Here is a 115,833-nt window from a genome sequence, read left to right as displayed (position 1 = left end):
TATATATATAGGGCACCATTAGAGGAATGTCCAATATTTAAACACAGACACCGAACAATCGACCTGTCACTTATTGAAAGCGACACAAAGCCTACCAGAATGACTACATGAAAAGAAGAATGCGATATTTACCTACCAATTTTCGTGAGATTAAAAACTATTTCGGTGCATCAATTATTGATTAATTGATAAATTAATATATAAATAACTCAATTGATACATGATCCAATTAAAAATTAATTTTACTTTTAATTTAAATTATTTTTAAGTCAAATTGTTATTATTAGATCTAAATAGGTATATTTTAATAATATATTTTAGACATATTTATGAAAAAGTATACAATAATATTATTTTTCTTTATCAATATTATAATATTATGGTTATATATTAATAAAATTATAATTCAATAAAATAAATCATATATACCTCTAAAATAATAGATAAAATAAATGTATGTCATCGGCGACACGACACGACAAATGAAACGCACTCGTTATCATGATTTGTTGTGTTTGGATTATGTATTTTTGACAAGTTTGGTGGTTTTTCCGACTTGTATTATAATTTAAATAAAAAAAGATTAATTTTATTATATTTTTATCATATATTAAAATATGTTGAGTCTGAAAACACAAACAATCTTGATTTTGATAATAACAATATTATTATTTTGTTTCTGATATATTTACTCAAATGTATAGTTGGTAGATCATAAATTGGAAGTGCTAAGTTGTTGGAATATTGTTGGGATGCAACCAAAGTCCCACATCGGAAGATCTAGAGAAAAATCATGGGTTAATAAAAGATGGAATGATATCTCCATTGGTATGAGGTCTTTTGGGTGGTTCCAAAAGCAAAACCATGAGGGTTAAAACCCAAAGTGGACAATATCATATCATTGTGGAGATATCCGGATTCCATTGGTCCTAACAAATATAATTCAAGCACATGTTAGTTTCCAGAATCGATCTTTGTTTAAAACATATGTCATAGACTATTCGTCAAAACTGCTGTATGACCAACGCAAAAGGCTATAAATCATATTTTAGACCCGTTCTATGAATTTGGATGTTATCGAGGCAATATGCTAGAAGTGGCCATTCGGGCCGGGGAATTCAGTCCCTTTCCGACCCAAACACCAAAAAATGGGCTTAATTTCAGGTCAAGTGTCAAACATTAATTTTTCTCCGGTCGGATGATTTTGAAACCATCAGTATTGACTGCTGGTGTCGGTCGGATACAAGATGATATGTAGTTCATTAACCTAAGTTACAATTCGCAGGTTCTTAATTTTCTCCCACGGACCTTTGAACTTCATGTCACAATGCCTTCCCCTGTCTCACTATTCGATTTAATTACATTGAATATTGTTAGACGAAGAATCATTATTTTTAATCTTATAATAATATATATTCATTTCAAATTATTTTAATATGGATAAAGAATCAAGACTAATGAGCGGATCAAACTTATTCAATATAAAATCTTGAAGTTTATTTATTTATTATTATTATTTATATTTATATAATGGGGCTAGACCATTGAAGTTTATTTGAATCTAGGAAAAAGTGTCATACCATTAATCCATTGTTATACTTTAGCGTTAATATCTCTGTTAAGTACAGGAGAATGTATAATTATTTGAATTTTATTCATAATTATAGAAATTTCAAACCATTTATGGGTTGATCACCCTGCAATTCCCCCGAATCTCTCCAGCACTTCCTGTAAGAACTTCGATCTTGCTCATCTTGATCATGGCGTCAGCAAAATCTTGTAACCATTTCTTGTTACTCATCGCGTATTCTTGAACTTCTGCTAGTGACTCGGGGCTCGTAGTTAATGCTTGATCCGAGGTAAACAGCCCACCATTTTGTAAAACATTAACGTAATAACTGTTTTCGAAGGTTGCGGGGCTCAAGTTCATTTGAACGACCCTGTCGGGATCAACCGTTCCCTGAGGATTCCTAGGACACTGCAGCCTCAATATGTAAGCATACAACGGATTTAATGTTGGATCAGGGCGATTGGTTGAGTTGAAATTGTATAATCTGTCGCTGAAAGATGTGCAGTGAGCACGTCCAATGGTGTGTGCTCCTGTATTATTGTATATTGATCATATATATAAGCACGCAATTATACATCAAGATGGACAAGTTTTGAATTGAAGGGAAAGGAGATCGAGGCTACCAAACGGAGTTTGTCTTATCTTCTAATGATTTTCTAGTCTAAGTTGAAGATCATGCAGAATTTGTTATATTAGGCTTAATTATGGCATTATTTACCAACCTGAGAGTGCAATCATATCATCCTGTGACAAGTGTTTCTTGGCAAAAGCCTGAGTGAGTTGGTCAAGGTTAAAGAATGGCGCAGGTATATCGAGAGTCTCTTCAGCTCTTGATATACGCCCATCTCTTCTCCCTGCTGGGACGTCCCACCCAAGCCCTTCGGTCTGCAGTAAAACAAGCCGATGCCACGAAATAAACATATTAACTCATGCCATTCGATATACCTATATGTACTTCTGGCAAATAGTTAAATTTCGATGGACAGAACACGAGAAGTGTAATGATTTTTTTTCGGGTTTTAGAGTTTAAAGGTACTAACGATGACAACAGAGTCCCTGGCTGCATATGCCAAAATATCAGCGCATGAGACTACTCCTCTGCATTCTTGTTCTAATCTGGCTTTGGCACTGTCAATCACCTCAAAACCTCGTAGAGTACCTGCATTTGGAGGGCCATCCTCCTCCGCCTTGTTCCCCGGTGTCGTTTTTATAAGGATAGAACCATCACAACCCTGATAATATAATCATATAGATAATAATATACAGTCAAAGTAAGAAATAAATTAGTTTCAACTCTCTGATGTATTGTATTGCTATTACCCTAACAAAGCAGTCATGAAAATGCATTCTAACTAGACCAGGAGCAATCCCTTTGTCTCTGAAAAATGCCACTTTAACTTCCTCCCATATGATTGATTCAGCATTTGGACACGTATTGTTATAAAAATCTACTCGAAGCTGAGCTTCAACTTGAGACCACCCGAGGCATAATAATACCAAGATCAAAACTTTTAGTAACATTCTGTATAATTCCTTTTCTGGTTTTGTCTCCCAAAAGCATGGGCTTGTAAGAAAAACATGATTCCGAGGACGCTAAAAAGTGTCTATTTATAAGGTTAAACGTTATGGCACAACACAAGTTGCGGTATTGAGGAAATCGATTCCTCCTTGAGACCTGCAGAAAACCTTGCAGAACATACTGTGCTAGGAATCTGTATTTTTAATAATAGCATATTTTTCAAAGAAATCCTAACTGATTCAAGCAAGTTTGTTAAACTATAATAAAGAATAGTTGCGGTGATTTAAAAATCTTCCAACTTCTGGCCTAAATTTCAAGCTCCAATGCCCGAGCCTATTGATCATCCCAGCTAGTTTCTCCAAAACTTGCCAAGTCTTGATTTTATTCGACCAAGAGATTAGTATCCGTTTTGGAATGAAATAAGGATTCAAAAGAAATGTCATAAATATATCATTTTTATGACTGGTGTCATAGAGAATGAGAAAGTAAAGAAATGAATTATCCAATTTGATTTCAAGTTTTTGAGTGGTAATTCAAAATAAAGTGTTAGTGATGAAATTTAATAATTTTGAAAAATCAATTTGCCTTTTTATATGAGAAAATAATTATTCAAAAAGTGTATTTGTATTATTATTATTAAGATAATAACAGTTTTTATTATTACATTATGATATATGAAATTATTGTTATTATTGTTGTTGTTGATGATTATTATTTTCTCTGTATGATAATTATTCAATTATTCTTTTGTTATTGATTGATACTGTTTTATTTCAACTATTATAAAAATTATTATATATTTAAGTTATTATTTTTTAATTGCTCTTTCTATTTATTTAGTTTATATTCCTTTATATTTTATTATTTTTGGTACTATAAATTATTATTATTATTATTATGCTTATCGTCGTCCGTTATTGCCAAAAAAATAAGTTTAAATTCAAATGATTATGGATTACAATAATTTTGTCAAAAAGAAAAATTAAGAGAGTGTAAAATGAATAAAATGGCTAAACTCATTGAAAACGGTAATTAAGGAGTGATTATTCCCATCCATTTGGGAATAGATATTTCAATGGAAATTAACATTCTCGTTCTCATATCATTCCCGGTTCGAACAAGGTCCTAAAAAATAATATATATATATAAAAAATAAATAGAAATGACCTCAAAGCAAATGAAAAACCATAATGTCAGTCTTATAATAACCATACAAAAATATATATATATGCACAACCAACTGCCGCAGAAGTCTCTGTACGCATGAAAACATCACATGTTATATTACAGAATTACAAAGAAAAAGATCCTGATATGCCGATAAATTGTAATATAAAACATACAGATATTAATTATCTTGAAAAAAAAATCAATAATGTTATGCAGAGAGCCATCATCATCAGCCAATGCTCGAACTCCTCTATGCAAAAAAGTAGCTCAAGATCTCTATTTAGTTGCCATCCGATGTTTTGAAATACCAGAATATTCCTAGGACTAGCGCGATAAGACTGAAGGCCACAAGCACCTTTTGCATGTAAAGAGAAGATATAACTGAAGGTGTGGTCGTGTATTTAGAAGTGGAAGATGCAGTGTCTTCAAAGATGTTTTTAGGTAAATCAATGGCACTAGCATGCTGGGATAGCATGTTATTTGATTCGTTGCATGTTAACTCCTCCTCAACTATTGTTTGAGCATTGGTAGCAGCTTTGTCATCCTGGAAGTTTAAATTTCAGATAATTAGAATCTTTGAGTGGCTCCTATCTTGCTTATATTATGCAAAACATTTTTCAGGCAAAAATAGCTCACCTTGGGCAATTGTGGACTCCTTTTGTGCATGTCATCCTCGTTTAAAATCTTGGGAAGATTACACTGAACTGATCCAACTTGATATTTCATCTGCAAACGAATTCTCCGAGGGGCGGTTCCATGTGCTTCATAGTGTTGGGTAGTAAGTTGATGTAAAGGTTGGCGAGTCCTTATCTTGATTCCTGTTCCAAGGGTGGTTTCATTGCCCACTGCAGAGCTAACATTCGAATGGGAGGCATCAACAGCTTTAGACGTAACTTCACTCTGGATAGGAGATTCTTGTTTTTTATTATCCTCCCAGAATTCACCTTCTGGAACACTTGGATATTTCTAGATCAAGATGCATTAGATAGGGTCAGTTCAATTGTAAATATATGCCGTATAGAAGAAATATGCTACTTGAGCAGAGAGTTGGGTAGCGGCAATATTGTATTGTTTGCCTACCCAATTGACGGAGTGATATAAATTTGGTATTGGATAATTGATTTTTAGTTGTCTAGTAACTACTAAATATAGCTACTGGTTTAACGGGGAAATACACGATTCTACACCAAGTTCACAAGCAGGTCTCTGAAAGTGATGCATATTTCATATACCTGGAAAAGGGACACCTCAGCCTCCGATTCACTACTTGAGATACAATCTTTATCTAAATTCAGCATGTTTATGTACTTGGGACTTTCAAGATATGATACTTCAAAGAGACCACTCGAGTTCTGCTCCATTGGGTCAGTCAGTATCGAATTCAAGAAATCATCCGTCATTTCATTGGCATTTGTTCCGTGTTGAAAAGGGGTGTTATTTTGGTTGTTGATGTCGCCATAAAAATATGGATTCCCAAGCTCTGCTTGCACCTGTGAATGCAACGGAGAGAAGATTTTCCATTCGGGTGCCCCTTGCATTGGGGAGGAACAGAAATTTTCCAATAACTTTTCCAGCTCTGGGTTGTGCTGCAAAATAAAAGAAAAAATAAAACCAAAATGCTTACAAATAAATATAAAAATAAGAAAATATTTAAAATTTCGACAAAATGCCACAATGAGTTCAATTCTTTTAACTCACTGGAAGAGATACAGTTCCTGAAATAGCGTATTCCATTTTGTCAGCAATGAGACTATTTTCTTGCTGATCATTGGGCACAGAATTTTCCAACATATCTTTGCAAGAATTCAAAGTCGGAAAGCTTTCCACACTCAAATGTCGTATTTCTGTAGACCCATGGTGCACTGGAATAAGCGTTTCTGATTGGTTATTTTCAACAGAGGGGGGATTAACTACGGTCGGAGATGATGCATTCCCGTCAACTTCGTCAAAATTTGAACTCTCGGTGACTTCATCTTGTTTAAAATCAGGCTTTTTGATCAGACGGGACAGGACAAATGCACTCTGGCAAAAAAAAAAAAAAAAAAAACAAAAAAAAAAAAAAAAAAAAACCATCGCAACATTGTCACAAAAGATTATCAACAAAATGAACTCTAAAATTTGTAACTTTTGCCCTATTAATTCAAGTCCAACGGTTTCCAAATAACACGAAATCAAACGATCCAACAAAACAAAAACCGAAGAACATAAAGTACAGAGTTCCCAACCTGACCGGGATGAGTGCCATCCAGCGATTTTTCAGTTGCACGATACTCGTGTATGACCCAGTTAGTTCTCTTGCCATCCGGCGCACGACCAGTGTAAAAAACTAGGGTTTTTTTCATCCCAATTCTCACACCCTTCCTCGAAGTAATATTCCGATCTTTACCAGTAGCTTTCCAGTAACCTTCCTGCGTTGCACGGTTCAATCTCTGGCCATTTTGATACTTCCGATCCTTGGGGCAGAAGAAGAACCATTCGTTGTCAGTCGATTTTACCGCTGACAAATCTACCAAATACAAAAAAATATATGCAACATTCAACACCCTTAACAATCAATACATCTCTCCCCGAAAATCCATTTGTGTGTGTGTGTGAAAAAATCAGCTTCAAATAAAGTTAAAACAATCAATTACCAGGTAAATCCCAGGGCTCCCATTTACAAACATCAAGTTCACGTATGGCAGTGACTGCTTTATCTTGCCTGTTGATCTTAAGCCTCAAATAGTGATCGACCAGCTCCTCGTCGGTGGGGCGAAATCTATAACCCACCGGTAACGCGTTCATGGGGGTCACAGCCATGAAAAACAAGAAGCAAATACTTTTCCTTTTTTATGATATGAAATGAAGAAAACGAGGACTGAAACAGAGAGTAACGGATGATGCAAAAAAAGGAGTATTAAGTTAAAGTGTTGAAAAACCCATAGAAGAACTACACAAAGGAAGATTCATGGAAATTCAGGTGGGGCTTGACAGAGAGAAGGTATGTTGTAAACTTCTTGGAATTTTGTCTTAGTTTTGACACTTGAGGAAGATGCGATCCATTCATCTTTTCGTCCTAAAAGAAAATATTGTTGTGATTCTTTTGTATTTAACATTTTGTTTTTTCGAAAATAAAATAAAATTGTCATATTTAATTTTGGTTTCCCTGGTCGAGCACACGGATTCATCTTTCTTCTTTTTCACAAAAAAATTGTGTGAGAGGATCTCACAGATCGTATTTTATGAGACGAATCTCTTATTTGGATCATCCATGAAAAAGTATTACTTTTTATGATAAAAATATTATTTTTTATTGTGAATATCGATATGATTGATACTTCTAACAGATAAAAATTCATGAGACAGTCTCACAAAAGATCTATTCCTTCTTCTTCATTCCACAGAGCTATAGGACCAACAAGAAAAGAATATACTCATTATTATTTTACAAATATATATATATATAATTGTTTTTTAAAAATAATAATCATGTTTGCAAATATGCTCGACTATAGCTATTGGTCATATACTTTATTTTTACCTTTTTCCCTTTTTTATTAAAATGTGTGATTATTTTACATCTTTATCTTAGTATTTATATTAAAAGTTTATCGTTCTAAGTAAGATATATATATACTTGTTTGTGTTAAATAATTAAAACAAAATCAAGAAAAAAACGAAAACATAACGGAAAAAAAAGGAATAAAATTAAAATATTATTAAAAAGTATATTCTCTAGTCATTCATATTCAACACATATATGTGTTTCCGTAACGACGAAGCTTTCGAAGCACGATTTCTCCGCAGTCAATCCAATCATAATGAGCCACATGTCGATGTAGGATTTGATAAAAAGAAAAAAAAAAGGGTAAATTAAGACTCGGTCGTCCACTGGGGCCATTTGATTTGATAACTATTTTTTGAGGGACGAAATTTTGTTCCTGATTTTGAGTATTATATGACGTTTGGCAAATAATTTTGGGTTTGATTTTTTTATTAATATTTTTTTAATTGAGTTTTTTTGTACAAGTATTTCAGTACAATTTATCTGTCAATGTTATCTTAAGTCTAAAAATTTGCCAATGTACATTGTAAAATCAATTATAGGTTAAATAAATATATGATACTTTTACTTTAAATGAACTTTTTTTATCATATAATATCTCGAAGTAAAATAATACATATTATTCGAGTTCACCATCTATTAGTCGAATTTAAGAATATGGAGCTAGGATTTAGATCAACGTTGGCATATTATTTCACTCGTGATCAAAGTATTTTTTTTATGTAAAATTATTATCAATATGTCCTTCGACGAAAACGATAATATCAATTGAAAAAGAAAATTACTATTAGGATGGAGAAATTTGATTAATAATTTTCAGTTCATGTTTTGTTGTTTTTTTTTTTTTTATAAATTTCAATTCGTTGATGGGTACTATATATGTTAAAAAAGATTAAGAACCTATTACGATGAAAATATTAGGAGTATTTAATTGTTGAAATCAATTGATTTATACCTAAAAAGCTTTAATCTTTACTACGGAATGCTTTTATTATTATACATAATAATAAATGGAGTGAGTTCGTAACTCCTAGCATAATTATTATTATGCACTCTTAATAATGGCATTTATTACGGGTTGGAACTAGTCTAGACCTCAGAATGAGAGGGTAAAATGGACTACGAGGTTTTAAAACTTTTGAAATAATTAGATAATATATCTTTTGTTTTTTTAAAAAATAAGGCTAATAAATTTCATGTTATGTGAATTGGAGAATGTTAGGTAAACCTTAAGAACACAATAGTAGAAAAATCAAGTTAATCAAGTAAATCGAACTGGACAAGTCTTATTTAACATACTCTTTCGACGATAAAATGTAGGTAAGGAAAATCAACATTCATTAATTAAAATCGTACTGGACAGTTCTAATTTGTTTTTAAAAAAGAGTAAGTCTCATGTGAGACCGTCTCACGGATCCTAATCTATGAGACGGATCAACCCTACCCATATACACAACAAAAAGTAATACTCTTAGCATAAAAAGTAATACTTTTTCATGGACGACCCAAATAAAAGATCCGTCTCACAAATACGACCCGTGAGACCGTCTCACACAAGTTTTTGCCTTTAAAAAAAAGGACTAATGAGTTTTAGCAACATTTATTAATTAAATTAATTTTGTGAACTTAATAATAAAAAATACAAAAAATCGTGTTTATATAGATAAGATAAAATACAAAAAGAATAAAATGACTAATTTATTTTGAGAGCTAATAATAATATATTCTAACAAGCAAAAAAGGGACTTCAACCTATCGCAACCTTTAAACCTTTCCAATGGGTCAAATGGCATGTTTCCTAATGATCAACCATTATTCAATAAGCAACAAGAGTAGCAAAAGGTAACTTTCACTATCCGATTATTCAAATTTCGTCACATCATAGTATTAAAAAATCTCACTCACTTAGAAGAAAATAAAATTAATTAAAAACAACAAAAAACGACAACAACAACAATAATAATAAAAATATTCAGATTTTAATTGTGTGGCAGGTTAAATACAACTCGAAATGTTTCCCCCAGTCTACATTTTTGGCAGGGACGAACCCGGCCAGGGGCTTCGGCGATTTACCCGCGCTTACAAAATGCTAAGTCCTGATTCTATTTTTTAAAAAGGGCAAAAAAGAAGCTTTGAGGTGCATTAAAATACAGCACTCAGAGTGTCACTTGTTGCCCCATTCAGACATCCTATCATCAATTCTATTGATGCAATTCTCATCTGTCATATTAAAATACAAAAAATGAGCTGTAGCAAGAGCCATTGATGTATAAATCCTCCTTTCATCAACGGTTGCATCAAATGCCGTACCTTTTGCGATATTGAGAGGGCATGACCATAGAAACCCCAACTCCTGCCGGTTGCCAGGAACTTCTTCTGCATGAAATACTCTAGCGATCCGATATTTGGTGGCTTGAGTCTTGAGAAGTCCTCATCATCTTATACGTACAACTCGACATCCTGGATCCTTCTTGCTTTTTTCATACAATTTTATGTTCAACTCGTTCCAACTAGTGTCATGATGTCAGTCGAGAGCATGGCATTCTCATTGGTGAGAATACAACAGTGAGTCTAGCATGATCCGAAAGAGAGTAATCTTCTGGCCACATGCCTTTCTCTACTTCTGTGGGGAAGAGAACTGCATTCTTGATACTGAAACCCGTAGTTTGCTCGGTGACGTTGACAACATCATCCCAGAACTCATCGTCTCTTTGCTTCGAATACGAGGAGTTCCAAATTCGGCGCTGGAAAAGAATTCCATATTATGCAGAATGAAGGAAATAGATAACAGAAAATGTATAATTACATCGAAAGTCGTATATACTACCTTAAATTCATTATAGTCGAGAACGCCATTTCCATCAATGTCTGCTTGAACCCACAATTCTTTTAACTCTTCAGCACTTAATCCATTACAATGGCCAATCAAATTAAGCTGCGGCAGAGCCAAAGAATGAAAGAGTGTGATCGTTATCTGAAATAATAGTGTGAGAAAAAGCTATCACTAAAAAGAAATTTCATCTAACCGAAATGCTACAAACCTGCCTTAATGCTTCACAGAAGCCCGAGTAAGTAATGTAATCACCGTGGCTATCAGCTTTAAGAAAGGCAAATGCATCGTCCTCTGTCAGTGAAGCTCGTCTAAGATGATACTGTAAGACGAATTTGCCAAGGTTGAGAATTAAGCAAAATGAAAATCGAGTAATTATTGTAGATTTAAACACCTCAACTCATGTGGAGCAACTTGAGCACAACATTTCGATCGTTGTGCCATATCGGGTTATAGATAGTCTAAGCAAATATTGCTACCCAACAATAATTGCATATAAAAATGTTTGAAATCGGTGTAACATCTCACCTTGAACATTCCAAACACGGCTTCACTCCAACTTGTTTTAAGTAATTTCCGATATCCATTAGGATTAAGAAGCCATATGAAATCTACACCGCAGATGTTCCCACGATGATTACGGTGGCTCACCCACTGCATGCAAGGTATGTCACGCCTTACAAATGAATTCTATAAAGAAACACAGAAGAAGATAAGCAGAGATATAGAGGTAACTAACCTTATGCGCGTCTGAATCCGTATACTGATGAGCAGAATCATATGATGAAACAAATCCCTGAGATCGAAGAAACTTGTAAACATGTCCTCTCTTGCTTCCGTTCCAATCGCTGCCTTGTAAGAAAAACCCGGCCACATATGTTAGATTCATCTTATTTAATATTTAAAAACAATCATCTTGAACTTACCCACAAAGTAGAATAGGCAAGGGATTGAGTTTGTTTTCCTTTTGATACGATTCCACATATTGCAATATCTTATAGACCTGTTAATGAAAATAAGCCACAGTAAGTTGCAGACTGAAAAATATCAGAGCAAGACTCGAAAAATAGCATTTTCACGTACCTGACGCAATCTCTCTAAGCATAAACTTGAATCATGTGGAAATAATAAATGGGTGTTCACTATAAGAATTTCTTGACGGACATTATTGTTTCGACATGGACATATAGGGGCAATCAACTGGACATGCAGTAGCTGAGCTACGCGGTCGCCGAAATCATTGAAAAGTAACTCCCTGTGGTCTATGACCCTGAAGTAGTCCTTGTGCACAGCGGTTAAAAGACCTGAACAATTTCAAGAAACAACTTTACATTGAATCAAGAACAAAGTCATCAGAGAATTAAATAAGATAAGCACAATATGAAGCTTACGATACACAAACTATAATCCTGATACCTTAGCATGTATAGACTATAAAGAAGCAATACAAAAAATTGGAAGAATGGATGCACTAATTTTTCCCCACAATAAAGACTTCACTCCACTTTTGGCTAGAACCAAATCAACTTACTTCTATCACAATAACTACTCATAACCACTTTTTTGGTATTTCTTCCCCTACACAAACATCACAACACAAGAAAACAAGAAACAGTTCGACACAACAAGATAAAGAAAATACATGGGAAAAAGAGAGAGAGCTGAAAGTGCCAAATTTGAAGTAATGTCAATCAAAAGTTTCATATCCGAATATCAGAAATAGAAAGAGCTAAAATGCATACCATCTCCACGATTATTTGTTCGCGCAAGCTTGAAATTGATGTAACCAGCATCCCCAAGCCTCTTATCATAAATATTGACGAGTTCTTCATTCCCGATCCAGAATTCCTGCGACAGTTCACAAATACAAAGGCTAAAATACCATAAAAGGTAACACTTTTATATTAATATTATTCCATGATGTCAAAGGAGAGAAATAAAAACCTGAAGACAAATGATGGAAGATCTTTCATACAACAACCGGTCCAAAATCTTTTTGTTTCTGTTCAGCCAATAATCTTTAACATCGCTTTCCCTGTAGCTTGGATCCTGCTCTCACCCCCACGATGCATCACATTACCAGAAAAAAAACCATAGAAGACCCACCAATTTGCAGGCAGCGCCCCCCATATAAACGAACAAGACAGCACACGCCAACATACACAACCATCACAAAATATACATCCATGATTAACGAAAATATAAAATTCTTACATCTTGATTGAGTCTTTTGTAAATCGGGGCAAGGATATTAAAAGTTGTGCAAGAAACACACGTGGGGTCCGTAATCGATGAAGCTATGGCGTAACTCCAAATTCTCGATACCCTCCCCCGGCCAATCTTCTTGCTCTTTCTCCCCATCCCTTTTCGGGTCCTCTATAACCGTAGACAAACAAGTACGTATGATACTCTAAATACAACTCTAAATACAGAAGGACAACAAGTTTTGATGAAATAAACAATGAACAACAGAAGAAATATCGGGTGATTGTTATGGCGGTGATTTCTTAGAAAATAAGAATGGCTAATAAGAGAAAGCTAAGATCTATGATTCTTGGTTTTATTTGAGAATGCAAAAGGTCGAAATAAGTGGGATTTGACGGCCGCTATATTAAAAAACCCGTGCAATTATTTTATATATTAATTATTAAAATTAATAATTATTAGTTTTTAAATAATTATTTAAAATTAGTTATAAAACATAATGAATATATTTAAAATTTAAACATTATTATAAAAAACATATTATATTAATAATGCTATATAATTTGAAATAACATTCAAAATATGTTAATTTATGTCATTTAATTAATTTATATTGATTAAGTGAAACTGTTAACAATAAAAAATAAAAACTATAATGTTTATCAAAATTTTAAATAATAAATAAACGAGACAGATACATAATAATTGATTTTACAAATAATTACAAGAACATCTAAAATTATACTGTTTTGTTATATTCTGAACAGATGATCAAATAAATAGTTAAATATAAATAAATATACTATCTAAATGTGTTGGTTCTTGAAATTTTAAGTTTTATATAGTATTGGAATGACGAATTCTTCATATTTTAATTTTTTAAAAAGCAGAAAATATATTAACTTTTACGAGTAAAAAAGTGAAGCATTTGGAATAAAATCAGGTAGGAGTTATATTCCAAAATCCAATTTGTTATGCATAATATGTCCGTTTTCCACTTTCACGAATATCCTAACCTTACTCTGCTTATTTTTTTTGTTGTTTCTGTTATATTAGTACTTATGCTTGTTAAGATTGGAGAATTTAGTGCCTTTTTTTAGTATAAACTATATTTGTTTGATGGATATATTTGGATTAATGAGTTTGATTTAGGGGAAAGTATTGAATTGAAATTCATTATAATTTTTATTGAAATTGTTAATTTGATATAGAGCGACTTTATTTAAAACCCATTTGAATTTTGTCAATCAAAACAAGTCCAAAAATTATAGAGCCATCATTTCAAAATAATCGATCAAAATACAACCGTGGAGTAAAATTTATCCTTCAGTGTTTCGTTCTCATTTATCTATTCTATTTTATTAAAACCGAAGACATGATAGAAACCACCAATGACACCAAAATATGTATATCTATTTTTGCCCCCTCTATTATGGACAAATTCAACAAAATTGTTTTCTATCAAAATTACAGTGTAATATCTCACTATTTTTTATAATTACATTTTGATTCTCATTTATATATAAATCAAATGAATTATAAAAAATATTGTACAAACAAACAACATGTGAATCGATATACTAACATATATCTCAGATTGACCATAATTCTTGAAAAAAATAATCTGAGGCTCAAATCCATTGGAAAAACAGTGAAAATATAAAATTTGGAAAATTCGGTCTCTGATTACGATACATGATCGACTAAAATAAAACACCATGGCAACGTATCGTATGTCATTACATCGATCGACGCTCATAGGCAGCATAATGTCCATTATTAATTGCACAATGGGAAGACCATATAAAATAATGATTAGGTGTGAGTTTTATATTGACATAAAAAATAATATTTTCATAAATTAAATAAATCACAAAATTGACTTATGAGATGGTATTTAACGAATTTTTATGGAAAATAATTGAGTAAATATTAAAACTTGGTAGCAATGCTAGATTGTTGTGGCGATAAGGTTGACACTAGAACCTTCTATTTGAACTAACAAACGAAGGTGACTTCCATGTCTCTCATTTTAGAATTATATGTGCCTCCTTCATAATGATATATTCTACTTTATATTTGATTAATATTTGAATTTTAAAAATATAAATGAGCCCCACATGAAATATTTGGATTTTTAAATGATTTTGCTATGAGAAACGCAGATTTATTTATTAAAAATAAATTATTTTAAACATCAAGAATTTTTTATTTATTTGTTGAGGTGGTATATCAATATCCATTAAGGTTAAAAATGTCATGTTCTAATTTTTATATTACCCCTCTAATTTTCTAGAAAGTTCGAGAATCAGATGTGGGGAGCTATCAGCTATCAATCTATCTAAATTTATTATTTGGGTTTATGGGCCCATTTTGGTGGCCCGTATAGTGGTCGAGACTTAACTAGAGGCCCAATAGAAATACTTTCGGAATACTAATAAATAACATTTGTAGGCTTCTCAATGCTTCGCGTGAAATTCTTGTGAAGCAATTTTCTTTTTCTTTTTTTAAATTTAANAAAAAAAAAAAAAAAAAAAAAAAAAAAAAAAGAATCAAAATTTTATGAAAAGATGAACAGATTGCCTTCCAAACCATTTCAACCTTACACGGCTCGTGATTAACATTGAATGTCGATCGAACAGATCTTATTAATTTCCCAACAAAACAAACAATCAATAATCTACATACACATCATAATATTATTTCTTTGAACAAACAAACGAAGCCGTTCAACTCATCGAGTAGACCCTGCCTAAGCATTAATAATCAAACTAATTCTCAACCTTAAAGTGTTAACAGTCGGTCATTGCTTCTTCAAACTCTCGATCTCTTCAGGTTTAGCAAACCGTCCACGAATTCTTGGTTGGCCGTCAGCCAGTGCTTTCCTGCAAGCATACTGATATCAAACATACCATTAGTCGTAATGGAAAACGATCATTTTTGTTGCATGTTTAGGAGCAATAAGATAGTTGATTAGAAATTCTTACACAGTACCAGTAAATGTTAATACCAACCTTGATTTTCCTGTCGAAATTTCTCTTAGATTTCTTATTCCAGTACCTGGACAGCTGTTTCTTGCGAGCGTCAGAAACACAAGTTTTCACTAACCCCAATGGGGAGTGCAGAAAGGTCACTTTATCATTGCCAATCGTCTGTCATAAAAACTCAGTATCAATGACCCTGCCCCCATCCTGTCGAAGAGGCCAGAAACATCTATACACTATTCAGTTCATATAGTTTTTTTCGTGGAACCAATAGATGCAAGTGGCTGGACCAGTTAACATGGAGCACAGGTAAAAGTTGAACCATAAAGTCAACAGATATACAAATTTTCATTTCAAGCTTCAACATTTTTAAAAGTATAAAAATACAGGACTGCGATGTACAGGTCCTTGTTTCTAACCAATGCAACACCAACGAGAACAATACGAAATTAATTTAATCCAACATTATCATGTCACAACACAAGAATGGAAGTGAAGATGGTAACTGAAAGTACCTTGACGTCTCCTTCACTAAAAGTTCTTCGGATCCCACAAGCCGCGTCAAAGTCAATAACAGGAGGATCAAAAAAATTCAGCCTCGGTGGAGCCTCATGCACAGACTCCATCAACCTTACACAACTCGAACTAGAACTCTCCTGCAACAGATTTCCTGCAATCAACTCTTCATCAGCAATCACCTTTGCTTCGCTCTCCATGATAGGAATATTAACGATATTGGGGATTTCAGACAAGGGTGCTTCAATTGCTTCTTTTGCCAAAAGATCCCTTTCACATTCATAGAAAACTTTATCGAGGAGTTGCCCATTCTCTATTGATGATTCATTATCAGCGACCACAAAAGGTTGAGGGGTGATGGAATCATCCACAACAGAAATCATTGAAACGGTAACATTCATTGGATCAAGGCTCATCGATGGAGCTTCAATTACTGGTTCAGGAGCCTTGAAGAGATCTCCTGCTCCCCCAAGGTAGTAATCTGATATAGTGGGTGTTTGGATGAGGCTACATGGCATTCCCTATGCAATGATTCAGGAACAAAAATTTGCAGTGTCAAGAAATAAAGTCTGCTAATACTTACACAAAGTTTCTGGCTACAAAAGATATTTTGCAGGAAACTACAGATTAGAGAATAAATGTGAAGCATGCAATTAGCAAGAACAGAGCTAGGATAAGGATGACTACATGGAAGATCAATGATACTTTTAAGTGTAGCATAAGATTTTGAACCCAAGAATTCCAAATTCAAAACAAACGCCTCGATCCAAGAGCAACTAAAGGAGATCGTGAAAAGAAAGTATGATAGAGGGTGTGATTCCTGTATTGTGGCAAGGGAATGATAATTGCTGAATAATTTAGAAAAAAATTTATCTTTTCCCGAAAGAGATCCTAACGAGCAAAGAAGAATCGAGAGCTTTTTAATATGCTCCTCTGATGCCAGTAAAACATAACAAATAGTGAATCTTTGAGGCAAGTAGATCAATTTTCCATTCTTCCTCACTACAGTTAAATTTTACAGCGTACGCTTGGATTCATATTCGGTAACTCTTCATCTATTTCCAAGAAACAAAACCAAACATTACCTTCTTTTTTCCCCTCTTTTCACATCTCTTTAACATTTCACAAATATTTTGCTAATGTATACTTTTATTATATTATCGTATGGTTCGAATAAATACATTCTTATAACTTTAAAACCCACGAAAAGTTAGCTCCAAAAACGAACAATTTCAGAAAATTAGAAAGACCCAATTCAAGAAAGATAACGAAATCCTAAAACATCAACAACGCTTCGCCCAGTTACACTGACCCAAAAATGTCGATTGATAGATTAAAAAAACAAGAAAAAACAATCACCCATGAAGCATTTGGCCTGTGAGAGCACCCGAACTCATCAAACTGCTGGGGGAAGTTTAGTATTGATGGGAACATCCGGCCAGATTCAGCATACATTTACTTCACTCGGTGTAAATTACATATGGAAACAAACAAAACACCTGGATCTTATTTATAGATTGAAGGAGAAACAATGGAACGAATCAGAGGTCCTTTTATAGGTGTAGTGTGGTGTAGGAAGAAAGAGGGGGAACAGGAACAGCCGTGTGAAAAGGAAAGGGTTCAAGATTAGGGCTTCCAAGGTAGCTTCGATGTGACATATAACGACACTGTATTCACGTGATTTGGATAAACAAGATTCACACATATGATTTTAAAAAAATTAGTGGACCTCAAGTATGTGTGCCTAAATTTAGGCCTTTGATTTTATCATGAGTTAGTACCCTACATGTAAGATGGAATCGATCGACTTCCAAAAGGGAATCTTGCGATATTCGAAAATTTATTACAATCGAGTATGGAAGCTCCCACACAAAATGGAATGATTTTAATAATTTTTAATATCAAATTTTTATTTTTTTGTTAACAGCTAATATTTTATTTATGAAGAATGAAATAAAAATATATCTCATAAAATTAACTCGTGATATTGTGTCACAAAAAAAAGTCATGTGATCGAATAATAATTTTCATGTACCAAATATCAATGTAGTTTTTCATTTAAAAAACTGATTTTTTGATAGTTAAAAATGTAGTTTTTCATTTAAAAAACTGATTTTTTTTTATCACTTTTAAGTATCAAAATGGGTTTATTAAAATATGACTATTTTTGCCATAGCATGTAGGCTGATGTGACACCAATCTTCCTTTATCGGGAGTGGGTCGCTTGTTCGAAACCCGTGAACATATAATTTGTTTGTTTTCATATAATTATTATTTTTTATTATGAATATAGGTAAGATTAACTTGTCTTACATATAAAAATTCATTAGACCGTATTACAAGAGACCTAATCTATATACACCCACATAGATACAATTATTAAAATCCAAAATCAAGATAAAATGTCTCAAGCAATGGCAACTGGCACTGGGTGTTTCTCCATCTACTCATTTATTGCCAACAATAGTAATACTCTCTCCCTCTCACTCATTTAAGCCTACATGTATTTTCACACAAATTACCAAAGTGTTTGGAAATGTAAATTTTTTTAAAGCAGTTTATTATTTTACCCTTATTTTAATGGATAAAATAAATTAAATAGGGAACTTATGTAGGGATAGATTGATAAAAGAGCAATAAAATAACACTTAATATAAAAACTGAACTTTATAACAATTTTATTATAATTATTCATATTTTATCAATATTATTAGATCACCTCGTATATTATGATGATCATTATCTGATTTTAATTAAATTTATATACTCCGAAGTACTTTTTGGTTCGAAAATTATAATGATAAAATATGTATAATATATGAATGATTAATACATATATATGTGGATACCAAAACTTTGATCTTTTGTAAAATTTGAATAAAATGTTGTCTGAAATATAAATGTATATTATCTATTAAGAAAAATTGGATTTTAGAAAATAGAAATCAATGAGATTTGACTTTTCAAGACGATCAAAATGCAAAATCCCATTATATTAAGTAGTTTATTCATTTAATAGCTCGACGATAAGTTATTGCAGACAACCGCAACTATTTTTTTTTTTTTAACACGAAATTCTTACCTCGAATTAGACTATTATATGTGAGGCACGAACGGCTATTCATATAATAATAATGATATTACATAAATAATTTTCCCAATAAATTTTAAATTAAAGGCGATTGGCACAATTTCGATAAAATATTTATCTCACAAAATTGGTAGTAAAAAAATCTCACTGGATTTTATATCTATTATCTATTCTATTTTATTAAAAATTAGCACATATAGAAACCGTCAATGAGGACACCAAATTATTTATATCAATTTTTGACCCTCAGGTATGTTAACCGTAGAATTTAACCCTCTATTCTCTCATTCCACGTCTAAAAAAATTGATTCAATTTCAAAAATATCAACCCCATAGGGCCACAGTCCCACCACCTACGTTACTGGAAGAAAATGCTTCATTTGCATTTCAATTTCAAAATCTCCATCTCTCATCCTCCTCCACATTTGAGAGCAAACTGCTTCAAATTTAAAAAACCTCCCCTGTCCCATTTTTAAAGAAAGAAAACTGCTTTGATCGCAAAATCTATCTTTCTGAGATATTACACACTGGATATTGGACAATGAAGAACAATTTTCCTCTCTAAATCGGTAATCTTCGCATATTCTCTCAATTCTATTTTTGAAATTTCAGTCAACGTACAAATGACCCTCTACTCAACTCTGCAGCATCTAAGGTTTAATCTTATCTATTGATTAAGCAACATTCAAATGTCTAATATTATTTTACACACGCAATGCGTGTGGCTCTGTCGCTAGTATTTTATTAAAGTTGAGGACGTGATAATAACCACCTAGAAATGACTCCAACATTTCTTCTAATTTTACTCTTATATGATACTAATATTACACTTTTATTTTTTTGTTTTTTTTTAAATTTTAACACACACTTTTATTTTTATTTTTTTTATTCCAACAATTCAAATATCAAGTTAGTCCTTTCATAATTTTTTAAATTTCACTTTAGTCCATCGATAATGATAAAAAAAAAACTTATGCGCGTGTAGAATAAATAATAAATATAGGTATAGTTTGGTACACATTATAGGATAACCATGTGATATATAATATAAATATAAGTTAATGATAAATAAGATTTAGGATATTATATTTAATGTTTGGTATGATTTTAATAAGAGTGATTAAATTTATATATTAGATTGTAATGACAAAATTAACCATATCATAATAAATTTTATAATTTCAAAGTTGTTGCTTGAGTTCGTATTTCTTATCTGTTCATGCGTCGACAGTGTTTGCATGATTTATTTATTTTTACCTAATTTTATATATTATATAATATGATAATTGAGCACTTGATTTTGTGAGTCAAGTCAAATATCAATTTTTAAGGTTAATCGAGTGATACTAATAATTTTATTGAGATTTATAAAAATAATTTATATAATTATCTTGTGTTCATTTATATAATTATCATATTATATAATATATATATAAATAAATAAAAATATTTATTTGATGGGGCGGTGAAATGAGAGAACGATAAAGTTTACAATTTTTATATATTGAGGACAATTAAGTCATTTGTGGTGTTTTTATCATTAAATTAAAATTATCACATCTCATAAAAGGGATATTTTATCCTTATATAAAATTATTTATCACGGGCCCATGGTATTATCATGGACTTTCTAAAAAAGTACCAAACGTGAGATAAAGAAGATTATTTATCAATCTCTCTTGTCCATTGTATCAAACCGTACCATATAAACTTATCAATCACATATCATTTTCGTGCCTACAAATAATATCCGAGTGAGTCTCATGTGAGACCGTCTCACGGATCTTAATCTGTGAGACGGGTCAACCCTACCCATATTCACAATAAAAAGTAATACCCTCAGCATAAAAAATAATACTTTTTTATGGATGATCCAAATAAGAGATCCGTCTCACAAATACGACCCGTGAGACCGTTTCACACAAGTTTTTGCCATAATATCCGTGTTGTCAAATGCTGTAAAGCGGAAAAAATCATATAATTATATAATATGTGTTGCTTTCATAGAGTGACAGCCGATTCTGTGCTGTAATCCTTCCACATTAGTCATTTCATGTTTGTCATGCTACTTTGCTGCAATAGGCATATATACAACATCATCAACATTTATCGAGGTATTATATATTTAGTTGTGTTTAATAATATGTGTATTATTTTTAAAATTATGTACTACGTATATATAGAACCATGGGATACTAATAACTAATTCGCATACTAACAATGTAAAAATTCAGATTAAAATAGAAATATTTGTGTAAACGTTTAAGATTTTGTACAAAGTTCTAGAGATAGACAAAGAAGATAATCTTTAATGTTATCTTCCAACTATTAAAGCATATGGGGGGATATGTATAGAAATTAGCAAAATGGAATATGAGGCAAGCTTTAGCAAAAAGAAGTGGAGTATTGGTCCACTTTGCAATTGATTGATGGATGCCTAGGGGATGTGCGTTTTGTAGTTCCTTATTTGACACTGGTACAAACTTTAACTTCCCATTTTAGAAAAATTCTATAAATATAAAATATATACTTGTCTATATAGCAACAAAAATAAATAATAAATGTATAGAATAAATGAATATGGAACTTGAATCGATTGTTTAACCTTTCTTTGTTTGAGTGTATATTGTATAATAATCACGCCGTGGTCATTCCGATATTCGAGTTAGCAAAATGTTTTTTTTTATTTTGTAAAATTTTGTAAAAAGACATATTACAAGAGTGTGTGTGTGTGTGTTTTTTTTTTTTTTTTTTTTTTTCCCTAAATAGTCATCTCTTATGTATTTAAATACACAGAAAATCTTTTTTTAAAAAAAACAAAACACACACTGAATCCATTATTTATAATTTAACACTTAAATAACATTTTCTAGGGAATTTGCTCAAATTCTTAACGGATCGAACTAATATTAATATGAAACTGGATATGATGCAATATAATTTTTTGTTTACTGGATTATAAATTTGCTCAACTTTTAAATTAAATATCGAACCGTCGAACCAGTATTATAAAATTGGATCGATTGAGATTCTACCATCTTATTCAGAACAAGAGGATAATAATACCAGAGGATAATAATATCGAACCGTCGAACCAGTATATATATTGTAGATTCGCAGATAGGCCTTACAAAAAACTTTAATGTCAATTGCTCGTAATTTTTGAATGTGACAATGGTGATTGGTCAGAGAGGGAAAGGAGAGTGAGAGTGGAGGGTTATACCATATCATAGTTGGGAATGGCCAATGAGATAATTGCTCTTTTTTCTTTTCCCTAAAGTGAAAAAGATCGATGGATTTGGTAGCGACAAAACCAATTTTTGTAATGATAATGTTTATAATTAGAGACAAAGTCAAGGACATGAATTTTTTGGTAAAAACTTGTGTGAGACAGTCTCACGGGTGGTATTTTGTGAGACATATCTTTTATTTAGATGAAAAAATATTACTTTTTTATGCTAAGAGTATTACTTTTTATTGTGAATATCGGTAGGGTTGACCCGTCTCACATATAAAGATTCGTGAGACCGTCTCATAAGAAACTTACTCGACAAGTCGGACAACAATTAGAGACAAACAAATATGTTATATTTGATTGTGCATCCCTTTTAATTTATTTCTAATATTAAAGAACTATCAATCACTTATAATTTATTTGACATTAAGATATCAAATTTGATATGTGATATCATGGTTGAGTCTCAATTGCAACCGCTATTTCAAATCCCGGAAAAAGAAATGATAGAACTGGAATTTGTAAATTGTAAGGGCCAAGGGGACACCTTATCTGTAGTTTGGATGGTCCTTTAATGCACAAAAGACAAAATTATTATCGCTAGACTTGCAAAAAGGATGGTGCCCAAATTAAGGACCCTCCATTTTTCTATGTTGTCTTGGCACAACAATAAACAAATCCGATATCCAATTTTTTTTTTTTTTTTTGAGAAGTGGGAGTTTGTGGCCAACTGCTAGAACACCATCACCACCACACACATATGGTGTTCTAAAAAAGGACAGGAGGACGGTTAACTATCGTCTACCATCTAATCGCTTAGACGGTCTTTAGACGATTTTTTAGAATTAATTTTTATTATATTTAATAACACTATATATTAATATCTTTAAATTGTTTTTTATTTTTGGGTATTAAATCATTTTTTGATATAAGTGGAGAGAATACAACTAATAAAAAAATAAGATGCTTTTTTAATATTAAATCATTGTTTAAATTAGTTCAATATCGTCATTGCAATCTTGTGGATGCAAAATCATCATCATTAAATTTTTTTTTTATTCTGAATCGTAGATGAAGTTTGATGTGTTATGGTAAACTAATAAATCACATTTTTTGTTGGACTTTGGTTTAAGGCTTATTAAAAAATTACTTTTCATTTTTTAAATTTAAATTAAAAGACAAAAAAAAAAGATTATTTGTACGTCACTTCTTATACTCATCTATAAGATAACCAAACTATCATATAAAAACCAAACAATTACACCCTATGTTTCTAGAAGTAATGGCAAAAAAACGAAAAAAAGCTTAAACTAAAATATATTTTTTTCTTTCTAATACACTATTAGATTTGTATTTTAAAGTTCAACTAAAAATAAAATTCAACATGATACATAGTTTTTTCAAATCCTATTCATTTACATGTATTTTTTTTCACATCATGATCAAATCCCGTTATACAAAAATAACTCATGTATAATGAAATATCGGTTTACGTCAATTTGTTCCATATTCTAGTTTGGAGGCATAACACACATATTAAATAAATCGAAATTAATACTTATGTAATTTTATTTTTCTTTAAAAAATAGAGAAAATTATTTTATTTAAATTAAAAAAGAGAGAATTATTTCGCTCAAAATCACGTGATATATCGAATGATAATAATGGTTAATATAAATGTAACAAAATATGAGTGTATCTTTAATTATCATTATTCATATAATAAGGTAATTGTTTACATGTCCTATTAATTAATTGAGTAGGTCTATTGTGATACGATCTCACGAATCTTTATCTGTGAGATAGGTCAACTCTACCGATATTCACAATAAAAAATAATACTCTTAGCATAAAAAGTAATATTTTTTCATGGATGACCCAAATAAGATATCCATATCACAAAATACGGCCTATAAAACCGTCTCAAACAAGTTTTTACCTAATTAACATTACTTTTGTTCAAGGACAACTGTACATCGTGGTGGGTAAAATTATTAAAATTTAAAAAAGTCGCGTTAACTAGTAGTCCACTAGGACTATATTAATGTTAATTTTACTCATTCAAACTCAATTCTTTTTTGTATTATTATTATTTCCACGAGCAATTAATTTATTATTCATTTTAAAATGTAATGTTTGTCATTATGTGATCACAACCCAAAAATGTAAACAATATTTTTTTATAAATTAATATTGTAAGACTTAAAAGTATTGACACTATACGAATTATTATATGGTCCTCCAATTTCTTAATTAATATTAATCAAATAAAATTAAATTTATTGAGGTGCTAATTGAATTTACTATTATATTATCATATATGATAAGTGAATTTATATTTACTATGTTAAATAAATTTTTTGTGGTGTTTTGAGTATTAAACATGTAACGCGAAAAACAATATTTATATAAAATTCAATACAAAAATTTTATTCAATATAAAATATCGTGAGATAATTACAAAATCTCACTATATAATTTTTGTAAATATCGATGTACAATATATTTATTGTACATTTAACATTATTTTTATTATTATATTCAATTTTTTTTAACAAAATTTGGTACCATTCAAGATCATTCTTGAGTTTAGTCCAAAATACGAAATTGTTAAATAAGGGTTTTATTTAATTTTTTGTTCATTTACATTCATAAATTTTTATTAACTTATTACAGAGAGTGTAGTAACTCGATGGCCCTTAAAAAGACCACGGACATAAGATTGAAATAATTAAAAATTTATGAATTAATTTTTTTTTGGAAATAATTTATAATTATTTTGAACTTTAAATTAATGCAATAATCACTCTCCCAAAAGTTGACTTTTGACATTTTGTACCTCTTCAGTTGACTTTTAATTTTGCCACTTGACAATTTCAATGCATTCGTACCGCAAACTGTACTGAAATAAATCTTAATTTTTTCCCGGCCAAATAATATAAAAAGAATAAAAATATTTTTTTTAAAAAATAAAATAACAAACAATCATATATTGTTTAAAATTAAAATGCAAGTGGAGTTTCGTTCATTGTTTCTAGACGACGGTCTCACGGGTCGTATTTTGTGAGACAGATCTCTTGTATAGGTCATACATGAAAAAATATGATTTTTTATGCTAAGAGTATTACTTTTTATTGTGAATATCGGTATGGTTGACCCGTCTCACAGATAAAGATTCGTGAGACCGTCTCACAATAGACTTACTCTTGTTTCTTGTTTCTATACGTATATATATTGGTTGACTTTGATAGGTTTAAAAATCCGTTGACTTTGAGGCCCACTACGAAAATGGTGCTCGTTTTCTCAATTTCTCACATATATATACATACAATCCTCCTTTCCTCACGTCTGTATTAATTTCTGAAAGTTATACAGTCTTAATTTCAGGTAATTCAAGTTTCTTAAAATCTGAAACAATGTCACCAACTGTCAACTTCTTAACTTGTTCTTCGGAGGCTAGATTTTATTTACCTTTTATTTTCTTCTTTTTGAAATCATATAATAGCTGAGATTCGATGTCAACTCGTTGTATGTTTGATGTTCTGCACGCTAATCACTGTGGATTTCCAGTTCCCAAAGGGGCGTGAGGAGAAGGGGAGTGATGGAAACGCCTCAATCTGAAATCTTTCATCTTTCGGGGCCGACGTTTCTGACTTCTGTCGATTGGTAAGATCTTTTTCTTTTAGTTTTGCTTCCAAAAAAGTAAGTTTTTAGATTCAAGAACTTTTAATTTTTTTTTAAAAAAAAAATCAAGAAGTTTCATTCGAAAGAAAGACTCTGCATTCTTACTTCAATGGTGGTTGCATGACCGACAGGAGTAACTCATACCACAGAAGATCCATTGCTGCAAGCCTGGTTCAAGGTATGTATGTACTTGAACATGATAGGCAAGATCACAAGCAAGGCCCCTCGGGCAACGCCCCTCCATGGTGGGAATTCTTTAATTTCAAGCTAATCCAAGTTATTGAAGATGAACACGATCTTTCCATCTTCGGTGCCATTCTCGAGTTCGAATTCCCATATCATCTCCAACATAATCACCCAACCCAAAGGCCTCCACAATATGTCATCGCCTTTCGTGGCACGATGACCAATTCAAGAAACAGGGCGGAGGATTTAAAGCTCGATCTTCACTGTGTTCTAAATGACCTGCAAAACAGCACACGTATTCTTAATGCAATAAATACAGCACAAGAAATCGTCTCCAGAGTCGGCCTAGGTAACGTATGGTTGGCGGGACATTCTTTAGGTTCATCTATGGCACTTATAATAGGAAGGGAGTTGGCGAAAAATACTGGAACCCATCTCGAAACATACCTCTTTAACCCTCCGTTTATATCTCTTCCAATCGAATGGATACCGAACGAGAAGTTGAAGCACGGCTTGAGGTTTGCAAACAGTGTCATCACGGCAGGACTGGCTATGGTGGCTAACGGGTATCACAACCAAGATTCTGACGAAAAACACCCATTTATCTTGTTATCTTCGTGGGTTCCTTACTTATTTCTCAATCCCTTCGATCCTATTTGCTGCGAGTACATTGGATATTTTGAGCATCGAGAGAAAATGGAGTCACTGGGTGCAGGAAAAATAGGAAAATTGGCCACACAGCATTCAATAGGAAGCATTGTATCAGGTGGCAGAGAAAATGATTTTGAAGCAATTCATCTTATTCCTTCTGCATATCTGACAGTAAACTCAAGCAATGGTCAAGGTGTCAGGGAAGCTCATGGGGTTGAACAATGGTGGAAACAAGAATCCAAGCTCAAGTACAATTTATACCATTATAAGTAATGTTATAAGGATTTGCCATTAGAGGCAAAGTTTCTCAAGTATTGGTTCTGGTTTTTTAAGTTCATTTCATGTTTTATTTTTTCATCTGGAAGTTGGGTTAAACAGCCCCCTACATGACAATTCATGTAGTTTCCTTTGTTCTTCCACAAGTTGAAATAACCATGTGCTGCTAACTGATCGATTGTATCCATATTTTTCTCTGATGCAAGACATTTCCGTATTAGATTCATGTATTTTATTCCGCACGATAACATTCTGGCAACAAATATAGAGAGGGAAATATCAAGAAGCGATGACACAAAGATAACTGTGGTGTACTAATCGACAACTTGATTCATATTTGAATTCAGAAAATGCAATGTTCTAAAGTTCGCTAATATTAATGTTCTAAGTATCGCTGGACGTGTTTCATGATATCAACATAATAATAAGATAAAATTTGATGTGTTAGAATAAATCAAGAAATCACATTTCTTATTAGACTTTTGTATCTTTGTAGGCTAACTGACAAATACTTTTTCGGACGCAACCACCTTAACCGAATTTTAGAATACTAATAAATGTAAAAACATTTATATAAGTGGCATAATTTGAACAATGCATCAATCATAGTAGAGTAACATTAATATAAATTAAATTAATAAATTTACAAAAATTATGTATATAAATAAATTAACTCTTAAAACTATTTCAAAAGTAAAGAAGGAATTAATTAATTGCCCAATTAAAATTTCATACAGTTATCTTTCAGAACAAAGTTTTATTATTAAAATACAATCTTAATATTTTTATTTAAATGTAGAGAACAATAATATAATTTTTTTAAAGATATTAACAAAATGAATTTTAGTTTTTTTGTATCATCAATCGTGAGATTGGTATCCAAAAGGAAAAACAAACACGCGAGATTGGTAACCAAAAGTTTTAGAAAAAACACACACAACATTATAAGATACACAAATTAAGATCTTAAAAAGATAGCATAAACTTGGGTATTTGAACCCGTTAACATAAAAGGCTGGTTACAACATGACAAACGGGGAATTTATCGAACATAAATTGCCATAAAATTTGAATAATCGTGCTCTGGTCATCAAATTGAATCACAGAATAGCATTGGTGCGAACCAGAATTCAACTAAAATGTACAGGAAAATGTGGGCGAAGGAAGTGTCACCATGCTCCCTAGCCATTTCTTGAATAGTCATAGTCTCTATGACATCATCTTGGACTCGATTCCCATCCCGCCTTATGCTGATTGTACAATACAAAGGAATCTCAGTTTTTGGTCATAATAGTTATAAACACAAAGGAAAAAAATGCGTAACTTTTATTGGCTTGTCATTAAGTGGGAGACAGAAAATGCGTAACTTTTATTGGCTTGTCATTCAGTGGGAGACAGCCAAGAAAACCAAAAAGGTGTGTGGAGCATGATTGAGTCATTACCTGCCCTGCAAAAGACGAGCTTTGTGCAAGAAACTGGACAAACTCTTGTTTCTTTTTCTCATAATTGAATCTCGCGAGATCTAATAATGACTGCTCTCTCTGCAGATCAACCATAGTTCTGGTTTTTTCCCATTGTGTCTCCTTCAAATGATTTTCAATCTCGAAATAGTTCATGGGCAGGTTGAATCTATCGGAGCCATTTGGGAACATGACATCCATGTCTCCCCTTCAATGAGAGAAATTCCAAGTTTAAAACATCACAAGAATTAATTACTACTTGACTATTAAATCCAGATACAACTGGACAAAACATTCTCCACATCAGGAGATTGAAACTTGAAAAACAGAAATCTAATCCTTGCCTTCGTTTAAATAACGACGAGAATTATGGATATTGGTGATTTAGATTCAAACGATAAAGAAAAATATAGATATAGGTGATTTAGATTAAAGTGATGAATCAGTTACTTGTGCATTAATGTCGAGCTTCGCTTCTTACCGCTGTTGACCCATATCAAACACCCCAGGACTTTTTATGACACCTCCATCCAGAGATATAGCTCCATTTGATATAAAAGGGAGAGCCTTAAGCATGTCTTCTCTTGATCTGTATACTTGCAAATTGGAAAAGAGGTTATAGAATAGCGACTCTCTTAGATTATGTCCATCACTTGAGATACCATTTAAGTTATTGCTGTCGATGGTGATCATATTGACAGCAAAACCAAGAAACCCAGGAGGAATTTCTCCGCTGACTAATCTTGGCTTTAAAAGATCAAGCCTTTGTTGAGGGTCATCATCAATAAAGTCGCCAACATATGGTCTAGACATACACAAATGTGAGTATAAAAAAAGAGGTGAATCTTAAATGAGACCTGGTTTGATCATGACAGCAAAACAAAAACCCACCTTAGTTTTTCAAGACAAATGACACGAAATCGACCATCCAAGGGTCCAGTAGATGCTCCAACAGCACAAAGACCCAAACTTTTATCTATTAAACCTTCCCTGTTGTATGTTTCCAGGGCTTTGACACCCTCATAGGTCTTGCAGACAATTGCTAACATCGTATCCAGGCCCAGATACTCTGAAAGAAGCCTAAGCCCCACAATTGAACATCAAATAAGTTAGCCAGATTAGGATTATCAGCCAAGTGCTATTTCAATCACTTTCTTAAATTAAGTTTACAAGTGCGCTATCCACAAGGAGTAAATTTACATCCAGTTGCTGCACTGAAACATAAAGCACAATTAATATGGCTACACTAGCAACTTGCAATACACAGCAGTGCATATTCCATATTTCCATTTCCAGAAGAAGTAAAACACGAGACTGCCATATTTAGATGTTATTGTCCATAAGATGCTGAATGATACACAAAATATATTACTTCTGCTTAAATAAACATATAGCAAGTAGTATCATACATATGAATTTGTGAATACACCCAAATAAAAATTGGAGCCAGTGATACATTTGCAAGAAGGAAATAGTGAAAGGTTGGAAAAGAATTGAAGCCACCTGCTAAGGATTTCATCATCAACCATCCCAAGTGTGGCAACCACGCCGATGACATCTTTTGTCAATGTACGGTCATAAGCTTGAGGTTCAGGTTGATTTTTCATCCTATACCACAATGCAGCTGCAGATCCCTCACGTTTAAGAATATTCTGTATGATTTTCTTCTCATTCTTCATATGAGAAGGGTCTTCCTTTTCCATTGAGGAACTTACGTAATGCTTCCCGATAGCTACTACAAGAGCAAGAATGGTTAGAAAAACACATAATAAATAAACAGAATACCATCAGAAAAGATATGATTCAGCTTCCAAGACAAAATAAACAAAGAACGAAGAGATTGAGGTTAAGAAAACATCTTAACAGTACAAATTTCAAGAAACAGCTGTAAGGTAAATCATTTCATCTCTTAAAGCATTAAGGCACTAAGAGTTTGTACCTTGTGATTTAAAAATACCATTATGTCCAAATTGCGATAAGGGCACCGGAACAATTCATTTTCTCCTTCTAAAAGATGGGATGTGCAGTACAACCACATAACTGTATAGACCGGAGAACGGAAATTCACATACCTTGCATATCCACAATTGATTCCTCCAATTTGTTTTTATGATACTTCAAATATTTAACATTGTCTTCGTGATGCTTTATTTTTTGACCCAGCTCCTGCATATCATCTTGAAGGTTCTGCAAATATCACACCAACTCAGTTTCACAACAATCCATATCTTGTCCTCAAGGCGACTTATATATAAGATCTTTTGATAGACGAATACTCTTATTGATCAAAAAGGAAGATAAACTAAAGTTGAGTATCGCAAGTCATATGCATGAACAATCTAAAGGGACAGTATAAACAAACCTATGAATATAGTGACAAACCTTAGAATGGTTTGCAGTTGACTCGGCGATCTGACTAAGCGCTCTGTTCTGGACATTGTCCCTTGAAATCATATATGGGGAATGTTGACCAACATGTGTCAAATCAGCGATGACTAATGCCCTTGAGTTATTTGAAAGCTAGTATAACAAGATCATGATACAGTCTCAGGTAATTTGTTTTACATTTGATAAGAAATGAATCACAGCCTCATGTGTCATGTCCCAAGCATTTGTACATAAAGAGCAGATTATATGTAATAAAAAAAATCATCAATAATGTTGAAAAACAGAATTTTAGGTTTGAAACAGAAAATTCATGTTTATTTGCTTCCTTAAATAAACCAGAAACCAATCCAGGACCAGATAAATTTAATTATTCCAAAGGCAAGATTAACCAATCAATACCATGCGGTGGATAGGAAAGTGACATAATATAAAGGTAATGTTACCGTGTAAACGAACTGCATTACATAAAAGGGCACAATAACCCATGAGATCATGCTTCTAATCAAAACATCCAATTTGAATAAAAGTAACACATTAAAATCCTTTTGACAATTTCACCTCACATTCAGAAATTGCCATTTTAACCTTTTGTTTTCCCTTTAACAATTGCAAAAATCAAGCCTGTAATAATCACCAAATTTGGAGGTCAGGAAAGACATTTACTCACCAATTTTAGTTGTGACACAATTTTTTATTACACAGATTTTTTTATGGTCCAGATATCACCCTCATTTGTATACTTTAATTCAATGCAAAAATGTTGCAGCTGTCAGCTCACGAAAATTCACCACGATTGATTTCTAATAAATGCAAAACTGTGGTACTAGTCGTTTGGAGTTTCAAAGTTTTTATTTTTGGATTAATGTTATCTTCCCCTGCACTGTTTACTAATAACTCTAAAGATTGGGAAAAAAGGAAGAAAACTAAATTCACCATTTGGTCGATCGTTGGCAACCTTTAGTGCATCTTTATCATTCTTACTCATTGAATTTACTCATCATTCAGATTTACAAGTTAGTATTTTTTGTCTCGAGAGCACAAGTTAGTTATCAGTCATAAATATTGTTGAAATAGCAATATACTCCGAACGCACGATTAAAATCACAAAATATAAAGCGACAATATAACTTACATGTTTATACATTGTTTGTCTGTCTTTGAAATGTAATAATTCATCACATTCTAGACGTAGGTTATTGAAAATCATCCCATGTGTTGTTAAGATTAAAACTTGGACTTTAACTCAACTCCAAAAGCTAGCTCAAGAGGAGAGGATTGTCCAAACCCATATATACAACTCTTAGGTATTTCATACAACCGATGTGAGACAACTAACATGTGCTAATGTGCTTACAATTACATTTTTCAAGTTTTACAAGACTCTATTCAAGGAGCCGAACAAAACGGAATTTGTGTTTTGATCGAACATCGGCTCCATAAGAATATGTGAAATGATATACAGACTTGGATGACTCTCTCGTCTAGTATACTAGTCTTCTGGAGCAGTCTATCCTATTGTATTTGATTCCGAACACTGGAAAACTCGTTAACAGTATTAAGGAAGAACTAGGAAAGAGTTACCACCAGGTCAATTTCAAGGACGTGAAACGTGTTTACGTTACAAGTGGGATTAAGGTGCATGAACCAAATCCTGATTGATAAGTGAAGGTTATTCAGAGTAACCCATGCCTGATTTCCACAGTATCCTTCACTTTCATGTGAAAGGAAAAAAGCCATAAACGGACCCTAAACCCCAATTGCCTCAAAGTGTTGAACGATAATTAACTAAAAAAACACCAATAATATTAAAAATGCGAGACAGAGAGAGAGGGACCAGGGTAGGTGTCTCGCCGTTCATGGTACTTTGCTGCTGATCGCCGCCGAGCATCTCCCTCCGCTAAGTGGTTGCTCCACAGAAAGTGCAGAGCTGGCAACAGGGAAGGGATCTTTTATACTGCAGCTATTAAAAAAAAAACATTTTTCCATTTACTCCTGGATGCATATGGTTAGGCACACAAATTTAGAAAATTATCGAAAATTAAATTTTATAAAAAAAAACTTTTATTCTTTATTTACTAAATGTTTTAATGATTAAATAAACAAATTAGTAATTTAAAAAATAAATTAAATAGAGATAAATTGGTAAAAATCAGTTTTGTGTTTCTCCAAATCAAACTATGCCTTAATTTTTGTTTAATTTAATTTAAATCCAAAAATTAAAATCTTGATGTATCTACTTCCTTGTCAGTCAATGCAGATTTTAATTAACCTACATCGGTACGAGAACAAATATATTTGATTAATACACAGTGTTGTTGTACTATGTTATATGTTTGGACCGAGGGTGGGTGCCTCATAACCTTGTATATGTACATTAAAAGTTGTGATGCTAAAAATATCCTTGTACAAAATTTATTCCCTCTCCTTCGCCCTTCCCGACTTCATCTCTCTTTTACAAAAGAAGAGTTGCAGATGATTTGAATTTTTTCTTCGTTGTATAAGAATTAAAATTTGTGAATACTAAAAAAACTGACAAATTTTTCAAATGTATACCAAAAGTCTATCTTTTCTGTGCCATAATAATAAAAATTCTAAATTTCAAATATGAGAGGAATTTGCATGAGATACAATATTGAAAGGGAAAAAATACAAAAGTAAGCAACTGTTTAAGAGCTACGTTAGCCAGAAACAGACCTAAAAAGAGCAATAAACTCTTTAAATACGTGTGATTAAAATATATAAATTTTAACTTACTAAAAATACCAAACTCGTTCTTGACGCGTGACTCCGTCAGGAGTAGGGGTGGCAAAATGCAACACGACCCATCAACCCGACACGACCCAACACGAAAAAAATCAGGTTCGGTTTGGGGTTTTTCGGGTTCGGGTTCTGGTGGGTTCGAGTTCGTGCCAGGTTAGACGGGTTTCAGGTTAGGTCGCGAGTTGACCCGAAAACTTTTTTTTTTTGAAAATATTACCTACATTTTTATATATTGTATGTTTGAACAAAATTTATTGTATATTTATATGATAGATTTTCATTATTTAATATTTATTTTGTATATTTTTTATTTTTTTAACAATTGTTTATTTTATTTAGTAAATATACTTTTAATTTTTTACAATTAAACTTTCAAATTTAAATCGAAAATTTTGTTATAATGTGTATAAATTAAAATATTATTATTATTTATTTTTTCGAATTTTTTTCATTAATTTTTTTTAAAAAATAAATAAAATTCGAGTTAGGCGGGTTAGACGAGTTCGTGTTCGGGTTGGGGGTTTTCGGGTTGGTTCGAGGTCGGGTTGAAAAAAAAAAATTTCACGTGTTGACCTGAAACCCGACATACCCGACCCGATTGACACCCCTAGTCAGGAGATGATCTTTGTTACAGACTTTGTGTATCACTTAAAAATGAAATTGGAAAATCGAGACCATTTTATTCTTGAAATTTCACATACCAATCTCATGGTTTATTATCCATGAAATCCATATATTTTTTCAATGAGTAAGTCTCTTAGCTTGTCAAACAATCTCACGGTTTTTAGATCAAATTATTAATTATTATTTTATATGTGTAATCTATATATTTTTCCAATTAGTAAGTCTTTTGTCAAACTATCTCACGGTTTATTATTTGTGAACGGATTGACTCGGTACGTAATTATCATGAACATTAATATTTTTAACATAAAAAGTAAAATTTTTTTAGGAGACGAGTTTGAGTGAAAAGTAAGAGATCCATTTGATAAGAAGTACACGCAACAATAATTTTGGACAATTAGATGCGATATTGGGATACTACTTTATGATAACATGAAATAATCTCTCACGTTTATATGCGGTTAGAGACGATAGTGTTCAGTGGATAAACGGAGAGGAAAGAAAACTAGAATGTAAATATAATATTTTAATTAATTTTCTCTAAAAAAAACGTAATTTTATACTCGCGAACTTATTGGTCCACGTCATCCTATGCAGCATGTTTAACTCCACCCCCTGGTTCCTATATATACTTGGCTCCTTTCGATCTTCATGAGTTTAGAATACAATAGAATTTAGGATTCCACTCTATATATCTGTATATCATACAATAAACTCTCTCACGCCGAAAGTAGAATCAAATAACATCGGAAATTTGGTTAGCATTGATTTTTGCATAGTTTTACAGTGATCGCTTTTGAGTTGCGGAGACGCGTTTCTGCATTCGTCTTCGTGATCGCTTTGCTTGATGAGCTTTTCTTATGTATTTCGAACTGATGTTTTAGTTTTAAATTTCCTGATTGGATGATATATGGTTACATGAAATGAGGAGTGATATTTTTGGGTTCATGCGTTTGTTGTGGAATATAATGACATCGAGCGTTCTTTTCTTGATACTCTAAGCAGGAAGTTTGTTTGCATTCACCATAGCGAACGAGGACGACACTCCCAAAGTGGGAACGGTTATCGGCATAGATCTTGGCACAACTTATTCGTGTGTTGGTGTTTAAAAAAACGGACATGTCGAAATCATAGTGAACGACTAAGGTAATCGCATCAACCCTTCATGGGTTGCATTCTCCGAAAACCAAAGGTTGATAGGAGAAGCGGCAAAGAATCAGGCACCCAGTAATCCTGAGAGGACTATCTTCGATGTCAAGAGGCTAATTGGAAGAAAGTAAGTAAAATCTTGTTTCTTTTTTAATAGTTTCTAATCACGCTGTAATGATAATAATATTATATATTGTGAGTCATAACTCCTTCTGGATAGGTTCGACGACAAAGAAGTTCAGAGCGTTATGAAGCTTGCTCCTTACAAGATTGTCAACAGGGATGGAAAACCTTACATACAAGTTGTCAAAGATGGTGAGAACAAGGTGTTCAGTCCTGAGGAGGTCAGTGCCAAGGTTTTGACGAAGATATATGAAGGAGAGCCGAAGCCTATCTCGGCAAGAAAATAAAGGATGCTGTTATTGTTGGATCGCGGTTTTCTCGTGCCCAAAACGCAGCGGAAGTTTTAAAATTTTATTTTATTTTACTTTGACAATCAAAATATTTTTTTGAGCACTCGTATGGTTTTAATAAATAAACATTCATAGGATGTAAGAAAATTTTACCTTTAATGAATTTTCATTTGGCTTCAACTACTCCGGTATTAGCGGACGTAGCTCTTGTTGTAAATCCCTACGAACGTTATTTGATCTCTTAATCCGGTCTACGACTGGAATATCTGTTCCTCTTCTAATTTGCACTAGAAAATTAGAAGATGTTTTGCGTAGAGATAGAACACGAAAAATATTCGACTCAATACTATAAGCCAAATTTTTCTTACAAAAGAAAAAGATTTTGAGAGCAGCACGTTTTCTTGGGAGAGCCCCAAGTTTGATGTGTCAATTTTTTCTTTTAAAACCTTCGAATGAATCATATCAAATAAGAATAAAAATTCTTATTAATTTTCTAATTTATCCTTAACTTAATTAATCATATTAATTAAGTTAATTATAGATTCTAATTTCATTCCATACTCTTCTTACTTGCCAAAACTTTCGGATGCAATATATTATATATAAGAATCAAAATTCTTATTATTATTTCTAATCTNTTTTTATTTTTTTAACAATTGTTTATTTTATTTAGTAAATATACTTTTAATTTTTTACAATTAAACTTTCAAATTTAAATCGAAAATTTTGTTATAATGTGTATAAATTAAAATATTATTATTATTTATTTTTTCGAATTTTTTTCATTAATTTTTTTTAAAAAATAAATAAAATTCGAGTTAGGCGGGTTAGACGAGTTCGTGTTCGGGTTGGGGGTTTTCGGGTTGGTTCGAGGTCGGGTTGAAAAAAAAAAATTTCACGTGTTGACCTGAAACCCGACATACCCGACCCGATTGACACCCCTAGTCAGGAGATGATCTTTGTTACAGACTTTGTGTATCACTTAAAAATGAAATTGGAAAATCGAGACCATTTTATTCTTGAAATTTCACATACCAATCTCATGGTTTATTATCCATGAAATCCATATATTTTTTCAATGAGTAAGTCTCTTAGCTTGTCAAACAATCTCACGGTTTTTAGATCAAATTATTAATTATTATTTTATATGTGTAATCTATATATTTTTCCAATTAGTAAGTCTTTTGTCAAACTATCTCACGGTTTATTATTTGTGAACGGATTGACTCGGTACGTAATTATCATGAACATTAATATTTTTAACATAAAAAGTAAAATTTTTTTAGGAGACGAGTTTGAGTGAAAAGTAAGAGATCCATTTGATAAGAAGTACACGCAACAATAATTTTGGACAATTAGATGCGATATTGGGATACTACTTTATGATAACATGAAATAATCTCTCACGTTTATATGCGGTTAGAGACGATAGTGTTCAGTGGATAAACGGAGAGGAAAGAAAACTAGAATGTAAATATAATATTTTAATTAATTTTCTCTAAAAAAAACGTAATTTTATACTCGCGAACTTATTGGTCCACGTCATCCTATGCAGCATGTTTAACTCCACCCCCTGGTTCCTATATATACTTGGCTCCTTTCGATCTTCATGAGTTTAGAATACAATAGAATTTAGGATTCCACTCTATATATCTGTATATCATACAATAAACTCTCTCACGCCGAAAGTAGAATCAAATAACATCGGAAATTTGGTTAGCATTGATTTTTGCATAGTTTTACAGTGATCGCTTTTGAGTTGCGGAGACGCGTTTCTGCATTCGTCTTCGTGATCGCTTTGCTTGATGAGCTTTTCTTATGTATTTCGAACTGATGTTTTAGTTTTAAATTTCCTGATTGGATGATATATGGTTACATGAAATGAGGAGTGATATTTTTGGGTTCATGCGTTTGTTGTGGAATATAATGACATCGAGCGTTCTTTTCTTGATACTCTAAGCAGGAAGTTTGTTTGCATTCACCATAGCGAACGAGGACGACACTCCCAAAGTGGGAACGGTTATCGGCATAGATCTTGGCACAACTTATTCGTGTGTTGGTGTTTAAAAAAACGGACATGTCGAAATCATAGTGAACGACTAAGGTAATCGCATCAACCCTTCATGGGTTGCATTCTCCGAAAACCAAAGGTTGATAGGAGAAGCGGCAAAGAATCAGGCACCCAGTAATCCTGAGAGGACTATCTTCGATGTCAAGAGGCTAATTGGAAGAAGGTAAGTAAAATCTTGTTTCTTTTTTAATAGTTTCTAATCACGCTGTAATGATAATAATATTATATATTGTGAGTCATAACTCCTTCTGGATAGGTTCGACGACAAAGAAGTTCAGAGCGTTATGAAGCTTGCTCCTTACAAGATTGTCAGCAGGGAGAAAACCTTACATACAAGTTGTCAAAGATGGTGAGAACAAGGTGTTCAGTCCTGAGGAGGTCAGTGCCAAGGTTTTGACGAAGATGAAGGAGACAGCCGAAGCCTATCTCGGCAAGAAAATTAAGGATGCTGTTATCACCCGGTAAACTTTTGCTTTGAAGTCTTATATTATTATAGATGGATATCTAGCATTGTGTCTTTAGTGTTTACTGAAATTTTTCTACCTTCTGCAGATTACTGTAATGATGCCCAGAGACAGGCCACTAAAGATAACGATTGCTGGATTTAATGTTGTAAGGATTATTAATGAACCAACAGCTGCAGCGATGGCATATGCTTGGACAAGAAAGGTGAAGAAAAGAACATTCTTGTCTTTGACCTTGGTGGCGGAACATTAGATGTTAGCATCTTGATTATTGATAATGGTGTTTTTAAGGTGCTATCGACTAATGGCGACACTCATTTGGGAGGTAGAGTACTAGTTGAAATATTTGTTTTCGTTTAATAATTACAGTCACGGTCTTTGTTTAATTGTTTTTCACTATACATGTATTTTCACCTGACTCTGGACATGTAAATTATTTCAGGCGAGGATTTTGATCACAGGATTATGGAGTACTTCATTAAGTTGATAAAAAAAGAAGCACGGGAAGGCCATTAGTAAGGATAACAGAGCACTTGGCAAGTTAAGGAGAGAATGTGAGCGTGCTAAGAGGGTTTTGAGCAGTCAGCACCAAGTCCGTGTAGAGATTGAGTGTACTCTTTGATGGCATGTATTTCTCTGAACCACTTACAAGAGCTCGTTGCGAGGAATTGAACAATGATTTGTTCAGAAAGACCATGGGTCCTCTTAAGAAGGCCCTGGCGGATGCTGGTTTGGGAAAGCACCAGATTGATGAAATTGTTCTCGTGGGTGGTAGCACCAGGATTCCAAAAATCCAGCAGCTTTTGAAAGAATACTTCGATGGGAAGCAACCAAGTAACGGCGTGAATCCAGATGAGGCTGTTGCATTTGGTGCCGCTGTTCAAGGAGGAATCATTAGTGGAGAGGGAGGTGAAGAGACCAAAGGTAATGTGTTTCATTATTTTCTTATGATTCTTGCTAGCTACTATTTAATATGGCATGAATTACGTGGAGTTGAGATCATTGTCGCTAACCGGTAAGTGATGCACAACATCAGATGTTCTTCTTTTGGATGTGGCTCCAGTCACCCTCGGTATCGAAACTGCCGGAGGAGTGATGACCAAATTGATTCCGAGAAACACCGGCATCCCAACCGATAGATCTCGGGTTTTCACAACGTACCAGGACAAACAGACCACCGTCTCGATTCGGGTAATCGAATACGATTCTTGAAAATATAAGAAGGGCTAACTTGGCCCATGATGATAACATTTTTGGTATTCTGTAATAGGTCTTTGAGGGTGAAAGAAGTATGACCAAGGACTATATGCTGCTTGGAAGCTTTGATCTCACTGGAATAACTCCTGCCCCCAGATTAGTAGTCGCCAATGTTCCATGCATAAATTATGAAAACATTAGCTCAAGATTTAATTTTTTTTGTTGGTGGTGTCGATAGAGGAACTCAGATTGAAGTAACATTCTCATTAAATGTCAATGGCATTCTAAATGTCAAAGCCGAAGACAAAAGGACGTCTCTCCAAAGAAGAAATCGAGCAGAAGGTGAAAGAGGCCGAGGAGTTCGCGGAGGAAGACAAGAAAGCCAGAGAGAGAATCGACGCCCGGAACAGCATCGAGGCGTACTTGTACAACATGAGGAATCAGATCGACGAGAAGGACAAACTACAGTCCGACGAGAAGGAGAAAATCGAAGCCGCGACAAAGGAGGCCCTCGAGTGGATGGATGACAATCAGAATGCAGACAAGGAGGATTACGACGAGAAGTTGAAAGAGGTGGAATCTGTGTGCAATCCGATCATCACAGCTGTGTATCAGCGGTCTGGTGGCGCGTCGGAGGAGGAAGACGATGGCCATGAAGAACTGTGAAAAGTTTTTAAAATTTCTTTTTCTTTTTGCTGCTTCATATACTTATTAGAGATTGAAGATCGATGGTAGACAGTAATAGCTAAAATAGAGATTATCTAGGAATAAATTTTGTTACTTCCAACAATGTTACTTCTCGTTTCCGGTTTTAAAGATAGTACATAAAATTACGTGAAATTGTGCTATGACCTTTATGAGAGGAGAACTTGAATTCCTACGTATCATCTAGCTAGACAACTCCAGAAGAGTGAAACTATTTTTGATAAAAATATTGTCATTTATTTTCATCGTCTATCCTAAACTGAAGATAATTTTAATAAGTAGACACAGTTCCATGACGAATACCATAATATTGTTAAACAACGAAGACAAACTAGGACAACAGGTTGAGAGAAAGCAAGCAGTTGCCACGAGGATCCTATCTCCAAACACATGTCCCATGTATCCAACGTTACTGTCAACGTCAAATATAAATATCTTGCGAATCACGTGGACCCCAGATTTCTATACTTCTTCCAATCATTTGCCAACAACACCCCCTCGTTACGTGTCTCTTTCGCCACTCTCGTTCCCCCACGTATGCCCTTTCCTTATATATTTCATTCTCCTCTAATCGATTTAAGCTTCGCGGGGTTTGATTTCTTGGATGGTGGGCGATGATTTTTGATAGCGTAAAGCATGTGTCTCAGGTGCGGGAGAGTTTCTTCCCTAGGAATAACGGGATCAGCGGAGGAGAAAATGAAACCATGAAGGATATTAGCCGCAAAAGAAGGGAGCTCCGGCGAGTTAAGTTACTGGGTCGGGGGAAAACGGCCGAAGATCCGGTTTTTTCCCCAGATTGTGATGTGGGTTTGAGAAATAAGCGATGGAAATGTGATAATACGGGCTCCGTAGAGCCAATATTGATCCCGGAGGATTTGGTCGACCGGGTTCCTCTGAAAGACGTCGATTTGGGCGGGGAATCAACCTTGAGCACGTGTCGTACACATGGTTCTGTATCCGTGATTGGACGAAGGAGAGCAATGGAGGACGCGGTGGCGGTGGAATTAGGTTTTTTGACAAAATGTGGGAAAATATACGATTTCTTCGGGGTGTATGATGGCCATGGGGGCTTCCGGGTGGCGCAGTCTTGCCGTGAGACACTTCATAAATTGGTGGCGAAGATTGTGGAGGAAAAAGGAGGCGAAGAGATCGATTGGGGGAAGGTGATGGAGGCAGGTTTCCGGGAGATGGATGAGGAAGTGAATAAGAATGGAGCAGCAGTGGCGATGATGGGATCCACGGCGGTGGTGGCGGTTGTCGGGGAGGAGCAGGTGGTTATTTCCCATTGTGGAGATTCGAGGGCTGTGCTTTCCCGTGGTGGAGTCGCCGTACAATTGTCCGACGATCACAAGGTACGTACACACATATTGATGTACAAATATGTACACACATAATAATTGAGTTAAACATTCATCCACTGTACGTAACATTGTTCAAATATTTTTTTTTTAAAAAAATGACATTTCTGGTGTGAACAAAACGACTCCACTTCATGTAGAATTAGTAGACTTGTCATGATTTCATGGTTGGTTTGTGAGCACTTGTGGTGCATATCTCTCTTACGTACATGGGAAAAAATTTGCCGTTCTTTTGTATGACTATTCAAATTTTTTTTTTGAATGATGATTTATTGCTTACTATTATGCAGCCCGATAGACCCGATGAATTGGAGAGAATTGTAGGCTGTGGAGGGAAGGTCATTGATTGGAATGGACAAAGGGTCTTGGGAGTTCTTGCCACTTCAAGATCTATAGGTTAGCATCCAAATACTGCTGAAACATTTTTTTTGTCTATTCTCATGTGTTTCATCCGCCTATCTATACCTTTATATATGTATAGCTACATTATATAAATTAAATGAGCTTAGAGATCAAATTTTGGTATCTTTTTATGGAAACGACCAACTTTCTCTTTATACTTATAATTCACATTTTATTTTTATGGTTTAAAACTTTGCTCATGTATATACATATAATCTTGATAGAGAATGTGATTAAAATTTGAACGATGATCAATCTGACTCGATATTGCAGGTGATAGATGCCTCAAACCTTTTGTGACACCAGAGCCAGAAGTAAAACTTGTCAATATAACTGATTTAGACGAGTTTTTGATACTAGCAAGCGATGGCTTATGGGACGTAGTTTCTAATGATCTAGCGTGCCTAGTCGTAAGAAAATGTTTAGATAGGCGTATAAAAAGAACCTCCCGTGTTTCAGTAGTTCAACAAGATATTGAACTCGAGCGGGTCGACAAGACGAAAGAAGAAAATTATGCAGTGGTAGCAGCAGCAACTGTGCTAGCAGAGTTGGCTATGGCTCGAGGTAGTAGAGACAACATCAGTGTCATCGTTGTGGACTTGAGACACTCGAAGAGTGGTCGAGTAGATGTAGAAGCCCGGGTTAACATATAGACACCACAAGGATGAGAATTTCAGTGCCAATATTTTTACCCAATTTTAAATGATAATCTGAGTTGGTCTTTTTGATCAACTTAATCAACTCTTTTCTTGACGTATATAATGTTTAATTCTTTTGAATTTAATAATATTGCACCAAGTGAAAATTTTATATGAATTTTGTACCTGAGACCAATATTTGTTTGTGCGTGTATAATCAATTATAGTATGGTCGAGTATTATAAATTAATAATTGGTTATAATAATGGATATTAATCATCTTCTATTCCTTGTTAAATTTTCTTAAATTTAAAATTATAACAAAGTCTCTTCTACGGTTAAATTTCAATTTTGATATAGAGAAGAGAATGATGGATTCTTTTTTTTGTTTATTTAAATTATACTATATAAATTATTAATTATACTAAATAAAAACCGTTGTCTAGCATATTTGAGCTATAATAATTTCTCACCTTGCACACCCCAGTTTTTGCCAGTTCCTGGACTTGATTTTCTTGGATGAAACTTAATATTTGCTTCTTCTTTTTTCTCTTAAATTTTTTTTTAACCTTTTCTTAAAGAGGGAGGTCGTTGGATTAGTATAAATTGAAATATATTTTATATGAAAACATGAATTTAAAATGTACTCTCTGATGTATAAATACAAATTAAGAAAACAAAAACACATCACATGATAAGATAAACATTCAAATAATTTTTTGAAACTTTATATATTAAAAAGGTAATGTTTATTTGGAGTTGAATACATGACAGACGAAGACAACTCGATTCTATGTAAATACAAACCACTAGAGAAAGAAAATGTCCTTTTTAACTATGGGTGGTTCTAAATCCAAAACTTTGACCCACATTGGGTTCGTGTCTGAATGGTATAATTTGACACCTACTTTTCGTATAGACCTTCTCTGAATAAAATTAACAAAAAATAATGTTACATTAACGTATAGGCAGGATTAAATTATTTTGTTGGCCGACTAGCTTTGCACTGTACAAAACTGCATATGAGAAGAATAATCTTTAACCAGATGCTTACTTCGCTTAAGCCAAGACAAACTCTCCTTCTTCCTGTTGTTGTTCCAGTACTTCGGATAAACGCCCCTGGCTGTAAGGAAGAAGAACACGTCTAATATCTTCTGCACCAAGCGTCTCATATTCCAGAAGGGCATTCGCTAGTGTATGCAGTGACTTCTCATGCTACATTTCAATCGATATTCCAAAAGATAAGGTGTTCAGTTAAAACAATGGCAATAATCATATTGAAACCGACATAAAATTATGAACTACTTTTTAAAGATACCTTCTTCAGCAGGGCTTTGACGCGATTATAAGCTTCCCTCAACAGCTTAACCACCTGGGGCGACGGAGAAACTAATTCATATTACTGTAATATGTCCAAGTTTATCTCATATTTGCAGTGTATCAATCGAAGCATACCTCAGCATCAATACGGGACTGCATTTCTGAACCCGGTCGTTCTTTAATGTGAATAGGTCCAATTTCATCACTCATCCCACATGTTGAAACCTACCAAGAAAAACTAATTAAAACATTTTCACTCTTGCCAACGGTATCTTTCGGTTTGAAATTTGGCGTGACTAATTACAATTCCAGATGACATGCGACACATGGAAGTCTGATACTAAGAATTAAAACATAAATGAGAACAATAAAATGAATCCCAAGTAATCAAAACTACAGAGGATCAGTATTTGGGAGGAAAGGCAAAGGACCGTATTTTTCCCATGCAAGAAAATAGAGATATTCTAAAAGACCTTCGAAGTTTTATGGAGAGTACCATATATTGAGCAAGCTCTGTGGCTGTATTGAGATCACTGCTTGCTCCAGTGGTAATATGGTCCTGGCCAAAAATAAGTTCTTCAGCTACTCTTCCTCCCATACAAACATCCAGACGTGCTAGCAATTGCTTCTTGCTGACTGAAGTCTCGTCATTAGCGGGAAGCTGGGTAACCATGCCTAGAACAGATCCACGTGGCACGATTGTAGCCTTGTGAATGGGATGTGCACCTTCTGTGTTTAAGGCAACAATAGCATGACCACTCTCATGATATGCAGTGAGCTGGGAAAGAAAAATATATCATTCAATTTCTGAAAAGTAGATGATGCTCAATCTTTTGGAGATCAAAATCTAATAAAAATTCCTCCTTCCGTCGTGTAAAGAGTTTTTCGAAGCGCACTTTTTTTTAGTTTATGACAGAGACATTTTTAAGGAAGGTCGGTAACCGCAGAGTTATAATAACTGACACAGAATATTTATGAATTTTTCCAAATTCCATTCTTTAGCCTTAAGTTGTCCCTTTGATTGTACCTCAAACATTTGAGACAACAGGATAGACCATGGAGGAGGAATATGTGTCTTTGTATTACAGGGCTGATCCTTGTCTTTGAGTCTCTATTCACTCAGTTGTTAATGAAATTTCCTTTTCTACAATAATTGCCATCTCATGACATAACCACCAGATCTCTCAAGACTTACAAGTCCGATAGAGAATATTCCCATTCAAGTTACGTGATTTTCATTTGCTAAAAGGCCAGCTAAATGTGGTCCCAAAGTGCAAAACAACAGAGCCTAGATGATTGATGAATATGATCCGGACTATATCATATCATTGATGTAGAACTTTATCCAAAGATGGACTAAATCCATAAAACAAATAAAAAATAAAATAGCACAGACCTTCTTTGACTCTTCAGACAGAAACATTGTCTTCCTTTCTGTTCCCATCATTATCCTATCTTTGGCAAATTCTAACTGTGCTGCAGTCAGCTTCTCAGCACCTTCAACAGCAGCCTTGATTGCGGCAATATTAACCAAATTTGCAAGATCTGAATCAGAAGGAAAGTCAGTGGACAAAAAAAATGGGTGGGGAAAAGTTCATTTATTCCAGTTAGGGGACCAGAGAGACAAAAACCACTTGGGTATGGTCCAGTGCAAAGATTATCATAAATAAAAACCCATAGGGATTATTGCATTAAAAGAACGCTTCAAATTCAGACATAAAATCAGTGGCAAAAAACCATGAGTTACACTATGGTTAAAAAACAAACAAAAGACAACATGCCTGCCCCATTGAATCCTGGAGTACCACGAGCAATTGCTTTGACATCAACATCCTTTGCCAATGGTTTGTCTAGCAAATAAAGCTCCAATATTTCTTGACGACCCTGAACATCAGGATTTGTGACAACAATCTAAAAACAGGTTTTCCAGGTGTCAGTTTTTATTGGAAAAGGGAAATTGTAAGCAAGTTCATTTACTGAAGGGATTACTCAACCAAGTCAGACATATATCACTGACACAAATCTGATGGCAAAGCACATTGATGAACAAATCCAAGCTAAAAAACACTTACATTCCTAAATAAGAACTTTTAAACATCACATAATGCTAGATATAAATCAAATTCCACGTGAGAGAGAAAATAAAGGCTTCAAAACTTAATGGCAAAAAGGTCCTGTGAGAAGATAATAAAACTTACATGCCTGTCAAATCTACCGGGTCTTGTCAAAGCTGGATCAAGAACATCTGGCAAATTGGTTGCAGCCATGACAATTATCCCCTGCAAAAAGGTTATCATTCTGATATCATTGAGATATGCAAGAAGATATTAGGCAGAACGACATGATTTTATCTGCATTCACCTCATTCTGTTCAAAACCATCCATTTCAACAAGCAGTTGATGAAGTGTTTTCTTCGTATGACCTTCCCACTGCTTCCGAGTTGACCCAACAGCATCAATTTCATCAATAAATATAATGCATGGAGCCTGTAAATGTAAAACAAATCATAATGACTGGAGAGGATACAAATTTTAACCCCAAAATAGATCTCATTTCAAACTCAATTTATTGATGGCATGCAAATCAGCATCTCACGAGAGTTAAAATGGCAAAGAGATTAATGAAACATTAATGCAGTGCAATACATTTTCGACTGTCTGTTACATCACTTTATATTTAAGTTATATGGTACATGGTAGGTATTACTATTGACTGCAGAAGGAATAAGCAATGCACCTTCTTCTTAGCCGCTTGAAACAAAGATCTCACTCTTCGAGCTCCGACTCCCACAAACCTAAAAGGTAAAAGAGAGATAAATATTCTGCCCAAGCCAAAAGGACTCAGCCCCGAATTAACACAGCAAACAGATATAAACAATTTCTCTAATTACACTATTACAGCTTACATTTCCTCAAATTCAGAACCAGCTCTGTAAAAGAATGGTACCCCCGCCTCTCCAGCAATTGCCTTGTACATTCAAAAAGCAACAAAAGTCAGACAACACTGCCAATTGAAGGTGGCTGACCAAATCACCCATGCACCTAAGTTCAGTAGGGCCTAGAAATAGAAATTATATAAAATATGAAAATTCTATCCTCATCACAATAAAAAAATTGTACCTTGGCAAGAAGAGTTTTCCCCGTTCCGGGTGATCCAGTCAGAAGAATTCCCTGAAATTTGGACAATCTTTAAAGACACCACAGCAGGAATAGTAAAACAAAAGAGAATACAAAATGGCAATAACAACAATATACCAAACCAATACAAACCTTAGGCAACTTTCCTCCTAACCGAGTAAACTTCAAAGGATTTTTTAGGTACTCAACAACCTCCTCAAGTTCTTGTTTGGCATCATCACAGCCTTTGACATCTTTAAATGTCTTTACATTCTGCTACAAAAACAAATTCAATTACTATCCCACGTCATTGTAACTCAACTCAACAAATACAAGCAAAAAACTGCAACAGACAGTGAGTAAATTATTCATTAGTCTAGCAAAATTATCTACTGTTCCAACTTTTCTTTTTTATCTATAGCACCTTCAAACTCCCTAGTCCCTATAGATCAAGAGAAACACAAATCATGAGTTTAAAGTACTAAGACAACATAAAAAAATCAAAGACATATTAAAAAATCAAAGACATGTGATAGGCAATTAACAAAAAAGAATCACCTTCTCTGGCATTATTTCTTTGTTCAAGTCTTTTGGGGAGTAAGAAGAACTTGAACCTACGCCTGAAGCTCCTATCCCTCCTAAGCTACCAATGTACTTCTGGAGTGCAGCAGCACCAATTAACCTGAAAAGTTACAAATAATTTCATATTCAATAGACAAATTGAAAAAACAAAAGAAAGATGTACATTTGTGGATTGCATTAGAAAAAAAGTTGAAAAATAGATTCAAACCCTCTTCTTGCTTCTCCTCAAACATATAAAGATGCTGTTTATCACTGATGTAGTCAGATGTAAACCCCAGGGTAGCGATGTGTATCATAGAGCATTCAAAAACTACAACTGAGCTAGTGAAGAAAAAGTCATACCACACCAAACCAACAGCAGCAGTGAAAAGTATAGTTGAAATGACTTCTTGTGCAAAACGTGATGATTTGTTTGACATTTTGGGGTCCACCTACATCACATAAAAGTATGCTAAGAATTTAAAACATGAGTAGCAGTTAAAGTAAGAAACACAGGCCCCCACAAATATGTTAAAAAACCTCGTCCCAACCCCTTCCTTTTTTGCAAACTTTTTTGTCTCTTACCATCACAACATGTAATGGCTGCTTCACAGATATACCAGGGTTCACAAAAATCTCATCCATGTTCCCAGATGCACGTTGTTTTAACTCTTGAAGCTGCATATGATAGTTAAAGTTAGCAAGAGAAGTATTCATTTAAGAAATTTCAATAAGGAAAAATTGGTGGTGAACAAGCACATTGGTCACATATTTCCAGAAGCCAAACAGAAAATGTCCTTACATTTACCAAAATGTTATACTAATAGTTAAAACAGTACATCGAGGTCAGACGAAAGACGGGCTAAAATAATTCAAATCAACTCCAGCGTACCAATAGTTTATACAAATTAGAAACAATAAGTATAGGTCGAGATGTTTATTCATGCATAGGAGAGCTCGTGAAATTGGATTCTTTACAGGGCTCTATAGTTCTAAATGCTTCTGTTTTTTGTCAAGTTCTTCCATAATTCCAGTCACTGGGAAAAAACACCTCCATCCCAAATTTCTCTCTTTCACAATTCTGGTAACCAATCACGATCCTTCAAAAAGCAAGATAGAGTTATGATTTAAAGATTTTGTTAATGATTTTTATTAGAGATATTTTTATGCTATCAGTTAGGATTTTTTTGGTTAGACGATGATTTAGGATTTATTTTATGCACTTGAGATTTAAGATGTTAAAATATTATGATTGTCGATTATGTTAAGTTATTTTATTTAGTTTAGTATTTTAGAATTTATGATTTAAGATTAGAGTAAAAAAAATCGAGGTCGTTTCAGGTTGCTAATGTTGGTTCGCTATGTACTACTAACATATTATTTCTAGACATTTATTTAGGCAACCAGAAGAATTCGCAATTAGGATGAAAAGAAATCGATGTCATTGATCTTTTCTAAAATGAATTCAATCAGAATAGGTGGTGGTAAGCGCAACAAAATTTTCAAAACAAAACTAAGAATATTGAACAAAGTCAAATACCAACGAAGGGAGACTAGAAGCCCTTCCCGACTGCTCATCAGGTAAATACTCAGAAAGTGCATTAGTCGCCACCAGTGCCCGAATATATTCTGCTACTCCTCTACTATCTACGACATGAGCTCGCTGTTCAAAACGCTGGATGACGGACTCAGGACTGAAAAAAAAACAGAAGGAAAAACAATAAAGAAATACATCAAAATCAATTCTACCACCTGCTATGCACCACAGATTCTCCTAAATTTTTTTTTGAATTATCCAACACGGGTCGAATAAGACAAAATCTGTATCGTTGACTTTGTAGGTTTGACTAGTCATATACATCTTAGACACAGCAGCTAAGATTCGCCATTGGACACGGCGGAGATATGTTTTCTGCAAACGCTTCGGCAAAAATTTCTCCTTAAATCACTCATCTGAATAATATTTCATCCAAAACAAATTGAGAGCTCAATGCTGAAAGAATTATAACAAGTGATAAGGTCCATAAATATTACTTCACCTTCGAAAGCTACTTTATCCAAACAACCTATCAAATAACTAACTTACATCCACTCGATGACGAAAAAAAAATCTTAGAAGTATTAGTAAATAACATGCATTCCAGGATTTAGTCAAGGGCCAAGCCCAAATTTTTTTAGAAAAATTGAGTAGTAATGTAAAAAATGAGAAAATTGACCTGTGCTTATTGAGTTCCGAGAGAAGCAAGCTCTGCTTTGCAGCATCCTTAGGACTGGCATCTGCATCAGCAATCAGCCGCTCCAACCGCTTCTCCTGCCGCCGAAACGGCCACCAACCGAACCAATCTGAACTCAAGACCCCCTCGAACCCATTTTTCAACCTCACAAAAGCTCCCAACAAAAATACCATTATTGGAAATTTCTTCTTCATATCCCCATTGACTTCTAAGCCCTCCTTCCCCAACCCATAATCCACCTTCCCGCCTTCGCTCAAAACAGGTCCATTATTGTATTCACTTATTTCGGGATTCTCAACACCCGAGTTTGAAACACTGCTACCTGATTCCTGAATTGAATTTACATCACCCGTAGCAGGATTCAATGCAGACGAAACAACTAAACGATGCCTTAAGAATCTAGAGTTGAGAAAAATCGAATCTTTACACCAACAATTCAGTCTTAAAGAAAAAGAAAAGGGGGGAGAAAACTCGGAAAAGTGGGATTTTTGAGGAATAGAAAAATTGTTCGACCGAGGAAGCGATGGCCCGTGGATGCTGGAAGCCTGAAGTGCTATACTCATTGTAAAACCTCAAATTTCAAAAATCGATAGAGACTTTTAGGGTTCAAACAGAATAGGGCCTCCGAGATCAACGTCTGTACAATGAAATCCAATTCACAAAATTACAGACATTAGAGCACAGAGCTCACACCGTGCTGAGTTTCTTGAACCACAGGATTGTAGAGATGACGAGATAAACCTTATCCAATCGATTGAATTTGGACCTATGAATGAACCAGTGTCACAATTTTAATTTTGGGTGGAATAACTTGTTTTATTTTTGGCGTCAACATTTCCCCTTTTTTCTGTGGAAAGGACTGAGTCAATAATTTTTATATATCCGTAAAATAAAATGGAAAAAAGATTTTTTCTTCAAAAAAAGGGGAAAAAAAAAGAATTATAAAAACAAATTTAATTTGATGTATATTATTAAATATAATTTTAGTCACAAACCAAAATTTTATTATATCATTTTTTAAGTACAACATTAGTATTTAGCATTCAAACAAATTTTTTCTACTTTCTTTAAAATGGTTGATACTCTATTCTAAAAATAAAAAGTTGAAACAAAATACAATCTAAAAACAAAATATTTCTTTTTATTTACTATAAAATTAATTATTTTTTTAGTAAATAAATATTTCTATGATCTTTTTATTTGTCAGTCCCATCGAAATGTTTAGTGCTTATAGGTATAAATCTTTCTATTTTCACATACATAATGAGTGGTACACCAAGTTGGAAGAGCTCTATCATTTGATTTCAACGCAAAAGATTATTATTTATACATAAACTAAGATCTATGAAACCACACATCATCTAGAAATATATATAATCTATAAAATTTAGTTAATATTGATTTTGTTGGCAAGCATGACAAAGTAAAACAAATTAGATAAAGAGTTAATCCTCCATTATCAAGTCCATCATATAACATTGATTGAAGAACAATGATATAAGCAAAATTCTTGTGAGGGTCGTGTCATTAATTAATATTTAATTAACAAATAACAAAGATTAATTAATGTAAACAGCTAAAACGAGTTTAAAACGTTCATTTGGACTTACAGAAATTTTGGCATGACCTCCCCGTAAATAGTACATCCCAAAAATTTCAAAACACAGCAACAATATATACGCTCGAAAATAACATCGAGTTCATAATCAAACAAACCAATATCTCACAGTCACAATTGCCAGGAGTAGATACAACATAACACAAACAATCCAAAACAACGTAAAAACATCACAATACAGCTACACAGGACATCACAATGGCAAAAGTATCAAGTTAATATAATATATATAGATATCTGGGAATTCTGACACCAACAGACTTATTACTAAATACCACTGGTTGACGCTCCACCAGACGCGTCAAATCCCTTGGAATGACTTGTTATGCTATAAAAAAAAACAACCACAACATAAAAGAAAACAGGGGTCGGACCCCAGTACGACAAACCGATAAAATTCTACGTATATAAAAGACATGTAATAATACCAAATACATGCAATGATATGCGATTGATTAATGGTAACAATGGAATAACAGATACCAAACGGAGTCCAAATGAATAGCATCATCGACAGTAACAGTGGCCACCCATGCCACGAATGCAACATCAAATCGCCGCTCGTCCATGCACGTAGCATCGAGAATGCGAGTAGCTAAGTAACTCGTCCCTAGTTTGTCATCTGGGAATGTGGCTAATGATATCCCACTCGTCTCTCTGATGACTCAATATATCTCAACAGAATCAACATAAATCGTCATCAAAGGAGTAAAAGCTCAATATGTTATGCCAATACAATTTATGCATGAATGCATCAGAATAAACATTCAAGACACATAATAACAAACAACATCCATTGAATATTCTTACACGCCAATATAAGCGTCATAATAATATAGGTTTGAGTGTATCTCAACTATAACTTACAATACCACATTAATTTCTTAAGGATTTTTTGATGAACTCGTCCAACGATATAACCTACAATATAAATTTGCTATATAGTTCAATATAGTGCATTCCAACTTACCAAAACAATTTAAATCGGAGCGGTTAAAAATCGAATTCTCGGCATCCAATAAACACATTCAAAAAATCTGGAATTTCAAGCTTAATACCTCAAGAATCGAGGCTTAAATGCACAACGGTGATCTCGTGGAGGTAGCACGTTGGAAAAGTTACTGGAAATATTGTGCATGGTCAGAAAACAAGCTGGATAAGAGGGAAAAATCTTAATACTTCACTTATATAAACTAATCCACCAAGAACAACCAAGAATCGAAGCAAAAACTTTACTTAAAACTGGATCAAAGCTCACTTGCACAGTTGCTGGAAAACAAGCCGATCGAACTCATTAACCTTCCGATTCATGGTAGGAAAGAGGCTAATAGACTGGAGGAAGAAGATTGTTGGCTGGTGCGCTACTTCTCCGACCGTTGGTGGCGCTACGCGATGCTGCAGAAACAAGAGGAAAAGCGACGAGGTGCAAGGCGGGAGGAAAACTTTTCTTTCTGTTGATTGAATGGTCTGCTAAGTTTTTTTTATCAAATGAGTTGGGTTTTAATTAATAAAATGAAATGCTGGGCCCAAATTGCTTATTGGGATCTCACAATTCTTATCAACCCTTGGATCTTTTAGCCTTTTGCAAAAACATGTGTAATCCATAGAAACAATTATCCATGGATTTGAAAATTTGGCACATGCACGGTAATTATATATTTAAAAAAACAACGATTGAACTCTGTGAAGTAGGTACAAAATAGAATTAATGGATAATAGGTGATTCATATATGTAGGGGGGGTTACCGATAAAAACTGGAAAAAATTAAATCATGCATGTATTTATCAGCAGATTGTGGCCTGGAAAAATGGATTGTACAAGTTAACAGATTTTTACATGAATCACATTGACAAACTACAGGACCCCTGGTTTGTATAACAACACAATATACAGCAAACAAGTTCACTCAAGCTCGAGCTAGACCTGGAGCCGGAGCTGGATATGGATCATTTAGAAAACACGCACTTGAGCAGGAACTTCTTCATTTAAAAATGTAGTGTCGAAGATAGTCAACCCGAGCTGGATGCTTAAGCTTCATAAGTGCCTTCACCTCATGTTTCCTTACCATTTCTCTTGAAATGTTTAAATTTCCTGCAATTTCTCCAAGCGTTCTGTCTCCTTTTCCATCAAGCCCATATCTTTGTCTGATAACCAAACTCTCTTTGGGCTTCAAAGAATCGAGCTGTCAAAATAGCATATAAAAAATGTGTTTTGACGTGGTGCTTTATATGTAAAAATCAGCCAAACAGAGTAAAAGGCCAGAAATAGAGCAGTATACGCCATGGTCGATCCAAGGAAAATTGAGGAGGTCACTTAGTATACCGAGGGACACTGAATTAACAAGTTTAGAATGTAAACACATTAATATCCTTTGAATGCAAGCTCAACCAGATCGATGAATGCTCACTAAAGAACAACAGGAAATGAATGAGATTTGGACACTGTTTGCATCATAGTAAGAAAAATGCATGTTCTTGGAGGATAAAATTGTCTCCATATGTGTTTCATTACGACTTATAATGACAATTAGGAAAATGCTAAATTTGTTAAGCCCTTTCAACTAGGCAAAAACATCAAGGAGGCAAATGAAATGAACTCTTTGCAAGCCAAACACACAATCTAGACAAAGTAAACTCATTTCTTTGTACCACAAGGCAATGGAAACTGAGACTCAAACTTACCACATCATCTAGAGCAAGCCTGAGAAGTTCTGGTTGCCTTCTCTTATCTCCTTCAACACCGTCAACATCAGTTATTCCATTAATGAACTCTTCTTGGGTAACTGCATTCCGAGCATGGAGAGAATAGATAGGTTTGGAAGCCCTCATCACTTCTTGGTATCGTTCTGGGGAAATTCCAACTCTGTCTAGAATTTCTTTCTCAGTTGGCAGTCTTTGAAGCTCAAATGACAACTCCAGCTTTGTCCTCTGGATTTCTACTCTGACCTATATCAGAAAGTATTTCAGGTTTTACAGTAGTTTGATGTAAATTGCAGAAACGTTTTGACAATAAGCCAAGATAGCAGTTTGATCCATATGCATTATGTTCGGCAAGCTCAGTCCTGGAAAAATTGGCAATCTTGTAGAAGCTTTAGAAATAATTAATTATATAAATCCTATTCAAAGTACAATTTTTTTTCAAAAAAAGGCCACCTATGACGAAGCAAAGCAACTCATAGTTATTTGACATTTCAAATAGTATATTTTCTGTTCCTACGAAGACAGTAATGAAATTCATGGCTACAGCATTAAATCATGTGATACCAACAAGAAAAAAGAGCATACCGACTCAAGGCCAAAGGAGACCTTAGTGAAACTTGAAAGCGTCATAGACCGAATAATTGCATGCCTGATCCAAAAGAGGCCATATGTTGAGAGCTGGAACTTCCTATTTGGCTCAAAACGATCAATAGCTATTATAAGTCCCTTTACACCAGCTTGACAAAGGTCTTGGAATCTTGGGCCATTCACAAAATCTCGAAAATACTTGTTCATCACAAATAAAACAAGTCGGAGGTTGTGCTGTAGCCAATGAAAAAAATAAAAGCTTCAGTGAGATTTTCTACCCCATAAAGCAAGCCGGAGAAAAAGTTCATGCTCCTCGTGATGGACAGTAGGAGCAGTTAGATCACCCTCCCCCTCCACCCAATTAAAGAAAAGCTAATTACCTTGATCAATTTACTTCTGGCGGCTCGACCAACTTCCATTTCTTTCTTTAGCTGGGTATTAGTGATATTCCTTATCTCTGCTAATTCATTGTCATTAAGCTCTCTTCCTAGATCATTTTTTATATCCTCCTTGACTTGGAGAATTGCCTAAATGGAATTAATAAAATTTATCAGGCCATAAATGATAAGAGACACAAACACAACAGAAAAGAAATGTCATCTTTGTTCAAATTTCATTCTTTTTTCACCAAGCTTCAGAGCATTTGCACCACATTTTTTCTTAAAACCAGTGCACTCACCTTCATTGGTTCCATTAGCTTAAATAACCAGGCATGCTCATTAGAAGGAAGAACCGGTGGGATCTTCATTTTCTTCCAGGTTAAGCTAACCAAATCGGTGGAAGAGGAATAATCCCTTAAAAGCCTATCAATCTTTTCCCTTTCATCATTCTTCCATGGTTTCCTTTTCTGGTACGACACAATATGTTCATGTTCCCTTTTCGTTCTAAGAGCAATCCTGTTTTCAAGGCTCAATCTTTTTGTCCTTACTGTCTTACTCCTGACGACAGTGTCAGCGGTTTTATTCTCTAACACTTCGGCAGCATCTTCAGTCCTCTTTCCTCGTGATCGCCTTGTCTTTGTTATTTGATCTCTGACTTCCTTGTCAGAGATATCTGTTGCAGGACTATGCTTGTATATTTGCTCTAATTTGGCAGCAGCTTCATTATAATCTAACTCTGTTGCACTTGAAGAGGCTCGATCTATTGCAACATCTGGCACATATCCTGACCCCTTTTTCACAGTTATAAACCTCTTTTCATCTGCTTTCTTTCTCTCCACAGGTAAAGATACAGATTCTAGTGGTGCAGCTAGAGCAATATTTCTACTCCTATCAGTTTTGAATGCTAATATAACAGATGTTTTCGATAAAGATATATGAGTAGAAAATCTTGAGCTCACTCCCAATGGACTCCTTGCGGAAGAGCTAGAAACAGTCACAACTCCCATGCCAATGTTATGCGATCCAGTAGTAAAATGCCAAATAAGATCAATTATCGATACTCAGATCCTGTGGCAAAAATTTACAATCCACAAGTGATTAATACCAAATAGAAATTGTATTGATGACACAGTCAAGAAACTGAAGTACAAACAAAATTAAGATGTTTCATACACAAACATCATTTCAACATACAGATACTTACAAAAATCATTTACGATTTGAGACATCAAGTATCACACTATGAGCAAACGAGTTAAAAAAACCAATGATTTTCGGTGCAATTTATTAAATAAGAGGTTCTCCTCCTGGAACCTACTTAAATATAGATTCCTCAACTCCAAATCAAAATCGTCAATCCATCTTCACCGATCAGAAACGCCACTTAAACTGCAAACTTGACAGCAGCAACTCGCAGAAATACCTGAGTAAGTGAAGAATCGCCAGCTACGAATTGATCGAGTAGCCACAGATTTACCGTCTGCCGGCAATATACTATCCCGGCAACGAAGTGGCGAAGAAGAGAATCTCAACCGAACAGAACATTTTCTCTACAATTAAAATTATTATTTTATTAAAGTATAAAATAGCTCGAATTTTGGCGTCCACACGCCTTTCGCAACCAATATCTACGGTTGTAAATGGCGGTTCAAGTAACCGACGGAGGATCTCTATCGTCCACGTGAGATTGTTGTCGTGACGTGGAAAGATGTAAGTGGAAGGAGATCTATGTAGCGGGAGTTGATATGGATATTATTTCTGACACGTGTCTTATTTTTATTTGTTGCTAAGATATTACTTTGAATTTTGTTGGACCCATTTTTTGAAGATATGAAGTGAGAAGTCGCCTATCGAGAATTGACAAAGTTAATTAACTAACTAACTAATTAATTAAATTTTAATTTTTTTAGATAATTTAAATATAAGACATTGTTTATCCGAAACATAAGATTCAACAACTTGATAACATCCCGTATTTGACTCAAGTTCTATAATAATTAGAGTTAAAAATTTTTTTTTATACTATTACATGAACCAAACGATTATCATATAAAATAGAATTCCGTCACTAATCTTACTCAAATTTGAATATTTGTTAAAATAACTTCTCCAATGGATTGCATGATGTGTTTTTAGTTAAAATAATTTGTTCTTAAAAATATTGTATTTCAAATTTAAATGAAAACTGAAAATATTTAAATCATTAGCAAAATAGGAATATACAATACATAAAAGTGCTTATAGAGACAATCAACAAATTAATCTGCAATTAAAATATGGATATAGGACGTAACAAAAAAAAATAATAAAACCGAAATAATTGCTAATAGATTTTTAATCATCTTAATTAGCAGAACGTCCTGTGAATTCGCCGAGTCAATTCTTCTGCACTGACCTGGCATTCAATTCCAATCTGTTGGGACAAAATGATTTATATCAAGCCAAGTAATAGATTTCTCTGTATATCTCAAAGATATTCAATAATCTATGTACAAAANCATTTCCGAACCTGATCTATTCTTATGTTAAAACAGAAAATATTTATAAAATTGAGATTAATAGAATAATATTCCAAAATTATAATTAATTAGCTACAAATGAATCGATTTATTTATTAATAATGAAAATAAACTTGCAATTAATATACCTTGTTTACCTTTATAGTGAAAGAATACATGATCGTTTCATTATCAAGGGCTGTGATGTTGGCATCCAGAATTTCAAGCTCAAGTTCTTCCAGTGCAGAAATTATCCTCACGGCTTGTCCCGGAAAGCGGCGCGACGTAGTCTTGAGCAGCAGATTTGGGCCCGAAAATTTCACCTCAACTTCAGCAACAACTGATCTGGATGTAGCCATAACAAGCTCGTTAACAATAGTGTCGTTGGTGGAGGTAGAAGTTGAAGAAATATCGGAAGGAGAAAACTCGATCGGGCTCGTGAAAACTTGAAGTCTAGGGTTATACGGGCTGCTTGAACGAGATGTACTCGGGCTCATAGGAAGACTTGGTGGTGGAAGTTTCGGGATTGAAGCCTTGCTTTTCATCTTGCATTCGAGGGATCGTAGTATCTGCTGTAATTCGTGTATGTAATTAACGACGCCACCGATTATTGATGCTTTGTCGCTCTGCGACAATAAGACATTTTCGTTCATTAATTAAACCATCATTTGTTTTCCGAAAAAAATATATATTTATTTTCTTGCTTATGTTTACCATGCATATATATTTATTTCGATTCATTTGTAGGATATTGTCAGGAAGTGTTATAACATCCGGGACAATTATGATGCATACAATTTTTATTACCAGGAGTCTTGCATGACCTTGTCTCGATATAGATATATATAAATAGATTATAACTATACGTAACATTTGTAAAATCGTCAATCTATAGTGTGAAAAAGTATTGGCATCCTTTCTTTGAATTAACCTTCCAAATTATTTTTCTTTAATAATGTAGAAGTGAACAAAATACAACTCACGTGTAATAAAAAGATATGTATGAAGAAAATGGACATACTTTCTTGATGTAAAAGCGAGGCATCAAAGAACGAAGAACAGAAAGACGCTCGTTCATCACTTTCCTCCTGTTTCTCTCCACTGTAATATGAGACATTTTTACCGACGCAGAAGCAGAAGCGGAATCTTTTCGGGCGCCATTGATAATCTTTTGTCTCTTCGACTTGGGTGAAGCTGCCGCATCATTTATCTGATCTATTAATACAGATTCTTGAAAAGCCCTAAGTGCAGAATAATAAGCAGAACAAGCTGCTAAATATCCATGCACTGAATTGTTATCGTTATCAGAAGCACTTCCCAAAGAATAATATTCAAGACAAGCGGTACTTTTAAAGAAGAGGGATTGTCTGGAAAATTCAGATGATTTTTCACTTCCCATTTCGAATTACCGATGGAGGCTAGGGAAAGTCGAACTCGATGGATTAATACTGCAAAAACGATATTTATCCCTTGATATCTTAACAAACTACCCAAAAACTATTGCAAAAATTTTCATTTTTTGTAAGCATGGTGCGGATGAAAGTAGTTTTCTAAATCTATACTTGAATGCGAATTATAATGAACGGGTGGAATAGTTATATATATACTACCTAGCCAGGTTGCATGGGGGTCAAATATAATTATTTTAAAGTGATATAGTTTCTAAGTTAATGTGGCTTTAAATTTTTCTTGATTGAGTTTTTCATGAAATGCTGTTATAAATTGAAAGAACACAAAGATAAATTAATGTTAAATACCATAATGTGTAAAAGAAAACAAAGACACATGTTGAAGGTTGATTGTTAGACAGCAACTAATGATCATATATATCAACTTTTAGTGTACGGTGGTTGGAGAAAGCCTGCCAACCATGATAAATGCCAAACGAGACTCCGATATGATTCTGGTAAAACCATAAATTTAGAAGTGGCCAATATCACTCGTCAAATAAGTAATCGTTGGGGAAAGCAACTTTTGTACTACCCAAAAGCTGAAAATGCCTCGTCTTCTCCAATATCTATATTATCAACAATTCACAATTAATAGAGGCTTGACTTAAATATTTATTTATCATAGGGGAAAGATTAGTTCAGAGCCTGGCCCGAGAAAATCTTGACCATATCTAATTCAACCAACATAAAATTCTGCAATTAATATCATAATAAATATCATGTCTACCATGCAACCCCAAAACACTTGGGACATTTGAATGATGAAACTATATATTGGATATGCATTGTTTATTCAATAAATGTACATAGTTATTGTGTAAGCATGCACTCATTAGGATTGTACCCGCAAAGACTGGGGAGAGGGGAGGAAGTAAATGAGTGAAATTATATATCAATGCCCCGTATGACATTCGGCCATTAATGAGGTGGCTTTCACATGCAGCCGTCATCGGTATATGTCGGCATTTCAAACATAAAGAAAATAGTCATTTGAATGAAGAAATTATGTGCGTGTCTGCGGGTTAATTGCCTCGCATGGGGTATGTGTAGCGCTCTGATAAACACATGTTACATGCACATGATTAAACCAGGATTTGTTATCTTGTTAAATGAATTGTCTGTCATGATTAAAAATAAAAGTCGAAACATTATTTTTTTTCTCCAGAACCAGAGCTCCCACTGTAATGATTGTGCGAAAATGGCTTCATTCAAGAGAGAATTTATGTTCGATGAATTATTACTCTTCAGTAAGACGAGCTTCCAAGCTTTAAATGGAGAGCAGAAGCCTGAAAGTATGAAACATAGGATTCAAATTCTGATGACTGATTTTTTTCCTTTCTAAATTCAGAATCCAAAGTTAGAAACAAGACGTGCCTTGATTGCATTTAAAAGCTAGCTACACAGCCAAGAATGAAGCCGATGGTGAAAACAGATTCAAATTTCCCACGCCATTTTGTCGCAACCGTAAAATACATTGCGAGGAGGCGTAAATCGTCCAAGTAAACTACATTCCTGGGCCCGCCTCCACATGTTGGATGTAAAGGTTATAGAATCGGCAGAAAACCCAACAAGAAGGCTAATCTTCCTCAACCGGATATACATCTAACATCATCCGTGAAGACGGCCTAAAACAGCTGAAACAATGTGTAAAGATCCAGTGAAAATGATGACCCCACAGGATTTGGCACCGAGGATCCTATGTCCAAAGCTCATTGAATCCTCCAATGAGCCTTCCGCAAATAAAATGGGTCGACGCCCCCTTTTTTGTGTAGATGGAGTACATTGATCTCCATGCTTTGTTGTTCCTGAATAAAGAAAATCGATACCCATCTCTCTAGAAGCTTCAATCCAAGAATCTTTCAACAAAGATGCTGAAGCTGTTCGGGATTTGTCTCCAGCAATATTGACTTCAGTGAAAACCACAGCCTCCAAGCATCCAACTGCATTAGCAAACAGCACATCTTACTTGATTTGGATATTTCAAGCGTAACCACCAGGTAAAATAATAAGCCAAGTAAAGAGAATATAGTTCTTTCAAAGAGTCATCACGTATGATAGTTAATAAACTGTACATAAAAATATAAACGCCTCCTTATTTGGTATTGGAGAGACAAAAGTCATATTTTCTAGCATTTTTCTTAGTTTTGTCTTGAAAATTTTCTACATGTTTGATGCGCATGTTCATGTCCTCATTTGGTCATCAAATCTAAGATTTTCCAGTTACTGGAAATACACATAATGCCCTAGATAATTAGTTGCAGTAAGACTTCTCTACTCATAAAAAGCTGGAAACAATTTAGTAGAGAGGGAAAATTAATTATTTTGGCAAACAATTTTCAGAAAATTCAAGAATGAAATTTTAATATTTGAGAAGGAAACCACCCCTGATTACCATCACCAGATTTGCCAATGCATGAACTAAAGTGGACCATGACGTGGGCAAAGCATTCTTGAATGCAACTATATGCCATTGTGACAGCTCCACCCGCAGGCAGGGCAAATTTCTAAAGAAGTTCAAAGCATATTCTAATATTAATGCCAGATGTGAGCTATTTTGGCACAATGTGTGGCGTTCTTCCTATCTAAAGATATGAGCAAGGAAACAAAGCTTAGGCAAAACAGATGCTGAACCTGAAATTAGCTCTGTGGCAAAACCTAAATGATCTTTGTCATTTGCCATAGCAACCACAAAAACCAATCTAGCCTCGGGGAATGTCGTTTTAATAACATTTGCCAAAGCTTGGGCTGAATCCTTGGTATGCGCTGAAAATAAAGTCATGTAATAAACATCAAACAACTAGAAATAAACAAGATCCAGGAAACATGAACACGGAACTGACAACATAAAAAATAAAATTTCAACGTAATTAATGATTCCCGTGAATGTGAAAGATACTTGGAATCAAGGGCGGGTTGAGGAAATTGCTTTGCTCGGATGAATTTTTTTTCAAGTTTTTATGTTTAATTTCTCCAAGAATCTAAATTTCACTCAAAAATATATTAAATTGCCCTCCCTCGTCCAAAATCCCGGGTCGGCACTTATAGGGGACTCATATATGTTATGAATGAGAATCTTCACAAAACATTGCAGTCAGACCTCCATCGAGTAGCACAGTAGCTCCTGGCAGTCCTAATACCTCAGCTTCCTTAGATGTTAAAAATTGACCTCTTCCAAGCAAATATGCACCTTCTAGACCAGTACGAATAGATGCGTCTGATAATGCCCATCCTGAAACACAAACAAAGCAAATGGCGATTGAAGGCTAATCCAGACTCAAATTGCGGGAATATTTTATGGAACCGAAGGATTCAATAATTCAAATTAAAGTCAAGATGAATGATATAGATCACTATTATTCGCAAGTCTTTAAAAAATGAAAGCTACATGTGAGCTGGGTATAAACCATATTTCGATTCTTTTTGGCTTGTGTGGCATTTAATTGCATCAAGTTCTTCGATGGAATCAGCTTTTGGACTGAATAAAAACATACAAGCATGCAGTAGCTCGAGTCTAAAAATAACATGCTTTGCTAAATAATTAGAAAGAGAAAAACAAGAGGTTACCCTTTCTCACCTTGATCGCGAAGGCAAAGTGCTGCACAAGTAGCAGTTGCAGCATTTTGAAGTTGGTGAGAACCAAGCAAACGTAATTTCACATCAAATAACTCAACAAACTGTAACATAGACGCAGAAAGTGAAATATGCACACAAAAAAAGCCTTAAAAAAATGTTTAAGGTACAAATGCATTGAAGTTGGCATGAATGACAATGCAAAAAGGAATGAAACCAAATATTATTATGTGCAATCTTACCACACAAAGGTCCCTCTTAATTTGGAGCACAACATCACATAACTGTCTGGGTATCTGAGATTCTCTCGAAAGACCTTTTATAATAATTCTATTTCCAGGATCCGTCACTGATATCACAGGTGAACATGAAGACATTGCCCTATCAATAATCATGCGCTCGATGTGGGGAAGAAACGTCCCACCTAAAACAAGCTATTACATTAACCAGTTAATCATATTTGAGCACTGCTACTCAGCACCAGATATTAGTAATTCGAGTAATGTGATCCAGAGAAAATGATAGCTGAAAGAAACTGAATATGAGAACATATATTGATGGCATTTGTTGAAATACGTAAGCCAATATGCATGCAATATAGAATTAAATTTAATATGATAGAATCAATGAACACAGAAGAGTCATAGAGGCAAGAAAATACTCAAGTTTTGCTGGTAAAATGTCTTACATGAAGTCCCAATGAGACACTAGAAAAACCAGAAAATATATGGAGAAAGAAAAACACCAAAATAGTGATTCATTAAAAACAATTGCCTATGGGACCCCTGAAAACTAATCTAGAACAGAAAAATATGCTGTTTTTTATACACATTGTACAGAATAGAGTATAGACCTTCAGATGTGCTACTCATAAAATTTGGCATGTACAAGATACATAACCATAAAGCAAGTATTCTTAATAAAGCCCATAACCACGTGGTTCGGCTTAGATTCCGTACTAAAGCCATAAAAACGCCTCAGAGATTAGAGCACATGATTTCATGCTCAAAATACTCACACAAACTGGAAGAGCTATTTTAGAATCGAAAGCACCATGCCGCACAATATCAGGTGAATTGGATCAATCCATACATGATACAGAAAGGCATGAAAAACCACCTAACTGGGCGTCCATATTTAATTATTCCAGATTTTGCCAGTGCAATACTTTCCAAAGAACCCCCAAGTGCTGCTAGATGCTCCTCGCCGATATTTGTAATGATTGCAACTGCAAGATCAGAACTAGTAATTACATTGGTTGCATCTCGTGCTCCACCCAATCCAGCCTGTATATTCGATGCAGAAAAGAGAAAAGCATGACCAACTTAGAATGGAAAATTTATAACAATCTTAACCACGGGGCTGATATACATCAAGTATACAACTTCACAAAACTTGGTGATCGGAACTGAAAATAGAGTTAAAACATATCAACAACTTGGTTTCCAACAGTGGCATAAAAATCATCAACATAAAAAAAGAAGCGATAAGGGCTTGTTGGATCGTGTATGGGTTAGGATGATCTCTCAAAAACCTACCTCAATGACTGCAAATTGAACTTTTGCTTCGGCAAAGAGGCTGAAGGCAAAAGCAGTGAGAACCTAGGATTTCAAATAAAAGACAGGACAACCTGCTTAAAATATTACTGGAGTCAAGGGCGATAAGAATCAACAAGAGATCAGCTGTACCTCAAAATGACTAAGATGACCCTTTTCAAGTTCCACCGCGATATAAAGATCCTTCTTTATTTTCTGGAAATGAGAATTTAGTTCCTTTGCTGACACTGGCTCTCCTGATTTTCCCAGTGTCATGCGTTCCCTGATAGTTCGTATATGTGGACTGATCAAATAAATAAATCCAAAGGTCAAATTAAGAATAAAAGTTCATCAGTCACAGCAGCTGGAACTCGTGATTGTTGTTTCATGCATCATAGATCAACACAACAGAACATACCTCGTGTAGCAACCAACAGAATACCCTTCTGCCCTTAAAATACCGGACAGAAACGTCGCAGTCGACCCTTTCCCTTTTGTTCCAGCAACATGGAAAGCCTATATCGACGTCAGTCCGTTCAGAACACATATTCGTACCAACAATAAAATCATCAATTCCAGTAATTTTTAAAAACAAATATGTGGGCATAAACCGGTATTATAAGCTTCAAACAAACCCAGATAGTTGTCGATAAAGTAAAGCCCTTTCTGCTTTCCTAGTGTAGCTGAGTTACGTTGCCTCAAGTAGGATTAATAAATCCAAAAAATCGGGCGAAACCCAATTAAGATTTGTGATTTCGTGGCACAAGAAATGGAGAAAGAAAGATGCACAACATCAAAATCAAAACTTGATAAAAATGCAACCTTGAACTTGGATTGAGGATTGCCCAATTGCTGTAACAAGTGTCTCATCCTACCCAAATCAAACCCATCGCCAGAATCCGTGCCGGCATTTTTTGGCACTCCGGATTTTTCGTAGTTTTTTAAACTTTCCATATATTCCATGAACTCCTCCATTTCAGAACTATCTAAAGATGCAGCAGAAAATGCTCGACAGATAGAGTTGAAAAAATATTGGTATTTCGGAAAAATTATCTGAGGTGATTTGAAAAGGCTCCAATTTTTCATTTTAACGATGGACATGTCGAACTCGCTGTGGGAAGAGCGAATGGACCAGAAAGGAAACAAGTTATCTGCTTCGTGACTGAGGAACCGGGCTTTGATATCGCGGCACTTGAAAGGTTAATTAATTTATTTCCGAGTTGTTTTCAATAGTTTTAATTAATAATTGTCTAAAATTTTATATTAGTTATAAATCTTATTCGATATATTAAATTGCATGCACTGACGTAATAATTAGATTATTAAGTTATATCAAATATAAAAATAATTAGAAGGGATATTGTACTAAGATAATTGAAAAAATTGTTCCGACATTTCTACTTGATTCTTTATAATATAACCTCTGACATAACGATGTCGAACTAATATTATTAGCTCTCATATTTCATTATTTTCTCTTTTATTCATTTTGCGTTTCAGTTATTTCTATTTACAATTTGGTTGTTTAAGATCGAAACACAAATTGGATTGGGTTGGTTCATATGTATAAAGAAATCAAGTCATGTTTTAAAAAAATCAATCAAATAAAAGCTATGAGATGGTAGAAAATAGGGGTGACAATAGATTGGATCGGGTTTAGACCCGTCACTCATTCCCGGATTGATTAGAGGTGTGTCTTGGTATCGATTGACCCATCCCGCAACTATATATATATATATACNAAGAATAATTTTTATATATTGAATGATGAACACATTAATCTCTAATTTTAGTTCATAATATTTTAATATTGAAAAATTTTTATTTTATAATGATGTATTTTAAAAAATATAATTATAATTTTTTATATTATTGAAATATTTATCTAAAGCTAGATAGATGTACAAATTTTGTTGATCAAAGAGGAGGTTGCTTGCTATAATGGGAGCAAACCTTATCTTTTGACCCCTAAAAGGAGAAGATCAGTTCCGAAGGTTGAATCAGTGATAGTGAAAGTGATCATACCTACCATTCCTATTGGTAGATTTACGAGTAAATCACATGTTTTAAATTCGAACCTCAACAGCAACTCTGAGTCTGATACTGACTCCCAAGACATAATTGATGAACCTAAGCCTAGAAGACGCTTAACGAAGCAGCTGAATTTTACAGAGACGAATGCCTCAAGAAAAATGAATCTGATGAAGAAGAAATGAAATTGGATGACTCTGGTTTAAGAAGGGATAGTAAACATAAGATGAAGTGAGAGTTCGAAGCAGATATGCTTGCTGAAACTGATAGGTTAATTTACTATATAATACATGGGTGGTTTAGAGAGTAAAAATTACTAGGTCAACATACAAAGAGTGATTTTTACGATATGACATAGATTAAAAGATCGAGTGGTTAAGTTGTATCAAAACTATAATCGATGGTTACTCCACTATATTTAAGTATTGTTCATAAAAATCTTCCTTTCATGACTCTTGGAAATTAAAGTTATTATCTCAGTTTTGATATCAGTTACACGATCAAATGCTTTTACTTTTTTAATGGATTTTGATAATTTTAATTATGGGTTTTGATCATCCTTGGGTTTTAAAAATTGTGTAGCTTAAGAGTAAAAGGAAGACAATTTTTTCATGAATTCATTTAAATATCATCATAAAAAAAATATTAATTAAGAAATTTCTCGCAATCATTGAGTTTAGGACGTTAGTCTCAAGAAAAAATGCATCAGAAGGTGCAGATGTTAGATGACAACTTAAAGACAACCTAAACATAATCGGATCCAAAGAACAACAATCTTCCAAAAACTCATGTATTTGACAGAGAACGACTTTCAGATTTTAGTGCCTCTTGAGCGGCTATGGATTGGATGCAAGCGCCAAGAGTGGAACCAAATCCCCTTGATTTCAACTATCCAAGAGCATATGCCAAACAGGAAACCATCCATCAATTTCTTGCTCCAAGAAACATTGGTTTAAACGAAATAATTTAAATTTCCCAACGTTTCTTGCTCCCAAAAGCAAGATTTGATGTACATATAAATAAGCCAAACCCAAAACTAGACATACAGACCAAGAAACCAAACCTCATACCAAAAGCGATGGCTTCAAACAACATCTCTGTGCTTAATGCGCTTGACAATGCACGCACACAGTGGTACCATATGACCACTATTGTGATTGCAGGAATGGGATTCTTCACCGATGCATATGACCTGTTTTGCATCTCCACCGTCTCTAAACTTTTAGGGCGTTTATACTACTACGATTCCTCCACAGGAAAACCCGGAAAGCTTCCACATCCAATCAATAACTTGGTTATTGGAGTTGCGCTAGTCGGTACTCTATCTGGGCAACTAGTATTCGGGTACCTAGGCGATAAGCTAGGCCGGAAAAAAGTTTACGGGATCACTTTGATTCTTATGGCCCTTTGTGCCATTTGTTCTGGTTTATCATTTGGATCCAGTCCGAAGGCTGTAATGGGAACTCTGTGCTTCTTTAGATTCTGGCTTGGATTTGGGATCGGCGGGGACTATCCTTTATCTGCCACTATCATGTCTGAATACGCGAACAAAAAAACACGCGGGGCGTTTATTGCTGCAGTGTTTGCGATGCAAGGAGTTGGCATCATTTTTGCTGGACTTGTATCAATGATCTTGTCTAGAATCTTCCTTAACAGTTATGGAGGTCCATCATTTACCGATGAACATGTTTTCTCGACCGAGCCCGAGGCCGACTATGTATGGCGAATTGTGCTAATGATTGGCGCACTTCCGGCAATCCTCACCTTCTACTGGCGCATGAAAATGCCCGAAACAGCACGGTACACGGCCATAATCGAAGGGAACGCAAAGCAAGCAGCTTCGGACATGGGCAGAGTTCTTGAAATCGAAATCCAAGCTGAACCCGACAAAATAGCCCGATTCAACGCATCAAACGAGTACCCTTTACTCTCTTTCGAATTCGTGAGGCGCCATGGAAAGCATCTGATCGGCACAACGACGACATGGTTTCTGCTAGACATCGCATTCTACAGCCAAAATCTGACACAAAAAGACATTTTCCCGACCATGGGGCTCACAAACAAAGCTGAAAACGTCAGTGCGCTCCGAGAAATGTTCGAAACATCGCGTGCTATGTTTGTGATCGCTTTGCTGGGGACTTTTCCGGGATATTGGTTCACCGTAGCTTTCATTGAAAAGATCGGGCGTTTTTATATACAGTTGGCGGGATTTTTAATGATGTCGATTTTCATGTTTATAATCGGTATAAAATACGACTATCTGAAGAATAAGGAACATAGATGGACCTTTGCAGCGCTTTATGGGCTCACGTTCTTCTTCGCGAACTTCGGGCCGAATAGCACAACCTTTGTCTTGCCCGCAGAGCTTTTTCCGACAAGGGTTAGGTGAGTGGATTTCGCTTTACTTTTCATTACCTATTACATCCAACTTTACTCAAATGATCATATTTAGACTTAGCAGATGTGAATTTCTAATTTAAAAAGTCACGGAGAACGAACGGTATGAGAGTTGGAAACTGTTTTTAATAAACCGAGTAATCCGGGCCTGAAATCCTGGGCAAATCGAGCTGGACTGGACTTACGCTAGGTGGGCTTGTCCTAACTGGGTCGAACAATCTGGTAATAAACGTATTCGTGTTTGTTTGCATTGTATACAGGTCCACTTGCCATGCACTTAGTGCGGCCTCCGGCAAGGCTGGTGCAATGGTGGGCGCATTTGGGATACAGAATTACACGCAAGATGGAGAAGTGCCTAAAATCAAGGAAGCCATGATCCTCTTGGCTGTCACGAATCTCATGGGATTTTTCTTTACTTTTCTGGTGACCGAAACAAAAGGAAAATCATTAGAAGAGATATCTGGCGAAGACGGCGGCGATGGTGGTGATGACGATCATACGACCGCAAAACCACCATTTAGCCCATCTGAGAAATGGGAAGAAAATTCGAGGAATTATTGATTCGAGATGATACGAGGAACCGGCAAGTCAAGTTTAACTTTGCTATGGATATCGAAGATGTAACATATCGTTTATGTCGAGGACATGTTATGAAATCTATTATCATGAATAATAGTTATATTTAGATTATAAAATATATAATGGGTTAATTTTGACCCGACATATCTTTTATAATCTTATCGTGTAATCAATCATTTGATTGGTAGTGATACCTCCTATTAATAAGAGCTTAATGTGATAATAATCAGTTAATTCTTCCAAGTGCGACAACTTGGTTCTTTTTTTTTTTTTTTTTTTTTTTTTTGTCTTTTTTGAAAATGAATAAACGTTGAATTAATATTTGTCCATACGTATACATAATTCATGTTGATATGGTCCCAGCTTGTCCAGTTTGCCTGGTCTAAATGTTTATGGTGTAAATTAATGTTGAACGGCTCCCTGACATCATTAGTAATGTCCAAAATTTTTAAATGTAGTAAAATGACTCCTACTCAAATATGTCCAAATTTATTTTTTATTTTTTAAAAAATATGTCATTAATTTTTCCTTAAAAAAATTCATGTCCAAAAATAATTTATTTTTTTTAATCATACATTCTCTAATATATTTCTAGTGTTATAGGATATGTGATTTGGAATAAACGAAATTTTTTTGTAGTTTTATATATGGAATGTCTGCATAATTAGATACGACGGAGTTACTTTTTAGGTTATAGGGTGGGATTTTTATATTTGTGGAAATAATTGGCGGTGAGACAAAAACTAATCACCATTAGAGCTGTTAAAATAAGTTAGATTCGTCGGATCGATCTATCTGTCATATAAAATAAGTGGGTTGAGTTGGTAAAATCCTGATGCATCAAAATGTGGCCCATTGTACCTCGCTTAGTGGAGGGTTGCGAGTATGTCCAGCCCACCAAAGCCAACAAAAAATTGGCAAAGCTCGATGTTTCGGTCTGTCATGTCACACAAAATAAATGGGTAGGGTCTCGTCCAGCTGAAGTTCGAGTCGGTCCGTCCCATCGGCCTATTTTGACAGTACTGATCATCACTCTATTTTTTATAACCTAACAATCCGTAAGAATTATTCGATTGTTAATTTATTTTCAATCGAATTATACTTTCACATAATACACTTTAATTTGTATTTCTTATAAAGAGGTGTTTGGAACAGATTGTATGAAACATTTCCTAGCTTTTAGTTGGCTGGAAGTGTTTTGCGGTATTTGTGAATATCTTATTCTGTTTCAGTTTCTGTAATTTTTAGTTAGAAACTAGAAATAAGATTGATATGTTTTTCTATTTTGTTAAGGAGAGTGATATTATAGTATTATAATTATGATGAATGACTTTATATGCATTTTAGTAATGCTAGGTTGCACTTAGAACTCTTCGGTTCAACATAGCCTATACCTCTATGTTTGATCTTGTTCTTAAACTTTGAATTCCGGTTAGGTTGTACTTACGGATGATTATGTTCATCTATCATGCTGGACTAAACAAATTTTATTATTTTAGATTTATTTTGTTCATACATGATTAAGTACATGTCTTGAAAAAATTACAATAATTATTGTCGAACTCTTAGCTAGTTCTATCCCCTTCTATTTTTTGCAACTCATCCTTCTTCTCAATGGAAGAAGAAGAATAATTCCAAAAATTGACTAATTGTGTCAACAATTTATTCTCATTGATAGTTATTTGGAACATTCTTTGCATGTCATAATTCTCAGCCGATATCAAATTAGGTTTCACTATCAGACCATCAAGATCTTTTTGCTACGAGCAACTAGAATTGCTTGACTTATCTATCGGCCTTTTGTTTTCTACTTTGACTTCCTTGAATGATCGCAAAAGTCTTTTATGTTTGTCTATCATGTTATGCAATGTCGTGACAAGATCTGTTCGTGTAAATTCATCATAATCAAATTCAAATACCAGATCTTCATCGGCAGTCTCCAGCTCATTATATGTGGTATTTGGGGACATTGTCTTCACCACTCTCACTGGATGAAGTTTATGAGCATGAAAGTTCTGAACCTCTGTAATGATCCAAATCTTTATTTGAATGAAGTATTTTTTAAGACATGAATAAATAGTTGTTAATTAAGCATTATTAAGAAGTTATTAATTGAGGATCAATATGTTTTGATATACCGAATTTAGAATGGACCACTAATTTATTTTAGATTAATTTATCCCGAGAAATCTAACAAGACGAATGAGATTATGATGCTCGACAAATAATATTGAGTTCAAATCTTCTGAACTAGTATGGATATAGCATATAAATAGAAGTAGATTTCATTTATTTCATACACCTCTTTCCTTTAGCTTATCTCTCTGGAATTATAGCTTATATCTTAAGTTTTTTAGCTAGTTTCAAGGACAGTTTAGTGTCTGGAAGCTTCAAAGCTGGTGTCGACTTAAGGATGGATCTGTGTCCCGAGACACACAGATCGAGATGTCATCAGCGGGCGTATGTATAATATTAAAGCCTTAAATAATGATTTAAGGACCATTATAGAAAGAACTTTGAAGCATTTTTAATAATTCAGGATCTAACATGATAGTGGTTTCGGTATGTTAGTATTGTCTTAGCTGAGATGTAGATAGCTCATCTTCTATCCGGATCCATAGCTCGAACTCATAAGCTTTTAAATATGCAAATAAATCATGCATATCGAGTTTGTTTAGATCATTGGACTCCCACATAGATATGATTATTACTTCACATTCTCTAGGGATAACTCTCATTATTTTTAGTGCAACCTTTCTAATGTTGTACTCTTACCCAAGTGCTGCCAGTTCAATCACGATGTTGTTAAACCTCTCATCGAACTCACTCATGGTCTCTCTAGCATTCATATTCATGTTGTCAAAATTTTGAATGGCCAGTGTCAGCTTGTTCTTCTTGGTCTGATCACTACTTTCACAATGTTGGATTAGTTTCTCTAAAAAAATATTTGCAGTACTTGAAAACCGAGTTGGCTTTAACATTCCTAATCATCCCTCATTCCATTTAGGAATAAATCTACAAAAATATTTTGATTAGTATACTATTGTACAAACCCACTTCGACTAAGACTTATAACTGACTAAATTGAAATTCTGGATGATCACCCAACAACTTCTGGTTGTTTAAGTATCCTTGGTTCACTAGAAACAATAACTTTCAACAGATAGATTTGAACGACTAGAGTTGGTTAGGATAACACATATTGATCCTTGAAAATTGAATGTGGACAGATAGGCTTGTGAAGTGAGCATCTTGATATTTGAAAAATTACGAGTGCTCAAGATCTTGAATATTTTCAGATTTTTTAAAAGCTTTGAATCTGTTAAATCTTTATGTTTTCAGTTTGAGTCTGCATGCAGTTTTCAACAATCATATGTAGTAAATCTCAACAGAATGATCTTGTCACGTACTCTACAACGTACGCTACATTAAATGTTCGTTTAACGCTTCTTTGCTTTTTGAGACTTCAGCTCTTTTAGCTTCTGAAAATTTGATCGATTTTTTGACATTTTAGGAAATTTTTCTGTTAATCCGGAGTTGGTAGGATACTGTGCAATAATACTTTAAATGATAGCATAGAACAGCTTGAGTTGGAGTATCCACCTCGATCTGCTAAAGTCTAATCGGTTATAGTCGAACGGTTAGACTTGTGCACTTCACTAATAACTTGGTCTTGTTAAAAGATGATCTTCTTATAATGTTTGCAGCTTGAACTTCTGATATAATGCTGAGCGGCTCGAGTTGAATCAGCGGCTAGAAATCTGTAAATACATAAAAATGACATCTGAACCCTGAAACAATTCGATATTATTATTTGTTATCACCAAAACTTAGGGTAAAATATATTCCAACATATACAAATAAATGTCGGATTAGATATATATATAACATATTTTTAAATAAAAAATGGATGTGGATCAAATAAAGTATGGTAAAATAAAGGTAAAACTAGCAAGCACACTTGAAAAAATATATCTTACTGAGTGAAAGTCAACAAATTAGTTAAAAAAAATCAATTCATGCATGCTTTGAATATATAAATAGACTCAACAAAATTAATTAATAATCAATTAATGCACCTTTGGATATTAAGTCATAAATCAATCAATGATCCTTTGGACATTTTTGTCGGCCATATAAAACACGCATTAACATTCGTTCTTTGGACTAATAAGCTTTACATGGAATACTAATTGTGATTTCTCCAATCATAAAAAATAATAAACTTCATTGAGAGGAGAAAGTGAGTTCTCATCATTGTGTATATCGAAATATATTCGAGACGCAATGGCGGACTCAGAAATATAGCTCTACCCAGGCTGGAATTTTAAACTCTAAAATCTTTTAATATTTTAAATTGATCTACCCGAACTAATATCATATTATTCCAAAATTATACAAAATTAACATATACATTTTTTTTAAAAAAAAATTGGGCCATCCAAACTAAAATCTGGGTAAAGAAGCATGTAGCTCCGCCCCTGTGGAGACGGCATATTCAAAAGTTGTATTGGTCCTTACCAAACCAAATGTATTCGGTATTGAGAGAGTCTTAAATTGTTGAAGTTCATTGGTGTTTGTAATATTGGTTTGCTAAGTGTATTTATTCGAAACCTAAGTATAACCGTTAGATGTAAGTCGAATAGATTGAATCGCGATAAAAAAATTTCCTTTGTCTTCTATATATGTACGTTTCAGTATCATCTTTATTAATTGGCTATAAATATGAATATTTATTGGGTAAAATGATTGATAATGGGAGCAACAAAAATATTTTACCCAACAATCATCCTTCTATAATAATAAGTGGGGGTGGGGGTTAGTTAATATATAAAGATTTAGTTTCTTTATTTTATATGGGTCATACTTTATTTATTTAAAATGAAATATAATTTAATTATTTGTTCGGTGGGTACTTGTCTCCTTGACTAAAATGTGACATATGTGGCTGCATGTTGTTCATTCATTTAATAATAATATTATAAATTCTTGAATAAGATTTATATATATATACATATATATATTTGCAATTTGCATGCTATGAATGAGATAAGAAACAAGTGCATTATGGGAAGCATTGAGCTTGAAATCGGCGGCCGCAGCGGCGGCGATTTGACACTCCCGAGGGAGGAGGAGATAGGCGTCGTGGCCGCAATTAGTACAGTGGAAAAGGTGATTTTACTTTGCTGATTATTTATTTATTTCGTCTGTACTAAAAGTAACCATGTAGTGGTGGTTATTTGTCAGATATTTCCTGGAGAATGATGGATATTAAGCTTGAAATTTGTAGAAGGTTTCGTCGGGAATATACAAGTTAATAAATATTGTATTGAGTAGCGTAGAAACAAATCATGAATATTTCGAGACAAAAAGCTCTCATGCACTATTCCTCTTTTCATAACGTGAATATCCAATCTGTTCGAAACTTAGCAGATATTTATCCAGAATTATTATCAGATAAGTCGAACAGAAGTTTGACAAAAATGATCTACGAAAATTCCAAAAGAAGCAAAGCTATCTATTAATTCAATGTGCGCAGTTGTTTGTTTCTGAAAATTCATGGGAGAGCTAGCTTGGATGACAACTGGTAATGTTGGAATAATTGTGCTATATAAGTATATAATTTTGTTTTATTTTCTTAAAACAGATTCGTCCCGTCACATTCGAGATACAACCAAAATAACCGGTATTAAAATTTGAAATTTGACAGCTTCCTGTTATAGCTTTGAGGTTCAATTTCATTACGAAAAAAGTTATAAAATAATCCAGAAAATTTTTCAATACCAACCTCGATGGTTGAAGCACGTGTGTGCCGTTTGCATCCCAAGTTTTCACTGGTTAACTAGCTAAAATTGTAAAGTCTACCGTAATACTATTATTAATTGTAACTAATTACTTATCCAATAATTATTTTAGCATGCATGCTAAGTTCATATTGATTACACGTTCGAATTATAATGGGTTTGTTTGTAAGGTGTTTTGGTATTAAATTTTTTTTTTCAATTTTGGTCTCCTATATCATTGAAACTTAGTATTACTCCCGTATTTTTCGATTTTGACAATTTTAGCCGTTTTTATTAGAAATGTTGATGGGGAACTACATGGGTTAGGGTCGTTTCAAAAAAAAATTCCCAAAATGGAAATTTGATAACAAATATTTCAGTTGTTTGAAATTCAATCCGGAAGGAATTGATGGGGAGATGAATTGTCGCACTTGAATAGTTATTGTAATAATTATAAATTAGATAGAGACCCTCGTACTTAATAATTAAAGATGATGACTTTCTTTAGACATTAAATTTTATTGGGCATGGGGAGAGCCGATATGTCTTTGTAGTGATCGAGTATAATGCCAAACATACATTCATGATACATTTGATAATGTAATAATATGATCCACATTATGCAATTATCATTGTACTAATTGGAAATAAATTATTGAAGATTGAAATATAAGAAATGTAAAAAAAAAAAAAAACTTTGGTCTTAAAAAAGCCCGAATTAAAAACGTTCAGCTCTTTTGCACTTGTCAATATTCAGACCACACACTTTAATCCAGTTGTGATGTTAACACTTGCAGCCCTTTTTTTTCACACGTTGTCTCCCAATGATGTTTTGTGGCTGTTAGAATCTAAAATGCCTTTTTGCTGCAGGAATATCCGGCGGCCATGCAAACCATATTCTTAGCTTACCAATCTCTTGGCATAGTCTATGGAGACTTGGGTACTTCTCCTGTCAATGTTTTCTCCGCCACAAATCTAACAAACCTCTCGGAAGATGATCTTATAGGCACGTTAAGCCTTATTATGTGGACATTAACAATCGTCGTACTCATAAAATATGTCTTCATCGTGCTACAAGCAAATGATCATGGCGAAGGTGGAACGTTTGCCCTGTATTCCTGTATCCGGAGGCACATAAAATTTCACAGCAAGTTCTCGGTTCAGACCACGCGGTCCGAATCGGATGTTAAAACGGTTCATTATGGTAGAGGAGGAGGCCTTTTGACCTCCAAGACTAAGGAATTTCTTGAAAAAAACCCAAACGCTCAGAATTGTCTCACGGTTCTTGTTTTGATCGGGACCTGTATGGTTATCGGAGATGGCGCACTCACTCCTGCAACTTGTGGTAACTTCGGCATGCAAAAAAAACTAATTAGGAAATTTTTTAGCCGTTCATAACTTTTGTGACAACTTTTCCTAAAGTAAATATACCATATCTTATTGCATGTTGATTCTTGATATAATAACACGTACGTAAAGTATTACATTTCTCCTTTTGCTGTAGTTCTTTCAGCTCTCCAAGGAATTCAATCTCGCTCCACCAAAATAACTCAAGGTATATATGTTTATAGTTAACTGTCAAAAGTCAGACTCAAATGTGAAATAAAGTTACATTTAACGGTGCACTCGTCAACTTTAATGAACTTTAATATCAATCTCTTCAATTCGATGTTAGATCATGTTGTTTGGATATCAGTCGTGCTTCTGATCGCCCTGTTTGCCTTCCAAAGTTGTGGGACTAGCAAAGTTAGTTTCTTATTCTCTCCAATTATGCTCATTTGGTTTGCTACAAACGTTTCAATTGGTATATACAATATTAGAAAGCACCATCCCTCAGTTATTAAAGCTGTCTCACCACACTACATCGTGAAATTCTTTCTGAGAAACGGCAAGACTGCTTGGGATCTTCTTGGATCTGTTTTCTTGGGCATCACAGGTATACACACACACACACACACACAGAGAGTGATTTTGAACATTGTAAAGTATAAAAGTTGGAGTCTAAATCAAGTTCACATGAAACATGCAACAGGAGCTGAGGCCATGTTTGCTGATTTGGGCCACTTCAATAAGAGGGCAATTCAGGTAGGTTACAAGAAATAGTCAATATATGGTAATACTCTATCGATATTCCTGTTTCAATCTATATTTCATCTCTCACAATTAGCGACCAAGGTTATTGATATCGACAAAATCGGTCGCTAATCGGTCTCTATTTTGCTGTAGAGACCGAATAGAGACCGATATGTCGGTTTCTAATCCGTGTTTTTCTTGTAGTGTATAAATGATGATATAAATTCTCAAAATTAAATTTTTAAAAAGTTTGCTGCATATTTATCATTGCACACAAGGCGGAGCCTGGATCGTAGTTCAATGTAAGATTATAGAGGTTGAAACAAGGTTTAGTTATATTAAATAATATGAATTTAAATGGTTATTAATCAAAGTATTGCCCACATTTTTTTATTTTATATTAACTCCAAAAATATAGTTTGAAATTTATTTTCATAGTAATTATTTTATAATTTTTAAATATATTTATCTCTAATTAATGATATTTATATACTTAATCAAACATCTTTTAATAAATACTTGGGTCACCAAATATATATTGCCTAAAATATATATCTCTTAAAAACATTGTTAATTTTTAAAATTCAATTGTTAAAATAACTTTCTGTTTAAAAATATTAAATTTGGTACTTTTTTAAATATAAAAACCTTTTTAATGAACTTTTTATTCCCCTAAATTAATCTAGGGAGTTGATATTAACATTTTATTTAGTGTTATCTACACTTCACTTCATGTATAAAATATGTGTCAAAATTTATTCGCAAATATAGTACGAATAACAAAAAATATAGTGTAAATATCAACTTCCATTAATATATATAAAATACAAATTTATATTTTTAACTTTCAAAATTAATTGAACATGTGATAATTGTTTAGTTCAATATAATTTATTAAAGACGTCACCACTCTCTCCATTTCTTATTTCTCAACTTTTTCTATTCATTTATATTTTGATTTCAATTTTCTCAATTCTATTAAAATATTTTATATTAAAAACATAATATACAATTTAAAGGATATAATCACTGGTTAAGTTCAAATTCTGGGCATACAAAAATTAAATAAATAAATAAAAAAACAATTTCGGGCCGCAGCCTCTGTTCCACATGCATGAAACAGGAGATCTACGAAGTTTAGAGGAAGAATATGGGGTTATTTTCCCAAAAAACAATGGCTATCGTTTTTAATTCTTGTTTTGCAGTTGGCTTTCTCTTCGGTGGTTTACCCTTCCTTGATCCTCTCATACGCTGGCGAAACTGCATACTTGGTTAAAAACCCTGAGAAAATAACTGATGCATATTACAGTTCCCTCCCAAATCGAGTATACTGGCCCATGTTTGTTATTTCAACACTAGCTGCCATTGTTGCAAGCCAATCTATGATCTCCGCAAGCTTCTCTATCGTGAAACAGTCGTTGGCCTTCGATTGTTTCCCCCGTGTTAACATAATCCACACTTCTTCAGAACATGAAGGCCAAGTTTATTCACCAGAAATCAACTACTTGTTGATGCTTCTCACTGTCGGTCTTGTTGTCGGTTTCCAAGGTGGGGTGCAGCTAGCTAATGCATATGGTATGTCTAGTAAGTATTATGCTTAAATTTTCTGATTCAGCTCCTGACATAAATTATCGAAATGGGAGCACTGCTTATGTATGACTAGTTGCAAATCCCCTAGTAAAAATTCAATCTTTCAAAAAATTAAAATAAACATAATTTTTAAAAAAAGAAATTATCCCTTGTTTAAACATTTGTGTTTACTACAGGTGTGGTGGTCATATGGGTCATGATTATAACAACATTCTTGACAACAATAGTCATGCTGGTTATATGGAAGACAAGAGTCGTACTAGTCCTATGTTTCTTCTTCCCTTACATTATAATTGAGGGCATTTTCATGACATCTCTACTAAACAAAATCCCACAAGGAGGATGGGTACCGTTTGCCATATCTGCGTTCTTCCTCGCTGTCATGTTATCATGGACATATGGAAGAAGTAAAAAGACAGATTATGAATCCAAAAACAAGATGAGCACCCAAGAATTGGATCAAATCTTGTCGAGTAACAGTGTGCACCGGACAAGAGGAACTTGCTTCTTCTTCGCCGATCTCGCCAACGGTATCCCACCAATCATTCGTCATTATATTCAACACACCAACTCTGTACGTGAAGTAGTGGTACTTGTTACCATTAGAATTCTTCCAATCAAAACTGTGCCTCCGCAGGAAAGATTAAATGTGGGAAAGTTGGGACATGGAGGGATTTATCGGTGTTTGGTACGGTTTGGATTCAATGACTCTCAAGAAATGGAAGGAGTTGATTATGTTGCCCTAATCATCGCAAAACTTCAAGAACTTGCTGATGATTCGGATGAATTAAGGATGTTAGAGTCAGCAGCACGCGATGAGGTTGTGTTTGTTGTTGGGAGGACGATTCTTAAAGCAAATCGGGATGGTGGGATTCTGGCAAGATTGACAACAGATCATATTTACAGATTTCTGCAGAAGAACAGTAGATCAGCAATATCAACACTGAGAATCCCACATGAGAAAACACTGCAAGTTGGGATGCTTTACGAAATCTGAATGCATTATACCATGACAGAAACAAATATTTTTTACGCCGAAAGAAAAGATCGATCATTCATCACTTTGTTAAAGGACAGAGGTATTGTATAAAGAAGAATTACAAAATTTGTAAAATTTAAATAAATAATTTCTACCCGAAGAACTTGATAAAATATTTCAGATTAGTCGTCCTCCTGTGAACATATAGTTTAAGATTTGAAGGCTTAACAATCTATTGATCTTCAACCTATCAATACCTCGATTATAATATTTGTCGGAGGATTCAGCTTCCGCATTCAAATGAAATGTCGTCACTCTAGATTCAATTTATGCCAACCGATTTAAGCATACATCTTCATTGAATTGTGGAACACACACTAGTCTTGCATGTATGTTATGAGAAGCCTGAAGTTTTTGTGAATTTTCCAAGAATTATGCAACGAAATATCTTTAATCAGTATAGCATAAACTTGGTCCGAACTCAATGATAAAAGCTAATGAATTTCTCAGAAAGTAAATAAGCCTTATTAAAACTTTTAATGGATCAAATAGGCTTACCAGTTTGCCAAAAGAAAATAAACAAAACCAACACTAGCAACACTGAATCATCTGAACATGTGACTCTCTTATGCCACAAACTAGATAAATACGTTAAAACAAATAGTAAACTACTTGAAAACAATTCTCGTAAACAACAATCTAATTACGAACAGAAGATGACCCAATGTCATCGACTTTTGGAGTCATGAATGTAGGAGTTGAACCTAGAGATCTAGTTTCGAGAGACGGGCTACTGCCTCTGTTCATGTTTCTAATGTCATCGACCATACTAACCACGTCACTCATTTTTGGCCTCTCTTCGGGCATTCTTGCAACACAACTCAACCCTATTTGCAACAGTGCTACCAGCTCTTCCTCTATATTAGGATACATCAAAAGCTCTGGATCAAACACTTCACCAGTCCATTCCTCACGAACCACTGAATTAACCCATCTAACAAGGTTGATCACCTCTTCATCCCCTGAAGTGTGGACAGGGGATTTTCCAGTGAGAAGTTCAAGTAAAACAACTCCAAAACTGTACACATCAGATGCCTGTGACACTTTCTTGGTGTTGGTGACTTCCGGAGCACGATACCCAGCAATCCGCATGACTGGTGGTGAGATAGGATTTATCAGTATTGCCAAGCAAAGATCAGAAATACAACCATACTGTTGGGAGCTGAGAAAAATGTTTGAGGCTTTTATGTTTCCGTGTACAAGTTTTCCAGCGCTTTTGGAATGGATATAGGCAATACCCCGTGCTGCACCTGTTGCAATTTTTAGACGGATCTCCCAGTCTAAAGGAACCCTCTTCTCGCCTCGGTTTGCTGCAAGAAGACGAATGCACAAGATTGTCACGTGAAAATTTGATAGTTTGACAAAGAAAACGATTGATTCTACATACCATGTAACAAGGCAGATAAGCTTCCCTGATCAAAATAGTCATATACGATAAGCTTTTCATCTTTTGAATAATAATAGGCCCTTAATGGAGCCACATTCTCGTGTCTAATATTTCCCACTGTATCCATCTGGCGCTCAAAGTCTTTCCTCCCAACAAAAACTTCCTTCAATCTCTTCACAACAACTACAGTTGCATCCTCAAGTGCTGCCTTATACGTAGTTCCAAATGTTCCTTTCCCAAGAACCTCGGCTGACGCCCTCAATAGATCTTCGAGGTCAAAAGCAAGAGCACATCCCTCAAAGAATGTTAGTCTACTATTTCCATCTTGATTGCCATAATCCATCTTCTTTGAAGATATTTCCTGCTTATTTGGTTTTTTATTATTATAACTGGCCGTTTGACGATCACCACCACCTTCCTTCTTGTATGCAAAAATTAGCAGCAAGGAAATAGCCATGGATACCACTGCAGAACCGCCAATAATAATTCCTAGAATAGCGGATTCACTAAATCTTAGGGGATGCTTTTTCGGTGCAATAGCAGGACTAGGCGAAATAACCGGAGACAATGAATTTTCTTGTGAGATTTTGTTCCCAGAAAAAGATGAACTGGGAAATCTAAGAAGAGATTGAGGTAAAACTCCAGTAAGATTATTGTTAGACAGATTCAACAGTTTCATACTCGGGATATTCAGATCCGGAATATCACCAGAAAGCCAGTTATTAGCAAGAACCAATGAAGTTAAATGAGTCAAATTTGAAATGGACAATGGGATACTACCATTGAATTCATTATTAGACAAATTTAACAATGTAAGATTTTTCCAAACTGAAAAATCCAATGGCAACGGACCTTGAAATCTATTGAACTGAAGAAAAAGACCAGTTAAATTTCCAAGATTTAAAAGATCGGGTGGAAAAGGACCACTGATACCATTTGATCTCAGACTCAAGATTTGAAGCTCTGACAAACGTCCAATAGTGTTCATAGGAATTCTGCCTTTTAATCCAATAGCAGGCAGTCGAACTTCGACGACTCTTGAATTGCCACTGTTACAAGTGATTCCTGTCCATCCACTGCAAACAGAAGTTCCCTCGTCCCAGTTCAGATTCCGTGAATGGTATATGTTATCAATAAAATCGAGCAGTGCTCGTTTGTCTTCTACAGGTTCAGCTGATGATAGCAAGTATAGAGCATTAAACATTAAAATTGTTGCACAAATGATCTTGATCTCTATGCTCATTTCTTCTTCTAGTCTTTTTAGTGAAAAGAGAAAGGCCTTCGATTAAATCCTTCTTACATCTCTGCCATACCTATAAAATCCCAAAATCAGTAGAAACAAGTGAATGAACAAAAGGAAATGCACGCATAATAGTTAATAAATCATATATTGCGGCAATAAATAATTAATAGCCATCAATATTATAGCCGTTTTATATTTAATATTCTGAAAACAGCGCTTTGTCTACCAACAAAATTCAGTAGTTAAGTTTCCTTACAACAAGATAAAAAAATTTATCAAAGGGGAATTTTTTTCTTTCCTCGTTAATTCGCAGCTGATGAATTATTCATTTCTATATTTCCTGCACTAAATTGGTAATTTGAAACGCCAAAAGTTCTCGACTTCTTGTAGACTGAGACAGCCTCAGTTCACTAAAGTAATAACTCATGCACTAAATTTTAGAGTGATAGCAATCAGCCCGAGCTATGCCCTGAAGTTCAGTCAACTGCGCCACAAATTAACTTCGTGGGATGTAAATTATTTTCCATTTCAAAGAGCCATTGTCTTTTTCGCCCCCTGTCTAGGTTACTCCCCAGAAAAGTATGCAGATGTTAAATTTCCGGGTTTTGAAATCTCAAGCATTTCATAGATATTCAAAAGTGAGAATTCTTTTCTGCTATATATATATGTATATATTTATAAACCCACCGCGTGCTCGCATCACATACAAATGACAGCTAAGCTCAAGAATTCAAAAACTGAAAATAGAGGGCCGAAAACCAACCTCAGTGTGGCGTCGAAGAAATAAAGAATCAGCAACCTTCTCCCTCGATGGATCGCGAATGATTGAAAATGTCAGTGATTCGAACAGCCAAAAGTGAGAATTCTTTTCTGCTATTTATTACGTTATAATGGCGCGAGGAGAGCGGGAAGCGCACGTGGTGTGAAGTAATATTACAGCGGAGAAGAAAGGGATGTGAAGTGGAGGGAGAGAGGAGGATGATATTGATTATGCCGTTAGTTCACGTAAATGGCACTTCCCCCAACGCATACTGCATCACAGAGTGGACACAACATTTCTAACATCAATCTCTGACTTTGTTCATGACATTAAAAAAAATTTATTTTATACAAACTTTTTTTTTTTGAGGAAATTATTTTATACAAACATAATTGGAAACAAGATCACTTTTTTTCCACTTGGAATGACAAAAATTGGAATATATAAAATTTAAAAATTTGATAATATAAACCATAATCATACAAAAGTTTTTTTTAATCATTAATGGAAGCCTCGATTTCAGAAAATTATTACAGGCCACCAAAAGGCAAAGCATGGCAGAAATTACCATAAATTTTTTTTTTTTAAAAAAAAAGAAATACTAGAAAATCAGATTTTTAGCAAAATCCATGAAATTGGAGTATATTTATTTATCGTAAATTGGGATGATCGCGTCCATGCACTCCCTACTTGATCCTCCTGATTTTCATTTTCCCGAAAAGTCAAAAGTTGTAATTATGGTTAATAAATTTTAATCACACATTTTGGTCAAACTATCCCCTGCTATTTATATTTGTTACTTACAAATTTTATAGAACACGTATATTCAAAGAAACATTAACAAGTTAAATTCAACCTANTGATATTTTGTCTATTGTCTATGTATCCATAACTGAGGTAACACTGATTTAATGGTTGTATAATATGTATATGCTTCATTATGTTTAATATGTGAGTACAACCTCAGCAGTTGGTAGAAAGATGATGATGGTTGATGAGTAATATATCAAAGTATATATATTTGGACTATTTGTTATGACATCAGAAATATAAATAATTTGTGATGTTGCGTGTTAATCAAAATATATTGAGCAAAGGATATCACATTTTATATTTAATAATTAACTTATGATCTTAGAAAACTCGGGCATCCAGCTATTTGATTAGCTCACCGAGCGATATATATGTGTGGTCCTAGTCAAGGTTGTTTACATTTAATTACAAGTTTATCTAGGCATGAATCATGATTGTATATATGAAAAGAAAATGTGGTTTTATTTTTAAGAAAAAAATAAATATAATTTATTTGACTTGACATATATCATTATTGTGGCATAAAATCAACCATATAAATTTACAAACGCAATTATTTGATAGAGCTAATTTAATTCCTGCTTGTTTTATACAAGAAAACAAACCATTGTCAAAAATAAGACCAACCTTGTTAATTGGTAGAGCCCAAAATAAACGACGAGAAGGACCTGTTTAATAAATTTTTCGCAAAAGTTTAGTATCAGAACCTTAGTTTTCGTCCTAATTTGAAATTATCGTATTGTCTTCTGAACCACACGTGCTTTAATTCGAACCTGACATGACCCGCAAGTTTTTTCGATGAAATTCATGAAAGAAATAACGTGATCTGTAATGTCATGATCTGAAGTTATGTGAATAATAATTGCTATAAAGATGCGATTTTGATGTATAAGGGACTTGATTTGACATTGTGTTAGGTTATAAATGGTGACGTGAATTTATAAATCACTCTTTATTAGTTTAATATATCAATATGAGTACAATGGTCTCGTTGCAATGTATAGAAAATGTGGTGGTTTGGCGAATACAAGACAAGTACTTGATGAAATGCTCCCTAGGGATATCGTTTCTTGGAATTCTATGGTTGCGAGTTATGCACAAATGATATTAGCTCTGCCGAACATTTTGCTGTATTCTTATGGACATTAGTGATCTCTGATTGAGTAGTCTTGGACACAAGTTCTAGTGATTTGTGAAAGACCCTCCACAATCAAACTCGTTACAGTTTTTGAAGCCAGTTATGTTAAAACTGAGCTGGCATTTTATGATGCCTACCAACTCTGAAACAATCTACTATTGTACTCCATTTTTGTCATATTGATCTACTTCTATTGTCTGTGGGATTCATTCTCAGGCCATTATCTCCAGAAAAATCCAAAATACAGTAAATTTCGAGTGCATTCTTTCTGTGTACATGTGATCGAGCTATAATTCAGCACAATGGGGCACCTGATCTGTTACAACTGTGATTTTGAGGACTCCAATGGCAATGCTGATAATGGGAACTTTGGGGTGACAAGTTGGATTGCTGTTGTCCAGCTGTATTAGATCCAAGGGACTGGACAGTTGCGTGAAATTAAAGCCATCTAGAGCTAGACCAAGGTGGTCATTCTCTTGTGCCATTGTATTCATCTCGTACCTATCTTCATGTTAATGATTTACAAGCCTTGCAAGTAGTTGATATGATTCCCAAATATCAGATTTTCTCTAGTATGTTGAAGGGATACTAGTTTAGAAAACTCTCTCCTGTTCACATTGGTCTTGTGCTACAATTATTGTCTGAGGACTTGAACTTGTTAATGTGAAAGTCGAGATTTCTAGCAAACTGAGTTCCATTTCACAAGTATTATTGCTTAGTAGTTAGTACACAAGGACCCCAGACTCTTGTATTGAGGATAGATTACAGCAGCTTTAGTAAGTCTTGATTACACATTTTTAGCAGCTTTTTATATGCCCAGAAGTCTTTATTTCTGCGTCTTCTTCTGTCACTTATTTAATTTCTTGTATCATCAATTAGAGTAGGGTTGCATGTTTTCCATATCGATTCTATCTCTTCAATCATTCAATATATGATGTATTGTATGATATTAAATCAGTTTATTGAAAGTATTGGTAATTTTTTTCGTGTTCTGGTTCTTTTTTTGTTCGCCATATCCTTTTCGAGGTCTCTTGAAAAACGAAAATATCAGAGAGTAAAAAATATTTTTAATTAAAAACAGACATGTACATATGTGTATGTTTGGTAATAATAATCAGATTTTTTTTTAATGTCTGCATGAATTTAAAAAATGTATATTTTAATTATTTGCATCTTTTATTTTTAAAATAAAATAAAAAGGATTGTACAATGTACGAGAATAAGTATTAATTTGGAATATGTAAAACAAATTGTGAAGTTAATAATATTAATTAGGAAATAAAATTTGAGAAGTTTTGTAAGAATAATTTACTTTTTTATCTTAATTATAAATATCTTTGACGAATGATTGATAAAGATAAATTTGAATATCCAGTAAAATTATATAAAATTTCTTTAATGGATTTACATATTTTAATATAGCAAAGATATATATACTAACATTTTTTGGCATGCATAAAAAAACAAAAATTGTAAACATTTTTAAAATTAATCAAAATGAATATATAATGAGTCTATTATAACATCAAACAATTGGTGCTAGTTTTACTATGAAAAATGATGATAAATCGCAATATCTTCCCTAAACTGATAGGGTATGAAGAGAAACTCCAGACGAACACAATAATAATCAAACTAATAACCTTACTGAAGATGCAATAGCAAGAAACTCCTCCTCTCCAACTTTCGTCCGCACTCCATCAATAATCAGATGCCCTTTAACACCTTTTAGACTAATATGGCCCCTATTGTATGATTCACAATCTGGCTCAGTCTCCTTCACTTTCTTAATAGAATTCTCATCCAAGTCTTGGATGGCGAACTCAACTTTTCTCTTGTTGCATTGCTTCAGTTCCCTAAACTCTTTGTTCTCGGATAATTTTACTACTTCCGAGCTTTCATTGGTGCAGTCAAAGAACGGAAGACGGCCCGAAAAACCTGTTGTACAAGGAAGCATGCCAATGGGACAGGGTTTCCACGATTTGACCACACCTCGACAGCTTTTTGGTCTCGAGTTGGATTCTTTTGGTTCTATAGCCTTGCCATTGATTCGAGACTGTCTGATCAACTCAAATTTCTCTTGAGCGCAAAGGAGAGAATTTTCTAGTTGAGAAAGAGGGATGACCTCACCTGGAGGATTAGAGTTAGATTCCAAATCTGATGGTCCAAGTAAAGAAAGTTTCTTTAGTTTATGGAGTAAAGAGAGGTCGCCGATCAGACATGCGATAATTAAGGCGGATCCCATTAGTTGCTTGTTTTCAGGAAAGGATATCAAAAGACATCTATGGAGAAGTCCAGTTAAAGATGCATTGCGTTTCACAGCCAGAAAACCTTGGTTTTCTGAAGATTCTTCAAGACTACCAGTAGCTAAGATCTTCAAATGTGGAACAAGCGACTCAAACAAACACAAAAGTAACTCAAATCCGTGAGCTTTGAGTGAATTCTCTAGAAGCCGGTGTTCCCCTGATGCAGATTCACAAGATCATTAAACCACGGATGAAAATACAAGATGGGTTCTTCGAACTACTTGTACAAAGGCAGCCAGTAAGATTGCGTGCATAGTAGAACTCTTAGTGGATACATAAACAACCATGGATGATATTCCAACATTACATGCCCTACAGACACGCGGGAATAAGGTGAAAAACAATTATTTAGTTACCTTCCATCTTTTCAAGAATGGTGTCAGCAAGCGTTACAAGAAATTCTGGTTCTCTTCTGGATAATTTCAAGACAATAGATTTCCAGTCATCATATGCAGTTTGCTTACTTTCAGTACTCTGTTCAATTTGTGAATCTTCCGACTGCTCCTTTAAATTGGACAATTCTAATGCACTAAGCAAGAACTCCAACAGAACATGTGCCACTTGAGGAGAAAATGAAGAATATAAAAGCAGAACTTTCTTCAGTAGTTTGGAATGCCGGTTTTTCATTTTGCTAAGTTGGCTCTTATAACCTGAAATGTTAGGGCATTTCCCCCACACAGCTTAAGGAACTTGCGAAAATAAGAAAATGTTAAGCTGCACAATGCAAAATCCCACTAAGCAATAAATGGTAAGTTAAACTTGTTTTTTTATACATTCAAAAGTTTTTCATAAATACAAAATAAAAATCTTACGCTCAGGTTCAGCAGATTTAGAATATGATTGCTTTCCAGCAGCAAGAAAGAGAAATTTATTTTGTGCTTTGTTATACAGTACACCATAACCTAATGTGGCATAACCACTATATTATTCATTATACACATGGGTGCCATATAAATTTCAAGTAAAATCCATACATATTAGGTAACACATCAACCTACGCTACACCTGATGCTTTTCAACAGCAATAGACTTATCCTATCATGTGAGTATGATGTTCAAGACAAATAGGTGTGAGAATAATTGAAATAAAAGTATCCATAAAATCTCACTTCACTCATCCAAACACACCTCGGTAACTATTAGCTGTGGAATACATGCCACTGAATTGTCATTTTGCATTAATTTGGCATTCATCCATCATTTAGAAGAAAAATTTATTTTTTAAAACCATCAATTTCAAATCTTTATGCTATGTTAAGCAATAAATGAATTTTATTTCCTGTTATAAATTATAATACTTCGTATCCAGTTCGAACCAAAACTATAAACTATCTAAATTCTTATAAATTCATAAAATCCATGCAACCTAGGTGAATCTTGAGAGGCTACATAATTTTATTTTCATGGGGAGAAAGATATATTGTACATACACAGGATGGTAAAAACAATTAACTAACTATGTTCCGGTCATAAATGAAGTAATTATGACGCAAATTCATCAGGACTCAAATAAATAAAGATAAAAAAAAAATCAACTCACATTTTCCCTTGAGACTTGAATTACTAGCTCGCACAACTATTTTTGCTTTCTGACAGAAAGCAACTTTCTGTAGTCGATGCTTAATTTTTTTCTCGAGATTTTCCTCCTGAATGTTTTGATTAGGAATGACCTTTTCTTGAGGTTCCCAATAATATGATATTAACCAATCTTTTGCCTGCAATTTAAATAACAGATCCAAAAGCATCAATATCTCAAAAACATACAGCAATAGCCATTTGAAGATACAATGACACCATATAAAACTCAAAGATCACATTATAAGCTGCTATAGAAACTTCAACAGAGAAGAACATAGATGTTCAATTATTTTTCAGGGAATAGATAAATGGCAAGATTAAAATGTTTCCCCAAAGTTATTTCTATAACCATTCCAAGGTAACATGTCCACCGGCCTCCATAGCAAACAAATCAAGGTTTCTGAAGAAAAGGAATAAGATGTGTTTGAGACATGAAAAGCAGGGACATGAAGAATGATCAATGCAATATACGTTAGAATGAGACATTTACAACATATAGAACTCCCCTTAGTCATTTAGAAAGCTAGCTAGATTAACCTTTTTATCAACAAAATTAAAAATCATCCCATACAATATTTCCTCACAAATGTGGGATATGTTTGGAAAACGAAACAGAAAATATATCAAGTTGTCAAAAAATTTTCCATGAATTATTTTCCTAAAACTATTTTGCGGAAAAAACAAAAAACAGATCCAAACATAGCCAATGTTTTCAAGGAAAAGCCAAAATCACAACAAATTTATACAGAAAACAATCGAGAAATAAAGAGAAACTTAAAACATAATATCCGATAACAAGCTATTAGTCATTAGTTAGAATCAAAACTAACCTTTTCTGAGGCACAACGGAGAAGTCGGAGAGAAGGGAGATCACGATGAGAACCCTCTACAAGTATCCCAATATCACAAACAGCTCATAGGTAAGAGAACAAACACAAACGTGTGACATATGAAATCACTGTTGAGAAAATTTAAAAGAAGACAAAACTAAAATTCAACCAAAAATATATTAAGGGGTTACTCACCATGACGAATGTCGATCAGCATTCGTGGGATGCCAATGGCATTAGCTGCTTCACCAATTGAAATTTCATTCTTTATCCGTGTTTTCTCAACTATGCCATTGACAAGCCTTTAGAAATCCGAAAAACAAAAACAACCAAAGAAAATAACATTAAACATATTCTCAAACTTAAAGAGCAAAATGTTGAAAACAGAAAATAGAATACCTACCTCATAATTGCCATGCAATATTGCATGGACAACGCTTCCTCTGACTGCTGAGCACTTTCATTCAAGTCATCTCTGTGATTAAAACACAGAAATAAAAACTATAGAAAGAAAAGTAGAAATTAATGTACCATGTACACTATCAGATTAAGATTCCTTCAGCAACCTATCAACTGGATTTAAAGTAGGCATTAAGGTAATCGAGTAGAATGCATGTTATAGTTATCGTGCCATGTGTAACTTCATTAGAAATAAGTGATAATTTAAATAATGGACACATATTTTTCTAAATATTAAAGAAATATTCTCTAGCTGAAATTCTACAAGGCACTATCATATCAATTCAAAAAAATCATCTTTGTTGAATTTCATTATTAAAATCTTTACTAGATAAAAACAAACGAACCAAAAGGCCTTCGAAACTAGCATATTATATTGCTGATTTTACTTACTGAGAGGCATAACAGTTTCACCAAACAAATGAAGGTAAAAAAAAAGGATCGGTTTCAGTGGGTCCACGAAAAACTAACAAGCATCGAGAAGCCTATTGTTTTCCGAATTCCACAAAACTAGACAAAAAGTCATACACACTATCACAGATTAATCATATTCAACTCGAAATATGATTATTTTATAATGTGTAAAGAAACAAGGATTACCTTAAGGACGGATCTTGCTGCTGAGTTTCAATAATCGAAGCTGTAACTTCAACCGCCACAGGAATGCAGCTCCTACTCCGCCACGTCCGTATCTAAAAAAACCCACAAAAAAAAAAGAGAAACGATGTTTATTCAATCGCATATACATAAAGTAAATGCTAAATTAATTATTGCATAAAGTACTTACTCTTTGAAGGGCAGAAGCAACTAAATCTGGAGAAGTGGAGAAAAGGGATATTCTGACGAACCGCCAGTCATCCCAGCTTAACCAACTCACAGTTTTGAAGTCGTCGGATTCGTGTGTTAGGCATTCGTTATAAGCAAACAGTGTGTTATCCATAGCTTATCCCTGGGCCTCACCAGTAAAAGAAGCGGACAGAATAAAGCTAGCAGAAGAAAATCTCAAAAGCGTATTGGAAGCGGAGGGGCCGGATAGTGGCGGCGACGAGTAGAGTTTGGGTGGTGATTGAGCCAATATATTCTAAAATAATGAAAAATATCCTGCAGATTTTTCACTTACTAATTAATTTAAAAAAAAAATAAGTTTTTTTAGTATATTCAAAGTTATTAAAAAGTGAAAATATTTTCTTATTTTAAAATGATTATCTTCGATAATATATACAAATATCAAACCCTAGCAAATATTTTAATTAAACGAATAGAAATACCTCCTTCTTATATCATCATTTAATAAAACATAATGAAAGTTTATTGTACAAAATTTATAAAATATAATCCGATTATGACTATCATGTCTAATCATTTCACTTTCTCAGATTTTTAAAACTATAAAATATTTATCTATATCTATATTTTATTAATTTATAAATATATAGAAAAATTAATTTTATTTTAATAATAACGAATAAATACATTTATCTAACCCTTGGAACATATATGTATGTGTATTTTATATATATATATATATATATATATATACCACGTAACTCATTGTTCGTTTCAGTAGAAAAAAAAATTAAAAAACTTTTTATTTAATAAAAGTTTATTATAAAAATCTATCAATTTAAGTATAAAAAAATTAAAAAACTTTTTATTTAACTTAACCGTCGTTAATTTCAGTGACGGTTTTTAAAAAAACCGTCGCTTAATGATTTTGACAAAATTGTAGCTTAATGAAGCGACAGTTTTTAAAAAACCATAACTTAATGAAGCATCGATTTTTAATCAACTTAACTTAATTATCTAGTAAAAAAAAACTCACGCATGATTTACAAAATAAATAATCTACTACGCTAAAATTCATAAATAAAATACTACGCAAAAATTAAATATTAAATTTTCTGTAAAGAAAACGCTTTAAAAACCTGACGTGCGCGAATATATGCAGATCCACGTAACGTTGGAAAATCACACCGACGAGCAAATCTACGAAATTAATACGAAAAAATGTTAATACAAAGTAAAAAAACTGAAACTGCGAAAAAATTGATAGAGTTTCGCTACTATCAGAGAAGAAAGGCGAAAATCGTTGAAGAAAATGATCGCGAACCTCGGTATATATACAGAATTAAAGCGACAGTGTTTCTAAACCGTCGCTATTAGCAACGGATTTGAGTTAAACCGTCGCCACATGCGAAAATGTTTTTTCACAACCGTCGCTATTAGCGACAGTTTTGAGTTAAACAATCGCCAATAGCGACGGTTTATAAGACCGTCGCCGATTTAGATCGGCGACGGTTTACGCATAACCGTCGCTTGTTGCGACGGTGTAATGATTCCGTCGCTAATAGCAGCGGTTAACAATACCGTCACCGAATATTACGACCGTCGCAAATTGTTGCCAAAGGCTAAATTAGCGACGGTTTTTGTTCATCTATAGCTTAATTTAGGGACGGTTAAACATATAATCGTCCCTAAGAGCGACGGAAACACTGTCGCAAATTGTCTGAACCATTTCCTAACACCTAACATTTTTCATAACACTTGAAATTTTCTCTCTAAAGCGATTTCAGTTTCGATTTAAGATACTTTTTTTTGTTAATTTTTAAGTGTTAGTTAAGATGAATATTGTTATTACAGTGTACGTTTTTTTTAGATTTATTAAATTATAAAAGTAATTTTTTTATTTAAAAAAAAACATTTGCGACATATTGTCTAAACCGTCGCTAAAATTAACGACAATTATATTAAAGCACGGTTTTTTTATAAACTGTCGCTAATTAACGACGGTTTTTTATTAAAAATTGTCGCTAATTAGTGAAGGTGATGATATGAATATCAACGGCGTGCGTAGTCGCGCCACGGATAATAGTATTAACGGCGTGCGTAGCGGATAATTGTATTAAGCACGCCGCGGATAATCTTGAACTTTTAACAGCTTGCAGCTTTGCAGCGTGCAATGTGTGCCGTAGAAAGCGAATTTGCGCGTTGTGAAAAACCATTTTTGTTGTAGTTAACAATTATACTACAATTTCAGAAAAAAAAATACTAGANATTAGAAAAAGTTGATTCCTCAAAAATAATATGCACTCGGTGACAATGTTGACTTACTTTTAAGCTGTGATGAATAGCTGTGTTCTCAAACCACGACTTTTCCACTATTAATTTATGTTTATCTTGCACTCTTTGAATTGGTCAATGCCATAATTATTAATTGAATATTAAAAAATCCATGTACAATTTAATTTGCTAAATATATATAATATATATTTATATAGGTGAATTTCAAATTTATCTCTTGTTAATATATGTAAATATAATGTTATTACGATGAATTTGAAATACACAATTTAATGTTATATCAAATATTTACTCAAATCAAATCATTTATTCTTAATCACATCGTCCAAGCAGAACCTAGATGATTTTGGATCTAACTAAATAAAATCATGATATAAATTAAGGACTCAGAATCAAAAATTTATCTTAAAAGAAAATAGAGTTAATTGGAAAATATTATATACTAGCTAGGTATTAAATGATCAGAGATTAAAACGAATTGGGAGGGAACTGATTAATCAACACAAAGCACATTCCACTAAAGAATTTGTGATTGTGAGTGGGAGTAGTTGACATTTTAGTGTGGGGAGATCGGCTGAGTGCAAGCTTTCAAGATTTTCCTAAGCATCGCGCCACCTTCGACATATTCCAAGTCAATGAATGGGAATTCCCGATTAGTTCAAATTAATATATTTTTTTTGTTTGTTTGGAATTGATCTTTGTTCAAATATTGAACAATAATATCTTAAATTACTTTTATTTTCTCCTCAATTCTTTCTATATAAAGACATGCAAACGCAGTTCAGCATCATCAACGTACACTCGCTACAAATGGCAGGAAAGCTTATATTCATAGCACATCTCCTCCTCCTACCCTTCCTCTCACACACTGCTGCCGCCAACCGCGGCGGAATTGCCGTTTACTGGGGTCAAAACGGCAATGAAGGAACCTTGGCAGCAACCTGCGCCACCGGCAGATTCTCCTACGTCAACATCGCATTCCTCTATATATTCGGGAGTGGCCAATCCCCTCGGCTCAACCTCGCTGGCCACTGCGACCCCTCTATCGCTGGTGCATGCAACTTCGTCAGTGACGGAATCCGCGCCTGCCAGAGGCGGGGCATAAGGGTTTTCCTCACCATCGGCGGAGGCGTCGGGAGTTACTCCCTCTCCTCCAGAGAAGATGCAAGGAATCTCTCCGTTTATCTGTGGCAAACTTTTCTCGGCGGCGGGAGAAGAAACTCCACCTCTAGGCCATTGGGCGACGCTGTTTTGGACGGCATAGACTTGGATATCGAGCTCGGGTCTTCACTGTATTACGACAATCTAGTAAGATATCTGAAATCTTACAGCATATATGGCAGAAGAGTGTTCATAACGGGAGCACCGCAGTGCCCATTTCCCGATAGATTGTTGGGGGCTGCTTTGAACACAAGACTTTTCGATTTTGTGTGGATTCAATTTTACAATAACCCGCCATGCCAGTATTCTTCGGGGAATATTACTAACTTGGTGAATTCTTGGAGGCTCTGGACGAGCTCTGTCAACGCTAGGAGGATATTTTTGGGGCTACCGGCGGCGCCGCAGGCTGCCGGAAGTGGGTTTACCCCGCCGGATGTGCTGACCGGGCAGATTCTGCCATTGATAAAAAGATCACCGAAGTATGGTGGTGTGATGCTGTGGTCAAAATATTGGGATGACCAGAGTGGATACAGTTCCTCTATTCTTGCAAGTGTGTGAATTTGAAGTTAATTAAATGGAAAATAGTTTTTCTCACGTACTTTATAAATTTCAGTATTTTTTTCATTCAGTTTTTAAATTTTAATTTTTATACAATATTTTTAAATTTTCAATTGTTAATGTGTCACAAGAAAATTATGACATGAAATTGAAAAATATCGACGGGATATCGAAAATTGACTTGTCATATATCATGTTAATCATTGAATCAAAATAGTTGAAAATAAAAAATTAGTGTATTAAAACCAAATTTTAAAATTTTAATATCACAAAACTCAAACATAAAGAAATTTGGACAAAAAAAATCATTTTCCTTTAATTAAAAATGTTGGCTTGTGTAATATAATTTATCCTTTCATCGCACTTGAATATTTAAAAGTTGAAACAAACAGACCCTCACCGACTACATTTGCCTAATAGACATGAAATATTTAAAAATTAAAACAAATACTGAGTGAAATCTCCCAGCTCTAAATAAAAATGTTCCAAACTCAATAAATTCATTACAATATATTCTCAACAAATTTCATATTTAAACACGAATAAAAGGTTAAATATCGAGGGTGAAAAAACAGTAGAACAAACTGAATAACTTGTCGCACGATAAGGTTATCGCACCAATGTCTCTTAGCTCGGAGAATGCAACAAGAACCGAATACCGATCAACATAATATAGGCAGGCATAGATCTCCGAATCCTTCCTTCCCCGTCTAAACTTTCCTGACCTGAATATTATGAGTCGATTGGAACCTCCAAATGGGTTGCCTGCCGCTTTGGACAAGAGCGACCGGCTCCCCATCTTTCACCATTCCTTGATTCTATAAGTTGACAAGAAGTCAATTTTGGAAAATTATAGTACCTTTATTCTTCACATGATATATTGCATGAAAGTGTCCACTCTATTATTCTTATCGTACAACCTTCTGATACTTATGTTAACCGGTACGGATCTAGAGTGTTTTTCAAGACATCGAGAACTACTGGGGAACTTACTCGGCCATAGCTCGACTAGTACAAAAGACTAGATGATAGTCAGATGTTAATCGTAATGAAATTTTACCTTTAATAAAGCCAATGCATCGGCAAATGTCTCGTCAGCATCAGCAGAAAACTCCATGTATATAGGGCAGATGCCCTGGTACAAAGCCAGTCTCTGCTGTATTCTCTTCCTGTTGCACGATGACAGGATAGAAATCTATCAATGACTGACTTTTCAGAAGACTCGTGAACTGACACACCAGTGTAACATGTTCAATTACTTTCAGGATATTCATTTTTCGTTAAGTTATTAGATGTATCTTGCAAGTTTTACTTTTGTCGAGATTTTTTATGAGAATGATGCACTTGCTTTTACACTTGAGCTACCACAGTATAATTTCATGCTTTTAAACATTTTTTCTTTCGAAAAAGTAGATGTTGCATGATATTCAAGCACACACTCATTCGTAAAAGCAAATATTGTGCCAGAAGGACGATAATGGCTCAATAGAATTGCCATGAACCCGGTTCTGGTGAAGACGACAATCGAAGTTCCAAGGGTGTTTGACATCATTGTGGCATGGAACGCAAACATTTCGCTCATATGTTTCTGCAGGAACAAAAGCAAACAGTGAATTTTGGTGGCACTAGGTGTTAGCGCAGATGCATCGCGTGGCACGAGGCTGTAAATTCTCGAACCAAAAATTGCCCTGACCTTGAAGGCTTGTCCCAGATTTGGGGGAGTTTGTGCACCAACTATGGTAGCTTCAGTCCTCAAAGAGACTGTGTGCATGACCTTTGCAGCCTTCAGAGGAAACCTTCGATAGAAGTGAAATAAAAATCAGTACAAGTACAATGGTCATGGTACACAAGACACGAGATTACATAAGAAAGGGAAAATTATCAAATACAAAAATCAAAGCAACGATTACTACTTACTTCCCATGTGCAGTTTCTCCAGAAAGCATTACTGCATCAGCGCCTTCTCTAACAGCGATGGCAATATCTGATACCTCTGCTCGGGTAGGCGTGGGATGAACTATCATGCTCTCGAGCATATTTGTAGCCACTATGACCGCTTTTCCCATGCTGCGACATATCCTTATAATCTCTTCCTTCAGGGGATAAATTTACCTTGTAATATGTTAATTGTGTTTGATGACGTTACTGGTACATTAAAATGCTACCATCAATGTCCCCAGCCCCTCTACTTAGTAAAGCAGACTGAGAGACATAAATGCTTTCCTAACCATTGCATGAGTCATGACGTTATTACCTGCAATAGAGGAACCTCTTCGATTGGCAACTCTGCACCGAGATCCCCTCTGGCAACCATAGCCTGAGAAAGAAAACAGAAAGGGCTATCAACTTGCTAGGCCAGGTAAATGCTCAAGAAACTGGGTGGTGATGATTTGAAAACATAACTAATAGTTGATTTTGCTCCAAATAAATACAGCCTCAAAATCCCAAGAGCTGATTCAGTGGTTTCCATGTAGCTGACCACCGGGAGACTAGAAATCCTACCCACACCTAGGTGAGCCACCACTATTCGTTATAAATTGCTCTATTTATGCACTTTCAGAAAATACGAACCAGTTAATGCTACAAGGATTAACTGAATCTCAAATTAATCAAGACTTAAATATGAAAATCACCCAGAAACAAATCAACTTTTTCAGACTGAGGTTTGTTTTTGCTCGAGATTTGAAGCAACTGAAATGCAGCAACAGTTTTCTTTCAAATATGTGATTTAAAAATTCAATTTCTCACCCCGTCAGATGCAGTTATGATCGAATGCAGATTCGGAATGGAATCTGCACTTTCAATTTTGACAATGACATGAATGTCTGCACCACAATCTGCATGGTAAAAGTTAGTGAACTTTATGTTAAAAATACATCAATGAATTCAACAGGCACAAAACAGCTTTTGTAAGCTGCACACAACTTGAAATTTACCTTTCAGATAATTCTTCAATTCATGCACCACAGACGCATCCTTGACAAAGGAAACTGCATAGAAATCAACTTTATTGTCGACTCCAAATTTGATATCGTCCCAGTCCTTTTCTGTGCAAGTTAGGGCCATAAGGTCATTACAATAGCCACCCAGAAAACCAAAAATGGAAAGGCTCCAGTGGTCAAATCAAAATGTTACACCCCACTGCCCCAGCAGCAACATGATTATTGAACATGAACGCTGAGGCCATGCTAAAAATTTGATTGCTGAGAGAGTCAGACCAGTAATGGATGGCAGTGTTGCACTTTTCCCTCTAACATTAAGATGCCTTCGGGATTTGAGCTCTCCTCCGTCGACTACTTCACATTTCACCGAGTCTTCAGTTTTGGATTTTACAGTTAATGACATCATACCACCTACAGGATCAAGAGATAATCAACATTGCAGTGAAGATATATGCAACTTTACAAATGCCTCGAAATGGATACAGCAATTTTTACCCAACTTAATAATCCTGTAAAGGTGAAATCTACTAACAGTACACCACCACCACAAGAAAACAGAATTAATGGGTAAGGAGCACCCAAATGATGTTCAAGACAAGAAAGTTTCTACGTGAGCTTGTGTCGTACAAAATTTCTCAAGTCGATTTTGATAGTCGGGTAAACAGACTAATGACTTAAGAACTACTCCAGAGTTCAAAATCAGACTGGCAAATTCACCACACTAAACTACAGTGGAGCCACACGACCTTACCAAAAGTTGAATAAGTTTGACCCATGTCACGAACTAAGACATATCAAGAGCTATGCTGTTGCACACAGTTCACACCTTCCTATGTGATAGATATTTCAATTTTTCATTGATAAGAGAATTTTAAAAAATCTGAAGGCCACCACAATGTGGTGAAGTGGCACAATCATCTCTCCATTGTGGAAGAAGCAAGGGTTCAAGCCCAGGTGACAACAAAAACTCAATTACCAAGTTGTAATAAAAAAAAATTCCAAAGCATTATACCATCAACAAGAAGCATGTCTCCCACTTCTACATCATTTACAAAATCATCATAGTTGACACTGACACAGTCTGTTGTGCCCACTCCCCTACGAATTGTGAAAGTAAATTCTTGACCACTATTTAATTCAATTGGCTGGGGTAAATCGCCGCTCCTAACCTCAGGACCCTGTGACATCCACATAAAAACATGAGATAACAATAATATTAAATATAAAAATTGCGACACAGACTTACAGTTGTTGCTCTCATAAAGAATATTTCAAAATTTCCTCTTAGATGGCATACCACTACCCTTGCTGTACTTTGTACTATACCTCCTTCAGAATTGATATGCCAAGAGGGGAAAATTTTAATATCTTTGACTATAAATTAATGGCAGTTTCTTTCAGATATGAACATGGCTCGCATTTAATAGCTTCAGAATAACTAAGAGCTCTCAGTTGCTTCAGAATAACTAAGAGCTCTCAGTTAAACAACTATTAATCGTGCTGGAACAAAGAATAGAAAGCGCTGAAACCTAACCTAGTACATAGCTACGCCCTACAATAATGTATTAATTCTAGGTCTGAAAGCCAATACAACTTTCAAATGCATAGCATATTCACCACCAGATACAGTGATGACATTCAGACAAAAACATCCTTTTATATTTAAAAATTTCCGTCAATGAAAATTAACAATAATGATTAATTTGATTGAAGGTATAATAAAGGCTTTGTCAACTTGATAGCCGCTACCAGTACAATAAGAAAATGCCTACGAACCAAAGGATGAAAGCCTTGCCTTGGTGTCAAGCATGATGGCGATAACATTGCCTTTTGTCTGGGCATTATATTCCTTAACCAAGTCTATGACCTTCTGGTGAGATCCATGGTCACCATGAGACATATTAAGACGAGCAACATTCATTCCAGCCTCCGCCAGCTTCCATATCATTTCCTTCGCGTTGGTTGAGGGACCAATTGTGCAAACAATCTTTGTCTTGCGCCTGACCATAGGTTTAGACCACATACCAGCTGATGTGTTCTCAAGTTGCTGAATCTCCTGCATATAATGATTTTTCCCTGATACCTGGTCAATAGATACAACAAGAAAGATAAACTACTTTGTGTTGTACCTCAAGTTTTAGCATTTGATACATTTTTCGTTTATGGATCATCAGAGGTTCAAATAGACTCCACATTAAAAAATAGCACAAGTTCAAACCCAAGTAACTTTAAGTTTCAGAAATAACATGGGAAATTCCAAGCCTAAATAAATTGAAGTAAAGAATAGCCTCAAGATGGGTGTGCTTGTGCATGATATAGATGAGGGTGGAGAACTTAAAAAAAAAAATTCTTCATATTTAAAATATCTAATCCCAAATGAATGCCGCCAACATGGCTAACTATGGTATTACAAAATCAATTTCTTCACATGGAATTACCATCGAGGCCAAAGGGTTACAAGAAATTACAATTCAGAAATAAAGTCACATGCCGAGAAACTGTTTTAAGGTAATTTCAGCTGTCAACGCAGTAGCATTAATGCGATTATGCGCCGATTCTTAAATGTAGAATCACGAAAGAAATCAATTCTCGCAATAATTGCAATCCATCTCATGCTGATGCATGCTTCAAAAAAAATGCGTGGAAGCTCGGTAGCGTCCAACAAAATAGAAGCAAATAAATCTACAAAGACGCATTCACCAGCCCAACACATTTTGAAAATAAAAGAAATCAAATTAAACACACGAAACCTTGACAACGTCTTCAGGAATCACCGGAATGACCTCTGGCTCGGCACTCGAAGATCTGAGAGCAGATACCGGCACGCTGACGTGGATGGCTCCATGGCGGCTGCTCTTCTCAGGTTGAGCCAAAACCTTCAAAGCGAAGCCAGAATACGGCTTGAGCTTCTCAGATCGGCTTTGGACAGATCCAGAGCTAGGACTGGGAGCAAATGCACCATGAATCAACCGCGTCGCCACCACTTGAGCCATGCAGCAGCCAAAAATTCTGAGAGAGATGGAGATGAAGATAGAGCAGTGTGAGAGAGATTCCGAGAGAAGGAGAGGTATAAATGGAGCGAGTGTTGGAGAAATCGCCGAGAAATTTGGAGTATGCGAAGGCTTCTTGTTTGTATCGAAATATGGGAGAGAAAAATGGAGGCTACTCCCTTCGTTCAAAACAGTTGGAGGTTTTTAGAAGAAACGTCTTTGGGCAAAGCGATGTCGTTTTGGGAAGCTAAAGATTTAGTGGGAAAAATGACTGACATGGCATTTGATCATCATCTATTCACCAATAATAAAACGCGTAACAATTGTTTTAAAAACAATTAATTTATCGTTAATTTTTTAGTTTAAAATTATTGAAGTAGCTCGCAAACTCGAATAAGAACCATTAAAATTCAAACTCGTCTCGAGTAAATAGTCGAGTCGAGCTACTCGAACTCAGTCAAACTTAAGTCGAGTTTCGACCTAGTCGTCCTAGTCTCAAACATAATTCAACAACAACAAACAAAATATCCTACATACTTACTCTAAGAATCATTTTCGTTAACACAAACACACATCCAATTGTCACCGATATAAATTTAAAATAATAACAAGAATAACAAATAATATATATATGGTTCTTCAACAAGTACAAATTCTTCATTTTTACAGTACAAATCCTCAGAAACCACTACCCCCTCCCCCACCCAAAAAACACATCTTACGGAAATAAATAACTAAACCATTATGAAGCAAAAGGCTTGCAGATGATTCCAACTCTAAAACCCGGCAAAATAAACATGCACCACAAGAACACAAGACATGAGGATGCTCATGATATAGATGCGACTCGAACCGAGTGATCAGCCGATCCTGTCAAGAAGATTGGCAAAGTTGGATGCCAATCTACTGTTGTGATTGATCCACGATGAGGAAGTGTTCTCATGCCACTTCTATTACATCGGACCTGTCAAAGAAGGGAAGAAAAACAAGTTGGTTTCACTAATTTAGCGACGTATCCATAACACTTTATACAAGCCTCCAAATTATCAAGAACATGCTGGAAAAAAAGGTCGAGAATCCAAGAGAACGGGGAGTCCCTTATCAGTTACCTGGTATATAGGTGCTCTTCTTGAACCAGATGTCACCAGAAGCTTTCTCCCGTTAGCATCTAAAGCTATTTCATGTCTGTAGAGAGATGAGTTCCCAGGGTTGCAAAACCTAAATCAGACAAGTGACTAATGTTAACTAACACATCATCCGTAAACTTGGATTATATTCCACAAATATAAAAAAAATGGAAAAATCTGTAGAACATTAAAAGAAGAAAGAAGAACAAACTTTCTAATAGCACGATGAAACCCATGTTATATTATCTTAAACGAGTAAAAGTACAAGGATAATGGGGCCTTATGATAATTTTGAAACAACGAGGACCGAATTTTTTGGGGATAATGTAATGCAGATGTCAAAGAGTTCGGCTGACTTTGTCGGATAGCAGTAGGAATGCAAGAAGAGAGCAAAGACCATTGTTCTGTGGTTTGTATGGTCATATTAATTCTTGGTATTTTCTAATAAAATTCATGAAAATCTTCTTCCCCGTCGTTGCTCACACAAAAACTAAAAAAAACTGAAGGACGAAGAAAGAAAGAAAGAAAGAAAGAAAGAAAGAACAACACAGGTGAATGTTGTTCATGTCCAAGAGGAAGCAAACCCAAAAATATAAATTGACATAGTGTCACAGCATGGTTGCACCTAACCTGTAAGTCACTAGGCACAAAATTTCTGCAGCTCTAATTGAGAACCCGTGAACATATGCGAGTGACAATGAAAATGCAAAATCGGAGGACATAACAAGAATATGACATTCAGTAACCTCACACCTGCTGCAATTTCTTGACCACATGATTTTTCCTTGATTGTGCAAGCTCCATTCAAATATCTGGTGTCAAGTTTCAAGTTAGATTCTAGAAACTCAGTAGAACAGAACCTCTTTCATTGACCATGAGGAAAAAAATACATTAACGATTTAAGAGTGTTTTAAGATTTTGGAAAAGCTAACTACTCAAATGTGTTATGCATGTGATTGAGCAGGATAACCAAGAGAATATGAAATACTTGCATTTCCATCAGTGCCAAAGCTGAAAATGCTAGTCTCATCAGGCCCAAAAATAATAGAGTTGATAGCACAATCATGAGCAGGCCATCCAGTAACTTGCTGGCCAGCAGACATGTCTTCCTCCAGTTAAAGTGTGTGTATTTGCTACTTTCATGACAAATTGAAATCTACGACTAGAGTGACACTAGTTATTTATTTTCAAAATGTGGAAAAAGGATACCAAACATATGGATCATTCCATCAGTTGCAGCAGCTGCTAAAAGCTTTCCATTGTGATTGAAACTCAAAGAAGTAATTGCTGGCGGATCTTTACCAAGAGGAAGGACTGCCTTTGATGAAGATGAAAAAAGTAAGGTGATTCTCATTTAGAAGAGAAAAAATTGGTGTAAAATGAATTTGAGATCACAAAAATAAATCTAGAAGACAGATATTTACATACCATAGATTTCCATGTCCTCATGTTCCACACAGTTAATGAAGCAAATCCCAAGCGATTGACATAGCCTGTGCCTTGCCTACAAATATTACACGACCAAATGTATGATATTCAGAGCAGAATTAATTTTTTCCATGATATAAACGGTCTACAGATTTTTTCCATCACTATTAGAAGTAGAAAAATAGATCAAAGATCATGTAAATAATTTTTCTAGAGAATAACAAAGTTGTAACAAATTTTATAAAGAACAAAAAAAGTCGTGTTTCCATCTCCACGTATACTTTATAACACATCATACATGTTAAGAAATAAATGTTAACAGTTGTGAATTTGAAAGGTATCATTTCCTCAGTTAGAATAACAGACTGGTCATGAATACGTTGCTACAAAACAGTCAAACTCTATTTCCTTGGGAACAAGATCATTGTGGAGGTAGTCATTTACTTGTCTTACATTTATTTAGTTCAAGCTCAAACAGCTTAAATATTTTCTCGCTATTCCGTAGCAATATTATCATCAAATGCCAATGAGAAAAAATTGGTTCACGTCTTTTCAGTTTGGAAACTACTGTCTAGCATTCAACACCAATCCTTCATTACCAAGCATGAAATATTTAGGGCCATAGCTCGAACTTGTTCTTGACAAAATCAAATGCTATAGGTGTTTTTGGGAAGAGCAAACAGCAAGCTAAAACATTACAAACACCCTGAAGCTCCACTGGCACACACAACCACCACCACACGCTTGACAGCGCAAAAGGTATACAAAATCACAGGTGTCAAGCACCTAGTGGAAGCTGCTGCCGAAACAAAAATAGGCTCCACAGGGCTGCATTTCAGATCCAGAATGCTGGTCAACAGAAAACATGAGAGAGCAATAAGATGAAATGAAAATTATAGCTATAGTTTCAAGAATATTGAACTAATGAAACAAGGTTCGGGAGATAACGGAAAAGGGAAAAAGACAATGGGCTGACATATGAGCTAACTGAACCTGGGGTATGCTTCAGTTGAGTTGAGATCGCAAACAACGCGCTTAGCATCTATATTCCACACTTTAATGCCTCCATTAGAAGTGCCTATCAGTAGCTTTAGTCAAATAGACAATAATAGGGCATCAAAAGACCAGTCTTCATTACCACAAATAATTCACAACAGGAAAAAAATAATTCCAGATATATGTTCTGTAAATATAAAGCCCAGTGGCATACCAAGCGGTCAGATTTGCAGTCCCACTCAAGGGACATGATTTCAGCTCCACAATAAATGGTAGCATTTCTAGATGTTGGTGCTGATGAATCATACGTCCATATCCTTCATCAAACAACATTCATTAAAGAAAAGCCGTATTGAGGCCAAATATAGACAGTATATCAAAAGGTAAGCCAAGAATTTAAACCCTAGCGTAATCAACTTTGTTCTCTTTTCCAGCCCCTTTCCCTATATACAACGTCCTTCGGTATATCCATTATTTTTGTTCCGATGTGTTTTGCATATTTGTCCAAGATCAAACTCAAGAACAAAGCCCAAATTAACTCTGATGCTTGTTTGAGATAAAATGAAGTTTAAATTTTTAAAAAAAATTACAACAAAATTACAAAAATTTTAACAAATAGGCAAGACAAGTACAAAATAAAGAACAAACAATCTATCAGAGAAAGCATATTTATATGTGGCTCTAGTATCCATTGACACTGAAGGATTGTTGCAAAGCAGCCTTTCAAGAGTTCAGATAAGCAACTATTAATTGCACACAGCATATACAGACAAAAAGAATGTAAGAAAATATTATTACGGCAACTACCTGACTGTGCCATCAATAGAAGCACTAGCAATATTATCACCGGAGGCAGAAAAGCGACAACAGCTGATTGGACTTGTGTGCCCCAAGAATGTATCCTACGAAAGAATAGTGTAAAGCGTGTTAATTTAAGATATGGGAGAAAAATCAGCAAGTTTTAAAGATAAGGAAATGTGCACAAGGTTTTGAATTTTTTTTATGAAAAAGAAAAAGGCCAACAACGTGCAATTTATTTCAAAAAAATTTTACCTGAAATACCGTTTTTACTTCTGGAAAATCTTCTTCAATCTGCAGATCCCCACTTCCTGACCAGGTATTATTAAACAAAACATCAGGATGAAGAGTGAAAGTTGACACATCAGTAAAGTCATCTTGTTCAGAACACACGTACAATTCAACACCACGTAAAGTTAAATCCAAATGCTTCATTAGACAACCTCGTAGTTTACACCTAAGAATATATAACATACATTGTTTGACACCTGGACGGATTTAATCAACTCCAAGCTAATATGAATTCATTTTTTTTATAAGAAATATTTATTGACGATTAAAAATGATGTACCATCAAGAGGATAAACCATCATCTCAATACAATAGCAAGCATTCCATTGTCGTACAAATTTCATTCTGAGACGTGACACACTGACACTTGTGATGTTCCTAGATCTTGATTTAAACCAACATGAACACTCCAATTAAGATTGCCTTAAATGGGGTTCCTTAAATAAAGAGTAAAAATTTCCCTCTCTTGCACTTGCTAGAAAAACTAGCCCGCATTATTTTCTGAGTTTTACCTGTGTTCCACACTTGTAACCTTTTATAACAAGGATCCCAAACATGTGGTCAATCACACACAAATTAGTATTTTTTGGCCAAACCCAATTAACACCAAATTCCATCAAGCTCTACGGCCAAATACCTGGTGAAGCTACAAGAGAGGAGGTCTCCAGATTTTTCATAAGTTTTATAGTGCACGTAAGAATTGAAGAATAACACCCTCAAGGGCTTGTCTATGTGATACATCACAAACACTCAATTTATAAAGCAATAAAATCCAATTAAATACTTGGACATGATGGCCGATGGGCATCTTATATTTGAAAAGGAGAAGAATTCTTATCGGGGGAGATAGGGTTTTCGATCAAAAAATTATAGAAAGAAATGGAACCAAGCTCTCTAGAATCCAAACTCATTGGTCATGAAGATGTTTGAAATTGAACAATTGTGATATGTAGATGATTTAAATAAGCAGAATATATACAAAACTTACCAACAAGGACTGTTTCGCCAGTATCACCACTACTATTCTCATCAGCGTGATTATTCAACTTAGCCCCTGCATCCAGAGATTCCATAACTTGAAGATTGCCCTCAGACAAATATGGTTCTTTTTCTACCATGTGAGAAATTGAGTGCACTTGATCTTCATATGAAATACTAGCTTCTTCAGGACCACTAAAATAATAAAAAAGACATCAGTTATTGATGACTATATATACAGCAAACTCCCCTTTTCCTAGAGACGTTAAAAAATGTTGGCGCAAAATAAAAATATAGAAGATACCTCCTTGACTGTGACAAAAGCGCGTCTTTTTCTTTTATCAAAGTCTGAAGTTGGGATAATTTAAGACTAAGTTGCTTAATTTCTTTCTTGAGACGGTTCACGGTATCCCTTTCAGAACTTAGCTTCAATAAGGCTGGGATTCGTGGATACGATAAGGAAAAATAAAAATCATACTTTATAGCAATGAAATACCACTCAGAGAAATTAAGTCTCCCATTGCTAGGTAAGTGGTTAAAAATACATTAAGGAAACGTTAAACTGCATAAACCATAACTTTTTCACAATTTAATAGCACATCAAGAAGCTGGATAACACATTATTATTGTGACATCAAATGAAGGAAAAAGGAATGATTCTCCAGTAAAACAAATAAAATACATTATGGACAAGTAAAGTTTTTTTTATAAATTCTACTTTCACTTAACATCATCACAATGTGAACCCATAAACTAAATGGAGAAAGCTTGATTAATATAATTTTGGGTTGCATTAGAGTAGGTGTAAAATTAAAAAAACAATTTATCTGAGGAAACCGATCCCCTATCTACTTTGGGACTTCACATTTACTTCGAGGACATGTGGATAAATGAATAGAAGTTTTTACTGGTCATTCAGACCGACAATAAAAGAACTTTACTTCATAGAAGGATATGAGAACCATTGAAAATTTCACTCAAGAAATTCCTGACAGAAAGATGTAATGCGCGGAACCACTCCTCAGAGAAGTACACGCGAAATTGAGGTTCCAAGTGCGGCTTCTGAAGGTATGGAATTGCTGCAAGAAATCAAAAAATATAAAAATTAAAAAACTAAACAGAAAGAGAACTGGAGACATTTGAATTAAGCTATATTGATACAGAAACAGGGTACAGACCGAACCACGAAATCCAGCTTTCGTCTCTGTGCAGCAAATCATTTCCAAAGACCCCGAAAAAATCCAACACTTTGTCTTTTCTCGCACATTTTAATGCATTAACAATGTAATAACGCAGAATCGACTCATCCAATTTGGAAATCGTAGCAATCCACGACGAATCTGAATATGAAAAGCACTTCTTGAAAAAGCCAAGTAAATCTATCAACTTCTCAGCCTCGAATTTGGGGATGTAAACCGAGAAAATCAGGTCTAGAATCTTATCCACTTGAAACCCCTTGCCGATATCAGTGGATAACTCCCTCTCCAAACACTGTAAAGTACTCGTAAATCCTCTAAACACGAGAAATTCTCTCACAAGTTCCTCTGCGAACTTCATTTTCTCCATTCTATTCCCCGAATGCGAGTGAAATTCCAATCAAAAGTTTGTTACACCCGGAGAATTGATTCTTGATTTATTATTTCAGAGATTCTTTATTAGTTTGTCTCGACTTGAACTGCAACCCACACATCGATATCTAGTCGTTTGTAGGTTATATATATAGGTTTTCAAAATTCAACCTAAAAAATGATTTCCGAGATTTTCTTAGTATACACAAAAAATAACGATTATAAATTATCACATAATAAAAAAAAACACCATACATGTACCGAGAGAGTCTTACGTGTCTATTTTCGTTGGATGAATCGACTCGATCTATATCTATCATAAAAAGTTATATATTTTTTTAGCATAAATTGAGTTGAGTCGAATCAAATATCATTCTCACAATAATTTTTTGACGAAAAACATTCGGTTTCAAATAACATGCGATAGGACGTCTTGTATTCAAATATCCCGACTGAATTTTTGGATATTGGTTAGTTGAGAATTCAGTATAAATTCGATCACAATGTGTATGTCCAAATATATTAACTCATAGAGAAACCCTTTTGTTTACAAGATCCATGCAACCCTAATTTCCACCACTTTGATCACACAAAACCAGTCTACATGAAAGCAGAATCACAGACGTGAAGATGATCAGAACCACCATAATCAATCCAATGCAAATCTTCCGCCCAAGCAGCTGGAATGCATCAGGTTTCAACATCTTATCATCCGTTTCCACATCAATTTTCGACGAATGATTACTCCTCTCTCTGGAAATCTGCGCATATATTCGCTGTTGCTCGATCAAGTTCACGTCGGAGAAGTACTGAATTCTGTAGCATCTTTTCACGGTCTCGACGAACAAGATGAAGTAAATGACGGCGACAAGTAGGGAGAGTGTGAACGGAAGCCACCAGTTTTTGCATTTGACGTTGGAGGAATTTTGGGAAATGGAAGAAAGGATCAAGATTTGGATGACCAGGTACGATATTGTCGATATGTGTGCCTTTTTTACGTGGTATCGAAGTCGCTTCTCTTGCTTATCAAATATGCGTCCGAGTTCTTTGTATTTTTGCTTCAGATCTTTGGGATCCATTTGTGGGAAAATTCCATTTCCTTATACGTGCATAATTTATACTTGGATTTCTTGAGAAGAGTGACGCGCAAATCAATCTAGGAAACATCAGGGAATTTCCTCGTATTTTGATTTGCTTGGAAATTAACAATTTCTTCGCAATTGGAATTAATACAAATGCACTGGATTACATTTACTCGTGACTTACTTTGCTAAGCAATTAAGAATTTCTTCGTAATTTCAGCTCTCATTCCTCGATGTTTAGGTTTTAATTTCGTGTTAGTTACTTTAAAGGACTTGGCTGGGTTTTATATAATGGAAAGATAGCGTGTAATTTCTGTCCATTATCTTATAGTTTCGGAAAGATTTCTTTTTTAACAAGTTAAGTCAAGTGTAGTTGTTTTTTAGTTTTGGGGTTTTTTAAATAAATATTACAAATAAAAAAAATATTTGAAGAAATATTTTCTTCCATCATGTTACAAAGGTTTGTCGTCCATTTTTCTATTTTCTAGTTCATCTGGTTTAGATAAAATGATAATTTTTACTACAAAATTTAAAGATTATAAATAAATCGTTCAGTTAAAATCTATTTCTTGTTATGTGAATATTCATAAATTGTATGAATTTTATTAATTTTATTATTTTAGATTTTAATATGTTGACACGATTTATCATTTTTATATCTTATTACTCATGCAGTAAGCTAAAACAAAGAACTCGTAGGTTTTGATTCTGTGTTATATTTAAAAAGGAAGAAGACTTCATTGACAACAGTATATGGCATCTATTTAAATCCCATCTAGAAACAAACTAATACACAAATAATCAACTACTTTGCACGGATGCTAACAAAAAATTGTGCAATATGTATTTGGTTATCTTGGTGAGAAGGTGGAATGACTACATGTCGCGCGAGACGATGGATGAGTGGTGGTGGTCGTGATCGTGGTCGTGGTGGCGGTTGTGAAGGAACTCCCTTGATTGAGTTCTCTTCTCATGGCTCTGTGCACGTGATCCAAACCTTCCTCAAGAAGCTCCGACACTGCATGTGGCATTGGTGGCATGTTAACGTGGATGGATCCTTCTAACATCGTCACCACCTCCCCCATAGTTGGCCTCATGTTGATCTCATCCTGGATGCACCAGAAAGCAATTTTTAAAGCCCTGACAAGCTCTTCTTCCTCCACTGATCCTTCAAGCCTTCTGTCTGCGACTTTTAAGGGTGTTCCATTCGTAATCGCCTACACAGATTAACATTCATTGATCAGTAATATGTAACTACTCTTGGGCTAAAACATCTAGTGTGTTGAGACTAGAGCTCCTTTGTTGATGGAGCCTAATATTGTGCCACTTGAGCTGTTGAGCAATTGCTAGTCATTCGAAAAACTGGCTACTTGAAATAGATAACAAGTTCTACCTCAATAATCATGTTGAAGTCAAATGTTTAAGCAGAGAGAAATACCTTGAAAGCCCATCCAGGATAAAAGAAGTCATCAACATCCAAAGACATGTCTAGATTTCTTCTTCCGCCAATTATCTCTAAAAGAAGCATCCCATAACTGTAAACATCGGCCTTTACAGTGATTGGACGATTACTGACCCATTCCGGGGCCAAGTAACCTCTGGTCCCTCTCACCATTGTGACCACATGTGAATGCTCTCTGCCCATCAATTTTGCTAGTCCGAAATCTGATACTTTTGGACAAAAATCCTCATCTAACAGAATGTTTTCTGGCTTGATGTCGCAGTGTATTATCCTGTCACGACATTGCTCGTGAAAATATGCAATCCCTTTTGCAGTGCCAATAGCTACCTGATAACGAGTTGGCCAATCAAGTAGTCTGTCCTGTGTCTCTCGAAAATTATGCGAATGGAATATCCACTTGTCCAACGACCCATTTTTCATGAACTCGTAAACTAGAAGCCTGCGGAGTCAAATTTTCACAACAAGATTGAGAAATGTGTCGCAATATCTTGCAAATATACAGAGTTACCATACACACCTTTGTTTCCCCTCAGAGCAATATCCACGTAAACGAACCAAGTTCATATGATACATGGAGCCAATTGTATTTACCTCAGTGATAAACTCTTTCTCTCCATGGGGTAAGATCTTGTCGAGCTTTTTCACAGCAACTGGTGTTCCGTCGCTGAGGCTTCCCTTGTACACACTGCCAAATCCACCTGCCAAACAACAATTGATTGCATGAAAATTTCGAACCCCTGAATTGTAAAATTCTTCATTTCAACTCTTTTCAGTATTAAAAAAAATATATGTTTTGATTATCATTACCTGTTCCCAGCAATTCGGAAAAATTTGCAGTCCTGCTCTGTAAATCTCTGTAACTAAAACCAACCGGACCTCCTGATAAAATTAAAGAAGTATCAAGGGCTTTCTTTAAAGTTCTCTTTCTACGAACAATTGTGTACAATAAGCAATAGAGCAGAACTATCATAACTGTAATGCTCAGGACAATAGGAAGCACCAGGGTTTTTTTCTTCTTGTTGCTCAATCCACGTGGCGAGTCAGTGCCAACATCGGTAGTTGAAGAGCCATTGGGTTCAACTTTCACAAATAGAGTTGAACCAGGATCCTGGTATCCTCCAAACTCCAAGCTTCTTAAAAGCCAACAATATGGTTTTTCCTCATTTAGCCCATAAACTGAGGCAACGCATTCACAGTCTGATAAGCAGACATCACCACACTTGGCTTCCGACTCAATATCGCTATAATTCGCTATGACTGATGAATCTGAGTAGAAATAATTGGTTTGTTGAACCGTTTCAATCTTGAACAGGGATGATAAATTCCCACGATGAGGGCTACATTTCCCTGTCAACGATGAGTTTCCCGAGCAATTATCATCGTTGTTCACTTTGAAAGTCCCTGGCAAGCATATGCAAGAAGCATTAGACTTACTTATTCCTAGATTGCATATCCCATTGCCGCAAATACCAGCAATCTCACATGGCGTTGAGACAGCTGCCCATTCTGAAACCCATTGTCTTGACCCATTGACATCATTGTCCCATCGATATATGCGCAGATTACCATTAGCCTCGAGAATTAATCTTCTAAGAACTAAAGGAGCACTTGATTGATTCCTAGCCAAGGATAACGTACCATTGTCATTCTCATTCTTGTACACATACACTGCTCCTTCGGACGAGGACCCATAGATTATCCCGAAACTCCCTCCTTCATCTAAAACTGCCGTGACCTCCCCCGTTACATTTGATACATTAGGTCCTGGCCAATAAGAGTAGTTTGCATATGATTCCAGAGAAGGTTCATACCCCTCAGGTACATTATAGGTCAGCGCCAAATTTAGAGAATTAGGCTGCTGTAACATTTTCATTGTATAGAATCCACCGTGTGCCGGTGATCTTGAAGACTTGAGCTCTAGAGAAACTGTCAAAGGTTGTCCTGGTAACAGTGTATCAGAGGGATGTGAAAAGCTTTGCCAGATAATACGTTGATTTGTTCCATACAGAATGAAGTTGCCGTTTTCAGACATGACTGCTGTTTCAACACCGGAATTGGATGTATTCGATGTCCAGACCGCAGTTCCTCTGTCGTTAAGCACGAGATTGCCACTGCGGTCGAAATCAAAGATTGCGTCTTCGCTGACTGGATTATTTCTATCAAAGTGATTGAGAAAAAAACAACATAAAAAATTATTTATATCCGTTACAACTTTAGTGTACAAGAATTTTTATTGAAATTCACGTGAGATGTACATACAACTGGGCTTAGTTTGTTCATTGACACAAGAAATAACATCAATAATAGGACGACTTACGCATTAGCTGACCAAACAAGAGTCCGATCTCCAGGAAGCTGTTGAAACCATATTCCCAATTCAAATTCGTCGTTCATTGAATCCACTGGGGTAAACCCGAAAGCAAAACTCCGATTATCAGATATCCATGCTCCGTTCTGACTCGTAAATAATCTGGAACCCGGGGCAACCGGGCCAGCTGAATTGGACCCGAAAAGCTCTCCTAGAAATATAACACAGTATATAAAGGAGATACAAAAGGAATACTGTGCCATTGATTTTGAGGCGCGAGAATTATTCTTTCATTTTTTTTTACGAATGATCGGAGGGAAATAATCATACTTGTTTTATTAACATTTTTGTGCGGGAAATCAAAGCGTAGTAAAAGGAAAGGTTTGCTGCGGTGGGTGGCCTGCAACGTTGAAAATCTCACCAAAATAACGTGGACACGTCACTTCATATGTAGCATAGACTCTCCATTATCACGCTTTTCTTGAATTTTGTACATATATTTTTTTTTTACTTAACAATTAAAACTATAAACAATATTTTTATAAATCATTAAATTATAATATAAAACGATTTACACGGTGTGTGTTTGAGGAAAATTTGTAAAATAACTTTGGTCGATTATTTATTTAAGAAAATGACATTCTTAATTATAGTTATTTTCTTAAATAAATAATTGATGAAAGTTAATAAACAAAATATCATTTGTGTTTTTAGGTTGGTCGGCTGTAATCGAGGAATGGATTGTGGCCACGTGTTTAATTGTTGAAGTATATGTTTTCATTTTCAAAACTACATAAATAGCAAACTTTTAGTTATGATTTTCACACTTGCCAGTTCTGCATATATTGGGTTTGTAATTGTGAATGAATTCCATAATTTGTGACGTAATGATGACTTAATGATACTGTAGCATTTTTAGGGATATTTTTGAATATCCAAGGATTAATTTATTGTTTCTCTCCAAATATTAACAAAATTATATGTCTACAAAAATTTACAAAGAAAAGGAAGCAAAATATCGAGTAACTAGCTACCTATTTAATCACAAATTTAACGATTTGGGGCTTCAATTCGATACATTTGTCATAATCCTAGTCTCTCAAAATTGAGAACTAATGCAATTTATTTTTTAAGATTGGGAAGTTTGTCAAACAAAAATTAAAGCAAAGATTTGTGTACGTGTGATTGTTAGAGAGGAGTCAAATTTTCAAAGGAAATCAATTAATGATTGCGCTTCGAAAGTCCTAAATTTAGGTCATTATATTATTATTATCTCATCCCTTATTGATATATTTTATCACTTAAGACGGAATACTGCTTGTATCTTCTCATAATTAAAATTTCATCAATTTTAAATACTAATATTCAATTATGTTTGTGAATTCTGCGTGCATTTAGGGGTGTGCAATCGGTCTATTCGGTTACCGACCGAACTGAATAGACCTACAACCGATTTAACCGATTTAATTTTCGAATAACCGAACTGATCAAAATATTCGTAGAAACCAAATTAACCGAACCGATTTTCAAATCGGCTATTTCGGTTATCGACCGAAATAACCGATATTTTTTAAAATATGCGAATTTTAACACATAAAAAAAAAACAATGGAGAGCTTATAAATAACTAGAAACATTGAACAAAAAAAATTGAAGATAAAATCATTGGATGAATGAGCTTCCTTCTAATGCATGAAAAGTTGAGTTTCTTTCTAATGTATTTTTAATGCCCATATACAATTTAAATTAATATATATACTAATTTGGTTAATTCGGTTTAACCGAATTTTTCAAATCGAAATAGAAACTGAATCGAACCGAATTAACCGATTTTTTAAAATTTCAAAACCGAACTTCCGAATTAACTGAACCGATTTTTCTAAATAATTCGGTTCGGTCGGTTAATTCGATTTAACCGAAATTTTGCACACCCCTATGTGCATTGGTGTAAGAAAAATATTGGATGTTAATTTTCCTTAAAAGGGGATTTTCTTAGTACTATTTTTGCACACGTGTGTTTAAAATATTGGATATAATGTAAGTTTATATATATATTTTTTTTAATTCACACTATAAATTGAAAAAATATATATTTTAAAAACATCTATATAACGAAGTGGAATAAAATAAAATAATAAACGATATAGATTACTTTAAATTATTTTTAAATAATTATTTATTTTCATTCCTTTAAATATAGGAGATGAAGTTTAAAAATAACGAGACCATTCACCATCTACACCAAAATTAATCAGCCTCTCGCCTAATAAATGGAGAGAATAAAAAAAATTATTTATTTATTTTAAAACTTGGAATTTCTCTTGGCTTCAATCTCCACATTAATTAATTTGAAAAAATATAACAAAATTTTTAATTTGATTCTTATGATATTTTTT

At 34.5% G+C, this 115,833-nt stretch overlaps 19 protein-coding genes and 1 pseudogene across 37 annotated transcripts; 6 read left to right on the top strand and 14 right to left on the bottom strand.

The window, feature by feature from the left end:
• Window positions 1-1,616: 1,616 nt before the first annotated feature.
• On the bottom strand, window positions 1,617-3,113 carry LOC140989287 (peroxidase 5-like). Its single transcript, XM_073458457.1, has 4 exons — window positions 2,891-3,113; window positions 2,611-2,802; window positions 2,293-2,455; window positions 1,617-2,100 (listed from the first exon to the last, which is right to left on the bottom strand). The coding sequence occupies exons 1-4, from the start codon at window positions 3,089-3,091 to the stop codon at window positions 1,682-1,684; spliced, it is 975 nt and encodes a 324-aa protein (XP_073314558.1). The 5' UTR covers window positions 3,092-3,113; the 3' UTR covers window positions 1,617-1,681.
• A 1,205-nt stretch (window positions 3,114-4,318) lies between these two features.
• Window positions 4,319-7,272, bottom strand: LOC140990135 (NAC domain-containing protein 62-like). The gene is made up of 6 exons (XM_073459713.1): window positions 6,893-7,272; window positions 6,485-6,765; window positions 5,958-6,281; window positions 5,492-5,845; window positions 4,896-5,225; window positions 4,319-4,803 (listed from the first exon to the last, which is right to left on the bottom strand). The coding sequence occupies exons 1-6, from the start codon at window positions 7,056-7,058 to the stop codon at window positions 4,540-4,542; spliced, it is 1,719 nt and encodes a 572-aa protein (XP_073315814.1). The 5' UTR covers window positions 7,059-7,272; the 3' UTR covers window positions 4,319-4,539.
• A 2,972-nt stretch (window positions 7,273-10,244) lies between these two features.
• Window positions 10,245-13,163, bottom strand: LOC140989486 (uncharacterized calcium-binding protein At1g02270-like). 2 transcript variants are annotated; one of them, XM_073458682.1, is made up of 10 exons: window positions 12,848-13,163; window positions 12,578-12,682; window positions 12,376-12,481; window positions 11,717-11,937; window positions 11,560-11,636; window positions 11,373-11,481; window positions 11,162-11,287; window positions 10,845-10,955; window positions 10,631-10,738; window positions 10,245-10,547 (listed from the first exon to the last, which is right to left on the bottom strand). In XM_073458682.1, exons 1-10 carry the CDS (start codon window positions 12,992-12,994, stop codon window positions 10,320-10,322), a joined length of 1,338 nt encoding a protein of 445 aa, XP_073314783.1. In that variant the 5' UTR covers window positions 12,995-13,163; the 3' UTR covers window positions 10,245-10,319. The 2 variants fall into 2 exon arrangements, with proteins under 2 accessions (XP_073314783.1, XP_073314784.1); XM_073458683.1 differs by having other exon boundaries at window positions 12,376-12,506; window positions 12,848-13,162.
• A 2,298-nt stretch (window positions 13,164-15,461) lies between these two features.
• Window positions 15,462-17,971, bottom strand: LOC140989158 (uncharacterized). 2 transcript variants are annotated; one of them, XM_073458275.1, is made up of 4 exons: window positions 17,698-17,971; window positions 16,338-16,859; window positions 15,853-15,990; window positions 15,462-15,734 (listed from the first exon to the last, which is right to left on the bottom strand). In XM_073458275.1, exons 1-4 carry the CDS (start codon window positions 17,791-17,793, stop codon window positions 15,642-15,644), a joined length of 849 nt encoding a protein of 282 aa, XP_073314376.1. In that variant the 5' UTR covers window positions 17,794-17,971; the 3' UTR covers window positions 15,462-15,641. The 2 variants fall into 2 exon arrangements, 1 of the variants encoding a protein (XP_073314376.1); XR_012177449.1 differs by having other exon boundaries at window positions 15,630-15,734; window positions 15,853-16,029.
• A 7,930-nt stretch (window positions 17,972-25,901) lies between these two features.
• LOC140990281 (GDSL esterase/lipase At4g10955-like) lies at window positions 25,902-27,685 on the top strand. The gene is made up of 3 exons (XM_073459890.1): window positions 25,902-26,051; window positions 26,235-26,330; window positions 26,480-27,685. Exons 2-3 carry the CDS (start codon window positions 26,266-26,268, stop codon window positions 27,456-27,458), a joined length of 1,044 nt encoding a protein of 347 aa, XP_073315991.1. The 5' UTR covers window positions 25,902-26,051; window positions 26,235-26,265; the 3' UTR covers window positions 27,459-27,685.
• Window positions 27,686-28,400: 715 nt separating this feature from the next.
• Window positions 28,401-33,262, bottom strand: LOC140990205 (protein DEFECTIVE IN MERISTEM SILENCING 3-like). Of its 3 annotated transcripts, XR_012177617.1 has the most exons (9): window positions 33,144-33,262; window positions 31,304-31,441; window positions 30,994-31,108; window positions 30,425-30,656; window positions 29,813-30,001; window positions 29,403-29,726; window positions 28,904-29,129; window positions 28,556-28,711; window positions 28,401-28,518 (listed from the first exon to the last, which is right to left on the bottom strand). XR_012177617.1 is itself a non-coding variant. In XM_073459787.1 (8 exons), exons 1-8 carry the CDS (start codon window positions 33,195-33,197, stop codon window positions 28,679-28,681), a joined length of 1,311 nt encoding a protein of 436 aa, XP_073315888.1. In that variant the 5' UTR covers window positions 33,198-33,262; the 3' UTR covers window positions 28,401-28,678. The 3 variants fall into 3 exon arrangements, 2 of the variants coding, with proteins under 2 accessions (XP_073315888.1, XP_073315889.1); XM_073459787.1 differs by having other exon boundaries at window positions 28,401-28,711; XM_073459788.1 differs by having other exon boundaries at window positions 28,401-28,711; window positions 31,304-31,387; window positions 33,144-33,237.
• A 2,354-nt stretch (window positions 33,263-35,616) lies between these two features.
• On the top strand, window positions 35,617-40,777 carry LOC140990108 (luminal-binding protein 5-like; annotated as a pseudogene).
• Window positions 40,778-41,243: 466 nt separating this feature from the next.
• Window positions 41,244-43,268, top strand: LOC140990282 (protein phosphatase 2C 51-like). The gene is made up of 3 exons (XM_073459891.1): window positions 41,244-42,044; window positions 42,341-42,446; window positions 42,726-43,268. The coding sequence occupies exons 1-3, from the start codon at window positions 41,307-41,309 to the stop codon at window positions 43,103-43,105; spliced, it is 1,224 nt and encodes a 407-aa protein (XP_073315992.1). The 5' UTR covers window positions 41,244-41,306; the 3' UTR covers window positions 43,106-43,268.
• Window positions 43,269-43,790: 522 nt separating this feature from the next.
• On the bottom strand, window positions 43,791-51,113 carry LOC140989630 (ATP-dependent zinc metalloprotease FTSH 11, chloroplastic/mitochondrial-like). Of its 3 annotated transcripts, none has more exons than XM_073458927.1 (17): window positions 50,305-51,113; window positions 49,629-49,782; window positions 48,674-48,766; window positions 48,452-48,540; window positions 48,086-48,209; window positions 47,681-47,803; window positions 47,531-47,581; window positions 47,317-47,378; window positions 47,148-47,205; window positions 46,772-46,897; window positions 46,609-46,689; window positions 46,192-46,294; window positions 45,807-45,955; window positions 44,907-45,188; window positions 44,546-44,635; window positions 44,409-44,462; window positions 43,791-44,305 (listed from the first exon to the last, which is right to left on the bottom strand). In XM_073458927.1, the coding sequence occupies exons 1-17, from the start codon at window positions 50,883-50,885 to the stop codon at window positions 44,150-44,152; spliced, it is 2,376 nt and encodes a 791-aa protein (XP_073315028.1). In that variant the 5' UTR covers window positions 50,886-51,113; the 3' UTR covers window positions 43,791-44,149. The 3 variants fall into 3 exon arrangements, with proteins under 3 accessions (XP_073315028.1, XP_073315026.1, XP_073315027.1); XM_073458925.1 differs by having other exon boundaries at window positions 46,192-46,321; window positions 50,305-51,112; XM_073458926.1 differs by having other exon boundaries at window positions 46,192-46,321; window positions 47,681-47,800; window positions 50,305-51,111.
• Window positions 51,114-53,691: 2,578 nt separating this feature from the next.
• Window positions 53,692-57,201, bottom strand: LOC140989898 (RNA polymerase sigma factor sigE, chloroplastic/mitochondrial-like). 2 transcript variants are annotated; one of them, XM_073459418.1, is made up of 6 exons: window positions 56,927-57,201; window positions 55,908-56,676; window positions 55,609-55,755; window positions 55,226-55,462; window positions 54,623-54,886; window positions 53,692-54,123 (listed from the first exon to the last, which is right to left on the bottom strand). In XM_073459418.1, the coding sequence occupies exons 2-6, from the start codon at window positions 56,613-56,615 to the stop codon at window positions 53,923-53,925; spliced, it is 1,557 nt and encodes a 518-aa protein (XP_073315519.1). In that variant the 5' UTR covers window positions 56,616-56,676; window positions 56,927-57,201; the 3' UTR covers window positions 53,692-53,922. The 2 variants fall into 2 exon arrangements, with proteins under 2 accessions (XP_073315519.1, XP_073315518.1); XM_073459417.1 differs by having other exon boundaries at window positions 57,032-57,200.
• A 623-nt stretch (window positions 57,202-57,824) lies between these two features.
• On the bottom strand, window positions 57,825-59,682 carry LOC140990572 (transcription factor MUTE-like). 2 transcript variants are annotated; one of them, XM_073460325.1, is made up of 3 exons: window positions 59,128-59,682; window positions 58,256-58,732; window positions 57,825-58,021 (listed from the first exon to the last, which is right to left on the bottom strand). In XM_073460325.1, exons 1-3 carry the CDS (start codon window positions 59,503-59,505, stop codon window positions 57,956-57,958), a joined length of 921 nt encoding a protein of 306 aa, XP_073316426.1. In that variant the 5' UTR covers window positions 59,506-59,682; the 3' UTR covers window positions 57,825-57,955. The 2 variants fall into 2 exon arrangements, with proteins under 2 accessions (XP_073316426.1, XP_073316427.1); XM_073460326.1 differs by having other exon boundaries at window positions 58,265-58,732; window positions 59,128-59,679.
• Window positions 59,683-60,656: 974 nt separating this feature from the next.
• Window positions 60,657-65,844, bottom strand: LOC140989871 (dihydrofolate synthetase). 4 transcript variants are annotated; one of them, XR_012177588.1, is made up of 11 exons: window positions 65,485-65,844; window positions 65,081-65,178; window positions 64,816-64,966; window positions 64,666-64,728; window positions 64,252-64,413; window positions 63,370-63,561; window positions 63,132-63,231; window positions 62,655-62,786; window positions 62,189-62,320; window positions 60,932-61,497; window positions 60,657-60,843 (listed from the first exon to the last, which is right to left on the bottom strand). XR_012177588.1 is itself a non-coding variant. In XM_073459363.1 (10 exons), exons 1-10 carry the CDS (start codon window positions 65,761-65,763, stop codon window positions 61,166-61,168), a joined length of 1,620 nt encoding a protein of 539 aa, XP_073315464.1. In that variant the 5' UTR covers window positions 65,764-65,844; the 3' UTR covers window positions 60,866-61,165. The 4 variants fall into 4 exon arrangements, 3 of the variants coding, with proteins under 3 accessions (XP_073315464.1, XP_073315462.1, XP_073315465.1); XM_073459363.1 differs by lacking the exon at window positions 60,657-60,843 and having other exon boundaries at window positions 60,866-61,497; window positions 64,816-64,945; XM_073459361.1 differs by lacking the exon at window positions 60,657-60,843 and having other exon boundaries at window positions 60,867-61,497.
• A 1,544-nt stretch (window positions 65,845-67,388) lies between these two features.
• On the top strand, window positions 67,389-69,840 carry LOC140990280 (low affinity inorganic phosphate transporter 4-like). The gene is made up of 2 exons (XM_073459889.1): window positions 67,389-69,078; window positions 69,351-69,840. Exons 1-2 carry the CDS (start codon window positions 67,772-67,774, stop codon window positions 69,649-69,651), a joined length of 1,608 nt encoding a protein of 535 aa, XP_073315990.1. The 5' UTR covers window positions 67,389-67,771; the 3' UTR covers window positions 69,652-69,840.
• A 4,879-nt stretch (window positions 69,841-74,719) lies between these two features.
• On the top strand, window positions 74,720-80,362 carry LOC140990414 (potassium transporter 26-like). The gene is made up of 7 exons (XM_073460090.1): window positions 74,720-74,841; window positions 76,323-76,797; window positions 76,957-77,007; window positions 77,128-77,388; window positions 77,485-77,537; window positions 78,731-79,100; window positions 79,292-80,362. Exons 1-7 carry the CDS (start codon window positions 74,737-74,739, stop codon window positions 80,110-80,112), a joined length of 2,136 nt encoding a protein of 711 aa, XP_073316191.1. The 5' UTR covers window positions 74,720-74,736; the 3' UTR covers window positions 80,113-80,362.
• A 164-nt stretch (window positions 80,363-80,526) lies between these two features.
• Window positions 80,527-84,273, bottom strand: LOC140989261 (probable inactive receptor kinase At4g23740). Of its 3 annotated transcripts, XM_073458428.1 has the most exons (4): window positions 84,113-84,273; window positions 83,548-83,855; window positions 81,542-82,854; window positions 80,527-81,464 (listed from the first exon to the last, which is right to left on the bottom strand). In XM_073458428.1, exons 3-4 carry the CDS (start codon window positions 82,782-82,784, stop codon window positions 80,794-80,796), a joined length of 1,914 nt encoding a protein of 637 aa, XP_073314529.1. In that variant the 5' UTR covers window positions 82,785-82,854; window positions 83,548-83,855; window positions 84,113-84,273; the 3' UTR covers window positions 80,527-80,793. The 3 variants fall into 3 exon arrangements, with proteins under 3 accessions (XP_073314529.1, XP_073314530.1, XP_073314528.1); XM_073458429.1 differs by lacking the exon at window positions 84,113-84,273 and having other exon boundaries at window positions 81,542-82,843; window positions 83,544-83,879; XM_073458427.1 differs by lacking the exon at window positions 84,113-84,273 and having other exon boundaries at window positions 83,548-83,879.
• A 2,740-nt stretch (window positions 84,274-87,013) lies between these two features.
• On the bottom strand, window positions 87,014-92,769 carry LOC140989205 (uncharacterized). The gene is made up of 9 exons (XM_073458343.1): window positions 92,594-92,769; window positions 91,456-91,769; window positions 91,269-91,360; window positions 90,613-90,684; window positions 90,405-90,511; window positions 90,210-90,265; window positions 89,342-89,516; window positions 88,158-88,451; window positions 87,014-87,958 (listed from the first exon to the last, which is right to left on the bottom strand). Exons 2-9 carry the CDS (start codon window positions 91,606-91,608, stop codon window positions 87,126-87,128), a joined length of 1,782 nt encoding a protein of 593 aa, XP_073314444.1. The 5' UTR covers window positions 91,609-91,769; window positions 92,594-92,769; the 3' UTR covers window positions 87,014-87,125.
• A 1,751-nt stretch (window positions 92,770-94,520) lies between these two features.
• On the top strand, window positions 94,521-95,583 carry LOC140990299 (hevamine-A-like). Its single transcript, XM_073459914.1, has one exon. It carries the CDS (start codon window positions 94,560-94,562, stop codon window positions 95,466-95,468), a length of 909 nt encoding a protein of 302 aa, XP_073316015.1. The 5' UTR covers window positions 94,521-94,559; the 3' UTR covers window positions 95,469-95,583.
• A 336-nt stretch (window positions 95,584-95,919) lies between these two features.
• Window positions 95,920-101,596, bottom strand: LOC140990294 (plastidial pyruvate kinase 2-like). 2 transcript variants are annotated; one of them, XM_073459904.1, is made up of 12 exons: window positions 101,161-101,596; window positions 100,206-100,466; window positions 99,423-99,588; window positions 98,687-98,821; window positions 98,405-98,515; window positions 98,217-98,305; window positions 97,723-97,785; window positions 97,386-97,561; window positions 97,162-97,264; window positions 96,908-97,056; window positions 96,529-96,637; window positions 95,920-96,286 (listed from the first exon to the last, which is right to left on the bottom strand). In XM_073459904.1, exons 1-12 carry the CDS (start codon window positions 101,401-101,403, stop codon window positions 96,179-96,181), a joined length of 1,713 nt encoding a protein of 570 aa, XP_073316005.1. In that variant the 5' UTR covers window positions 101,404-101,596; the 3' UTR covers window positions 95,920-96,178. The 2 variants fall into 2 exon arrangements, with proteins under 2 accessions (XP_073316005.1, XP_073316006.1); XM_073459905.1 differs by having other exon boundaries at window positions 100,206-100,493; window positions 101,161-101,586.
• A 427-nt stretch (window positions 101,597-102,023) lies between these two features.
• Window positions 102,024-108,770, bottom strand: LOC140989764 (uncharacterized). 5 transcript variants are annotated; one of them, XM_073459152.1, is made up of 15 exons: window positions 108,202-108,463; window positions 107,976-108,097; window positions 107,323-107,465; window positions 107,029-107,213; window positions 106,005-106,060; window positions 105,759-105,853; window positions 105,166-105,268; window positions 104,949-105,043; window positions 104,742-104,804; window positions 103,956-104,031; window positions 103,737-103,845; window positions 103,520-103,632; window positions 103,158-103,339; window positions 102,510-102,618; window positions 102,024-102,364 (listed from the first exon to the last, which is right to left on the bottom strand). In XM_073459152.1, the coding sequence occupies exons 1-15, from the start codon at window positions 108,236-108,238 to the stop codon at window positions 102,230-102,232; spliced, it is 1,623 nt and encodes a 540-aa protein (XP_073315253.1). In that variant the 5' UTR covers window positions 108,239-108,463; the 3' UTR covers window positions 102,024-102,229. The 5 variants fall into 5 exon arrangements, 4 of the variants coding, with proteins under 4 accessions (XP_073315253.1, XP_073315251.1, XP_073315252.1 ...); XM_073459150.1 differs by having other exon boundaries at window positions 102,028-102,364; window positions 108,197-108,770; XM_073459151.1 differs by having other exon boundaries at window positions 102,032-102,364; window positions 103,281-103,339; window positions 108,197-108,770.
• Window positions 108,771-110,375: 1,605 nt separating this feature from the next.
• LOC140989515 (G-type lectin S-receptor-like serine/threonine-protein kinase At5g24080) lies at window positions 110,376-113,829 on the bottom strand. The gene is made up of 5 exons (XM_073458725.1): window positions 113,448-113,829; window positions 111,938-113,286; window positions 111,648-111,828; window positions 111,107-111,569; window positions 110,376-110,885 (listed from the first exon to the last, which is right to left on the bottom strand). The coding sequence occupies exons 1-5, from the start codon at window positions 113,699-113,701 to the stop codon at window positions 110,520-110,522; spliced, it is 2,613 nt and encodes an 870-aa protein (XP_073314826.1). The 5' UTR covers window positions 113,702-113,829; the 3' UTR covers window positions 110,376-110,519.
• Window positions 113,830-115,833: the final 2,004 nt, after the last annotated feature.

Source organism: Primulina huaijiensis, chromosome 12, assembly GCF_012295235.1.
Source record: "Primulina huaijiensis isolate GDHJ02 chromosome 12, ASM1229523v2, whole genome shotgun sequence".
Classification (NCBI taxonomy): domain Eukaryota; kingdom Viridiplantae; phylum Streptophyta; class Magnoliopsida; order Lamiales; family Gesneriaceae; genus Primulina; species Primulina huaijiensis.
The sequence above is the reverse complement of the archived record's forward strand: the minus strand, read 5'-3'. Positions and strand labels throughout refer to the sequence as shown.

Coding starts and splice junctions, on each gene's coding strand:
- LOC140989287 (XM_073458457.1), bottom strand. CDS start 3,091: ATGTTACTAAAAGTTTTGATCTTGGTATTATTATGCCTCGGGTGGTCT. Junction 2,803..2,890: donor TTCATGACTGCTTTGTTAGG/GTAATAGCAATA, acceptor TTATATTATCAG/GGTTGTGATGGTTCTATCCT. Junction 2,101..2,292: donor TGATATGATTGCACTCTCAG/GTTGGTAAATAA, acceptor ACAATAATACAG/GAGCACACACCATTGGACGT.
- LOC140990135 (XM_073459713.1), bottom strand. CDS start 7,058: ATGGCTGTGACCCCCATGAACGCGTTACCGGTGGGTTATAGATTTCGC. Junction 5,846..5,957: donor CAGGAACTGTATCTCTTCCA/GTGAGTTAAAAG, acceptor TTTATTTTGCAG/CACAACCCAGAGCTGGAAAA. Junction 4,804..4,895: donor GGAGTCCACAATTGCCCAAG/GTGAGCTATTTT, acceptor TTAAACTTCCAG/GATGACAAAGCTGCTACCAA.
- LOC140989486 (XM_073458682.1), bottom strand. CDS start 12,994: ATGGGGAGAAAGAGCAAGAAGATTGGCCGGGGGAGGGTATCGAGAATT. Junction 11,938..12,375: donor AACAAATAATCGTGGAGATG/GTATGCATTTTA, acceptor GAAATTGTTCAG/GTCTTTTAACCGCTGTGCAC. Junction 11,288..11,372: donor CGGATTCAGACGCGCATAAG/GTTAGTTACCTC, acceptor CCTTGCATGCAG/TGGGTGAGCCACCGTAATCA.
- LOC140989158 (XM_073458275.1), bottom strand. CDS start 17,793: ATGTATGCTGAATCTGGCCGGATGTTCCCATCAATACTAAACTTCCCC. Junction 16,860..17,697: donor ACAGGCCAAATGCTTCATGG/GTGATTGTTTTT, acceptor ATCATTGCATAG/GGAATGCCATGTAGCCTCAT. Junction 15,735..15,852: donor ATTTCGACAGGAAAATCAAG/GTTGGTATTAAC, acceptor GTTTGATATCAG/TATGCTTGCAGGAAAGCACT.
- LOC140990281 (XM_073459890.1), top strand. CDS start 26,266: ATGGAAACGCCTCAATCTGAAATCTTTCATCTTTCGGGGCCGACGTTT. Junction 26,331..26,479: donor TTTCTGACTTCTGTCGATTG/GTAAGATCTTTT, acceptor CATGACCGACAG/GAGTAACTCATACCACAGAA.
- LOC140990205 (XM_073459787.1), bottom strand. CDS start 33,197: ATGCTCGGCGGCGATCAGCAGCAAAGTACCATGAACGGCGAGACACCT. Junction 31,442..33,143: donor ACGGCGAGACACCTACCCTG/GTCCCTCTCTCT, acceptor TTGTTATACTAG/CTTTCAAATAACTCAAGGGC. Junction 29,130..29,402: donor TTTGATATGGGTCAACAGCG/GTAAGAAGCGAA, acceptor CTCTCATTGAAG/GGGAGACATGGATGTCATGT.
- LOC140990282 (XM_073459891.1), top strand. CDS start 41,307: ATGATTTTTGATAGCGTAAAGCATGTGTCTCAGGTGCGGGAGAGTTTC. Junction 42,045..42,340: donor AATTGTCCGACGATCACAAG/GTACGTACACAC, acceptor ACTATTATGCAG/CCCGATAGACCCGATGAATT. Junction 42,447..42,725: donor TGCCACTTCAAGATCTATAG/GTTAGCATCCAA, acceptor TCGATATTGCAG/GTGATAGATGCCTCAAACCT.
- LOC140989630 (XM_073458925.1), bottom strand. CDS start 50,885: ATGAGTATAGCACTTCAGGCTTCCAGCATCCACGGGCCATCGCTTCCT. Junction 47,582..47,680: donor TAGGAGGAAAGTTGCCTAAG/GTTTGTATTGGT, acceptor TCCAAATTTCAG/GGAATTCTTCTGACTGGATC. Junction 44,463..44,545: donor AGTCCCGTATTGATGCTGAG/GTATGCTTCGAT, acceptor CCGTCGCCCCAG/GTGGTTAAGCTGTTGAGGGA.
- LOC140989898 (XM_073459418.1), bottom strand. CDS start 56,615: ATGGGAGTTGTGACTGTTTCTAGCTCTTCCGCAAGGAGTCCATTGGGA. Junction 55,463..55,608: donor CCAGAAGTAAATTGATCAAG/GTAATTAGCTTT, acceptor CATTGGCTACAG/CACAACCTCCGACTTGTTTT. Junction 54,124..54,622: donor GGCTTGCTCTAGATGATGTG/GTAAGTTTGAGT, acceptor CTATTTTGACAG/CTCGATTCTTTGAAGCCCAA.
- LOC140990572 (XM_073460325.1), bottom strand. CDS start 59,505: ATGGGAAGTGAAAAATCATCTGAATTTTCCAGACAATCCCTCTTCTTT. Junction 58,733..59,127: donor CTCGCTTTTACATCAAGAAA/GTATGTCCATTT, acceptor TTATTGTCGCAG/AGCGACAAAGCATCAATAAT. Junction 58,022..58,255: donor TCACTATAAAGGTAAACAAG/GTATATTAATTG, acceptor TTGTCCCAACAG/ATTGGAATTGAATGCCAGGT.
- LOC140989871 (XM_073459361.1), bottom strand. CDS start 65,763: ATGTCCATCGTTAAAATGAAAAATTGGAGCCTTTTCAAATCACCTCAG. Junction 64,729..64,815: donor GTCATCTTAGTCATTTTGAG/GTACAGCTGATC, acceptor TTGAAATCCTAG/GTTCTCACTGCTTTTGCCTT. Junction 62,787..63,131: donor ACTTTGCCTTCGCGATCAAG/GTGAGAAAGGGT, acceptor TTTGTGTTTCAG/GATGGGCATTATCAGACGCA.
- LOC140990280 (XM_073459889.1), top strand. CDS start 67,772: ATGGCTTCAAACAACATCTCTGTGCTTAATGCGCTTGACAATGCACGC. Junction 69,079..69,350: donor CTTTTTCCGACAAGGGTTAG/GTGAGTGGATTT, acceptor CATTGTATACAG/GTCCACTTGCCATGCACTTA.
- LOC140990414 (XM_073460090.1), top strand. CDS start 74,737: ATGGGAAGCATTGAGCTTGAAATCGGCGGCCGCAGCGGCGGCGATTTG. Junction 77,389..77,484: donor TGTTTTCTTGGGCATCACAG/GTATACACACAC, acceptor AACATGCAACAG/GAGCTGAGGCCATGTTTGCT. Junction 77,538..78,730: donor TCAATAAGAGGGCAATTCAG/GTAGGTTACAAG, acceptor CTTGTTTTGCAG/TTGGCTTTCTCTTCGGTGGT.
- LOC140989261 (XM_073458428.1), bottom strand. CDS start 82,784: ATGAGCATAGAGATCAAGATCATTTGTGCAACAATTTTAATGTTTAAT. Junction 81,465..81,541: donor CTTATCTGCCTTGTTACATG/GTATGTAGAATC, acceptor GTCTTCTTGCAG/CAAACCGAGGCGAGAAGAGG.
- LOC140989205 (XM_073458343.1), bottom strand. CDS start 91,608: ATGGATAACACACTGTTTGCTTATAACGAATGCCTAACACACGAATCC. Junction 89,517..90,209: donor TCCGTTGTGCCTCAGAAAAG/GTTAGTTTTGAT, acceptor TTTAAATTGCAG/GCAAAAGATTGGTTAATATC. Junction 87,959..88,157: donor CATTCTTGAAAAGATGGAAG/GTAACTAAATAA, acceptor AATCTGCATCAG/GGGAACACCGGCTTCTAGAG.
- LOC140990299 (XM_073459914.1), top strand. CDS start 94,560: ATGGCAGGAAAGCTTATATTCATAGCACATCTCCTCCTCCTACCCTTC.
- LOC140990294 (XM_073459905.1), bottom strand. CDS start 101,403: ATGGCTCAAGTGGTGGCGACGCGGTTGATTCATGGTGCATTTGCTCCC. Junction 97,786..98,216: donor TCATAACTGCATCTGACGGG/GTGAGAAATTGA, acceptor TTTCTTTCTCAG/GCTATGGTTGCCAGAGGGGA. Junction 96,287..96,528: donor ATGCATTGGCTTTATTAAAG/GTAAAATTTCAT, acceptor GTCAACTTATAG/AATCAAGGAATGGTGAAAGA.
- LOC140989764 (XM_073459150.1), bottom strand. CDS start 108,584: ATGGAGAAAATGAAGTTCGCAGAGGAACTTGTGAGAGAATTTCTCGTG. Junction 108,098..108,196: donor AAGCTGGATTTCGTGGTTCG/GTCTGTACCCTG, acceptor GATTTCTTGCAG/CAATTCCATACCTTCAGAAG. Junction 103,633..103,736: donor TGGAATGATCCATATGTTTG/GTATCCTTTTTC, acceptor AACTGGAGGAAG/ACATGTCTGCTGGCCAGCAA.
- LOC140989515 (XM_073458725.1), bottom strand. CDS start 113,701: ATGGCACAGTATTCCTTTTGTATCTCCTTTATATACTGTGTTATATTT. Junction 113,287..113,447: donor CTTGTTTGGTCAGCTAATGC/GTAAGTCGTCCT, acceptor TCACTTTGATAG/AAATAATCCAGTCAGCGAAG. Junction 110,886..111,106: donor ATCCTGGATGGGCTTTCAAG/GTATTTCTCTCT, acceptor TAATCTGTGTAG/GCGATTACGAATGGAACACC.